Source organism: Chelonia mydas, chromosome 6, assembly GCF_015237465.2.
Source record: "Chelonia mydas isolate rCheMyd1 chromosome 6, rCheMyd1.pri.v2, whole genome shotgun sequence".
In the NCBI taxonomy this organism is placed as follows: Eukaryota; Metazoa; Chordata; order Testudines; family Cheloniidae; genus Chelonia; species Chelonia mydas.
Window position 1 is genome coordinate 98,104,832 of NC_051246.2, and position 144,179 is coordinate 98,249,010.

The window sequence follows — 144,179 nt, forward strand, 5'->3', positions numbered from 1 at the left end:
CTCATGGAAGTGGATTAACTACGTCAATGGGAGAAGTTGTCCTGTCGTGTAGTAGCATCTTCACTGAAGTGTAGACGTACCCATAGTGTCCAGAAGACTTATGAGTTCCCAGACTTGTCTCTTGAAGTGGATCTGCAGGTTTCATTTGAGGACGAGGACTGAGGTGTCAGATATGGAGTCATCGCTTTGTGAAAAGTGTTCACCCAGAGGTGATAGGGTATTTTTTTTATCATTTTTCTATGTGAATTCATTTGAGATGATAGTGATAAACATTCAAAAGAAACCTGCACAACATCTTGGACTTAACAGAAACACGATTTTATGGCTCATTACAACAGCTTGTAACACACCCTACCACCTGCTAACCCTTAACCGTCCACTTCATTTTAAGTCCAGTATGTGTGAACCCCTTATGCTTAACAATCTGTCCCACCTTGTATTTAAGCTCAGGCACTTTGATTATCTTCTCCAGAGCTGAGGAAGAGCTCTGTGAAGTTTGAAAGCTTGTCCTTCCACCAACAGATGTTGGTCCACTAAAAGATATTATCTCACCCACCTTGTCTCTCTCATATCCTGGGACCAAAACAACTACAACACTAAAAATTGTCAGAAGAGACAGTTAGGGATCCAACTGCCACTGAATTTTGCTGGAATTAATTCCCTTAAAGTCAAATCCCCAGCATTATTTTTTACATTGAAAAGATTAGCAGTATGCAAAACACGTGTTTGAAACAACATAGGATTGCTCAGAGTAGTTCTTCACTTCCATTTAAACATTAATGGAAAATTGGCTATTTCAGTAAGAACATTATCATGAAGTCTTTCTTTCTTTCTTTCTTTCTTTCTTTCTTTCTTTCTTTCTTTTACAATATGTGACAGTTTTCTCAGTAATTTATAGTTAATATAAATTCAGTCTTTTTAAATTTCCCCAGAAACAAGTGTGTAGTGTTGTGTGTTTGCATTGGCCTTGTAGTTCCAATTAGATATGATACAAATCCATGTGTCACAGAATGGCTTGAACAAATACAGCCAGAAAGTCCTTGAGGAAATGTCAAAGAGGCTACATAACATGGTAAATGGGGCACCATGTCGTCCCTTGTGTGATCATGGTTCAAGTTTCAGTAAACTTTATATGCTTGTTAATGAAATAGTTTTTGGTTTCTGAGCTCAGACCACATGTGATTTCCAACATTTGGCACAACTTTTATTCTGCTCTGGAAATACCTAACAAATGAGCTAGGGTCTCATGAGTGAGTTGCCTCTCCCCAAGAAGGAAAGCAAGAAAACCTTGGGTCTAATTCTTCTCTCATTTATGCTAATATGAATTAGGAGTAATTCCATTTAAATCAATGGAGCCAGACTCTCAGCTGATGTAAATTGACACAGACCCCTTTGAGTCAGTATCAATCCCATTTCCCAACATGGTTTGAGGTAACTCTATATTGCTGGAGGTACTTCCATTTTGGATGAGACATAAAACTGATTTCTTGATCACTTCTGGTCATGAAAGATCACATAGAACTTTGCAGAAGACCAGGGGTGTTAAACATAGTTTTCCTGGCCAAATTCCAGAATATGTCATTACAGTCTGTCCATCTAACCTTTCTTCTGAAAGTCTAAATAGATCTGGTTTCCCTGTTCACTTCCTATCCTAAAGTGCTGTGGAGTGTTTCTGTACACTCATAAAAAGTGGTGGGACATCAGTGTTGGGTGAAATGATGTTGCTCTATGTGTATTTTCTAAAGTGCTTTTGGATTCCTTGGGATTACTGATGCTGCATAAATATGTAATAAAGATTTTTCACTACTCTTGAAAAAGTCATTGGCACTGTAAGTCAATTTCTGTCTATATTATGGTCTCCCAGGACCCTAAAACAAGTAGAATGAGGAGTTAGAACAACACATGGCCACTTATCCAACTCTTGTGCACGCCAATCTGCTAATTAACAAAGGGAAAGACAAGCAAGTTTGAAAATGTTCAGAGATGCATAATTCTGCTCCATGAGTAGAGACGTCTGCAATTCTGTATTAATTGCTGACTCAATGCTTGCAGCCAACAGTATGTGCATTGCAGATAACCAGGCACCTTTGCAATCACCCCTGAAACATTTAACTTAATAGACATTAACCACTGTGTGCAACAAAGTGCTCACGCTTCCTTTTGAATAATAGGACTTTTTCTCTGCATCACCAGTGTTCTTCAAAGGGTAAAAATTATCAGTTTCTCTGTTACCCTGCTACCAATTATACAAAATACTTGCATTAAGTGAAATGTAAATAATACAGTGTTTAAACACAGACCTTTAGAGCCTTTGTTTGTTTCATCAGAAAAAGACCAAGAACAATCCTCTTTCTAACAATCAGCAATCGCTGGTTTCAAAAGGAAACCACCACAACAATATAAGATTCCTCCACATGCCTAAGCTGACACTAAAAGGTACATTACAAGTGAAATATTGCTGTGCTATTTTAAACATCCATTTTGCAGATTTTAAGGAAGCCATTTAATTCCCTGATCATTCAAAGAACTGAGGCACTTCTGATATTGAATAGAAACATCTGCTGAACTAAAACATTCTAAAACAGTGTCTCCAGACTCAGCTTTGTATTTGAAGAATGTGCTTATTATAACAGAGCTCTTGTTAACACCAACACTGGCTACTATACTTCATGCTGAAGGTGAAGTCTGTGACTCTGACTTGCTGATTCTCTCTACAGGGACATTATAGATACTGGAGCAGCCTGTCAGCGGCATAATGTGCAAACCATATCCCCATTACTAAGCAACAGAATGGGGTCCCATTTTTGAAAACAAAACAAAACCAAACCATCAGATGAGTTTAGGGAAAACATTTTTGCTCTGAAAAACAAACAAACAAAAACTGTTTTTTCCTCTTCAGTAGATTTGGAAAAAAATCATCAAGAGAATGAAACGAAAGTTGACTTTGATAAGAACTACCATTAGGCAGTTAGCTTGCAATGGATAGTTTATCAGAGTTGAGCCCCTTTTCCTGTTTTGTTGATTATTTTCAAAGAGTTTAGAATTAGAAAACTCCGGTCTACACGTAAAAGTTAGGTTGCAATAGCAACGTTGTTCAGGAGTTTGAAAAATCCACACACCCGTCCAGCATAGCTATGTTGATCTAACCCCGAGTGTAGACACAGTTATGACAATGGAAGAATGCTTCCATCAATGTTGTTATCATCATTCAGGGAAGTGGTGCTCCTACACTGACAGAAAAACCCCTTCCATCAGTGTAGGCTGTGTCTATGCTATGAGGTTATGCCAGTGTAGCCACGCTAACAAAGCTATGCTAGTATGCGAGTTACAGTGCAGTAAAGGAGCCCTGGGTGCCCTAGCTCACTCCCCGTCCACACTGGCAAGGCACGTAGAGCGCTCCGTCTCCGTGGCGACAGGGCTGCTGGTACTCCACCTCATCAAGTGGAATAATGTTTGCTGTGCCACCGCTGGAGCGCTGCGGCACCTCAGTGTGGACGTCTTGGTCTGTTATTGCGCTGTTATCGGCCTCCAGAAGTATCCCACAATGCCTGTGCTAGCCACTCTAGTCATCACTTTGAACTCTACTGCCCTGCCCTCAGGTGACCAACCATCAGACCCACCCTTTAAATTCTCTGGGAATTTTGAAAACCCCCTTCCTGTTTGCTCAGCCAGGCATGGAGTGCTCTCAGCGAATCTTTCCAGGTGACCATGCCTCCACGTGCCTGGCGATCCCCAGTATGGAGCAACGGCAAGGTGCTGGACCTCATCAGTGTTTAGGGGGAGGAAGCTGTCCAGTCCCAGCTGAGCTCCAGCCACAGGAATTATGATACCTTCAGGCAGATATCAAGGGCCATGCTGGAAAGGAGACATGACCGGGACGCAGAACAGCGCAGGGTTAAAGTGAAGGAGCTGCGGAATGCCTACCGCAAAGCTCCAGTGCTGCCCCCACGACCTGCCATTTCTACAAAGAGCTGGATGCGATACTTGGGGGCGACCCCATCTCCATGTCGAGTACCACCATGGACACCTCAGAGGCCAGTGCAACAAGACAGGAATAGGAGGAGGAGGCGGAGGAGGAGGAGCAGCAAAGCAGGAGTGAGGGTGCTCCGGTGGAGGAAGACACCCTGGAATCCCTAGATGCATGCAGCCAGGAGCTGTTCTCAAGGTAGGAGGAAGGTAGCCAATTGCGGCAGCCGGTGATTGGGGAAGGACAAACACCAGAGGAGGTCCCCGGTAAGCAGCTTTTATTTTGGGAAGGAAGTTATTCGGTGCGGGCTCTTGGGGTGAGGAGGGTTAGGGATGCATGCATGCCTAGATACGGAATAGGGTGTTGACGTGCTCTCTCACATCACAGTAATCGGCCTCGGTGATCTCTTCAAAGGTCTGAGCCAGAATTTGGGCAATGCGCTTGCGCAGGTTTTTTGGGAGAGCCACTGTTGTCCTTGTCTCAGTCAGGCTAACTTGTCTGTACCACTGTGCCATGAGGGGCAGGGGGACCATTGCTGCACACAGGCAAGCTGCATATGGGCCAGGGCGGAAGCTGCATTGCAGTAGAAGACCCTCCCTTGCTTCCCTGGTCACCCTCAGCAGCGAGATATCTTCCAGGACAACTCCTGTGGAAAATGTGGGGACAGTGTTCAGTATAGGGGCCCCCTGCCACTGTTGGCTCTCCCCAAGGCATAGAAACCCAGAGGACAGTACAGCCGTCAAACAATCAGTCACACTTGACCCTGTGCTTACTCATCATTTTGGGGCTCCAATGGGTTTTGTGGGCTCGCTTTGGGACAGGCAAATTATGCTATTGGGTAGACTGTGCTTGCCCTTGAGTATGGGGAAATCATTGGTCTGTCTGGTGTGAATAATGCTGCCTCTGTTAGGTGTTGCATTTTGCCTTTTCAGATGCAACCTTGAGATCTCAGCCGTCCGTGTTATCAATGACCAAGAGGTTGCAAAGAATCAGGAAGAGGCCACGTAGAAGCAAAGAGGACATGCTGCATGAAGTCATGCAGCATTCAACTAATGAAAATAAAAAGTGCAGGAGTGGCGGGAGAGTGAAAGGAGGGCCCGCCAGCAGAATGCGGATCGCCGGCATCAAAGCACACAGCGGCTGATAAGCATCATGGAGCGCCAAGCGGACTTGATCCAGGCGCTTGCAGACATGCGGAGCACTACCATACCCCTCCTCCCCTAGCAGCCCTTGTCCCAAAACTCTTTCCCTTGTGCCACCATGTCACCTCCAAACTACTTTCCCCAACTTCCGGGTTCTTACTGCCACCCGCTGCCTCCAACACCTGTAGCTTCACCACCCAGCCCTGAAAATGACGACCCTTACCCTCTGCACTCAGCCCCCGTCACCATGCAGTATAGTCATCCTGAAGTGCAGCACGCATTGCACAGCACTCCAGACAGGACATATGCAAATCTGTGATTCCTAAACCTTCACAGTGCATCGTCCGCACCCCTCACAATCACCTCCTAGCATTACAAGCACTGCACTCCCAAGCATAGCAACAAATATTAGTGGCTTTCAGCCTCAAATTGCTCCCTCAAGGCATCCCTAATCCTTGCAGCCCCGCGCTGGGCCCCTCTAATAGCCCTGCTCTCTGGCTGTTCAAATTCAGCCTCCAGGTGTTGAACCTCCGAGTTCCATGCCTGAGTGAATCGTTCACCGTTCCCTTCACAAATGTTATGGAGGGTACAGCATGCGGCTATAACGGCGGGGATGCTGTTATCGGCCAGGTCCAGTTTCCCATACAGAGAGAGCCAGCGACCCTTTAAATGGCCAAAAACACACTCCACAGTCATTTTGCACTGGCTCAGCCTGTTGTTGAAGCACTCCTTGCTGCTGTCAAGGCTCCCTGTGTAGGGTTTCATGAGCCATGGCATTAAAGGGTAGGCAGGGTCTCCAAGGATCACAATGGCCTTTCGACTTCCCCTACGGTAATCTTCTGGTCTGGCAAAAAAGTCCTGGCTTGCAACTTCCTGAACAGGCCAGTGTTACAAAAGATGTGTGTGTCATTCACCTTTCCGGGCCAGCATGCGTTAATGTCAATGAAACACCCACTGTGATCCACAAGCTCCTGGAAAACCATAGAGAAATAGCCCTTCCGATTAATGTACTCGGAGGCTCGGTGGGCTGGTGCCAGAATTGGAATATGTGTCCCATCTATCGCCCCTCCGCAGTTAGGGAAACCCATTTGTGCAAAGCCAGCCACAATGTCATGCATGTTACCCAGAGTCACGGTTCTTCTGAGCAGGATGCGATTAATGGCCCTGCAAACTTGCATCAACACGATTCCAACAGTCGACTTCCCCACTCCAAACTGGTTAGCGACCGATCGGTGGCTGTCTGGAGTTGCCAGCTTCCAGATTGCAATAGCCACCCGCTTCTCCACGATCAGGGCAGCTCTCAATCTTGTGTCCTTGCGCGGCAAGGTGGGGGCGAGCTCCTCACACAGTCCCATGAAAGTGGCTTTTCTCATCCGAAAGTTCTGCAGCCACTGCTCGTCATCCCAGACTTGCATGACGATGTGATCCCACCACTCAGTGCTTGTTTCCCGAGCCAAAAAGCTGTTTTTCACGGTGGTGAGCATGTCTGTGAATGCCACAAGCAAACTCATGTTGTTTGCGTTACTCAAGTCAGTATCATCGTTGGAGTCCTCACTGTCACTTTGGATCTTAAGGACTAACTCGACAGCCAAATGTGACACGCTGCCGAGACTCGTCAACATACTTCAAAGCAGTTCGGGCTGCATTCCCGCAGACCGAAAGGGAAGACAGAGTGCTCAGTAGAAAAACCATTGAAAGATGGTGCCAGATGTGGACAGAAGCAAAGGGAATGCTGGGATGCGAATCTGGAACAGGACCCTGCGCTCTACAACTGCAAGTGTAGCCATGCCCTTAGTCTCTGTAGTGTAGACATAGCCTAAGGGCTTGTCTTCACTGCAGCAGTAAGCTCCCATTAGTACACTCCAGTTACTCCACTCTGTTAGCCTGACTAGCTCAGCTCAAGTGAGAGAAGGGTGAGAGTGACCCTACTTCAGAACAACATAGGAGCTATACAGGGTGATTGGATTAGCAGAATGTTTGAATGAGAAGTTGATGATTTGCTGTAAATCCAGCTACTGCATCCCCACTTCATTACTATTTCCAGAGTCAGGAACACTCCAGATTCCAGACATATACTCTGTGACAGGGCAGCCAGCTCAAGTTTAAAGCACCACTTAACCAAAGCTAGAGATTTTTTTTGTGTCGGTTGGAGTCAGGTTAGTGGCAAAACTTGAGTTATAGGGTGAGCTAACAGTGAAATTGGACAAATTGGAGAGAGTCCAGTGGAGGGCAACGAAAATGATTAGGGGGTTGGGGCACATGACTTATAAGGAGAGGCTGAGGGAACTCAGCTTATTTAGTCAGCAGAAGAGAAGAGTGAGGGGGGATTTGATAGCAACCTTCAACTATCTGAAAGGGGGTTTCCAAAGAGGATGGAGCTCGGCTGTTCTCAGTGGTGGCAGACGACAGAAAAAGAAGCAATGGTCTCAAGTTGCAGTGGGGGAGATCTAGGTTGAATATTAGGAAAAACTGGAATCTCCATCCTTAGAGGTTTTTATGGCCCAGTTTGAAAAAGCCCTGGCTGGGATGATTTAGTTGGGGTTAATCCTGCTTTGAGCAGGGAGTTGGACTAGATGACCTCCAGACCTTCCAACTCTAATCTTCTATGATTCTATGAAGACAACTAGACAAATAGTTAATTATTTTAATATTGATCTCAGGTTGTAAATTTGAACACAGTATAAATCCCTAGACTAAAACAGAAATAATCCCAGACCAACATCTCCTTTTAAAAAAAAAAAAAAAGCTAAATAATATCTACCAGAGCTGTATGAATCAACAAACAGGGATAAACCCAGGAGATTAGAAATAAGTGTTAACAAGAACACTGGAGCTCAACTTACTCGAATATTGATGAATTTCAGATCCAGTGGTGAACTTCTTTGCCTGGACCAAACTCCAGTACAGGTAATGAAAAAGTCTGGGGCTGACACTGGTGACATACCAATTGAAATAATGGTCTCATCTTATTTCTGACCCCACTAGAAGTAGGAAGGAGCAGAACTCTCCCAAGGGACCTTGTTCTTACAAAAAGAAAAGGAGTACTTGTGGCACCTTAGAGACTAACCAATTTATTTGAGCATAAGCTTTCATGAGCTACAGCTCACTTCATCGGATGCATCGGAGGCATCCGATGAAGTGAGCTGTAGCTCACAAAAGCTTATGCTCAAATAAATTGGTTAGTCTCTATGGTGCCACAAGTACTCCTTTTCTTTTTGCGAACACAGACTAACACGGCTGTTACTCTGAAACCTGTTCTTACAAAAAAATTGTTACAAGAGGTATGGATAGTCCAGATACACTTCAGATCAGGTCAGAACTGGTCCTAGGGATGTGAGAACAGGGCATGTGTAACCTCACTACTTGTGGTGTTGCCTTGGTGGGCAATGCTCTGACTAAGAGCAGCAGTAGTCAAGCATGTTTTCCCTTTTTGATTAAGAACTGGAAGAAGTGAGTAGTGAGGGCCAACTGCGGACAGAGAAGGAAGGTTTTTGAAAAACTGACCCCTCCAAAGTAATTCTTTTACTTCTGTAAGAACATGTAAGACTGGCACTGGATCAAGCTACTACATTTTGAATGCTTATCCACACTAAACTAAAGAAAAATGAAAATTGTGGGGTTCAACCATCAGTAATATCTACTGTGTGTAACAGAAGTCAGGCTCAAACAGCTTCTGTGAATATCTATAATAAAGCCTCTTAGAAGCAGCCGTAGGTCAGGATGCTTTCTATCAGCTAAAAGAAGCTTTACCAAAAAAATCCCTCTATTTTTTTCCTAAAACTGCCCATAGTTGATCTGAATTTCTCAATCCTGGCGCCTAAGCCTTTATCATTTTATCATTCTTTCAGACCAGAAACTTTCATTTTCTCTGCACGACTTTCTCCCTCTGTTTCCAGTCTATTGCAGAAGTAAACTTAGTATGAAACCAATGCATTTTATTTCTCTTAGGGTGATTGGGGTTGGTTTAATTTGTTTTCTTATTTATAGGATGTGTTTATCATCGTATCAGAGCAAAAATCATTGTCTTTTTCTTGCAGCAATACACTGTACAGTGGTGGCCTTTTCTTTATTAAGGAAAGGAAAAGCCTTTAGTTTTTCAATAACAGCACATTCACTTCACTGTTGAACATTTCACATTGCTGTAGATTTCAGAAACTCCTTCAATACTATCCACACACATATTATATATATAGAAAGTTAGACAGTCACGAGTGAATTTCAAACAGAGGTGATTTTCAAAAGCACATAATTTTAACAATAGTCAGCATATTTAGGCCCTGATCCTGTAAACACCTAAGGAAATACATAACTTTACATTCTTGAGTGGTTCCTTTTAAAACCAATGAAACTACTGAGGTTCCTAAACTTAATTATGCATGTGAGTGTTTGCAGGATTGGAGCTTTACATAATAAGGTTCAGAAAACGGAAGCTTTTCCCTTATCCTGATTTTTGTTTTTCGTTTGCCATCAAAGGATTTTAGTTTCTGCTTCAAGTACAACTGTAAAAGCAACCTTACTTATGGAGCCAATAAAATGATGGCTTCATGGATATACGTACATTCACAGAGCTAAGATGGACTTTGGAAAACACTGAGATATGGGTACAATTTAAGATCTGGATGAGCATTCATGAATCCAAACGCACTCACACAAAAAAATGCTCCTAAGACAAAATCAGATGAAATTGATAAGTTTTAACATTTTGCATTCTCAAAGTTCTGCTGCTTTTCTCATGTAGATGTGATTTATATTGTGTCAGTTCAATATGTCACAAAATGCCCGTCTAGAACACCTTCCATGCATACATCTCAAAGCACCTGAGCAAGCTTTAGTACATTAAGCCTCATAACACATCTATAAAGTAGGTATGTATAAGTATATCCATTTTACAATGGTTAAGTGAATTATCTATGGTAGCGTCACAAGGTATGTTATTCGCAGCGCTGAGAATGGAACCCTAGTGTTGCTTAAATGATATGTCTTGTTATATCTTGCAGTTGAATTCCTTTCAAAAGAATATTAAATGTATTTGTTGCATGACTGGTAGAAAAACAGACGGTTAAGTGACAAAGAAGAAGAGCCTTTCTGTTCAGTTACCCTCGCCATGTCAAGAAGAAAAAATATATTTCTTTGCACCAGTGAACTGTTCAATATGGTTAACAACATCAGCGAATCCATTTCCTCCAAACCCTGGAAGCTATTCTAAAGGAAGATTGTTAAGAGTGTCACATTTCCTTGCTTTATGCTTAAAAAGAAGATGCACTATATTCAATACCATCACCAGAATGTTTAGAAAATGGAAAGAGACTATAGAGCTCCCAACCGCCCAAAGCCTCACTACAAGTTTTCTCAGGGGTTAGAATGAATATAGGGAAATAGACAGGGTTGGGTTTCATAGATTTGAACCAGTTCATCCCTAAGTGGGAAAGGGGCAAATTTTCACTATTAGCTGCATATATGTGATGAATACCTGAAAATGTGTGCAGAGAAATATTAGACTATAACTGATCATGTGGACAAGTTGATATGTGTTTTGCACATGCAATTGGGTAGTTGAGATGTGTGCAAATATGCACGAGAGCACAACTGTGAACATCTAACTAAGGGTTGGTAACAAATCAGTTTTACAAGCTAATGGCAAAGATATTCACCAATCACACAGTTACTCTCATCACAGTATAATGGAATTCAGGTTTAATGTGGGTTACATCATTCATATAATTAAAATTACACATTCACACTAGATTGCTGAAGTGGTACATATAGTCAGCCCTCCTGTATGAATGTGAGAGCTGAACACTTTAAAAGGACACTGAGAGATGACTCAGCATTTGAGTTTTGGTGTTGTGGAAGAATGTTAAAAATTAGCTGGATAACCAAAACTATGAATGACAAGGTGATGATGAATTTTATAAGAGTACAATACTTGTGACCATAGGTAAGAGAATAATATCTTTCTGTGACACATTGCTCACCAATCGCAGAATGACACCAGCACGCATACTATGAGGCAAGATCACAGACAAACCAGGAAAAGGAAGAAAGAGAGCCCGCTATGTTGGAAACATTGCCAGAGGGGCTGGTAACCAAAGGAAAGTGGAAGTTTTACAGCCCTTTCGCAACTGAGAAAGATTCCTTCATAATTATGTTGATGGTGGATGCATCTGATAAACTGAAATAAAGAAATAATAATAATACCTGGCATATAGATAGCTATTTTCATCATAGGATCTTAAAGAATACTACAAAGCTGAGTGAGTATTATTGTCTCCATTTTACAGTTGGGGAAACCGAGTTACAGAAAATGTCATGGGTTTATCAAAAAGCATGTCTGCCAGATTCAGAATTAGGACCCAAGTCTCTTGACTCACAGACCATAGGCAGGACAACACTGTTGTAAAGTCAGTAACAATGAGAGAGAGATGAGCTAAAAGGCACAGTCAAGAGAGAAAAGAGATATTTTCAGATTGGATTGTACAAGGGGTTGTGAGTAAATGATGCAAAGAGTTACAGGAAGGTTGTTCCAAATCAAAGAGTAGGAGTAGGAAACTCTTGCCCTATGAGGGCAAGACCATGTCGAGGGACAGAAAAAGGCAGTGAATGGAGGGATCAGGCAGGTGAGCAGAGAAAAATAAGGTCATATTTCTCTCATCCATTAAGGATTAATTAGGACAGCCTATATTGTGTGTTGTTAAATTTTCTGGTTGATTAGGTTTGCCTTCAGAGCAGCTTGTTCCTTTCTGGACTCTCAGAGACAGTAAGCTATTGGCACACACTCCTTTTACTCTTGTTGTACAAGATACCTCATGGAATGTTTTATTTAAGTGAAATACATTAAAATGTAATAGAGTTACTCAGTTCAAATGGTAATGCTTTAGACTCCCTGTTGAGAACTGTGATGACTGGAAAGCAATGAGATCAGTGCAAACATGAGTGAGAGTTTACATTTTCTGCTTGTTGGTTCTTTTTTTTTTTAACCTGTATTTACTGTTGGTTTTAAATTTTGAGTCAATTGCATGCTCATGAAGTTAAAGACTAATAGGACCATATTTAGTGTAGATAGGTGCCATAGAAAATTCCTCCATATGTATCTGCAAACCCATCTCAATCCTCACCTGCTGTGGTCCCCTGCAGGTTTACTGATACAGTTTTATCCTAACCTGTGGCATCCCCTGCTATCGTAGTCCTATGCATCCACACACAGTTCCAGTAATTCTTTTTGATCCTGATTCTGAAACACCCTCCTGCTACTCCAGTTCTCATCCATATGGCTCTGCTACTACATCTCAGCTGCTATTTCAGTTCTGGGTCCTACAAAAGAGAGCCGCCTACTCAGATCATTGCTTTACCTGAAACCCTCTGCCTTCCTGGTGAGTGAGTTCAATCCTGGTTCAATACAAAATCTGCCCTTTGTGCTCCTGTGACAGGTTCCCTCCCGGGTGCCACCTGGAACTGGGTTACCTCTGAGCCCTCTGACTCACCAGCCTGGGGTCCCTCTCAGCATTGTACTGCTGTGACAGGCTATAGACCGCTCCCGGTGCTTCACTCCCACCATCATTCACACAGGCAGGGACACACCCAGCTGCAGTTACATACAGGCTTAGATCAGCCACTGCATGAACAAACAATAGAGAGGCTGCAGCCAAAAGAACCCCCAGCCCAGGATCCCAGAGCTATACCATCCTTCCCTGATTGAAACCCTGACCAGTATGAATTTATTACCCAGTTCTCCCCTGCATCAATGTGCAGAGTAATATGCAACAAGCCTGTGTTAAACCAAGCTGAATTTTTTCCCCAGAGTCTTCACTTAAAGGCACAGTGGTTGAGATTAAAACATAAAACAAGTTTATTAACTACAAAAGACAGATTTTAAGTGATTATAAGTTATAACAAACAGATCAAAGCAGATAACCTAGTAAATAAACAAAGCCACAACGTAAGCCTAAAATACTAGATAGACTGGATATGAATTAGCAGATTCTCACCCTGGTTGATGATACTAGAAATCCACCAGGTTTCCATGCACAGGCTAGAAATCCTTTTAGTTAGCCTGGGACCAACACTCCCCACAGTTCAGTCTTTGTTCCTTAGGAGTGTCATTGTGTGGGGAGTGAGGCCCCTCGATGATGTCACACCCTGCCTTCTCTAGCTTTAACACATGGCAGGAACCCTTTATTCCAAAATCGGTTCCCATCCCATTTTTGAAAAAATACGGGTACCCAAAATGGAGACGAGTGTCATGTGGTCTGGTCACATGCCCTAGCATGCCCTGTTGAGTCATAGCATCCATTACTCAGTCTGTCTGAAGCATTTTCAGGAAGGCTCATCAGGTGTGGGATAACCTTCTCCTAAGGCTTATTGTTTTTCCTAATGACCCACTACTCTGAGCAGGCCTTTCATAACCAGCTGTGTAGGCTGGAAGCATTTTGCCCAGTGGGTGTCACCCATGTATAACCACATCTGAAATGTGGATACATAGTCAATATTTATAACTTCAGATACAAAAATGATACATGCTTATGAATAGGATAATCATATTCAGTAAATCACTCAGGTTTGGCTCTGCCACCATTTGGTGTGATGGAGGCGTGGCTAGGACAAACCTAAGTGGTTTTGGGACCCCATGTGGCAGCTTCAAGTTCTTGGACAGGGAGCCAGGTCCAGCTCCACAGGACAGGAGTTACCACTGTGTGGTTAGTGCTGGGGGAGCCCACTCTCCAACACACATGCGCACAAACACACAGCCTCCTCCAGTGGTAATTTTTTGGAAAGGTCTCAGTTTCAGATTTTGCAGCCCTGCTCCCCAGAGATGAGAAGCTGGTGCACTAATCCACTGCACCCCTTAAGCCTTCATTTTAAGGAAAATCCTCTCCCAGTGTTAGGACACATTAACCCTCCTTCCCTAGTGTTTCTCTGTGGGAAGTGAACATCTTTCTGAAATGGTTGCTGGCCGTGCTCTGAGAACTCAAAAGACCATTCTACATTTGGGCATGCAACTTTGAAGGGTTGAAAATCCAGCTTCGCTATAAAGGAAAAAAGTTGTCAGGAATCCAAAACTACCAAATGCTGGACTCAATTCAGACATTATACCAGTTCCAGATGTGGAAGTGTGCTGTGCACTCATTAAGAGGTGGTTTGGTATAAAGGTGTTTCCCCATTGATACTGTTAAGGTTATGATTGTGTAACAATCCTTTAAAATTCCACCACCTACACACCTATATCCACATATATTATGCATTTATATATTCTGATTTAATAAATATTTAAACACAGACAAATAAATAGATATTTTATACAATTTTTTTTTTAAAAAAGTCCAATCTCGTCAAACTGCTCCAGTTTTTATAGGGTCTGCTTTAACTATCTGGACTTATACATGCAAATTACAGTTTTCATTTTATTATCTATGTCTGTGACTTGTTAAAGTTAATCATGTGTTCATTTTATGCTGACCATTCATAGCATCAGAAGCAGTGGTGCGAATACCTAACCCACCGTCATAAAATCTAGTGAAGTCCTATGCAGCAGAAGTTACAATATTACTTGTAAGTTATCATGCACCTGAGGTTTAGAATAAAAAAACAGAACAATGTTTAGGACAATTGCCAAATGAAAACTTGTGAACACTGGGTCAGAAACAATAAGAGAAATAGCATTGTACAGTATTAATGAAAAAACTGTGTGTAGGCAATTCCCTTTCGTTTGAAATCTTTGTGACTTACAAGGGTAAGGGTTTTGTTGTAAAAAGCTGCCAGTTCCTTGTTTAATATATCTGTTTAGTTCTGTATACAACATCTACATCCTGTTTGATCAAAATACTGTGGGTGTTCTAAGGGCTATTCTTAGGTCTGCCTTCTTTACATAAAGTTTAGAACAATGTTATATCAAATAATGAAATATATACATGATATAATATAATCAGATGTAGGATGAACAATTTCTGTCATATGCAGACACCCTGGCACTACTATAAACTGTCTGGTAAAATATTCTTCAACCACATTATTTAAAGATGTATCATTGGGATGAGACATCCAGATGTTGACCACAGGTGGTTATTAAAAATCCCATGTGCTTTTTTGTAAGAGTAGGAGTATTGGATCTAGTGCATGGGTCATTTTCCTCTCTGGATAATTACTGTGATGGGTTGGGCCACAGAAACCCACTTGGGACTGCCACCTGATCTGCTGAGACTACCTCTAAGTCCGTTTTCTCTGGCAGCTTGGGACTTCAGTACCTTGCCTGGTTGTGCCAGACACGCTAGCCTGCTACAAACACGGACCCAGGTCTGAACCACATCCCCCCAAAACTGCAGGCTTAACTGAAAAGTGCTCCTGTCTCCAACAACCAGATACCCAGTTCCCAATGGGATCCAAACCCCAAATAAATCTGTTTTACTCTCTATAAAGCTTTTACAGGGTAAACTCATAAATTGTTTACCTCTATAACATTGACAGAGAGATAGGCACAGCTGTTTGCTCCCCCAGGAATTAATTACTTGCTCTGGGTTAATTAATAATTAAAAAGTGATTTTATTAAATATAAAAAGTAGGATTTAAGTGGTTGCAAGTAAAAACAGACAGAACAAAGTAAATTAACAAGCAAAATAAAAAAAAAAACACGCAAGTCTAAGCCTAATACAGTAGGAAACTAAATGCAGGTAAATCTCAGCCTCAGAGATGTTCCAATAAGCTTCTTTGACAAACTAGACTCCTTCCTTGTCTGGATCCAGCAATCACTCACACATCTGTAGTTACTGTCCTTTGTTCCAGTTTCTTTCAGGCATCTCTTTGGGGTGGAGAGGCTATCGCTTGAGCCAGCTGAAGACCAAATGGAGGGGATTCCCAGAATCACAGCTACAGGAGGGAGTTTTGAAGTCACATGGGCAAGTCACATGTCCATGCATGATTTAGTCCTTTTCAGGCCGACACCACTGTTACAAGTTAGTTTGAACATTCCCAGGAAAACTTAGATGTGGGTTGGCATCTCCCAAGGTACAGTGTTAGCTGAGTACTCCCAATCACTTGAATAACCCCTTCACACTATGTTGACCAAATTTGCCTTGTGTGCTTCCTACAGCAAAACTTTAAATACAAAAGTATAGAGTCAACACTCATAGCTTTAGATATAAAAATGATACATCCATACACATAGGATGAATACATTCAATAGAACATAACCTTTGCAAGGATGTGTTACATGGCATATCTAGCATAAAACATATTCCAGTTATGTCATATTTACACTCATAAGCATATTTCTATAAAGCATAATGGGGTGTAACATCACAATTACATTCTGGATAAGACTTAACTTTATATTTAACTGGATATGGTGTATTCAAAACTGTTATGTAATGATGATGTGTGTTGTGTAATAACTGCCATGTTCCATTCTAGCAGTGGTTGCATTTAAATGATAGGTTGATAGGTTGCATTTCAAACCCTATATATACAGTTTGGGAACTTCTGGACGAAAGGCATTGTACAAACACAAATTCATGCTTATCTAGAAATTTTGTGATATATAAACACAGTAATCACTGCCATTGTATTGGCACCTAAACAATTAGGAAAGGGTGGCTACATCTTGCTTTATAATATGAATTTTACTTGACATAAGCAAATAATGGGGAAAGATATCAAAAACAATATTTCCTCCCAGTGAAAAGCAAATTTCAGTTTGACAATGTGCATAATCAATTGGCCTTCATTTTCCGTGAATTTTCAAATGATTCAGATTTACTAGCTCAGATACTGAAAAAAAGTATATTTTACTCTCAAATATTCAATCAAAATGAAGGTTCCTTTGTTTATTAGACTGTTTATTAGTGCTGGCTAGTTACACAAGACAGACAAGCAGGGAATAGAAATAATAGAGTTGAATCCTCTGCTTTGGCACCACAAGTGAAAGCAAAACAATTTCAACACTGAAATCTGCATTGTGCTGTGGGTGAACGCATACAGAACTGAAGTAAAAGATACTGGACCCAATCCTTCCTCTTTATGGGAATTTTGCCGGTGCCTAAGCAAGATCAGACCCTAACAGTTGGGTTAGGGATAAATTTGCTGTCCGCTTCTAAGGATAGGAAAGAATTTCCACTTAGTGGTATAGTTTGGCCTTACCCAGGTACAGGGTTGGAACCCTAATATTTCATTTGTTGTGCAGGAAGGAAGTGTCATTTCCTAGGAATTCAGTGTTATTCAACGGAATTCAACCTGCTGGCCAGGAAACACCTTGCGGGACAAGTTGAATTTTTCAGCCTGGGGGAGCCGAAAAGCAGCTCTCTAGTGTGAAAACTGTCAGTTGTCTGTTCAACAGTTTAGAACAAGAAGCAAAGGAGAAATGCCTGTCCAGATTAAACTGTAGGATATTGTTTTCTGCCTGGGCTACTGCTGAATGGTAAATCAAAGTAGCCAGAATGATTTCCCAAACTGTTAATCATGCTCAGACCCTAAAAGAGAAACAATACTACACCAAAAATGATGAAATACAGAGAAGGAATTACCCATAACAGAAATATATACAAGCAATGCATTCAAACAAAACAATAGACACAATGTTGGACAGTGTGTAGTCTATTTTGAATGTACTTAACAAGATACTGAAAAAGTCCCAACATGTCTGGACATTGTTAGATATGGGACTTTCAAACTAGGCTAGGTTCCACTTTCTGTAGTCCAGTTGTTTCCTGTTTCTTCTCTGAGGACCAAATCCTCAAAGAACCTGAGTACCTCCAACTCTCATGGAAGCCAATGAGTTAACCAAATGGGAACTGCCTTCAATAAGGCAGACCCTGCAATGTTTGGAGCACATCCTGAGCAGTGCTGAGAACTCAAACTCCCTTTGGCCTCAATGATAATTCAGGGCAATCATCTCCTCACAGGGGTCAGATCGTGAATAAGGTCTGGATATAAACTGAACAAGGACCTCAGGACTTGACCCAATGGGAGGTGAAAGTGCTCAGAATGTTTGGCTCTCTATATATCCTCTTTGTGTTATAGATCTGTCTTCTGGTTCCTTATTGTAATCTCCAGGCACGGCCCATTTCTCATTTTAGGGATAGGAGTGTGATGATGCCTACTTCCCTTTTTTGTTTGGGATGTTAAGAACCAGCTTCCTTTGTTTCCTTAATCAACATCTCCAGGAGATATCAAAACATAACCTCTTCACCTTTTCTAATAGGTAGCACAACAGCAGTAGAGGAAAAGCATTTGCACACACGATGTAAACAGCCTTCCATTCAAAGAATGAGGACTGAATGGCTTGATGGATGCTCTCTTTTCCCTAACTACACTGAACTTGCGAGTTACCACTGTATGATGTTATAGATTCCATCTGTTAGCAAGATGCCATCAAATCACTTAGATGCCTCACTGCCTGTTCTTTATAATTTGTCTGTTTCCACTTCAAGGCTGCTAGACACATTTTCTTGTGCAACAGATTTCAGTGTCAGAAGGATAACTTGAGAGGTGAATAATTTGTGCTGTGAGACAGAATTGAAGTTACACTCACCTTGAATGGAAAACTGCATTGTTATGGATTGCAACCTAATGTCTTGTTATACCCATCAGAAGAAGAGAGACAAGGAAACGGCTATGGGACGAATATGCTACTTTCCCCTTCCTTTATGCTTTTTTTTTTAATTTTATTTTTCTGATACTGATGATTTTCTTTAAAAACAGAAAACTTATTCAATGCTTTTTAAAACTATGAAGCTTGATCCCGCAATACCTTTACTATGTGATTAATGTCACTCATGTGAGTAGTCTCACTGGCTTCCATGTTCCTTGGGAGTTGAGACTTAATACTCAAAGGCTCAATATTAAAGTCAGCAAATGCATCAGCATTATTGAGCATGTACACTCACACTGTATATCTGCACTGAAGTAAACACTCCCAAGTTGCCCCATTGGAAGGCTTCATTCGAAACCTGAAATGGAATAGTCGGAGGCTTGTCTCATTTTCAGTTAATCCAAACCGTTGGGCAAGAACATGGATTTTTTTTTTTTAGTCTTGAACCTTGCGGTGATATAGTACAACTACTCCAGGTCCAGTCAACCCACTCCGTAGAAGTAGCTTTGTGGGAATGGGGAAAACCATGAGGAATTCGTTTTGAACGGATCATAGAAACGAACACAATTATCACTCTATGAGCCTGAGCTGCTAAGTGTGGCTCTGTATTCTGATCATCCCAAAGTTCAGAGGTTCAAATCCAGGTTTTGATTGAGCCCATTGATGAGATACTAGCTAGCTGTGAAATCCAGACTGAGAGCCAGTTTTGAATTCTTAGACAATTTAGGGATGTTTTAAATTAGGGGTTTTGTCAGGCCTATCTCTAATTAATAAAATCATGTGGTATAGCTGAAGAACTAAAGTACATTTTAGAGCCTATAGTTGAGACACAAATCTGGATCATGTTGACTTATGCAGGGTAATTCAGGGCACAGACCCCCTGGCATCAGAAATTTCATGAAGAGGAAGATTGTGACGGTGGAAGGAGCAGTATGTGCAATTCTCTACATAAATCAATATCTTACTGAAAATATGGTCTCATTCTTCTCAGGTTTATGCAGCAAAGTGTCATTTTGCCTTCCACCTCCATGCCCTCCCAAACATATGTATTTTCATTGAAAAATAATCCCTTTTGAACAGCAAATTTCTGGTGGGAGAAAATATACAATTTAGCCAAAGAGAGTATAATTTTCACCACTTTCACTGTGGACACCAATTGTTCACACTAGTCAGTTGTTGGAAATGGTAGATATATATTCAAACTTGGTTTAATTCATCTAAAATGTGACCATTTCATACAATCTTTGGTAGAATTATACCTCCGAGACTATAACTGCATTTGTTGATGCACATGTTACTTATTATTCTTAATTACTACTATTCCATAATTATCAGTTGCATGGGCTTTGGAAAGATATGTTGCTCTTAATTCTCTGCATCACTCTTTATCAATGAGAAACAGAGAGACTTTCAGAAGGCTAAAATGAACATTCTGTCAAAGTCAGGGTAACTTGAAAAGGGACTAATTGTCCAAAGACATCTGCTAACCAAAATCTGAATTGGACTAAAGTGGATTCCTTCTGCAGTGACCTGTGATACAGAAGAATTTCTGTGAGCCATTTTGTTGTCTAATGTGGTGAGAAACCCACCTGTGCTTATTTTTAGGAGCCTTATTAATAGTCCTCAGGGGTCCAATTGCTGACACTTGCCTTGATTCCCTGGAAAATCTGAACAGTTAAAAGGCTATTTAAAATACAAGGGGTGTGGTGGGGCATCCTTGAGCATTCTGGGGTTCTGAAGAACTGTGTCAATGAACAGAAGGAAATCAGAAGACATTATCTTCCCTGGGTCTAAACCAGGGCCCAAAATGGGTTCTGTTTTTAAGTCCTAATTACTTTTTTGTTTGTTTGGTTTAGTTTTACATCTGTTACATTTTTCAGTACTGAAATTTTAAACATTTTAATTGAAAAACAGTTTTTTTTTTTCCATTTCTTCCCTCAAATGTGAAAATCAAGCCCACAGGGAATCCGGGCAGCAGTAATTGAAGCCCGAGGCAGGAATTACTTTTGAGTGGCCCATTTCCAAAGTGTGGAATCACCTTTTAGATCTGTTTCTGTGGGGCGGCAGCAAGAAAAGTAAACCCAAGCCATGCACCTCCTTTGGAATCCTTGGCAACTCTAGCAGGTGGGTCAGGCCTCCCCAGAGCTGGTGCAAAGAGCCACAAGACATATTTTCCAGACAGTCCCATCCTTTTCCAGTTCCCCTGAGATCTATGGGACCTGACAGCAGAACTACCAGTGAATTCCACAGACGCATCCCTACGAAATGACGGAGGGAAAACACCATGAAAAGAATCTCACAGGCTTTTCCTCCCTCTCTTTTTCCCATGGGTTCTCTCCCAGGAAAGCATGATCTGTGTATTTCACACACCAATCACGGAGTGTCAGCTTCCCAGGTGAGGGTATCACTATGGGAGGCAGAAAAGAGAAATAGCAGAATAAAGTATTTTAAAAATAATTCAATGACTTTTTAATTGAAGTAAAAGAAAACCAAACATTTAGAACATTGTTTTCTTCTCCTAAACTCTTTTGCTTTCAGTTAGCACTGGCCACTGGCATCCTGTTTCTTAACCAGAAGTGTAGTCAGGCTTTTAGCAAATACCATTCCAGAAAGCTGCATGGTACAAAGTCCTCACAGAAATGTATCAAAAAACATATGCGCCACTCTCTGATTTTTTGATGCACTGTGGTTACAATATCTTCACATGTCTCTTTTCCGACTGGGTTTCTTTTCAGCTCCATGACAGCAGTCCAGCTCTGCCCATGAATACCATGCTCTGTATTACCCCTTCCCCCCAGCCACACCCACCATTCCAATAGCAACACACAGATCCTTTGTGGATAAACTTAATTTTACACTAGTTTTCTACTGACTCTTCTGGATTTACATGCACTTCACGGAATGTGAACTTTGATCATAATGACACATATGTGGCCTTTTTTTATCCTTTTCAATTTGTACTAGCACTGAGGGATCCAAATAGCACACATTTAAAACCACTCATAGCTAGCAAATCACTTCTCTGCTGAAGAACTGGATGTGTTTGAGCTATGTTCTCTCACTCCAGTCCCTGATCACTCTCTGAAGTGGTGGTGGTGGCATTATTAATACAACAGCCCAATCTGATCTCTCTATGATGGGGAAGAGAAGAAGTCTCTGGCCTCTGTGAGAAGGAGAGGAAAAAAGACTTCTGAACCCTTGTTTGGGGAGGTGAAAGAAGAACTGCTAGCTCCATTGCTTCTCTGTAGGACAAGAAGAGAAGAACGTGTCACCAACCACAAACCAGGTTCCCTGCCCCCTCCACTGTGAAGAGGGAGGAAGAAAGAATTACTCCATATCACTTCCACCCCCACTAAAGAGGGGGAGCTAAAAGAAACCAACCAGGTGATGAGAGAAGGGATCTGCAGCTGCAGAGCAATGCTAGACTACAGGATTCCCATATATGAATAGACTCCAAATATCAGAGCCGTTCCGAACATATTTTCTGTGTGTGTGTTTATTATGCATTACAAAAAAAATATAGAGAACTAGACCAGAGCACAGCAGAATGAGGACATATAAATTGTTAAGAATTATCACTTATCTCTTTATTACTTGTTTTTAGTAATGAAAACAGGTTTTCATCTTCTATTGAGTGTCATATAAGTGCTGTTTACATAACAAATACAGAATTGTTGCACGCTAAAATTACTATTTTACCTGCTGTATGATTATTTTCAATAGGGATTTAAATTGGTGTCAGTGTCAGGTTTTATATTTACAACACACATGGATAATTTTCATAGATATCTTGTCACATGTATAAACATCATTAAAATGAATGGGGTTTGTTCTGTTTAGTTACACTGTGATATAACAACCTTTCCATCCTAGTAAAGCTCTGCTTTTCATTTCTCAGAGCAATATGAGTTCACTTTAAAACTTGGGCTACAAAATGCCCCTTTGAAAATAAAATGATTGATTTTCCACAGAATTTTAAACTAATCTATAGAATCCTATAGAGTTTGGATATAAATCTCAATTAAATTCCATACTATGATTTTAGACACACACACAAGCACACACAGAGAACACTTTGCAGAACAACACTGATGCCAGTGAATGAAAACCTGGAAGTGAAACTAACTATAAATAGAAAGTGAAACTGAGAAATCTAGCTGAATCCAAGATGAGTGAAGTGTAAAGATTAAACAAAAACTTAAATTGCATGAGGCGTGTGATATTTGGTGTGTTGTGGAATGCCAAGCTTCTGGAGTCATGTTATTAAGGTGACAACCTCAGTTTTCACTTAAAATACCCCCAATATGTTTCTAGCCTTTATGGTTTTGGCAACATGACCCAGTTTAAAGGCTCAGAACCCAGAAGGCAAATAAAAAGAAATCCCCACATTTTTATTATTATCTAAACCAGGGATTGGCAACCTTTGGCACGCGGCCCACCAGGGGGCTTACCCTGGTGGGCCTGGCCAGTTTGTTTACCTGCCGCGTCAGCAAGTTCGGCCGATCACGGCTCCCACTGGCCACGATTCGCCACTCCAGGCCAATGGGGGCTGCGGGAAGAGGTGGCCAGCACATCCCTCGGCCCTCGCAGCTTCCCGCAGGCCCCGTGGCCTGGAGCGGCGACCCGCAGCCAGTGGGAGCTGCAATCAGCCAAACCTGCAGACGCGGCAGGTAAACAAACCAGCCCGGCCTGCCAGGGGGCTTACCCTGGTGGGTCGCGTGCCAAAGGTTGCCGATCCCTGATCTAAACATTGTGATTTGAAAGCCAATCCCACTATTTTTGTGGGCCAAACTCAAGATTTTTAAAGCTTGGAGTTGGCAATACTGAAATTGAGAAAAATAAATTGTATTTTTTTAAAGGTTCAGCTATCATAACCAAGGTGTTATTAATAACAGTTAAGGATTTGATCTTTTAAAATATATAACCACTAATGCTCTATAACCTTGAACTGTGTGCAGTCACTAACATTGATGACAAGTGGATGTAAATTGTTCTTTCAATATAGCTAGTCCTCATTACACTATTTTAAATGAAAGCAGAATCAAACTATCTCTCTCCTTTTTTTGTCTTGATAGCGTCCCACTATTTTATTGGTCAACCTGCAGGTAGCATGATTGCTTTTTAAAAGTATAATCAGCTTAGTTAAATAATGTTAATGGAGCTTGATAATTTTTTTCTCCTCCATTTTTAGTAACACTGTATGGTCAATATTACATGAGAATGTATTATATACAAGCATAAGCCAATTAGCATGTTAAAGCAATGAAAACGGGGGAAATGCTTCAGTGTTGCCTTCAGTTATACAGATGTCACTCAGTGAAACAAATCTGTGTAAATCAGATTTCAGTGGAGTTAACCCAGAGATGTACTGGTGCAGCTAACAGCAGAATTGGGCCTATATGCTGCAAATTAAATCATGAAGGATGGAGGGGGAATGGATTAAAGATATTTTAAAAGGTTAGGAAAGACAAGGAGACATAGGCATAGCCCCTCAGCTAAAGCGAGGGATCCTAAAACACAGCAAAGGGCAGTGGATACAAAGGTGGTCTTTTCATCCCGCAATCCTGGGCCATCTGTGTGCTGGTTCAGTGCCTCAGTGTAATTTAGAGAACTCAGCATTCAGAGAGCTCATCGAGTTCCAATACAATATGAAACACCTGCAACTGCCCCCCCCCCCCACACACACCAACTCTGCGCCTCAAATTCAAAACTGAACCTGCGTCAAAACTTTTCTGAGATCCAAAAAAGATTGGTAAAGATTTCACATTCACTCCCCATCGCAGCCAGCCAGCTGTAAGTCTAATATGATGCTGTACCATGCACTATGCAGTGGCATTTCCATTTGCATGACTATGCTGGAGCATCAAGCCTGACCACGGAAAAGAATCAAGAATGTTATAATAGACTGGATCTGTTGATAAACAGGAATAATAATAAATAATTAAAGTACAATGCAATTTTTTTGTTTATGTAGACAATAGAGATGGATCCAACCTGTGAATTTCAACTCTGGATCTGGAACCAAACTCTAAGTGTCTGGGGTTTGAGCTCTGCAAAGATTTATGCCTGTGCTTAACTTTAAGCCTGAAAGTAGTTAAGCACAGGCATAACAGTTTGCAGGGTCAGGGCCTTGGTGTTCTACTTTGGCCTATCACAGAAGCTTCAGTTGGGATGCTTGGATCTTGATTCAAACCTCCCCAAAGTTCAGATGGGAGCTGGGGTTCAAAGCAAGTATTCTCCTGGGATACATCTCTGGTTACTTTTCATTTACAGCACCTCTCCTTGGAAGATCTCAAAGTACTTTGGAAATATTAAGCCTCATGTGGAGCTCCCCGCCCTCATCTCTCTGTGAGGTAGGTATAGCTATTACTGTCCCCATTTACAGAAGTCAGAAACTGAAGCACAGGGGAGCTAAGGGACTGACTTTCAGAGGCATTTGGCACTCTGTTGCGCCTATTGACTTTAACTGGAATTGTGGATGTTCAGGACTGTTGGAACCAGGGCCTTTAAATCAAATTGTCTGGAAACAGAACCCAAAAGTCCTGTTGTTTTAACTACTAGACTAAACTCCCTTATTTTATATACCCTTTGGTGAAGTTCAGGCTCAAGTTACTAGAATTATCAGTCTTTGCCTCTATAGGTCACCTTTAAAATATAAATAAATGACAAAGAACATACAACATTATTTCTCATTGTCCCTTATCATCATCGGTCTTATCGGAAAACATATTTACCTCACAGTTCCCTCAGCCTGGATGCTGCTACCACCCTCCTGCAATGTGATGCTTTATGAAATTATTACTCCCATTAAAAACAGTTGATTGGTTGCCATACCCTTTTAGTATCTTTAATCAGAAAGTTGATTTCATGAGCATCAGGGTACATATAGTAATGTATTCCTGTGCCAAAAGTTGTCATAACACCAGCTTATAAATGATTTTATGCTGTTGGTTGTTACAGCCCCAGTGCTTGGGCTCTGGAAGATGAGGGAATGAAGCACCGGGAGATAAAATTGATTTTTTATCCTTTCTGCTAGATAATAATACCTAACATCCATCTTAACTTTTAAGATCAAGGCTAGAAGCTAAAATATAGACTGGGAAAAAACCCAAGATCAATATTATGCATTATATTCCAACTGCATATGATCTGAATTGAAGCTGATACTATGTATACAGTATGAAGCTGGTAACATCAATTTAGCATTTTTTCTCTGAGAGTTTAACATAAGAACATCACACAGTACCAAGCCAAGCTACTGCCTTACTATGGATGTGGCATTTCACTAACATAGCACTATTCAGTGAACCAAGCACTGAAATGTGGGTTCAAAGCTCATATTTGGCCAGCATGATTGGTCTTATCTATCTTAATTTCCATTTGCCCACATCACAAAACCCCTCCAGTGTATCTAGGTTCCCATATCAAACACATCACCACTATCAGAGCTCCTATATTCTCACAGTTAGCAGCCTCTACTTGCAGGAAACCCAGGATTCAAATATCAGTGTATGCCACAGAGCTTTGAAAATATTGGCAATATACACAGTCCTGGATGCTGAAAATTCCACCTGTGCTTTAAATAATTTCCAGCCCTACAGGGTGAATTCCTTTCAATAATGCTGAGTTTCAGTAAGAACAAAATCACTCCTTTCATCCACAACAGGTGGACATTTAAAGCTGAATATTGCACTCCTTATTCTATATGTATGATGTTCTTTCGACTCCTTCCCAGACCTGGGAGGGGAATACCTTTAGGATGATACAAGAGCTTCACTTCATGAAGATACTGAGTTGCAGCAATTTGACATAGTGCCACAATAAGTTGATAATGTACTATCAAGATGCAAAGTTTCCTTCGCAAAAGTTCTAGAATCTGAATCCTCACATTGCCTTCAATTTGACAGTCCTGGTATGCTGTATAGAGAGCGAGGTGTCTCCTTTTACCACTAGATCCATGCACCGTGTTAGACTGCATGCCCTGCTAAAAATGTGTCTCCATTAGAGCTGATAACTACAGATGGTAGTGTCTAAGGAACTGAGCTTATTTTGTTTAATAAAAATATCTCTCTCCCATTACAATGATTAAATTTTGAAGAGAAACTTGTTTATATAAAGCAGGATGACAGAATTGTTTACAGCGATACAAGTTGTAGCTCAGTCAAACCGGAGATATCCCCAAAGATCCTTGATCTATGCTTAGAGAACTTGTTTGCTATTCACCATCAGTCACAAATCATTTCAGGGCCAAATTCTGGATTCAGATGCACATGTCAGGCTCCTAGTGACTCAAATGGGAGCCACACACATGAACCCAGTAGTAAATCTGAGCCCTTAACTTTGCTGAAAAACAACATAATTTTTCTCCTTTTAAAGCCATTCAATGAGTTTAACAACATAAAATGAATTGTTTTCCCTTCATAAGGGGAAAGCTATGTATTTGTTTTTTCCCCTACTTAATTAAGGAAACTTTATTTGTAAATCAGGGATGGGTTCTAACAGGAGTATTCAAAGCCAGTTGCTTTGTTTGTTTGCTTAGCCTTTGACATCAGCTGAATTGCCTGCTGTGCATTGCAATGATAGGAGTTGCAACATGAAGAAGCAAAAATAAACCTGGTGATCATATGGGCCGGGTAGGAAGAGAGATTACAATAGTGTCAGGGATCAGGGTCTGCAGTAGAGTTATTCTCTTGGCAACCCCATAGGAACAACTGGCCTGCACCAGGCTTCTTGACTGACTGCACCACCTGACTAGTCAGGAAAGGTAGCTGTCTGGCTTTCAAGTGCAACAGCAGCAATTCCCTGGCCGCTCAGTGTGATCACGCCTGCATAGCTGTGAACCTCCCTGTTTTTGCTTCTCCTTGCCTCGCTTCTGGGTTGCTCCAGCCTGCTTCTAGTCCCACTCCTAGTCCCATTCCCCCACCTTGCTCCTGCTCAGTCGGGCTACCTCACCTTGCTCCTGGTTCCAGCTTTCTCACCCGGACCCTGGTTCCTGATTCCATCTCTAACCCTTGGCATAGCTACTGGTTCCTGATTTTGGCTCTGAGCTGTGGTTTGGATCTGCCCACTAGGCCCGGCTCCTGCTCCACACATTAAGCATGAGTGCTCACAGCCCAATTTCTAACAAATAACCCAGAATTACATGTTTTTCAATCCCCTATCCAACTGTAAAATAATGAAGAGTAAATTTTGGAGTTTGTCACCTAACTAATAGATACCACATAGCTGGAAATACAGCAGGTTGAAAAATAACATATATATCACTTATATGCTTCAGGGGATTTAAAAAAAAACACAGTGTCTTATTCTTTCCTGGCAATATGCTAACTAATCAGGTCATTTTATCTCAGGCTATGTTCTTGTCAGGGTTCAAGATCTAAGGCCTTCTGTACACCCAGGTTCCAGAATAACTCCATATGTGGTTGTTCTTTTTCTGGAATAAAAGTACCTTTTCCCAAATTATTTAATCCACTTTGGAAGTTAGTACATCTGTGGACTGGGAGAACCTAATTGTGAATTGCCTGCTAGGTGCAAAGGTTGTGGACTTCTCAGGACATCTAGAGAGACTTCTGTGCAGTGCTGGGGAAAAGCTGATGGTCTTGGTACATGTAGATACCAGTGACATAGGCGAAAGTAGGAGAGAATCATAGAATCATAGAATCATAGAATATCAGGGTTGGAAGGGACCCCAGAAGGTCATCTAGTCCAACCCCCTGCTCGAAGCAGGACCAATTCCAAGTTAAATCATCCCAGCCAGGGCTTTGTCAAGCCTGACCTTAAAAACCTCTAAGGAAGGAGATTCTACCACCTCCCTAGGTAACGCATTCCAGTGTTTCACCACCCTCTTAGTGAAAAAGTTTTTCCTAATATCCAATCTAAACCTCCCCCATTGCAACTTGAGACCATTACTCCTTGTTCTGTCATCTGCTACCATTGAGAACAGTCTAGAGCCATCCTCTTTGGAACCCCCTTTCAGGTAGTTGAAAGCAGCTATCAAATCCCCCCTCATTCTTCTCTTCTGCAGACTAAACAATCCCAGCTCCCTCAGCCTCTCCTCATAAGTCATGTGCTCTAGACCCCTAATCATTTTTGTTGGCCTTCGCTGGACCCTCTCCAATTTATCCACATCCTTCTTGTAGTGTGGGGCCCAAAACTAGACACAGTACTCCAGATGAGGCCTCACCAGTGTCAAATAGAGGGGAACGATCACGTCCCTCGATCTGCTCGCTATGCCCCTACTTATACATCCCAAAATGCCATTGGCCTTCTTGGCAACAAGGGCACACTGCTGACTCATATCCAGCTTCTCGTCCACTGTCACCCCTAGGTCCTTTTCCGCAGAACTGCTGCTAGCCATTCGGTCCCTAGTCTGTAGCGGTGCATTGGATTCTTCCGTCCTAAGTGCAGGACCCTGCACTTGTCCTTATTGAACCTCATCAGATTTCTTTTGGCCCAATCCTCCAATTTGTCTAGGTCCTTCTGTATCCTATCCCTCCCCTCCAGCGTATCTACCACTCCTCCCAGTTTAGTATCATCCGCAAATTTGCTGAGAGTGCAATCCACACCATCCTCCAGATCATTTATGAAGATATTGAACAAAACCGGCCCCAGGACCGACCCCTGGGGCACTCCACTTGATACCGGCTGCCAACTAGACATGGAGCCATTGATCACTACCCGTTGAGCCCGACAATCTAGCCAGCTTTCTACCCACCTTATAGTGCATTCATCCAGCCCATACTTCCTTAACTTGCTGACAAGAATACTGTGGGAGACCGTGTCAAAAGCTTTGCTAAAGTCAAGAAACAATACATCCACTGCTTTCCCTTCATCCACAGAACCAGTAATCTCATCATACAAGGCGATTAGATTAGTCAGGCATGACCTTCCCTTGGTGAATCCATGCTGACTGTTCCTGATCACTTTCCTCTCATGTAAGTGCTTCAGGTTTGATTCTTTGAGGACCTGCTCCATGATTTTTCCAGGGACTGAGGTGAGGCTGACTGGCCTGTAGTTCCCAGGATCCTCCTTCTTCCCTTTTTTAAAGATTGGCACTACATTAGCCTTTTTCCAGTCATCCGGGACTTCCCCCGTTCGCCACGAGTTTTCAAAGATAATGGCCAAGGGCTCTGCAATCACAGCCGCCAATTCCTTCAGCACTCTCGGATGCAATTCGTCCGGCCCCATGGACTTGTGCACGTCCAGCTTTTCTAAATAGTCCCTAACCACCTCTATCTCCACAGAGGGCTGGCCATCTCTTCCCCATTCTGTGATGCCCAGCGCAGCAGTCTGGGAGCTGACCTTGTTAGTGAAAACAGAGGCAAAAAAAGCATTGAGTACATTAGCTTTTTCCACATCCTCTGTCACTAGGTTGCCTCCCTCATTCAGTAAGGGGCCCACACTTTCCTTGGCTTTCTTCTTGTTGCCAACATACCTGAAGAAACCCTTCTTGTTACTCTTGACATCTCTTGCTAGCTGCAGCTCCAGGTGCGATTTGGCCCTCCTGATATCTTTCCTACATGCCCGAGCAATATTTTTATACTCTTCCCTGGTCATATGTCCAACCTTCCACTTCTTGTAAGCTTCTTTTTTATGTTTAAGATCCGCTAGGATTTCACCATTAAGCCAAGCTGGTCGCCTGCCATATTTACTATTCTTTCGACTCATCGGGATGGTTTGTCCCTGTAACCTCAACAGGGATTCCTTGAAATACAGCCGGATGTCCTGGAGGCTAAATTTCAGCTGCTAGGTAAGAAATTTAAATCCAGGACTGACATGGTAGCATTCTCTGAAATGCTTCCAGTTCCATGTGCAGGAGCAGTTTGACAGGCAGAATTACAGGATCTCATTGTGTGGATGAAACAATGGTGTAGGGAGGAGGGATTTAGTTTTATTAGGAATCTGGGGAACCTTTGGGTAAATGAGGAGCCTATACAGGAAGGATAGGCTCCACCTAAATTAAAATGGAGTCAGATTGCTGGCATATAAAATAAAAAAAGTTCAGGAATTTTTAAACTAAGGGCCGGGAGAAAGCTGACAGGTGCAAAGGAGCACATGATTCAGGCAGACATATCCATTCAGGGAGGAATTATTAAAGGGGATACTCTATATTCTAGTAAAGAGGAGAGGATAAAAATTGATAAAGTACAGGTAGGAGCTGAAGAGACACGGTCAAATGAAAAAAGATTCCCATTCAATTACATCACATCATGAAGGCAGACAACTAAGTATTGACAATTTTTATAAGTGCTTGTATACAAATGCTAGACATCTAAATGCTAAGATGGGTGAACTTGAGTGCCTGTTATTAAAGGAAAATATTGATTTAATAGGCATCACAGAAAATTGGTGGAACAATGATAATTAATGGGACATGGTAAGACCAGCGTACAAAATATATATAAATGACAGAGTACGTCATGCTGGTGGGGGAATGGCATTGTATATGAAAAAGCACAGAATCAAATATAATAAAAATCTTAAATGAATCTAACAGTATCATAGAATCTCTATGGATAGAAATTCCAAGCTTGAATAATAAGAGTATAGAAGTAGGAATATACTACTGACGACCTCACCAGGATGGTGACAGTGAAAAACTCAGGGACATTAAAGAGACTACAAAACCAGAAAAACCTGTAATAATGGGGAATTTCAACTATCCCCACACTGATTGGGTGCATGTCACCTCAGGGCAGGATACAGAAAAAAAAATTCTGGACACCATTATTGACTGCTTCTTGGAGCAGCAAGTCCTAGAATCCACTAGGGGAGTGACCATTCTTGATTTAGTCCTAAATTGTGCGTAGCATGTGGTCCGAGAGGCGAGTATAGCTGAACCACCCAGGAATAATAATCACAGTGTAATTAAACTTGTTGGGCATGAAATACAAAGAAATCGACCACAGTAGCATTTAACTTCAAGAAGGGGAACTATACAAAAATGAGAAAGCTAGTGAAATGGAAATTAAAAGGACCAGACACAAGAATGAAATGCCTGCAAGCTGCATGTAAGCTGTTCAAAGACATCATAACAGAGGCTCAAACTAAATGTATACCAAAATAAAAACAAAACAGTAAGAGAACCAAAAAAATGCCACCACAGCTAAAGAACAGAGTAAGCAAAGTGGTTAGAGGCAAAAAGGCATCCTTTAAAAATTAGAAGTCAAATCCTACCTAGGAAAATAGAAAGGGAGCATAAACTCTGGTAAGTCAAGTGTTAAAGTACAATTGGGGGGCAAAAAATAATTTGAAGAACAATGAGCAAAACCCACAAAAACTGACAGCATTTTTTTAAGTACATCAGAAACAGGAATCCTGCCAAGCCATGAGAAGGGCCACTGGATGACTGAGGTACTAAAGGAGCACTCAGGGAAGACAAGGCCATTGCGGAGAAGCTAAGTGAATTATTTGCATTGTTCTTCACTGTAGAGGATGTGAGGGAGATTCCCATACCTGAGACATTCTTTTTAGGGGACATATCTGAGGAACTGTCCCAGGTTGAGGCATCAGAAGAGGAGGATTTGGAATTCACCCAAGAATTCTGAATAAACTCAGGTATGAAATTGCAGAACTACTAACTGTGGTATCTAACCTATCACTTAAATCAGCCTCTGTACCAGATGACTGGAAGCTAGCTAATACAATGCAGATTTCTTTTTTTTTTAAAAAAAGGATCCAGAGGTGATCCTGGCAGTTACAGGCTGGTAAGCTTAACTGCAGTGCCAGGCATACTGATTGAAACTATAGTAAAGAACAAATTATCAGACACATAGATGAACACAATTTTGGGGGGAAGAGTCAACATGGCTTTTGTAAAAGGAAGTCATGCTTTACCTATCTGTAGACCCCTTTAAAGAATTCTAATATACACATGGACAAGGACAATCCAGTGGATATAATGTACTAGGACTTTCAGAAACCCTTTGACAAAGTCCCACACCAAAAGCTCTTAAACAAAGGAAACAGTCATGGGATAAAACGGAAGGTCCTCTTCTCATGGATCAGTAAAGGGTTAAAAGATAGGAAACAAAGTGTCGGAATAACTGGTCAGTTTTCACAGTGGAAAGTGGTAAATCACGGGGTCCCCCAAGGATCTGTACTGGGACCAGTGCTGTTTAATATATTCATAAATTATCTGAAAAAAGAGGTAAACAATGAGGTGGCAAAGTTTGCAGACAATACAAAATTACTCAAGATAGTTAAGGCCAAAGCACACTGGAAGAAGTTACAAAGGGATCTCACTGCTCCAGGCCAATGGGGGCTGCGGGAAGCGGCGCGGGCTGAGGGATGTGCTGGCTGCCACTTCCCGCAACCCCCATTGGCCTGGAGCAGTTAACCGCTGCTAGTGGGAGCTGCAATTGGCCAAACCCGCGGACGCGGCAGGTAAACAAATCAGCCTGGCGGGCCACTTGCCAAACGTTACCGATCCCTGATATATATATATATTTGTAAATTGGGAATCAGTTGCTCAGTTGCACTGGTGGAAGGGATATACCCAGGGGAGATCACAATACCAATTCTACAGATGATTTGAGAGAATTAAAAGGAATGAAAATGAAGAGCAACATAAACAAAAGAATAATTTCACAGCTATTCTACAACCTGATGTGCTGTCACATGGATACATTCCCATAAGTCCTGGTAACTTCCTGGAATTTTTGAAGCTGCTAAACAGTGAATAGTGAATTTTAATAGTGAATTTTTAGTGCTGGTGACATATGCCAGATTAGCATCAATGGAAACAAACTATATATGATGCTGTTAATCTGATATATTTCACAAGCATTAAATTCCCTAAAACTGCCTACAAGCATAACAACTGGCACTGCCTAGTATGGCTGGGTTTTTGTGTTATATGGACATTTGTCAACTGTGAACTCACCAACTAATTTCACACAGGTCACCATTGGACAGCAGTAACGTGGGTCACTATCCACTGGAACTAGAATCATGCCTGCAATCAATAGGTGAATAGATCTGTATTCCATTCTAATCAGATGAATGCCCATATTACTGCAGAGATGTTCTCTGCAATGAAAGGGTTAACACACTTTACTGGTGGGAGTGTCACACCCACATGGGAATTGAATGGACTCTCTTAGTGTGAGCTTGGTATTTTTTTCATTCATTTCTTGAAGCGGTTTCCCTTTTGAGATATTAACATCCGCATTTCTTCAGTTTCCTGATCTTTTAAACACAATTTAGCAAGCGGGGCGGCGGGGGGAAGGAGGCGGGAATGAAAAGAATTTCCCAACTTTTAAGTGGAGGGGGGGTAGGGGTCACATCAAAGCAAGTATCTTTGAGACTGTGCTCTTCCCTTTCTCAGCTTTGCTGTTCCCTGCAGTGCCCACAGTGACCCGCACCACACTGCACAGGCATCAGAAAGATTAGACTCATAAGGAAACAATTACCCGCTCCTACAACAGTGCAGAAAACATTTTCGTATTAAAGATTAGAGGCATTAACAACAGCATGGAAAAAAAACACATTGAGAACGGAAGTTCATTAATCTTTGAACATTGTGTAATTCTCATGCAAGATCCTTGCAGCCTGTTACAAGTGGCTTAAGTACAGTATGATAATTGGTTTCAATTACTCCATTATTATTTCCACCAGAGCAACTACAAATCCTCTCTTCTGTAGTGGGATCTAATGTGGTTGAGGGGATGTTTGAGTCAATATGTGCTCTCACAAATGATATCCTATAGAAAAAAAAAGACAGGGCCGACAACTGAGAAGGGACAAATTTTCATGACAAGGTAACACAACAGAGAACAGATTTCTGTGGCAAGATCACACACAGGGCCCATATTCCTGTGACCACTTTGGTCTGTTAAGTCAGTTGCAATACATTTTCTGCTAATTGGAAACAAATTAGGGCTGTCTGGAGAGAACAATAAGAACATTGAACTCTAATCTCCTACTAGAACATGTCATGCCTATTATCTGAGAAGTTTTTAACATTTCCTTGCATAACAATTATTTTTTTAGCCTCTTATTATTTCATTTTGCCTCTGGGGTTCCATTGTAAGAAAGATATTAGTCCTACCTGCAAATCTCAAAGTGTATTGAACAAATTAAGTACACTAATTACTGTACAGGTAATGCCACTTTTGATAACACCTGCACTGTATTTAGGAGCTTTATTAGAATCTTCTTTTTCACCTGGTGATGTCTTTGTTGAAGGGTTAGTTTATGGGACATTTCTGTTATGTGTATTTCTCATTAACCCAATAATTTGGAAATAGACTCACTAATGATTTTAGCTCAATTTTTTGTGCATATCTGGGTGGTTGGATAAAACTATTGCTTTCCACTCTGTGCTCTTCCATTTCATATGATATTGAGAAATTTAAAAAAAAAAATTGTCATCTGTAAGCAATGTGGCATGATGGGTGTGGTTGTGTGTGTCATAGCATAGTCATTTCCGTGGAGGCCGTTGAGGCATGAAGCAAGTCAAGTGCTTACGATCCCCAGGATTGTAGTCAGTCAACTCTTAACAACCTTAGAGTGCTATTTTAAAGTGGATTTAGTGCTGATAAAATAAGCTAGATGGAAAATATTGGCAACTAATGTCTTCTGTTTACCCATAGAGTAAGTATAGCAATGGCAATGTAAGCACCCTTAAGATGGTCTTGTATTCACTTGGGCCACAGCAGCATTAGGAGCACTTTATCAGCTTTATTACTGGTTCTAGCAAAGGCTCCTAGGGTGGATGTAGCTGTATAGGTAATGCTGTGCTTACACCAGTATAGTGAAACCACCCCCCATGCGTGAAATGCATCCTTGGCAATATAGCCATGTCTCCACTAGGGACTTCTGCCAGCACAGCTATACCTATCAGAGATCACACCTCTTCACACTTCTGACACACTTGTATGGACAAAAACCTGTAGTGTAGACCTGGCACTGAAAGGGTTTGCTGGTATGGTTATAATAATACTGGCAAACTCTTCTTGTGGAAAGGCAGCTTATACCCACAAAACAGTTTTTTTTTTGCTGGTGTAGGTTATATCAGTTCCCAAAACTAAATAAGCTCTACTGGCAGAAGGAATTTTTGCTGGCATAACTGCATATATGCTAAAGTTTTTGCTGATACAGCATTGTCATTTAGGGGAGTGATTTTGTTAACAGCCCTAATCTTTATTAGGGATGAGAGCATAGTTTATTCTCCATGGGCAATCCTCCATGATGTCAGCTGAGGTTGCGAGCAAAGATGCAACTAGTGGTAATGGTCATTATGGTTTTTATACTGGGGGCAATTGCCCTTTAGGAACTGGGCTAAGTCCACTAACTCATTGATCTGAGGGTCTATGCTGTGGGAGAGATGTTTCTTTAAGACGCAGGGAGACTGTGAATTAAAAAAAAATTATGAATTTTAGCTGAATTTATGTCTCACTTTGACTAACCAATTTTCTTAACTTCCGTACGTTCATCTGCCAGGCAGTTTGTTAAATTAATGAGAACTGTTTTTAAAATGACCATTGATTTTGGCTCAATATTGGGGTTCTCAACCTGAGATAACTTGGGTTGTCTTTACACTAAACTCCCCAAAATAAAATTTTTGAAAGTGGTCTTAATGTGTGTTAGATTTTAATTAACATTATTTCTGTGGTGGACATCTATATGTAAAAAACCCAAAAATACAAAACAGCAACAACAAAAACCCAGCCCCCCCTCTCCCCCAAAAAACCCTGGAGCAGAGCAGATGAGTATGTACATAACCACAAATGCAATAAGATACATAAATGTGCATACAGTCATATCTGCAGATAAGATGCATGGCTAATGAAGTTGAACAATGTAATGAAAAAGTATCTGACATTTACCATGCAACACAGTGAAAGTTGTAAAGTTAAACAGCAGTGAGGGATATGGTTCCTGTCTTCCCAGTGCAGACAGACAGACACATGCTAGCTCTGCTCAAGCTAGCATGCTAAAAATAGCAGTGGAGCCAGGAAGTCTGGGTGGGTTTGTACTCAGGTGGCCAGCCTGTGCTGTCCCCAGCTACTGCTACACTGCTATTTTTAGCATGCTGGCTCAAGCAACAGATAGCACCTCTGTTTACCTACACAGGGAAGTATTCTCCCAGCTGCAGTTTATATATGTCCCATGAATGTATCTTACTAGTTTACTATAGGAAGAGCTCACTCTACTGATTCATAGCAATGCAGGGCTGGAAGGGACCTCAAGAGGTCATCTAGTCCAGCCCACCATGCTGAAGCAGGATCAAGCATACCTAGACCATCGCTGGCAGGTGTTTGTCTAACCTGTTCATAAAACCTCCGGTGATAGGGATTCAAAAACCTCCCTTGGAAGCCTGTTAGTTCTTAATTATCTTTACAGTTAGGAAGATTTTTCCTAAGATCTAACCTAAATCTTCCTTGCTGCAGATTCAGATAATTATTTTTTGTCCTATCTTCAGTGGACATGGAGAGCAATTGAACTGTCCTCTTTACCACAGCCCTTAACATATTAGGAACCCTTAACATGTTATCAGGGCCCAACAGAATCTTCTTTTCTCAAGACTACATATATCCAACTTTTTTTAAGCTCTGTTCATCAGTCAGGATTTCTAAACATTTTTATCATTTTTGTTGCTCTCCTCTGGACTCTCCAAGTTGTCCATATCTTTCTTAAAATGTGGCACCCAAAACTGGACACAATACCTCAGCTGAGAACTCACTTGTGTCAAGTAGAGTGGGAAAATTACCTGTCATATTTTACATATGACAGTCCTGTTAATGCACCCTAGAGTGATATTAACCATTTTTTGATATTGCATCACATTGCTGGCTCATATTCAATTTGTGATTCACTATAACCCCAGATCCTTTTCAGCAGTACTATTGTCTAGTCAGTTATTCCACATTTTATTAGTGCATTTGATTTTTCCTTCCCAAATGTACTTCTTTGCATTTGTCTTTATTGAATTTCATTTTGCTGATTTTAGACCAATTTGTCAAGTTCATTAGTCACTGAAATAGATATCATTGTCTTAATTTGGCATCTGGGGTCAAATTCAGAGCAACAGTAAGGTGGATACAATTCCTTTGAAGTCAGTAAGAGTTTTGTTTAGTTAAGAGAGAGTAAAGGGTAATTACTAACTTCAGGACTTTGGCCATATTGGTTGAAATTCTGGAGCCATTGAACCTAATGGGAGTTTAGCGATTGACTTTAATGGGGCCAGGATTTCACCCATTAAGTACAAGTATTTGCCATAAATTTTACCTTTCCAACAGTCGATTTAATCCTTATTCTCCTGAGGAAATTAATGGAATCATATATGTAAACCTCTTCAGAAGGCCACTGTTTTTTCTAGTAAATTTCTAAATCTTTCTGCAGTAGGAAACTACCAGGCCTGATCCTGCCTGAGTGTTTTATGTGAGTAAGGACAGCAAGATTTGGCACAAAGTATAGCACATTGGAAATGTTGGTATATGTTGTTTCTTAGCTTGCTTATATATGAAATTATACCAAGCAGCTCAGTCTTGTTTTGGAAAGCAAAACATTCTCCACTTTGGTTTTCTAGGAAATCTGTAGTAAAATATTGTCAGTATTGAAACCAGAGTATTAAATGATTACATTAATCCTGAGTGCCAGAGAAGTGGCTTCTTTTAGGTGGGAGATTATGATGCCCTAATAAAAACACCTTCCAAAATAATTATATAAAACCTTTTTTTAAGGTCTGGAGTTACAGTACAATTATGCAGTTGGCCCAAGACCTTTCCATTTCATGCCAAGTTTTCTATGGGTGAAAGACTTTCTGGTACACACACACAGACACAGACACAAATGACGACAACTCAGGAAGTGAAGAGCCTAAATGACTACTTTGAATTTATTTGTCTTTTTCCTCAAGTCATGATCTCTCTTTACATGTGGGGGGCTCAGAACTCCCCATTTCCCGACCCCTGTGTCCTGAACCTCCGGTAGTGAGGATGGATCTCACACTGCCAAGTGCCAGGTTTTCAAACATTTTGTGTTTTCTTTCCCACGAATTGTGTGACCGCTGTCTTGTTTACTCATATGCCCTCCAGACAGCAAGGAAGCTCTTTTGACAAAGCACCCACCTCTCCCTTGAGAGTGAGGGGGTAGGATACATTCTCCCCTCCCCCGCAACTGCCCCCCCCCACCTTTCCCTGAGTTAATCAGGTCTGTCACTGAAAGGAAGCTGTTAGAAGTTCACATGGGCTCCAATCACACATATTGGATGGAAAAAAGGTTTGCTTCTTTTTTCTCTCTCTTTTTCTTTTCATAACTTTCAGTTTATTATTGCTGTCAAACTGTGATAAACATATATTTGCTACAATCACTTACGGGGAAAGAACCCATTTTAAACTCATTAAATGGATCAAAACTGTTTACTTTTAAAATTAGAAGTGATTTTTTTGTCTCCACCCAAAACAGATTGAATTTTTTCCTCTACAGTAGTGTTATTATTCAAACTCTATTGGTCAAGGTTACACATTGTAGAAGATTAGACACTACGGTATTCATTTCATGTGGTATAATCCTGCTTCTATATACTGCTTATAATTCACAAAGAGGGTAGGATTGCTGCTGTGGAAAAAAGTCCACATTTCATATGACAAATGATTCTGGAAAGATTTAAAATGTAATTAAAAACTCAGAAGATTGAGTTTCCTCGGGAAGGGGAATAAACTATGCTGGTATAAGGTAGAAGGTATAAAGCATAACTGTGTCCACATTAGGAGGCTATATTGGTAAAAAAAAAATAAACAAATAACTCTAACTGAAATAGTTAAACTGGGACAACTTTGTGAAGATACTAGCCCTGAGTCTTAAGTTATGGCTGTTTAGTGGCCTACATTATGTGAAGGGAGTCTGTGATCTCAGTCTATTTTCTGCTTAGGGGTATCCACACCCTCATAACTTAATCAATCTGGTGATAGTATTCATATTATCACATAAACCATATTCATGGTGGAGAGGGTTTATTAAAAAACAAACAAACACCAAACAAAAAAAAAAGCAGGCTGCAATATTGGTCCTATTTGGATTAATGGGAGTTTTGCCATTGACGTCAGTGGGGCCAGGATTTCACCCACAGAACCTTTGCCAGACTGGTTTCTCTCAGTTAGGGTGATAGGGCCAGATACTAAGCGCAACAGTGGGGAGCCCAAAAGAGCTTGTTGGTTCTATACTGGCCCTGTGGCCTTGAGGCTTCTTAAAGTATGCCAGCTGGCGTGACCTCCCAGGCGCTGTCAAGCAGCCAGAGGGCCACTTTCCCATTCCTGACATGCCACCCATGCCAAGGATTAAATAAGAGAGCTGTGTAGAATCTGGCTATGACAGCTCTGTACTAGTTTGGGGATATTCTTTTGCTGGAGACATTCCCACTGGGGAGATCTGGTGGCTTTACCTCCCCTTTGCATTACCAGAGCATTGAACAGGGGCTGGAATGGGGGAGAGAATTCTAGTCCATAGTTTTAGCATTGGGGGACGGAGGCAGTGTAACAAGCACTGCAATATAGTGGTTGGATTTTTGTTGTCTTTTTGTGGGTGGGGGAAAGATTCATAGATTTATAAATTCCCAGGACAGAAGGGACCATTGCGATCATCTAGTCTGACCTCATGCGTAACACAGGCAGAAGAACTTCCCCAAAATAATTCCTAGAGCAGATCTTTTAGAAACAAAACTTCCAATCTTGATTTAAAAATTACCAGGGATGAAGAATCCACCACTACACTTAGTCAATGTTTACGAATGATTAATGATGCCTTATTTTCTGTCTGAAGTTGTCTAGCTTCAACTTTCAGCTATTGGATCATGTTAGACCTTTCTCTACGAGATTGATGAGCCCCTTATCAAACGTTTGTTCCCCGTGTAGGCACTTATAGACTGTAATTAAGTCAGGGGGTTGTATTTTTGAGGACACTTGATTCACAAAGAAAGCCCTGGTTAGGGTTGTTTATGAAGGGTAGATTTTAGTCTAGAAATTTTCGTCAAAAACCTTTTTTTCAAGAAACATGTTTTGACAGATGGAAAAATTGTCATGTCAAAAAATAACAGAAAGAAGTTGGGGGTGGAGGGAGGAAGAAAACAAACAAAAGAAGCCCCTAAAATTAAAAACTAAAACTTTGAGCAGCAGTATGGGTAGCCAGTGCAAGGTAGTAAGGAAGTGTCTTCCGCCATTTTGCTACCTTGAATGATCATAAAAACTTAGCCAAAATCTGGGCCATTGATTTTTAAAGGCATTTTGATTTATCTCAAATGGCAACAACCTGTGCTTTTGGATCTGAAAGATGAAGGTTGAAGTTCCCAGTTCTTGAAGGGTGTGTGTATGTGTGATTTATTTATCTAGATTATAGTAACATAATAACTGTATCGGTTGTCTGTAGTACCTGGATTCATCTGGTCATCATTAACACTCTAAAGCATTTTCACTCCGACTTTTAACTCATTAGCCTGGCCTGGCTTTTACCTTACTTTAACCAGGGAGTTTTCGTCTTTCTTCCTTTCTAACTAGACAACAAATGCAGCATTATTTAAAGATTTAAAATGTCAGAAGTCTCTGAGAGTGAAAAATGTTACTTATTATATATTATAGGCAGAGCTGATAGCGCTGCTTATTATTAAGATGGCCTGACACTTCCTATTACACCAACCTGTTTTCAGTTGCTTATAATTTCTTCAAACTTCAACAGCTTGGGCTGAAATTTTCCATGTCAGATGCCTGCCTCAGGCTGAATATGAAACAGGGGCCCTGTGCCCAAGTTCACATTGGTTAACTTGGGCCCGGAGAATCCTCTGCCATAGAATTCCTATATGATGCTGGGCAAGCCACTTACATGAAACTTTCCACAGGTGGTCCCTAATTGTGTGTTCTTCACTTTCTGGGTGTCTGATTTACAGAAGGAGTGAGCACTGACACCTGCCACTGAAGTCAATGGGAGCAGTGGCTTGGACATAAAAAGTGCTGTATAATGCTAAGTACTCTGAAATATCAGGTCCTAGGTGTCTTAAATGTGGTACTCAAAATTAGTGGACACTTTTGACCCTAATCTCTCTGTACTTCAGTTTCCCATACGTAAAACTTGGACAATGATAACCCCTCATCTCACACAGCTGTTGTTAAAATAAATTCATAAATATTTGTGAAGCACTCAAATCCTATAATGATGAACACCATGGAAGAACCCATGAGGAAATTAATAAATCTGTCTTCAGAGCAAGCTTTGAATAGCTTGCCATAAATAGGAATAGGGCCTACGGCCACACACTGAACAATGAAGAGAAAACAAAATAATGAACTCCTTAAGTGAGTTCCATCCATTCTGTGCTCTGAATGAGGAAGAGGTCCTGAAGAAAAAATAATATGTAATGATTGTGACATTCTATACCTTGGGGGAGCATCCTGTAACCCCCATATTCCTCATTTTTATATAATCGTTATCTTACATATAGAGCATGCCTTTTAAGGTGTCATGGGAAAGATTATGATCGTTTTAAATTCATTTCTCTATCCATATATGTATATCATTAATGCATATGAAGTTATGAGAATTGTGTTGTATGGTTATCACTAAAATATGCTGTAAGTTGGGGAATCAGACAGACATTAGCACCCCAGAGGCAACAGCAAAGAAAGTAACCAGCGCCCGGGCGGGGTGTCAAACAATCCCATCAACAGCTATTGTCCAACGTGGGAACTACAATTCAGTGACCCATCTGCATGAGGCCACACCAGGCCTCATGCAAGGGGAATTGAGGGGAATTGCTCAACCTTGCCTGGAGAATGAAGGTATGTCTACACTGGCAGAGTTACAGCACCAGCAGGTACAGTGCCGCTCAGAGAGCGCTGAAGGGAAACCGCTGTTGTGTGTTCACACTGTCAGCTGCCTGCACAATAGTGTGTTCACACTTGGGGCACTAGCAGCAGTATTCGGAGCTCTGAGCAGCTATCCCACAGAGCATCTCTTCCTCTTATGCCGCTAAGAGTTGTGGGAAGGCGGAGGGGATTGCTGGACATCCTGGTTCCTTTTCCAGTGTCCCGTGATGCATTGCTTCGCATCCCAGCAATCCCTGTGCTTCCGTCTACATTTGGCACCATCTTTCAACGGTTTGTGTACTGGGCGCTTTGCCTCTTCGGTCTGCAGGAATGGATCCTGCACTGTTGACCAGTATGCGGCTTGCTCTCACTAACACATCATGAGTGGCCATGGAGTTATTCCTGAAACTACAAAGGCAGAAGGAGTTTGACATTGATCTCACCATGTGTAGTAGCTACAACATGAGATTGCTTGTGGCATTCACGGAGGTGCTGACCACAGTGGAACGCTGATTTTGAGCTCGGGAAACAAGCACTAAGTGGTGGGATCACATCGTGACGCATGTCTGGGATGACGAGCAGTGGCTGCAGAACTTTCGGATGAGGAAAGCCACATTCATGGGACTGTGTGATGAGTCTGTGTGATGGGACTGTGTGATGCGGTGCAAGGACACAAGAATGAGAGCTACCTTGTCACTGGAGAAGCGCTTGGCGATTGCATTATGGAAGCTGGCTATTCCAGACTGCAACCTTTCGGTCACTAACCAGTTCAGAGTGGGAAAGTTGACTGTTGGACTCGTGTTGACGGAAGTGTGCAGGGCCATTAATCACATCCTGGTCCAGAAGACCATGACATTGTGGATGGCTTTGCACAAATGGGCTTCCTTAACTGCAGAGGGGCGATAGATGGCATGCATATTCCAATCCTGGCACCAGACCACCTAGCCACCGAGTACATTAATAGCAAGGGTTATTTCTCTATGGCTCTCCAGACACTTGTGGATCACCGTGGGTGCTTCACAGACATTAACACAGGATGGTCTGGAAAGGTGCACGCATCTTTTGGAACACTGGCCTGTTCAAGAAGCTGCAAGCAGGGACTTTCTTCATGGACCAGAAGATCACCGTAGGGGAAGTCAAAATGCCCATTGTGATCCTGGGAGTCCCTGCCTACCCCTTAATGAAGTGGTTTATGAAGCCATACACTGGGCATCTTGACAGCAGCAAGGAGCGGTTCACCAACAGTCTGAGCAAGTGCAAAATGACTGTGGAGTGTACTTTTGGCCATTTAAAGACTTACTGGCACTGCCTCTATGGGAAGCTGGACCTGGCTCATTACAATATTCCTATGCTTATAGCCATGTGCTGTACGCGCCATAATATTTGTGAAGGGAAGGGTGAAAGCTTCACTCAGAGCTGGACCGCTGAGGCTCAGCACCTGGAGGCTGAATTTGAACAGCCAGAGACCAGGCTATTAGGGGGCACAGCATGGGGCTATAAGGATCAGGGATGCCTTGAGGCAGCAATTTGAAGCTGAAAGCCACTAATATTTGTTGCTATGCTTGGGAGTGCAGTGCTTGTCATGCTAGGAGGTGATTGTGATTGGTGCAGACGATGCACTGTGAAGGTTTAGGAAAATTGCCTGTTGCTTTGCAGGGCTCTGTTTGCTTTCAATTAATGGAATAAAAATTGATTTCAAACCAACCCCTCCCACCTCCCTGTGATGGCAGAGTGGTGCGGGAAAGTTACCCTTAATGGGGCAAGAAACAAAGGAGCTCTGCCAAAGAAGAGAGGGAGTCAATCAACACCCTATTCCGCCACTCAGACTAGGCATGTGGTAGTACGCCCATCAGACAGACACAAGCCTGGTTTCTGAAACCCTTCTGCCCCCAACAACTCGCTTCAGCAATTCCCAAAATCAAAGCCACTTACCAGGGGCCTCCTCTACTGTTTGCGCTTCGCCAAGCTCTAACAGCTGTGACTGGCTAGCCGCCTTCAGGGTAGAGAAGAGCTCCTAGCTGCATGCATCTCTGACCTCCAAATAATCCTCTGCCTCTGGGTCCCCCTCCCACTCCACATCCTCGTCCAAGATTTCCTCTTCCTGGCTTAGTCCACTCTCACCTGGCAGGCAAGCCACCAAAGTATCCACAGTGGCCTTCCAAATATCCACAGTGGAGGTGGGGTCATCACCGAGTATCACGTCCAGGTCTTTGTAGAACGGCAGCTCGTGGGCACGGCACCTGAGCGGCGGTTTGCCTCCCGTGCCTTGTGGTATGTTAACATAGCTTTTTATGTGTGATATTATGTGTGTGTGTGCATGTATACACGTATACATTATGAACTATGCAATGCTTCTGTCAGTTTTAGTAATGTAACCTGTTAATGACTGTGTTCGAATTTCATTATTGAGAAGAGTCTATTGAAGTAAGGAATTAGATGCAAGTTCCATTAAGGAATATGCCCAGCAAGATGCATTTGTTTTGTTAAGAGCAAGAATATGAAAAGCACTTTAACTTCTCTAAACGTTGTAAGACGTTTCTTTTAATGCATTGCAAGAAAGCACAGCCCAATGTCACATACAATCGAATCGCAGTTCACAAATATATATAGGGGATCATAAGTCTACACAGCTCATGGCAGCAAGCAGCCCAGCCTGGATTGGCAAACTCGGGCTAGTGGGGTTCACACCAGCACTCTGTGTAGAAAGCACTCCGAAGTTGTGGCTCAGCCTCTGAAGCCCATCCCACCCCCTGAGCTTCAGAGCCTGAGCTCCAGCCCAAGGCGCGACTTCAAAGCACTGTCTGCACAATTATTTTTAGAGCGCTCGCATAAGCCCTGCTAGCCTGAGTCTATCCACTCGGGCTGGGAACCTTATTGCCAGGGGCTGTGTAGACATGCCTTTAATTACATTATCATTATGCAAGTGTCATTTGTCTGTACACCCTTATCTTTGTTGCCTTTTATAAACAAGAAAATGCACAGCTTGACTTGCTCTGAGTTTTAAAAGCACTATCCTTGTACTGGGCAATAGATCTCAGCCCACTCAGGCTTCCAGTTTTTAAGATTAGGGATCTTAGCCCTGCAAGAGGGGGAAAAAAATGGTTTTGTTGGTTTAATTCCATGCGTGGAGAAGGCTGAGATGAAAATCTCTGACACCTAAGTGATATACATAGTGTACATTTGTAGAATTGATTGATACCTGAATGTTATGATGAAAAATGAGGCCTCTAGCATGATGAGGCTTTAAAATGTCTTCAGTGAGCCTTGGAAGCAAAAGTTGCCCTAGTTTGTTATTACTATTATACCTTAAATACAAATACAGATGTTCGAAATGGGAGGAGGCAACATTCCAGAGCAGATTAGCACATTTGGTCTGCAAAGCTTCATGATCTTGATTTATCACAAAGTTGGTGAACTCAAACTCTGTTAACGCTGTTATAAAACCAATGTTAAGAGAATCAGGACCATTGAATATAAGTTTATAGTAAGAAATCCACTGCAGAGGCTATGGTCTTATTAATGTTCATTTTAAAGAGAGATTCAACAAAAACGGATTCTAGTCTACGTTATTCATGCTAAACCAAATGATTTGGTAAGGCTGCCACTGTTGTTATGTGCTAAGGAATTCATTTATTTATTTTAAAGACTGTTTAGATTTGTGTATGGAGGTGGTAGGAAGCGTGATCCATGAGTCTAGGTATATGGAGAGACAACAATGTGGTAGGCAAAACTGACATATTTTAAAGTAATTTTTTTTCTAATCTTGGAGTTTTAATAAACTGTGGAGACAAAAAAGTAGTGCTCAAACAAACTAAGAAAAAACACAGCTACATAAACTATTATTAGCTATTAAATAGCGCAAGGTCCTCAGGGCACGGTCTTACCTTCTTTTGAATTTTCACAGTGCCTTAGCACACTGTGTGCACCCCCAGAAACAAATTGTGTAACAATAATATTTAAATGATGCATCAGTAGCATGATTCCTAGATCCTCATTATACTAGCTGAAGACTAAATATATCACAGAGCGGGAAATAGCGGTCGCAGATGAAGCCCACTGGCAGGTTATGGAAGGGAAGCCTATTTACGCAGTTTGTTCTGAGCCTTTTTTGTGGATATAAAGAAAAACAAACATATGCTTTCAATCTGAATTATTTATTTTAGATTAAGGGAAGCAACAGAAGAAATAGCAATTGTAAAGACTCCATTAGAGAGTATAATGTGTGCTTCTCTGTAACATGCTGCATCAACTCTGACTCACATAATGTGAGCTAGCTACTCCAGCAGACAATAACATAAATGTCCAGTACAGAGAAAAGGGAAATGTAACCATTGTTACCTCATCCAATATTTTGTAGTTATATATACTCCCAGTAAAGGTCATGGTGAAATCCTGGCTCTTTTGAAGTCATTGGGAGTTTTGACATTGACTTCAACGGAGCCACTGTTTTCAATAGTCTTCATCCTGTTATCAATAGTCTTCATCATGATATTTTGATACTTATGGTTCTGGTTCTGGGTAGGAAAAAGAGATACCTTTCTTTCTTTCTTTCTTTCTTTCTTTCTTTCTTTAAATAATGCCATCTTCCCAAGAATTTTTGGCCAAGGTTTGGGTCCTTTGTTATTTTATCCTCACTTGGTCACCTGCCTCACTAGTGCCATAATGAATGCCTTGTGAAAGCCTGATAAACTAAAAGATAATGGCATAATTACTACAAGTGACAGTCATCTAAATAGCAGACATGTTGTTGTTTATACTGAAAATGAGAGATGAAAATAAAATGTCAAGTGTTAAGAACTTTTAAAATTGGCCTACATTCGTGAAAGAAATACCACTGCATGCTAAGCTGTAGCAAAAGGTCCTTGGGGAAAACAAAACAAACAAACAAACAAACAAAAACATTTCAGACAAGATACCAAAAGAAACATAATGGTTTTCATTTAAAAGACATTCTGAATTAACAAGACACTCCAAAGGCCAAATCACATGAAACATCTAACACAATGCCGACGCTATATAAATAATAATGAGCCAAATCCTGAGGTCTTTAATAACACTAGTCAAATTATTTGCTGCAAACATTTTTCCCCTTTAAATTAGTGAACAGATTTCAATTTTGACTAATGTGATCCTAATTCAAAATTAATTAACAAGAGCTTGATCCAAAGCCTAAATACTCCTATGTACTTCAGTGGGATTCAGATGAGCCTCAACTGTATTAGGTAAATCTATTTCAGCCTAATCTATGAATTGATTATGTACTACTCATCATGGATATTGTTGAGTGTGCTCGCTTATTGATATTTTGCTATTCTTGTTGCATGGTTGGTCACTTAAGTTGTTTTTTTCCTGCTTCCTAATTGGATGACACACAAACCTGAAAAGAGGTTTTAAGGTGGCCACACAAAGGTTTCCAGCTCAGACGTTTGTGTGAAGACATATTTGCAATGCTTTCGCTTTCTTTACAAATGTTTTCTGAAAACAAAAATCTACCTGCACAACTGTCGGTGGAAAGTGAAAGAAATGGTTTTCAAATAACATCAGAGTAAATACACAGGATTTATCTAGCTCTAGTCCTTACTCAATTTTAATTTATCTCTTACTCAGGCAAATTTCTATTTTCCACGGGAGTTTTGTTTGAATAAAGACTAAGTAAAAAATGGAATAGTAATATCTAACTCATATATCGCACTTTTTAGTCAGTATATCTCACAGTGTTTTATAATCTTTAATATACATATCCTTACCACTCCCTGATGGGGTAAGGAAGTGATATTATCCCCATTTTACAGATGGGGAACTGAGACACAGTGAACTAAGTGACTTGCCCAGCATCACACAGGAAGTCAATGTTAGAGCAGGTAATTGAGTCTGAGGCTCCCAAATGTTAGCCTATTTCCTCAGCTATTGGAAAATACTTCTGATCTTAGTAGGGTCCTCCAGAACGATGATATCAATACTGGATATACACCAGGGAAGAGATATTTCTCAATTAATTTATCATAACAAAAATATAATGAATGTAAAGTGAATAATTCATGAGACCATTATTCAATTAGCGGGCCAACTCCTGAAGTCTTTATTCAGTTTTTACTCAGTCCTCACAAATTTCCACATATGTCAACTAGACTTAGGACACAGTAAGTAAAGTAAGTGAGAACCTCAGACTTTATCACAGGGTAAAGTGCCTCATAACATTTTTAGCTGCTGGAGTTTCTTGGGGTATGTCTACATTGCAATTAGACACTCACGGCTGGCCCGTGCCAGCCAACTCAGGCTCATGTGGGATGGGCTAATGGCCTGTTTAACTGAGGTATAGTTGTTTGGCCCCAGGTTCCAGGACTCTGTGAGGTGGGAGGATACCAGAGCTTGGGCTGCAGCCCAAGCCTGAATGTCTACACACACTTAAACATCTGTACAACCCAAGCCCCATGAGCACGTCAATTGGCACAGGCCAGCTGCAGACAACTAAGTGAAATGTAGACATACCCTTGGTGGATTAAGCATTCGGTTTAAATCTGCAGTCCCTAGAACCCTCTGTTCAAATCCCAGGCTTGCTGAGGCATATGAATTGAGCACCATGCACTTTCCTGATGAGACTTTAAGACACAGAGAAGGTCCATTCTGTTCTTCCTGAACATTAAAGATCCTTTGGCACAATTACACTTTTTGTAAATGTAGGATATTTGTCCTAGTGTCTTTGAATAAAATATCCACCTTCCCCACTGGTGTTCAAGGTACTGGGTTTCAGTTAATTGCCAACCACCGCCCCCCTCCGTGAGGTCTCTGTATTTCAGTGATACCGCATGTATACACGACACTTTGGGTTTTCAGAGGAAAGACAGTAGAGAAATGTAAAATGTTACTCAGTTCCAAAACATTTTAATATAGTGGGTGTGGGACTGTGTCTCTGTGCTTGTGCATATATATACATGCAACTGCCTGCCTCTCCCTAATGTGAATAATTGTCTGGAAAAGCTATCCATTCTGAAGATTTTTTTCTCCACTCCTTTTTCTGACTATGTTTAATAGAATGAAAATAAGTGTCTGAAGATGCGGTGTGGCGTAGCACAGTAGGATCCGAGAACTGTTTTATAATCCTAACTTTGCTATTGAGTCACTGTGTGGTTTTGGATAAATCACTTAATCTCCCAGAGTCTTGGGTTGCCCATCTACAATGGGGATCCGTCTCACAGTGGCGGAGTGAAGATTAGCTCATGTCTTTAGAGTGCTTTGAAAACAAAGTATTCCATAAGTATGGAAAAGCTTGCCAACTTTATCTGAGTGCCTCTTCCACTTTTGTGCCCCATGCAGCCTCTTGATTCAAGTGCCACTAATGCTAGTCTTCCTGATTCAAAACCATATCTCTGAGCCACTTTCTAAGCTGTTTTTTTTCCCAACCTCTGCAGACCCCTCTGTTCAGAGCTCTGTCAGCATCAGAGCTTTCCATTTATATAGCATTTAAAAGGGGAAGTTAGTTTGCAAATACAAAGACCTAAGCATAAGCGTGGGAGTGTATGATTTGGCAATTCTCCACAGTGCTAACATGTCAGCGAGCAGCAGAAATGTTTGCTGCAGATGCCTCAGCAAGTAAGGCCTGGGATCAAATCCAACTGAAAACCTATAGTATAATCACAGTAGGCTCAGTAAAAAAGGGAGTTTCCCTTTGAAAGCATATTTGATTTTGGACTAATGTGGGATGTCTCAGCTGAAGCCCACCCATCTGCCTCTGTGTGAACTTGTAAGAAGGGCTGTTGTTTTTTTCTCTTTTTCATAAATGTCACGGAGGGCCATTGTAGAAAGCCACCTAACAGATTACTTAACAAGAAGACAATTATATTTATGGGTGGATTTGATGGTAGTGGTTTTCTCAGAGTAGGGGAACTCTTCCCATATTCTTCCTAATTACCTGAGCATCTGAATAAATACTATTATTTTCAGTGGGCCTTCCCATATGCATGCACAAAATGTGCAGGTGCAGCTGTTTGTGTTTGATGACTCCCTATACTCACCCCAGTTCAGGCATGCACATTGGGGAGGTAGGTGTGTGATTCACCAATTTGACCATGGAAATGGTCTGCACCCACACACCTGGATTCACCCACTAGTTCTGTGGAAGAGTCAATGGAGTCTTGTTGAAAATGTGGACCACAGTGCATGTGTGTGTGTGTAATCTCTGTAAACTGGTAATATTGGAGATGGAAATCTGATCGAGAATTGCCATTGGGATAGAATGTCTCACCTCTGGATGACTGATTCAAAACTGACTCGGATCCAATAGTAATGAAATTTGTTACTATATCTGATGACTCTGCAGTGGTCTTTTTGTGAAACGATGTGGTAGTGTCTGTCTGGTTTGCAGCAGACATCACCAAGTCACCCCCACAACGGGTGGTCTCAGAGCAATACTATGTCTCAGTCTCAGCTATGAAGCACTAATCTCTTATCCCTATCCCTTTCAGCTAATGGTTGAGGCAACGTTCATGAGGCAGTTTGGGGAAACTTAGATTGTTGGCTGCCGCTGCTGTACTTCTCTTTTGGATAAACAAAGGACTTCAGCCTGCCAACCCAGCATCTTTCACCAGCACTCAGTTCAGTTAAAAAACAATAATAATAATGAGGTGCGGGTAAATGTTTGTAATGAAAATAACTTACAAGTCAGTCTGTCTACATTGTAATGACCGTAAGAGATCAATACAGCTTTAATTGTGTTGCTGAACTCCTGCATTGCCACAGGACACTAGCGTGTATTTCATAAATGGAATACTGAGCTTGTTATATCTGGCCCTTCTTAAATCTTTCACCTAACTTCTTTGAAAATATTACATCGAATTTGAAAGCATAAAGAACATGGACAGAAACCTATTATGTATTTTACAATATAGTAGTGAAAAAATAATAAAGTTTTCTAGGCCCCAATTCACAAGGGCTCATTGCATGAGCTAGTCACACTAGTAAAATAATAGGTGGGAAGGACTTATTTATGGAACAACTATAAGAACTCATTCACAAGCATTGGGGGAGGATAGACAGATTTTAAAACAAAAATGTGGTTCTGACGCACATCAAACACACACACAACAATGGAAGTTTTAAGTCATTGTAGTTTTCACATTAGATATATTACCTCATGACCTTTTAGGTGTAAAAGCTTTGAGAGGCAGCATGGTCCATTGGTTAAGGCAGTAGACAGTAATTCAGGCGAGCTGGGATTTAGTGCCATTTCTGCTATTGACCCATTGTATCACCAGGGATAAGTCACTTCACTTAGCCCCTTTTCCTCCTCCTGCTCTTTGTCAGTTAAGGCTATGCCTACAACACTACCAATTATGTCAGTATAACTTATGTCACTCAGGCATGTGAATAAAACACACACACACCCTTTTTTCTTTGTGATACTAATTATATTTTATTAGAGATAAACAGAATAGTAAATGGCAAGAAAGAGGCTGTCCAATATATGGAAATTCAACAGAGTCGAAACACTGTGTGTTACAATAAACACACATATCCAGGTTGATGATTTATTTCTGTCGACAGAAGCTGGGGTGTGAGCCCTTGGGGCATAGGAGTGCAAACCTCCTGAAACTCCCATTCCATCAAGGAATCTAGGACTAGCCTTAGCAGTTAAGAAAGTGGGTAGGGTGGGGCCACAGAATCCAGGAGAGGCACAGATTGTGTGAAAGGAGACATTCATGTGGCAAAAAACACCACACAGAGGGCAAAAGTAGGACTTTAAGGGGCAGATTTTCATCTGGGCCTTAACTCTGCCTCATTTTGGTACACACAATGTTGCAGGAGAAATATATGTGGGCATAATTGGGATCATTCAAATATTGTGCACGTAAATCAGGTACAAAGGTGCCCAAATGACACAAATTTTGCCATCACATTTCAGGTAGAAATAAGGAGGCCAGTCTTTAATTTAATCTAGGTAAAACAATAATTTGGGAAATTTGCTGTTTTGGCTAAAAAAACAATTCCCCATTCCAGAAAGGAAAACATACTCTCTGTCTTCTGAAATAAATAACATTTTTCTTAGTGTATTCTATTGCTCACAACAGTTACTAAGCCTGTTCAACAAAGCTGTCAGGCTAAATGAATTGTTCTCTCCTGATGTTTGTTATTAACAGATTGTATGCTGATAGGATAATAACCTCTTTTTTCATACATGAAAGGCATTCCTGTGAGCTGGATTACAACTCCAGATATAAAAGACGTGCTCTGCGGAAAACTCCCAGGCTACTTTGCACCACATTGCTCTCCATAATTTTGTGTTTGTTATCTTGAACGAATGACAGTAACCACAGATCAGCAACTGAAATATACGTGAAATGAGTACCACATGTATGGTGTTTACTGCAGCATTTGCAATGTGGTGGGAGAACATTGCAGCCCACAGAGCTATGTGTTTAAAACTGTGTGCAATTTAATATCAAGCTCTGTAACTGGAATATACAATAGTAAGAAGAGAGAGGTATGAAAAATAAACCACTCGTAATCTCAGACACCAGATTCCAGCAAGATCTGGGGGGTTTATGTCACGCAAGTACTTACTTGTTTATTTTATACACTGTAGTAATCATTTTTTATTATATGGTAGATAACTGTACACATTTTTAATGTATGTAAGTCATTGCTACTTGTTTAAAGATTTGAAGCTGAATGGCAACAATTAATAATAATAATAATAATAATAAAGTGATATAAGATCATCAGAGGGTACAAGTGAAGATATGAGTGACACATAACTTTAGCTTATAGCAAAATAATTCAAAATAAAAAGGTCTTTCATACATTCCTGAAAAGAGCTGATTCTATGATTCTATGAGTTCAGGGTTGTGTGTAGTGCTATGATCAGACCACTAACTTGGAAAGCAGAGTAAGGCATTCATCCTTGCTATTGTAATAAACTAGTTACCTAGGACTTCATAGTTGTCACACTTTGCTGCTCACAAAGGCCACTCAGAACTTCACAGCAAGAGCTGGGATAGAATAGGACTGGTTGAAAAATTTCTGTCAAAATTGTTTTTCAATAGAAAACTGAGTTTTCCCAAATGATTTTTCCCTTAAAAAATGTCAATTTTCTGTGAAAAATTTTGACTTTTCATTGAAGAACCAAGCATCCCAAACTAGAAATACTTCAGCTAAAAACAAAATACTTCCATTTGGATAGGTTGCTGCGGTGCTTCTTGGGACTTTTAGGTGGTTTCCTTGTGTTCCAATTCTCCTCTATGGAGTGGGATCCCCAAATGTACAACACGTATCCCATGATACACAATGATCAGGGACTCTCATGATATACAACCTCCCCTCACCAAGAGGCAAGACTGGGGTGAATCATGGGAGAGGTAGTCTGAAAAATCATAATTTTCCATGAGAAAAGTTTGGCACCATGGTGCAGGGTGCTGTATAAAGATGCTAATAAATAATAGAATTGATTACTGTTCTAAAGCCACATTTCCATACTATTCCATTTAAAGGACACTCTCCATTAGCTGTTATCAGTATAGGTCCTGATTGTGCAGAGAACTCCACCTGGACAGCCCCAGCTCCTTGGACTTCAACAGGGCTCCTTGGGGAGTCCAACCCATGAGAAGCCCCATTGAACAACTCCTTGTAGATCCATATATAGATCCATAATGATTATTTCCTGTACAAGGCAGTGGTTTTCCATAGAACATTAGTCAATTATTTACTTTAATTTAGCTGTCTATGCTTTCCTCAACTTTTGCTGTGAAAATGCATAATCACAAATTTAGCACTTTCGGGGCTATAATAATTAACAGTTTAACTTGTTACCTTTGTTCCTATTTTGTTTAAAAAATATAATATATTACAACTGCCAAGACTGCACCGATGTTCTGATAGGCCCCAATTCAGCAAGTCCTTATGTGTTATTGACTTCACTGTGAACTGAATATGTGCGTAAGTGCTTTCCTGAATAGGAATGCTTTCGTGAATGGTTTCCTTACTGATCTGAGATCTTAAAAAGTTCCAGATCTTCAGCCTGTGTAAAATGACATAGCTCTATTACTATCAATGACTGTTTATGCCAGTTGAAGATCATGTCTTTAAAAAAAAAAGAAAAAAAAAAGAGGCACAGCAGTCTGTTCTCTGATATATGGCAAAATAAAGCTGTATTTTTAGATGTTTCCATATAGTTTAGCTCTCAATGTGTGAGACGATTTCATATGTGCCACAAACTGAGAAATCATTGTCTATTTATTTTGACCAGCGTAGTAACAAAGTTTAATCTACTTGCTTGTATGCTTTTTTCTATTTCTATTCTTAAAATATTTCTATGACTATGAAAGAGCCTCAATAAAAAAAATCATTCTACTCTAATGAAATAAATCCTTAACATATGCTTTTTCCCTATATATATTCTCAGCACCAGCCACCCAAGAACATATCCTCAGCAAAAGCTTTGAACTTCCCAACTAATTTCTTGCAAATTTGTGTCCAGAAGGCCAGAGGCTAATACACAAATTATTCTGCTTTTGTCTGTAGTATCAAGAATTAGGGCCAAATACTGCCTCGAAGAATATGTGCGCACAGTCCCTTACTACCTTAAAAGGAAAAATCACATATCTCTCGGTTTGTGGCTACTACAGTTTAAATGAACAGCTAAGATTCCCATAACTATTTTTTCCATTTTTTTTGTACAATTGGCAACAGCGTGTGTGTATTCTGTTTCATTCTCTCCCCTGTATATCCAGTTCCTTCCTTGCTGAAAAGATCCTTGTAAACATCATATAAACAGAAATATATTTATATATATATATATATATATAAATCAGAATAAACAAAATAAAGTTGATAATGTCCCCCAGATGAATGGGTGTAGCTAATGGGAGAATGTGGGCCTTTTTAGACATCATGTGAGCTTCCCATCCCTTTTATCCCCCAGGCAACATATTACAATTTACAGCTCAGGGATGCAGAGACATGTTAGGGAAAGAAGGAGAAAGATCCAGGGAATAGTTAGTGCATGTACATTGAACATTCCCCTGAGTTACTTGTAGATTTCCTAGTGTAAATTTACAAGTAGTTTGTGCTAGTTGGACAAGTGTTAACTCTCTTGTGCTGGGGAGGTAAAGTGGTGAAAAGCGGGACAGCCAATGACAGTATGGCTCTTTGCCAGGAGGAGGTCAGTAGTTAGCCTGGAACAACCAGACCTCCTAGTCATCTGTCCAAGGAGCTGTGAAGAGTCTGGTTTCTGCACTGAACTTAAGGGTCTGGAGGGTTTCCAAGCCTTACTCCCTATCTGAATCCCTGGTAGATCTGGAGGGGAGCATGGAGCACATGCCGGTGGGACCATGAGAGAAGCCCTGCAGAGTTTCTTTAGTATTCATCTTTTCTCCTCATCCCGCCTCTAAGAAGGGAACATGTAAAAATATGAAACACCTACTTCATTATAGGAAAATTAAGTATAAACCCTCAAACACAAAACATGAAACACGCATGATGCACTTGACATTTACACAGTGCCAGTGGTGTAGCTAGGTGGAGCGAACGGGGCAGCGGACATAAAAAAAGGTGCCACTCGCTTGTACTCACTGGGCAGCTCTCTGGGTCCTTGGCGGCACTGAAGGCCCCTGCCACTGAAATGCCGCCGAGGACCCGGAGCGAGTGAAGGCCCCTGCTGAGCTGGAGTGCATGAAGGTCCCCACCGCCGAGGAGCCGGAGCGCATGATGGCCCCTGCCGCTGGAGACCCGGGGTGCCGCCGGGTTAGCAAAAATTTTAAAAGGCTCCTATAAATTAAAAAGGCGACACTTGTGTTCAGAGGGGGAGCGGCTGCTACCCAGGGGAGGAAAACTACCCAGGATCCAAAGACAGAACCAGCTGAATCCCTGTCCCCCACAATTGTAGGAAGAGAAGAGTCAACATTAAGTATCCTCACACCTTCTTGTCAACTGTCTAAATGGGCCATCTTGATTATCACTACAAAAGTTTTTTTTTTCTCCTGCTGATAATAGCTCATCTTAAATAATTAGCCTCCTTTTCATATTCTTTGTGTGTGTGTGTGTGTATATATATATATATATATATATATATATATATATATCTTCTCACTCTATGTTCCATTCTATGCATCCAATGAAGTGAGCTGTAGCCCACGAAAGCTTATGCTCAAATAAATTTGTTAGTCTCTAAGGTGCCACAAGTACTCCTGTTCTCTTTTCATGATGCTAAAGTCAATATCCACTGGCTCAGTTTGTTTGGTTTCAACTTTAATATTTCACTGATTCAAATAAAGTGGTCCAGAACTTGGAAATTTAACTCAAATTTCTGGAAAGTGTTCTTGCTAAAACAGTAAACAAAACCCCATATGGCTAGGCAGAGTGCCACAATTTGCTAAGGTATCTAATATATCTAAAACAGGTCTAAACCCATCAGATATGGATTCAAAAATGATTAATACAATAAAAAATGCTGTTTCTAGAGAATATCTAGTTATGTTATTTGAATTGACACTAATTAATATGTCATTATACATAACTAGATAAATTATGGTTCGACGTTTCACAAGTTGATAAAATAGGTCTCCTGTTACATGTATTCCAGATCTCCAGAATCCTGCTCTGTTTCCCTAAGTAATAACCACTATTGCCAGAATGAAAAAAAATCATTCTCAGAGGAGGAATGGTTGCAAGTCAAGCTGACAATGGACAAAACAGACAATTCAGACGGCACTGTCAGTGTGGGTTGTACGCAGGGGCTGGAATGTTGTGTTGTTGGGTTGTTGTGTTGTTGGGCTGTTTTTTTAAAATATATCTTCCATACATATGTAAAACATGAAACACACATGATGCACATGACATTCACAAAGTGTTGCCCAGGGGTGGAAAACTGTCCAGGACCAAAAGACAGAACCAGCTGAATCCCTGTGCTCTACAATTGCAGGAACAGAAGAGACAACATGTTGTTTGTCCATAAGGTCCCAGTAATGCTTGGAGTAACTTGTAAAAAAATTATGATGTTTAAATCATGCACATGAGTTCTTATTCATGAAGGTTAAGATATAAAATATGCATATGGTAACCAAATAGTTGGAGTCACACCCTGATTTCCTACCCTCAGTGCTCTCACTGGTAGAGATGATGCATCATCTGCTAGATCAGTGTTGGCTGTTCCAAATGTACATTTTTTTCCACAGTTACATCAACTCTCACAAGCATCATTCCTGTTCATCTTTAGCTGGGGGGACAATTTGCATATGAAGTTTCCCAGATCATGTCCTCAGTGGTGATAACTGCACCTGCACATCATTTGTACAGCTATGTCCACTTAATTATAAAAATTAAGCTCATTCTGATGGAACTTGTGATAGTGAATACAGTAACTCCTCACTTAAGGTTGTAGCTATATTCCTGAAAATTGCGACTTTAAGTGAAACGATGTTAAGCGAGTCCAGTTTCCCCATAAGAATGAATGTAAATGGGGGAGTTAGGTTCCAGGGAATTTTTTTTTTTGCCACACAGTACAGTACTATAGTTGGGAGGCGCCCCCGCCTTACCCCACACTGGCACAGCCCACTGGCACTGGAGACAACGAGGCAGGCAAGGAGGCTGAAGGTGTTGTAGGCTAGGAGAAGCACGTTGCGCAGCAGCAGCGGCAGCTTCCCCTACTCTTCAGGCACCAGGGGCAGGGGGCTCAACCCTTGGCCCGCCCACTCCACCCCTTCCCCCAAGCCCCCACCCTTAACCTACCTCTTCTTCCCCCTCCTCCTCCTTTACTCTGCACACCTCATCCTCGCTCCTCCCCCGTCCCTCTCCTGCCTCCGGCCCTCAGCAATCAGCTGGTTTGCGTGTCCAGGAGGCAGGAGGGAGGAGCGAGGACATGGTGCGCAGGCTCCCCCTCCCTCTCCTGCCTCCTGAACACCGCTGATTGCTGCGGGCAGGAGGCAGGGGAGGGATGGGGGAGGCTGTGTGCCACCCCTTCGCTTTTCCCCCTCCCTCTTGAACGCTGCAAGCCAGCTGATTGCCACGGGCAGGAGGCACAGGAAAGTGGGGGAAGGCGCTGATCCGCAGGGTCCGGCGGCAGGTGGGGTCTGTGGGGGAGTCGTAGGGGAGCTGATAGGGGGCTGCCAGCTGTGAACAAAGCAGGCAGCCAAACGACATTATAGTAAAGAATTGCACAACTTTAAATGGAGCATGTTCTCTAACTGACCAGGGACGTAACATCGAAACAATGTTAAGCGAGAGGACATTAAGTGGGAAGTTACTGCACATTCAGTACATCTCAAGGTTCATAGATTTTAAAGTGAGAAGGGAGCACTGCATCATCTATTCTGTCTTCTTGTAAAACAGAGGCCATACAATGTCACCCAGTTACCCCTCTATTAAGTCCATTTTTTTTCTCCTTAGTTATGATGCACATACTTCTTTTTTAACTTGACTGGAGGTAGGAGATAAAGGCAGTCTGATGAGTAAGCTTGCTTTGTGCAAGAGTCCCAAGTTCCCACAAGGTTTGGATAGTTCAGAAAAAGTTAAGATCAGTATGGAAATTTTGATTGCTCCTCTGAACTATAGACCCCTGGTACACTGTGAGAGTAATCCACTTTGTGGTACATCTTTAAATAAATCAGGAGAACATTGTACTGTAAACGATTAATATCTGATTTTCAAATGGGCACACATCCATTATTTCTTCAGACAAGGCAAAGCACTCTTCTCATTATGGACAAAGACCTTATTTAAATCAAAGCTGTTTTTGAGTTATCTAAGCACACTATGCTGTGAAAATGTTTTCAGAGCATAAAACATAATTTCTCCTCTCCGTGACAGCTCAAAAGCAGATGAATGGATTATCTTTAAACTTTACAAAAAACTCACCTCCATCATGACATGACAAAGTTAATGAGATATGGCATCCTAAATGGTAAATTGTTTTCCCTCTTGGAAGTTTGAAAAAGAAAGACAATATTATACCGGGCTCAGATCTCTCTTATTGGGGTATTCCAGATTTACACTGGTGTAAATCAATTGAGTCACTTTGGATTTGCAGCAGCAGTGTAAATGAGATAAGAGTTTGGCCTAAATAGACCACAGTGACCATCTCCACCTAATCAATAACATGGATATGTGTGGAATTACTCAGAAAAAAGTGCCCCCAAATCTTCTCATTTCTAGCACCAGCCACAACTAAGCTTCATTGAAGATTTTGTACTTATGGGTTCCTGTAACCCTTGGCCACAGCTTGCTGACTCCTCCTCTAGCCTAGCCACTCTTCCCTTTGACCCAACCAACCTCCTCACACTTCTCCTCAAGTATGGATCCCAGATTCATGGAGATGCTCTGCCAAATACAGGTTGAAAGGGCAGGCAGATCCTGTTTCCATATCAAAGGTAGGGACATCCATGCAGTAAGAGTCTTCTCTACTCAGAGGTAAAGAGGAGTGCAGATGAGTGATCCAACCTAGTGATAATAATAATAATAATAGATCTTCAAGTCTGACCCATGGAAGTTCAGGTTTTCCAGACTGAATTCCTAAACTCAAATACATCCCAAAAGGTTCCGATTTCAGGGCAGATATAAAACAAATACAGCTCTACTTCAGTGGTGGCTGTGCCCCAGAATAGCAGAAATCTTAGAGGAATGCTGAGCTCACAAAAAAGTTCATGGTTTAGGGACACAATGGCCTGAGAACGTCTTTTTAATTTTATAGCCATTGAATCTAAACCCAAATCCTTGCCTTCTGCCTTGAACCCTAACATAAAACTAATCCAGATCTGAAAGCAGTCTCTTTAGCCTATCTTTGGTTCACACAAGCATTTCTGCACCAGCTGTACTTCGACTTTGTGTGCAGTAGCAATATTAAGTACAGCACATTTACGTCACTCAAACCATCTTTTCCCGTGTTTCTTTGTGATGCTTAGATCCTCTTGCTCAAACAAATGCTAAAGTATTCTGACATGGCACAATGAAATTTTATAGAGAAGAGCATTTCTATTATTTAGCTGGAAACATTCTTCCCTCATCCCTTAACAAAAGCCAATTAATCACAAACACTGCAAAGCAACAATCTCTTTTTTTTATGTTCTTGTCAATACTGAGAGCTAGTTGCTGATGGTACAGGCAGTACTAAAAACTGTAGTGCCTTGTCTTAATCTGCCATTCCCTAAAATATCCACTGTGGAGAAGCTAAAGATAGACTCTAGCATATAAGTGAACTGTGATATGTTCAAGCAGGTGGAAGCCAGGATTAGAAGGCTTTCAACAGCCCCGAGGAAGGGCCAACTTTGAGGCGTGTCCAGGCTGCAGCCTCAAAACAAGACTTCATTTCTCCTCCCTCAGCAGAACTCACAGCAAATCCCTGCGGCTGCAGATTGATTTACCAGAGTCACTACGGATTTTTTTTAAAGTGTGAATCAGCATGGCGTGGCGCCTGCTTGTTCGGTTCTCTCTGCCTGGTTTTACATATTCTCCTATTGGCATTCTGCATATTGATTATAATAGGGGGAAACAAACCTCTTCCGAGGCATGTTCACTCCACAGCAGATATCTGGTGTCAGTACATCCAGAGAGGCCACTTATCCTCCCCATTTGTTCATACTCCTCCCCTGCCCCCAAATTCCACCTTCCTGATTCCCCCCATCCTTTCCAGCTGGGCTGTGAGAACCTTTGCTGTGTACAGTTTGGAATATGTATGTCCTTTTTGCCTTGCAAACTGAGATTCTGCAGGATGAAACTAGATACATTTTAGAGAGGGTGTGTAGGGGGGTAGTCTGTCTGGCCCATTAGGGGTATTAGGACTGAACAGACTTCTTGCTCTACCCAATTAACTGTTGTTCAAACTGTTAGAGCAAAATGATCTCAAAGAGCGTTTGATATTGAGTAATCTGCCCTCCACCCTGACATACTGACGCTGTTGAAAAAAAAAGGTGGCTGCATGATGCATCTGTTTATTTGGGCTTCTTCACTGTGTTACCTTATTTGGTAACATTACAAGAAGCTGCTGTTTTGATTGGATTCAAGATCACAGAGGGAGGGCTGACACACCTAGTGTTTCTGAATTAATAGATATCTGTCTGCATCTGTCTAAAGAGACTTGTGAAAAGTCTCTCTTTATGTCATTTCCCTATTGAGTCATTTCCCCATTGCTGAGAGAGTTTTTGGCATGCCCTTTGAGCTGTTTAGGTCTTGTTTCTTCTTGATATTGCCATTCTGTGGTGTGCACTGTGTCAGAGGGCAGGGAAAGTAGCATCCAGGCAGTGCAATGACTCAGAAGCACATGAGGGATGAGGGTGCAGGCTGATCAGCACACCCTACACCAGCTGCAGACAATTAGTGTGCACTAACCTACCCCTTCAAACTCCCAATACAGCCTGCTTCTGTGTGTGCTAGCAAGGAAGTGGAGAGGAGTTGGCCTGGCTCACTTGAGCATTAGGAACACTTTAGTCATGAGCATGTTAGCTGGTCCAATGGTCTAGCCATTAAGAGAGCACTGAGTCTATATTCTGCCTTCCTCCTGCACAGGTGAGCTAGAATAGGACTGGGAGTTCCCTGCATCTTCACCCCATCTTCACTGTACCTACCACACAGGCAGCTCAAATTTCTAGTCTGTTACGTTAGGCTTAAAACACCTTCTGACTGGGACTGTGTCTTCATGACTGAAGCAGTGGATCTTGAGATATTTAGTTGTTGAAACATTCAGAAAGACAGAGAAAGACAGAGCACCTTTTATGTACCCCACCAAAATATAGAATACTGCTCCATATGCGAATGCTGGGATGGCCACTCCCAAGCATGACTACCACCCTCAGATCCCAGGAGGCTGCTTATTTCTTGTGCCCCAAAGGCAAATCTGCATGGAGTCATTTTATATATATATAAAATAATTGCATTGAGAGCATGCCTCAAAGTTCATGATAGTCTGGGAAAATTCTATTCAGCTGGCCCTCCCCCCTTTTCTTTGATCAGCTTTCAACATATCTTCTCCCTTTGCCTCCTCCCTCTTTCACTTTTCCTGTTCTTTGTTAACAGAGATGGGCCCAGACTCGAATACCATTTAATTTTGGGAGGGTTCAAAAATCCAGATCCTCATCAGAAGTTCCAAAGGGACTTGTCTTGGCATTTGGTCTAACCCATGACAGAAACAGGTCACTCCTACACTCTATGAGATTTGAAATGCAGACATGTTTAGGTCAGACTGTCATAAAATTTCCAAGCCGGCAACCTCATTCTTCCTTTAGTGAATACCATGTATATGTTAGCTACTTACTAGGGGATGAACATGACATTTTGCAGGCAGTGATCCACCTAACACCAGTGTGCTAACTTGTGGTTTTCAGTGCCCTTCTTCTACTCATATGAGGCTTGCTGTAACCACTCGACTTGCTCAAATGTAGGCTTAGACATTTAACAAGTTCCAAAATGACCCACAAGCCTTTGGCTGAAACTTGGCATTTACACTAGCTAGCATCCATTAGAGATGACCCAGGGTTGTCAGGAAGGGGTGGTGTGAAATAGGGGCAACAGGCAGGAGCACTGGACTGAGAGCAGGAACGCCTGAGTTATAACTTGTCTATAACATTTGTCTCGTGTAAAATGGGGCTAATAATTAATTACCTAACAATGGGGTTGTGAGGATTAATGGCTTTAAGTTTGTTAAGCATGTTGAAGATGAAAGATTCTGTATAGGTGCTAAATATTATTATTTGTGCCAGGGTCACTATACTTTTATTTCCAATGCATATTATTTTAAATATCCATTAGCACCATCTTGTAATGTTTTCATTAGTCTTTTTGGCTTCAACTGCACTTTTTTCACTTTAAACAACAGAGTTACTGGCCTAATGGATGGGGATGGGGAAGTAGTAGACATGATATATCTTGATTTCTTGTAAGATTTTTGACACAGTCCCATATAACATTCTCATTAGCAAACTAGGGAAATGTGGTCTAGATGAAATAAGTATAAGGTGGTGCAAAACTTGCTGAAAGACCATACTCAAAGAGCAGGCTTCAATTGCTTGCTGCCAAACTGGGAGGAAGTTTCTAGTGCAGTCCCACAGGGGTCTGTCCTGGCTCTGATACTATTCAACATTCTTATTAATGACTTGGATAATTGAGTGGAGAGTATGCTTAAATTTTTTTTGATGACTCCAAGCTGGGAGGGGTTGCTAACACTGAAGGACAGGTTTAGAGTGGTAATCAACCTTGACAAATTGGAGAATTGGTCTGAAATCAACATGGCGAAATTCAGTAAAGACAAGTGGAAAGTACTACACTTAGGAACAAAAACAAAAACAAATGCAAAACTACAAAATGGAGACTAACTGGCTAGGCAGTAGTACTGCTGAAAAGGGGATTATAGTGGATCACAAATTGAATATGTTGCAAAAAAAGGCTAATATTCTGGAGTGTATTAACAGGAGGATTATATGTAAGACATGTGATGTAATTGTCCCACTCTTCTCAGCACTGGTGAGGCCTCAGCTGAAGTAATGTCCAAATCTGGGTGCCACGTTTCAGGAAAGATTGGACAATTTCGAAAGAGTCCAGAGGAGCGCAACAAAAATGTTAAAAAGTTCAGAAATCCTGATTTCTGAGGAAAGATAGAAAGAACTGGGCATGTTTAGTCTTGAGAAAAGAAGACTGAGGGGGGACCTAATAACAGTCTTCAAATATGTTAAGGGTTGTTATAAAGAGGACAGTGATCAGTTATTCTCCATGTCCACTGAAGGTAGGACAAGTAATCAGTTTCATCTTCAGCAAGGGAGATTTAGGTTAGATATCAGAAAAAAACTGTTTAACTATAAAGATAGTTAAGCACTGGAATCCCCCTCATTTGAGGTTTTTAAGGACAAAATAGACAAACAGCTCTCAACATGTGGTGTACCTCATCCAGTGCACTAAATTCCCCAACAACAACTATGAGGGTGACACCAGACAATCACTACACTCTCAAATGAACTCACACAAGGAAAATGATAAACGACAAAAACACTGTATCACCTGTGGGTGAATACTTTTTACAAAGTGGTCACTCTCTATCTGACCTATCAGTCTTCATTCTCAAAGGAAACTTGCACAACGCTTTCAAAAGATGGGTCCAGGAGCTTAAATTCATGACTTTGCTAAACATTAAAAATCATGGACTGAACAGAAACACTGGATCTATGGCTTGTTACAACAATCTATAACTCACTAGCAATCCCACCGCCCCAACTTCCTTTTTCCCTCCCATGGAGGGCTGTTACTGCGCCACTTCACCTGGGATGGTCACTTGAAATATGTTGTAATTACTTAAGCTAAACAATCTGTTCTACCTCGTATTTAGCTGTGACATGCTGAATATGTTTCTCACACCTGTAGAAGAGCTTTTTGTAGCTTGAAAGTTTGTCTCTCTCACCAACAGAAGTTGGTCCAATAAAAGATATCACCTCACCCACCTTATCTCTCTAATATCCTGGGAGTGATATGTCTACAACAAACTGCATGTAATGACGGTCTAGATATACTCGATCCTGCTTCAGTGCAGGGAGCTAGACTTGATGACCTCTCGAGGTCCCTTCCAGCCCTACATTTCTATGATTATACAGCATTGGGTGGTACTTAACTCCATAATTGCAGCAAAGAGACTACCCTTTCTGTGTACGCTTGGGGCATAAGATAACCGAAAGGGGCAGGGAAAGACCTTCATACACTGGCCAAGGGCACAGTGTATAGTGTGCTGGCCATGTTGAAATGGTGTAGCACAGTCAGACTCCACACCAGTTCCAGTGTGTCTTAAAGTACAACCACGCCTTCAGTGAGGTAGCTTAATATTATTTCCATTTTACAGATAGGGAAACAGATACAGAGAGGTAGGTGACTTGCCCAAAGACAAAGAAAGTGTCAGTAATATAGCCAGGAATTGAATCCCAAAATTCTGATTTTCAGTTCTGTGTTCTCAGCACTAGGTAATAATTCCTATCAGCTTCTTGCTTGATCTGTGTCCTTTTCCAAAGGCATAACAGAGGAAGATTGTTCAATGGGCAGAGAGTTGCTGAGGGGATACAGAAGAACAAAATAAAACGAACAGAGCAGATGTCTGGTGTGTGGTTACATTTTTGGCATGGTTAATTCTCATTAGGAAAGAATGTACAGCATGTAACTGTACTGGTGGGGGCATAGGCTCTTTTGCAGAGGGATTCTCCCAGGCAGACAAGAGAAAAGGAAGAGCTGCTGCAAAGTTTACACTACAAACACATTAAAACTTTCATGATAATCAACGAGGCAAATGTTAGTATTAACATCTGAGCTTTATTACTGGTGCCTGTTTATCATCCTAATCAGCATCCAATCCAGATGAAAATGATTATAGTAGAGATATCCTTTTGTTTCCTATTTAATGAATTTGCACCTTTAAATTTTGAAAATGAATTCCTGTAATTCTATTTCAGCCTCTGTGTTATGGACAATTTGTAATCAATTGTGAAAGATTAGACCCCAGGCACACTTAATGGAGATGCTTTAATAGTGCAGATGGCAAAACAGCCTCTAGAAGCAGGTCTGGTGGGTATTTTGTAAAAGCAAATTCAGTCAAAATGCATCCAAGATGACATACTGTACAATTGCTGCACTGGGAACCTCTATTAAAATTTCACACATGTAACTCTCCCCCGCACCCTTTTTAATTACAATTTTGCGAGATAAAGTAGAAGACATGTGTACCTTCCTGAACGCAACAGGAAAGGTCAACGCTAATCAGCATTCAGAATGAAGTTTCATTGTGGCTCAATATGTTTGGGTTAGGAGGAATGTTCTAAATTACTAAGTGTGAAAGAACATGTATAGGGAGGAATTTTTATCACCATCCAAAGGTGATGGTAGGACGCTATGGCTACATGTGCACACCCAATCTTGCCTCCTGTTCCATTATTCAGGGTGCAAACAACTTTCCACATGCATTGCATGTGGAAAGTGGATTCTTGTAATTCTTGGAACTAGGCTCCTGATTTTCAAAGGAACCACAGAGTCCTTTTGCAGATGAATTGTATATTACTTTAGCATCTAAGCAGCTGACTACCCAATAAGACTGTTCCTGGTGTGTAAAGCTAAATATATACATATGTTTTTTGCAAGATCGTAGTCACAGCCTACAAGATCTTTGGAATAAGGTTCTTCTCTGCAAGGCTTGTCTGTAAAGAACCCAGTAGATTTTGGGTGCTATGTAAACAAGCTGTCATCAATATAATAATAAAATAATAATTAATAACCACTCCCAATGGCAGTCAGATGTGAAAGAAATTGTCAGGGTGATTGTGAGTTCCTCAGTCACAGTAAGGGACTATGCCTTTTTATTGTGTTTGGAAGGCACCTAGCACATTGTGGTCACTATCAAAAACAATAAATAATCATATATATATATATGACACATCCAGCATCACTTCCTGTCAGGATGCCAATTTAATGATTTCTGAGTAGGTCAAGTAATAATCCAAAGGACTAAGTAGTTCAAGTAATTTACCAAGGTCTCACTTCCCCCTGGATATTTTGTGTTGAGTTCAGCATGCTAATGGATTAAGCCCCACAGGCGAGATAAGCAGCGTAAAGCTTGTCTTCACCTGGTTTGAGGATCCTGCTGTGGCTTCAGCAAGAGATAGGCACCTAGACACCTACACTCAGGCATTGTCCACATACTCAGTGGCAGAAATATATGCACCTAGGGGACTTGTACAGTGGAAATTTAGGTGCCAAAGGATTTTAGACCTCAGGAGGTCATCTAGTCCAACCCCCTGCTCAAAGCAGGACCAACCCTAACTAAATCATCCCAGCCAGGGCTCTGTCAAGCCGGGCCTTAAAAACCTCTAAGGATGAAGATTCCACCACCTTCCTCGGTAACTCCTTCCAGTGCTTCACCACCCTCCTAGTGAAATAGTGTTTCCTAATATCCAAACTAGACCTCCCCCACTGCAACTTGAGACCATTGCCTCTTGTTCTGTTATCTGCCACCACTGAGAGCAGGCTAGCTCTATCCTCTTTGGAACCCCCCTTCAGGCAGTTGAAGGCTGCTATCAAATCCCCCCTCACTCTTCTCTTCTCTTCTGCAGACTAAATAAGCCCAGTTCCCTCAGCCTCTCCTCATAAGTCATGTGCCCCTAATAATTTCTGTTGCCCTCCTCTGGACTCTCTGTAAATTGTCCACATCCCTTCTGTACTGGGGGGCCCAAAATTGGACACAATACTCCAGATGTGGCCTCACCAGTGCTGAACAGAGGGGAATAACCACTTCCCTCAATCTGATGGCAATGCTCCTACTAATGCAATCCAATATGCCATTAGGCTTCTTAGCGACAAGGGCTCACTGTTGACTCATATCCAGCTTCTTGTCCATTGTAATCCCCGGGCCCTCTTCTGCAGAACTGCCACTTAGCCAGTCGGTCCCCAGCCTGTAGTGGTGCATGGTATTTTTCCTTCCTAAATTCAAGACTCTGCACTTGTCCTTGTTGAACCTCATCAGATTTCTTTTGGCCCAATCCTCCAATTTGTCTAGGTCACTCTGGACCCTATCCCTACCCTCCAACTTAGTGCCATCCGCGAACTTGCTGAGGGTGCAATCTATCCCATCATCCAGATCGTCAATGAAGATGCTGAACAAAACTGGCCCTAAGACCAACCCCTGGGGCACTCTGCTTGATACCGGCTGCCAGCTAGACATTGAGCCGGTGATCATTACCAGTTGAGCCCAACAATCTAGCCAGCTTTCTATCCACCTCATAGTCCATTCATCCAATCCATATGTCTTTAACTTGCTGGCAAGAATACTGTGGGAGACCGTATCAAAAGCTTTGCTAAAGTCAAGATATATCACATCCACCACTTTCCCCATGTCCACAGAGCCAGTAATCTTGTCCTACAAGGCAATCAGGTTGGTCAGGCATGACTTGGCCTTGGTGAATCCATGTTGACTGTACCTAATCACCTTCCTCTCCTCCAAGTGCTTCAAAATGGATTTCTTTAGGATCTGCTCCATGATTTTTATGGGGACTGAGGTGAGGCTGACCGGTCTGTAGTTCCCTGGATTCTCCTTCTTCCCTTTTTAAAAGATGGGCACTACATTTGCCTTTTTCCAATTAGCCGGGACCTCCCCCGATTGCCATGATATTTGAAAGATAATGGCCAATGGCTCTGCAATCACATCAGCCAGCACACTCGGATGCATTACATCCAGCCCCATGGACTTGTGCTTGTCCAGCTTTTCTAAATAGTCCTAAACCTGTTCTTTCACCACTGAGGGTTGCTCACCTCCTCCCCATACTGTGCTGACCAGTGCAGCAGTCTGGGAGTTGACCTTGTCTGTGAAGACTGAGGCAAAAAAAGCATTGAGTAGTTCACATTTTTCCACATCATCTGTCACTAGGCTGCCTCCTCCATTCAATAAGGATCCCACACTTTTCCTGACTATGGAGTATCTGTGCCTAGAGGGCTTCCTAAGTCATCCATCGTATCAGTAGTAGTTCATATGACTTACCTGACCCATCATAACCAACATCTCACATAGCAAATATCACATAGGGAAGAGTTTTCCACCATCACTCACAACTGAATAGTATCATACTCCATGAGTAGTCCAGTTGGCTTCAATGGGATCTCACAGTGCAAGCTACTACACTATAAATGAGTGTATCAGTCTGGATCACACTGCATACATGTGGCGCACTCTTCATTCTCAATCTAACCAGTAAAAAAATTGTAATTGAAAATTTTCAAGAACACATACATTTAAAGAAATATCAGTCTGATTAGAGATGTTTCATGAGCAGGAAAAGAGGGAAAGATCAGTAGAAAATTATTCATTGTGAATTATTCACTCACTTGTAGGAATGATACAGACCAGTGGTCCTCAACCTATTTATCATTGTGGGCGGCATCCAATACTATGTGTATGGCCCTGAGGAAGTCACATGGGCCACAGAGCTGTGCTGATTGGGCTGCAGGTTGAGAACCACTGATACAGACTGATACAGGACAGTTCAACAGACCCTTCCTTCATAAAAATAGGAAATTCTGCACTATGGTGACCTTTGTAAGTAACCTGTTTTGCAGCTTTGGTTGTAAACTTACTAATATAAAAAGCAAAGGGCCAAATGCTGCTAGTCATAGCTGTGTGTGATTTCCCTGCATGAATCTACAGGAAGAATATGACCCAAAAGGAGGAGTGTCCTTTGGAAAGAAATAGAAAGAGCATGCACAGTTTTCTGGGGAGCATTCAACTAAACTTCATATTATGGATAGTTTGGGTTCAGTTTGGTTTGAGATCTGGATGAAAGTTTGGGGTCAGTTCACGTTTTATCTGAACCAGAACCAGTTCACCCTTCTAATAACATAATACAAAATAAAATACAGTCCAGAACAAGTTACTGTACTTTAAATCAGCATGGGATTCAATCTTTGCATCCAACTTTTGTGCCTGAAGTACAATCTTTCTGTAGTACAAGCTTTCTGTGCATTTTTCATGCATTAGGTAAACTCTTGAGATGTTTGAGATCACATTTTTCTGTTAGGTTTACATTAATATTGATCATAATCAAGGCTAGACTGAATCCATGAATAGAACCCTTCACTTTCAGCACAGAACTCTCCTTTACAATGTAGCATCTCTATTAGCAGTTTCACTGGCTCTTGTTGTAAATGTTAATAAATGGAGCATATTCTTTAAAAGGATGGAAAATAACCCATCCTTACTTGAATGTGTGACCACTCTTTTTAAAGTACCCCACCTGGTTAGCCCTGGGGTAAGCATTGTCTATCAAGTAGATTATAGTAAATAGAAATTGTATAATCTTCTTATTTGGATAGGAGCATTTGAATTTATAAGTGCTCTGTGTTTCAGTTGCATTTCTCACGGTGGGGTTTGTAATAGCTTGTCTGAAGCAGCACCCTCTAATAGATTTACCACATGTCCCAACACACCCACACATCCCCCTGGGGTGAAGAAATCTCTGCTTCGTGTGTGTGCTGAGGTGCGCTCCAGCCCACCAGCTAATTGTCCATTTAGTCCTATCTCCATCAGGGGGTGGGAAGGGGTTGGAGGAACCTAGCCCCAAAATGTTCTAAACATAAAGCAAACAGTTCAATACTTGGCTGCCCACCAGTCTTCCCATGAGGCACCCCTGGCCTTTCCTTCGGGCTCAGTTGCAAACAGTCTCTTACTCGTATGTCACCTGCTCCTGGGGGTCTAACTTCTCCTCCCCAGTGGCTGCTCTGGCTAGCAGCCCCTCTCTCCACAATGCTACGAACAGAGCTCTCTCTGCACAGAAAGGCTGAGGGAACTGGGCTTGTTTAGTCTGCAGAAGAGAAGAGTGAAGGGGGATTTGATTCAACTACCTGAAGGGGGGTTCCAAAGACAATGGAGCTAGGCTGTTCTCAGTGGTGGCAGATAACAGAACAAGAAGCAATGGTGGTCTCAAGTTGCAGTGGGGGAGGTCTAGGTTGGATATTAGGAAACACTATTTCACTAGGAGGGTGGTGAAGCACTGGAATGGGTTACCTAGGGAGGTGGTGGAATCTCCATTCTTAGAGGTTTTTAAGGCCCAGCTTGACAAAGCCCTGGCTGGGATGATTTAGTGGGTATTGGTCCTGCTTTGAGCAGGGGGTCGGACTAGATGACCTCCTGAGGTCTCTTTCATCCCTAATCTTCTATGATTCTATGTGTAAATGTGAAATTTTGTTTCTGCAATCATTCAAGCCAGCAAAACCCATTCGTAAAAATTGGTGTGGGGAATGAAAACAAATGGGGCACGTGCAAGGCCAATTTTTTAAACAAGTGAAAGAATATTTATAGAAGTATTCATACACCTCTAATTCTTACTGTAAAATCACTGCAGTTATAATACTTTACATGTATTGTATAAAACACTTTCCTTCCAAGGAATTCAAAGCTCATGATGATCCTTCATGAATTACAATTCAGAACACCGTAGGGAAGTACAGTAGGGAATATTTATTATTCCCATCGTACATATGAGGAAACTGAGGTAAAGCAGCTAATGGGGAAAAGAGCCCAGGCTCCATCCAGAGACCAGATGTCTATGCTGCAATTACCCCTCCGTCCCCTCCCTCCCCCCCAAAAAAAGCTGGCATGGGCCAACTGACTTGGGCTCCTGGGACTTGGGCTAATGGTCTGTTTAACTGCAGTGTAGATATTTGGTCTCTGGATGGAGCCTGGGCTCTATGACCCTGGGAGGTTGGAAGGTCCCAGAGGTCAGGCTGCAGCCAGAGCTTGAATCCGAACGTCTGCACCACAATTAAACGGCCTTTTAGCCCAAGTCCTGCAAGACTGAATCAGTTGGCACAGGCCAGCCATGGGTGTCTAATTGCAGTGTAGACATACCCTAACTAACTTGCCCAAAGTCCACAGTGAGTCACTGAAGCAAGGAAAAGAACACTGGGGTAGAGCTGTGTGTGTGACAAACTTCCCCTACAAAACTAAATGTTGGCCCTAGTTTTTCAATATGCTCCACAAGTTTCTAAAACCTGGGCCAAGTTTCACGTGCCAAAGAAGGATTCGTGATTTGGGTAGTTCATATACTTTTGACCCAAATCCAGAAAAAAAATGACTGTTTCAACTCCATTTTGCTTTGCATTTTTCAAGTTCATTTGAGCCTGAAGTTCAAAACAAATCTGAGGTAGGGAGAACTCTTATAATTATTACTACAACAACAAAAGGGTTTTAAAAAAAAATCCGGAACAACTTTGAACTTAAATCACTGAGTTTTATGACTCTAGGTCCTCTTGTAACCATGAGACATTATCACTACGTACCACTATCTCCCCACTAGTTATGGGAGCTCAGGACTTTAATGATTTAGGAACTTATAGCAACAGTGTTAGAGAAAACAAGTGTTCTGTACACGGATCATGTCTTTCTCAAACAACTAAAAACTTTCCCAAAACAAAGAGAAAAATAACACCTTCTTCCCCAAATATAAACTCACCTTGGTTTGGCCACATTTTACCTTCCTGTACAATGAGCCTGCAGAATCAGATTTGGGTGTAACTTACAAAACAATGTATTTGAACAAATGGTATGAGTACATTCTTATTCATGGAAATTTTCCACTATCAGACTGTTGCCTTTTTAATAAAATCCCTACATGTTCCCCTGGTTGCCAGAAAGGACTTGTTACGAGAAGATGTGCCTTAACCAAAATCTCAAATCCAGCCATCCTTAAACCATGGCGATATCTGCAATTTCAAACCCAGATCCTATTCTGAATTTCACAATCAGCCCATATCGTTATAATGAGCCAAACCAACCCCCCAAATCCACAGACCTGAAATGTTTGAAATCTACATCCGGACTGGAAGTCTATGGCATGAAAGCATTTCTCCTTACTATAGCGTGCCTGAGTTAACTGAAACCACTTATGAAGTGGCTTTCATTTGAACATCAGATTATTCCAAACTCTGCATTGCACCAAGCAGAAGGGAGGAAAGTGGATGACCAGTCGGTGATTGTGCATATCTGGTTTCTTCTAAATTAAGAGTGCTTTAGTTAATAACATTTATTTTGATAATTCAACCTTTTGCTTTTGATGCAGTGTCCAGCTATGCTCACATAAGACATAAAATATGGCCCTCTTGTCAGAGTCTGCATGTTGTTCATTTTTTATAAACGTTCCTATCATGACAACATGATCTGTAGTTATAAATGATTGGCACATTGAGGTCGGGTAAGGACAAGGGGACAGAAAGGTGACTGAATGACATAAAGGGCACCTGGAACATATCCATGCACTTACTGCTCTGCAATAACAGATTATTACAAAAGCACCATTTGTGCATCAGTTGTGACACAGGGCTGAGGTCCTGAAAGGAGCTGAAGGAGTTAGAATTTTAATGGTTGCACCTCAGAGGAGCACCTCACAGGATCAGGTCTTACTGATTAGCCTAAATTAAAAGTGTATTTGGCAAAGAACAAAGGGTCCAATCTTCTAAATGTATTACATGTGCAGAACTCCAGTTGAAGTCAATGGGTGTTTTGTGTAGAGGAAGGCAACAAGATGGGCCCATAGAAATTGTAATTATCAGAAAAGACTGGTGGTCCTTCTATTTCAGTATTATGCTCCAATAACTAGGAAGTTGGCTGCATCAGAGAAAGATGAAACAGCTGCACAATGCACCTACTTGGGCATTATGACAGCACTGGTGGATTTTTTTCCCCCACACTCACTCCAGCTGGTGTTTGGTTTATGCCCAGAATAATTAGGACTGAAATAGCCTTTGTAGTTTTTTATCCCAGCTATAGTAAATCCAGATGTCACTGTTATTCAAATAAAAGTCTAATCCTTATCTGAATCTTACTGAAACATTTCCCTCAATATTTTCCCATGGCAGAGAAATCCACAGGTGGATTATTCTTTGTATAAATTTCCTTTTAAAAATAATATTCCTATAAATGTATTCAAGTGTTTCTTTTCTTGAATTATGAAAAAGGGTAAATGGGAGAGCTCAAATGGTCTTCCCTGTACTATTAACTAAGCATCTCACACACTATACATTTTTACCCTTAACTTTTCCAAACTAAATAGCCCTAATCTGCATCACTTTGTGAAATACCTTTTCCTTCCTTTCCCATCCCAAATGCATCTAATCATTTTATAAAAAGAAAAGGAGTATTTGTGGCACCTTAGTTACAGTGTGTATGGTAACACCCATTGTTTCATTTTCTCTGTGTATATAAAATCTCCCCACTATATTTTCCACTGAATGCATCTGATGAAGTGAGCTGTAGCTCATGAAAACTTACACTCTAATAAATTTGTTAGTCTCTAAGGTGCCACAAGTACTCCTTTTCTTTTTACAGATACAGACTCACACGGCTGCTACTCTGAAACTAATTATTTTATGTTGCCCTTTTCCTGGACCTTTCCTCTTTCTCTTATCATACATTAACACAGTTATTGACTATATAGCAACTTAATTTAAACCGATTAACCATATTGCAGAAGATTAACAGTAAAAGAGTTATGAGTACTCAATGATAATGAAATGAAAATGTCTTTAATAATCAATTGATATTTAAAGTAATGTTGAGTGGCTATCCTAACAAATCTACCATTTATATTTAGTAGCATAAAATTGCGTGTGAAATCAATGCCATTTGTTATTAAAACCAAAAAGATCAACCATATTCTATAGCTCAGAGGAATGAGAACAGCTATGCTTTTGAACCAGTATGTTCATCAGAGAGCAGAACACCATAGTTAACAAGGAGAAATCCATGACTCCATTGAAGTCATCACTTCAGTGATTTCACCCAAGATATGTAAAAACTCCTTCTGTTCCTTTCTCACCTGACCCTCTTTCTTTTCTCCCTTTTTGTTGCTGTTGTTTTGGGTTCAAAATAAGAAAGCAGACTCTGCAGAACCCCAGGGTCAAGGAAAGAATCCAGAAGTTACGGTGGTTTTCCAGAACTCCTTTGTAATGGATCTAGAAGTCTAATAAGAAAAAGATTTGTGAAAATATTCGAAGATCAGTCCCTCAAAGTATTTCTGCAATTCTTCAACAAGTTCTTTCCAGAACCAGCACTTGTGAAGATTCATGAATATGAACAAAGAAAATTTAACTAAATTATTCAGATTCTCAACAAATATGTTTCTAATGAAGTTGAAGTCATCTTTTACTGTACCTTGTGGGTGCTTGACAATGCAACTATTAATGTCCTGACTAGCTTCCATGAGGCCCCAAAATTAAGGAACCCTTATTTAGTAGCTATTTTTGAAAAGTTTGGCCTTAACTTTTCTGTGCCTCAACTTCCAGATCTCTAAAAATATGATACTATCATGTGTTGTGAAGTTGATTCATAAGCAGCTGTAAAGTGATTTGCTATCCTTGGATGGGAGGATCTATAGAAGTGTTAAGTATTATTATTTGATCACAAAGTGTCAAACACCTTGTTACTGTTATTAAATAACAATAATAATGGAAACAAATTTAATTCTTCCTTCTACATTCCATGATTCTGCCCATGCTTAGAAACAATAGTGCAGCAAAGCAATCACAAAGTCTATTTTAATGAGATTTTCCCACCAGTTTTACAGATTAAATGAATTTGGATTCAGAGTCCAATCCTGTGTGATGCTGAGCTCTTTCTGTAAAGTCATGAGTACCATCAATGCAAAGCTCAACCTTGCAGAAATTAGGGCCAACATTTCAAAAGTGGCCAGTGATGTTGGGTCTCTCACTGTTTTGGGTGCCCAACATGAAACACTTTAACTCTGATTTGTAAAGGAGGGTAATACAATTAATGCCAATCAGCATGGGTTTATGGAAGATAGATCCTGTCAAACTAACTTGATATTTCTGATATAATATACTTAGGCTTCTGTAAGGCATTTGACTTGGTACCACTTGGTATTTTGATTAAAAACTAAGTAAGATATAAAGTTAACATGGTACACATTAAATGGATTAAAAGCTGGCTGACTGATAGATCTCAAAATGTAATTGTACAACAAATTGAATCATCAAAATGTGGGTGTTTCTCTAGTGGGGTCCCACAGGGATTGCTTCTTGACCATGCACTATTTAATCTTTTGTAAATAATGACCTGGAAGAAAACACAAAATTACCACTGATAAAGTTTGCAGTTGACACACACAAAAAAGGGTGGGGGAGTGTGATAAATAATGAAGCAGGCAGATCACTGATTCAGAGTTATCTGGATTGCTTGAAAAACTGGGTGCAAACAAACAAAATGTGCTTTAATATGGCTAAATGTAAATGTATACATCTAGGAACAAAAAATATAGGTCATACTTACATAATGGAGGACACTATCCTGAGAAGTAGTGACTGAAAAAAGATGTGTGGGTCATGATGGATAATAAGTTGAACAGGAGCTCCAGTGTGACACTGGCCAAAATGACTAATGTGATCCTTGAATACATAAAAGGGAGAATCTTAAATAGGAGTTGAGAGGTTATTTTATATCTGTATTTGGCACTGGTGTGACAACTGCTGGAATTCTGTGTCTAGTTCTGGTGTCCACAATTTAAGAAGGATGTTGATAAATTGTAGAAGGTCTAGCGAAGAGCCACGAGAATGAGTAAAGAATTAGTGATAGACTCAAGGAGCTCAATCTATTTATCTTAACAAAGATGGTTAAGGGATGATTTGATCACACTCTATAAATATGTACCTGGGGAACAGATATCTAATAATGGACTCTTCAATCTGGCAGAGAAAAGGATCCAATGGCTGGAAGTTGAGGCTAGGCACCTTCCGAGTGGAAATAAGGGCTTCTCCCTGCCCTCAGTCAGAGTAATTAACCATTGGAACAATTTAGCAATGATTTTTGTGGATTTTCCATCACTGACAATTTTTAAATCAAGATTGGATATTCTTCTAAAACAGGGATCGGCAACGTTTGGCACGCAGCCCGCCAGGGTAAGCACCCTGGTGGGCCGGGCTGGTTTGTTTACCTGCTGCATCTGCAGATTCAGCCGATCACAGCTCCCACTGGCCACGGTTCGCTGCTCTCGGCCAATGGGGGCTGCGGGAAGCAGCGCGGGCTGAGGGACGTACTGGCCACCGCTTTCTGCAGCCCCCATTGGCCTGGAGCAGCAAGCCGTGGCCAGTGGGAGCTGCAATTGGCCGAACCTGTGGATGCAGCAGGTAAACAAACTGGCTTGGCCCGCCAGGGGGCTTACCCTGGTGGGCCGTGGGCCAAACTTTGCCGATCCCTGTTCTAAAAGATCTGCGCTAGGAATTGTTTTGGAGAAGTCTGTGGCCTGTGTTATATAGGATACCAGACCAGATGATCACCATGGTCCCTTCTGGCCTTTGACTATATGAATCTATCAGTATTCATAGATTCTATTAATTTCACTTGGAGTTATGGATGCTCAACACCTCTGAATGTCAGGTTCAAGGATCTTAAGTCCACCCCCCACACACACAAATCTATTTTTCCCTTTTGCCTCTTTACAGACAGAGAGATTTTAAAAAATCCTCATAATCCTGCACTTCTAGCTCTTTTTCAGGTTACAGAGTATTTACAGAGTAAATAAATGTGTTAGTCTCTAAGGTGCCACAAGTCCTCCTTTTCTTTTTGCAGATACAGACTAACATGGCTGCTACTCTGAAACAGAGTATTGATTGGATACCAGTGAAAAGTTAGTCAGTTTGTTTTATTTTATTGGGTAACAACACCAAGATACGACCATTTTATAGGCACAGTCAAGCAAAAATACAATCTTTACTTCATGTCTGGACAAATAAAATAAACTTCCAATCAAGCAATATAAACGTCACTGTCCTGATAGAGTAGTTAGCAGGAAGGATGTGAATCAAGTTTATAAAGTTAGGCATTCCTTCCTGACACCCTCACTAATTCAAACAGATTCACTTAGGCATGTGAAACTGAGCTTCGGTTGCACACATTTTGTTGCCTACTATCTTAAGTAACCCTAATTACTTGTCCTGATTGTGAATCTTATATGTGAACTCCATGTTATTATTCAGTAATGTTTTTGGTAGTTTGTTGCATCAAAGGTATATGCACCTCAAACATAAAATCATTTGTGTAATGTAACAACACAAGATTGATATGGCCCCTAAGCATAGTTCAGAAATTAAAGTGAGCTATGTTATTGCTGAATATCTATTCCCTTTCTGTATTAATTTAAAGGGAGATTTTCAAAGACACAAATGACAGTTAAGTGGCTAACTCTCACTGAGTGTAAATGGGAGTTCGGTGCCTAACACCAATTTGTTCCTTGGAAAATCTCACGCTTAAAGTATACTTTTCAATGTCTGTATATTCTTGGCTTTGTAGACAGTGGCACAATTCATTTTTTACACTTCAGTTCTGTCTATGTGAATCTATCTAAGCAGTGTTGTTTTATGTATTGCACTCCTCAAAAATGTATCAGTACATTTTTTATTTTATTTTTTACAATTCTGCCTAGAGGTGTCAAACAAGATCAGGGCCCCATCACGTAAGATGTTATATAAGTACTCAACAAAATATATTCCCTGCACCAAAAAATATTTACATAGATAAGTCAGATAAAGTGTGGGAGAAAGGTGTGATTGTTATCTCTATTTCATGGATGGAAAACCAAGGCACAGAGACTATATGACTTGACCAAAGTCACATATAAGTCTCTGGCAGAGCTTGGCATTAAACCTAGATCTTCTAATTCCCTAACCAGTGCCAACCTTCCTCTGATCACCATATTCAAATATTTCAGTACCTTGCACATTTTATCCTAAACACACAAGATCCTATTTTGTCCCCATCACTAGTCTCAGGGAGGGAAATCTTTTGTGTATTTGTTTAATTGTGTGATTACTGAGGGAAAGTCAGATTGAGCAAATGTAATCTTTGCTTCTGTAGCTGTTCCACAGGCATGATTTGCATTCTGTTTTGAAGGCACTGAGGTCCATCCACGCTCGTTCTGATGGGATCCAGGACACAGCTCCATAGTCATGAGTCAAGGGCCAAGACAGCTCTGCCTCAGAACTCACTGGTCTCACTCTAGTGGGTGATAGTTGTTCCACAGTTCCAGTGGAACACAGCTGTCAAGAGTGGTCATGGAGCTAGAGTTAGGAGCAGGGCACTTGAATCAAATGCTGTCCGCAGCTTATGCTGCTAAGTAGCAGTTTAATCGGTATGGACCCAATCCTGGACTCCTTAATCTAGCTTTACTGAGGCATAACTCTTGTTGAAGTCAAAAGTCACTAACTGATATGAATCTAGGACTGTAAGTGCAGCACTTGCAGTGCTATACATGCCTATGTGCACTGAAATCACTGATCTCAAAAGTCTAGTGAAGACCTGCTGAATCAATGGCAAAGCACTCTCTGGTCGACCCCGGCACTCCAGTTCTCTGAGATGAGTAAGGGAAGTCGACCAGAGAGCATCTCCCATCGATGCAGCACAGTGAAAAAACGGGGGTATGTCGACCTAAGATACGTCAACTCCTGCTACATTATTCACATAGCTGGAGTAGCGTAACTTAAGTCGACTTACCCTGGTAGAGAAGACAAGCCTTATATTGCTTATATTGACTGTAGCTGGCTTTCAGAAGTCATCCCACAGTGCCCCACACTAACAGTTCAATGGGTGCAAGCGCTCCTGGTGAGGATGTGCACTGCTGATGTAATTACTGTGGCAGCTGTATATCGACGTAACTTAAGTCTACAATTTTATAGTGTACACATGGCCTCACAATCCTTCCCCGGTTCCTTATCCTTGCTGTATAGAAGAGAGTTCCTTCACATATTTTCATGAAGGCCCTTCCACCTTCCTATGCACCCAACCAGCTACTCTGGCCAGTGAGGTGGGGTGAGGGGAGCCAGAGCTCCCCACCCGCTTATACAATTAGCTCATCCCTTTCTCCCACAGCTGAGGCAAGAGGGGGGTTATTCCCACTTACAGTCCTTACTGGGCGGTGCAGCAGAGTAACAATATGGCCATTAGCCACTCTGCACCTAAGTTTACCCATCAGAATAAGGAAACACTGCCCCATAGGGGTGTGTGGGACTTGATTAATTTTTTTGCAAAACAATAGTTGAGCCTCAGAAGAAAGGTGCTGCTTTTAATCTTTTTGCTTCCTCGCCCAAAAAACATGTTGTTGACAGGCGTACATATTTGGAGGTGCACTGGTTTCCCTGCCCTTTCCTTCCTCTTCCCTGCCCCCTTGACGATGCAGTTAGTGTTTCATTTTGTTATTTCTGACAGAAATGCCCAGACAGTGTGCAGTACTTGACTGTATAGATGTTCACTGGCAGATAAGAAAACCCAGTTTGCTATTTTGGTGATTCTACCACTCACTTTATAGCCTTTTCTTTTGAACTGATGTTATTGAGATGTTTTTATTTTTTACTTTTTTAATCTGCCGGGTTTTAGTGCAAAGTAAATATTCATGTTTTTAGAGGAGGGGGGGAGATCACTTGCATTTAATCACACTAAACAAGGGTTTTAGACAATTTGTTCTGAAATTCCTCTAATTAAATCTTGCCCTCCAGGTAATGCTCTGATCTGATTTACCAGTGGGTATAAATTAAGGACATCATGTAATTAATCCTAAAACCACAAATGGAAGGAACAGCTGGGTGGCTCGGGGAGGGAAGGGGGGTAAGCAAATAAACAGCTCCCGTGTGGCATCTTAATATATATAAAGGGCCTCTTTTTCTAGGTGCACTGTGCAGAGACTGATGCTGTAGTTAATGTATAAAGGGATCTTATGTTTGAAATTGTCTTGAAGGATGGCACTTGGTATTTTGTTAAGACTCATCCTAGCACCTCTCTAGAAACTGACTCTGTTCAGGCTTGTTTTTGATTCACATCCATCTTATTTTTTGAGATATCAAAGTTTCAAACCATTGGCAAAAAATCAGCCTTCACTTATTAGCAATGACACCTCCATCAGCTCCCTGTGATCTACAGAGGCATCTCCAGTTCCTCCAGAGCATTAAAGATTCCCCCCGCATTCTGGCCCCCTTGTTTTCCTCTTATATGATGGTGCCTTTCCAGGCCTGGGGCTTTAGGAAACAGACTATCTAGTTTTATAGTCCATATTATGATAGAATGGAGCTGGTTGGAAAAACTGGTAAAAAATAACTTTTTTCATTTTTTTTTCCTTTTTCAAAAATTAATAAATAAAAATCCCAACCAGCCCTCTGGTTGGACGAATAGCTCCCCAGAATATTAGCTGATTACCCCCACCCTCATTGAAAGTCAAAATTTCAGCTAAAATCGGTCAAAAACCTAATTTCAGAAAATTTTGGCCAGTTGTAAAATAGATCATTTAAATAACTGCTCCTTCCTCTCTCAACTGCTTTCTCTCACACATACTCCAGCCATCATGCAGGGTTCCTCAGACCCTCTGCAGCTCATCAGATCGTAAAGGTATGACAATCACTCATCTAGTTTTGGATCTTTCAACCTTTCTCTAACCCTCCACTTCTAAGTGTAACACCATGTTTCCTATGTATTCTTATTGTCTTCTTTTCACATACCCTAACCACCTAATCATGAATTTCCTCAGCTTTTCTGCAATTAGGACCACCTTCATACTTCCCCTAATTCGTTTGTTCTGAACATGGTATATCCTTCTAACTCCAATCATCCATCTTAACTGGTGCCGTATAAGTGATTTAAAATAATAATTTAATATCGTATAATTATGTAGCTGTGGTGTCCAATCTATGGCTTTTAAGGGGGACTGTGTTACGAAAAAAATGTATGTAAAGGTCTTCTGTTACTTGGCCTAACTGACCACAGGCCAGCGGGGAATTGCCAGAGCACAGCACATTCCAGCCACTCTGTGATTTTGGTAGACTAGGTGCCAGCTCTTGGGTGCCTACCTAATGCTGTAGGTGTCAGCTAAGCACCTACAAATTCATAGCTGGAAACCAGACTAGCTCATCTAGTATGATGGTATTGCTCAAGATAGGTGTTAGACTTGTAAGGATATGTTTAGTGTTTATACTCTATAAAATGCTGGTAAGTTGCTACATGCATTCATCTGACTTGTCACGTCCGTACCCATGCTATGAGGTAATATGTAAATTTTGCTTAACTGTAAAAATCCCTGCTTTGAACTTGTGAACTCAGGCAGGAGTGGCTCACCCCGCCCGTCAAGGAGGACTATCAAAACTAAATAGGCTATTGTGAAACACCATGATAAAAACAGTTTGCTATCTGCCCTTACACATATTACGTGCAGAAGGGCTCATCCTATCAGTATGTATTCTGAAAAAGGGAAATAAAGATAGCTGACATGAACTTTTTTTTTCTCTCTTTGTTGTTTGGACTCTCACAGAGCTGGAGACAGGAAACAAAAGCAGAGATCCCCAGAGTCAACCTGGGTTAGCCCTAAAAGACATTAAATTTTGACAGATCAGTACATCTGTCACCTTTTGGAACCACGAACCATAACTAATTTATATATATTTATATATATTGTAACTCATTATATATAATGAGTTACAATCTGTGGTTCCAAAAAGTGACAGAGATGTAGCCTGCTTTAACCTGTACATAACGTCTTATTTCTTTTTCCTAGTTAATTAATTCTTAACTTAGTTGACTATAGCATTGGCTACAAATGTTGTCTTTGGTGTGAGATCTAAAGTACAAATTGACCTGGGATAAGTGACTGGTCTCTTGCCACTAGGAGCAATCTCAATATTTTTTGATCTTTGGTGTAAGTGACCATTTATCACTAAGTCCAATTTGCCTGAGTGGCAAGATAGACTGGAGTGCCTCAGGGGACTGTCTGTGACTCTATGGTAAGATTGTTGTAGTACTTCAGGAGTTCACATTGGTTACTGGGTTGGTCAAATGTAATTATGGAACATACCACCGCTTTGGGGTGTTGGACCTGAGGTTGGCACTCATGGTAATCAGCCATTCCAGACGGTGTGACACACTTAACTACAGCAGGGACTTCAGGAAAGAAAATGTAGGAGTTGGTTACATTGGATCTTCAGCGAATCATAAGGCCTCCAAAATCCCAAATAAGGGACTTGTGGGTTGTTTCTACTCCATTTGTGCTGCCTGATTGTACTGATTGTGACCTCTTGATCTTTCTAAAAATATGTTCAGCTCTCAGGCTAAAATAATTGGACACCACTGCTGTATGTGGTGATATAATAGTGAAAGGCAGCAAGGCCAAGGCCATAGTTAAGAGTCCATCACATTTTTCAGTTAAATGGGTGTATTATAATATATGTGTTTACATATTTGAGAGGCAAAAAATGTGATTTATGATTCTACCAGCATCACATTCAAGATCCTCATCCTCACCTATAACAGTCTGTATAATATTACCCATCTCCACTGGGACAGTGTAGTAGGGAGTAAATATTGTATCTGTATCCATTTGGGATGGACGAATTACTCACCAGTGGCAAGGCCCTAATTAAGTGATTCAATATACCCTTTATACTATAATACACCATCCTATAGCCCATACAAGACCATATTTTAGCCCAAAAAAATGTATTTTAGAAAAGCTTTGGAGAGTTCTAACAAAAAATGTTATTGGTGCTATTTTTCCTATTCCGTCCGCTATAAATCTAGACTCTCATAGTACCCAAAGCGAACAGTAGAGTCCACAGAGAAAGAGGAAAAAAATAGTATTACATTTTGGAAATCTCTAAAACTGACCTGAAATAAATTTTCTATAAACCGTGATGTTTCACTTGTAAGGCCCTTCCTGTGCTGAGATGCGAGTGCACAGATCCAAATAAAAATACCATACCTCAACCCCAGTGGAGTGTTTGGGTTGATAGTCTATTTTAGAGCCAGTTGGGAAATATTTTGCTCCCCCATTAAATAAATAAGTAAATAAACATATTAAATAAGCATTTGTTGAAAAACCAAAAATAAAATAAATAAATAAATAAAAATTCAGCCGGCTGGGCAAAAATAAATAAATAAAATAAAATGTTATATTGAGACATTTTAGCCACCTAAGCTTTTTTTTTTTTTTTTTTTTGGTTGCTGTAACCAATAAAATAAAACAAATAAAATGGAAAAAAAATCAGTTTTCATGATTTTGAGTTTTTTTGACAGAAAACACAGAACTCTTAATTGAAAATGGATTTTCCAAAAAATTTCCAGTTTGACACCAAAAAATTAATTTTTCATTTAAATAAATGGTTTGAATGTAAAACGCTGACCAGCTCTAATCCTGTTTTAGATACTGATCTGAATTTTATTTTAAAGGGCTCTTACTCCAAATCTGCATCAGAACAACTCCTTGACTTTTTCAGTAGTCTCTAGTTATACCCAAATTTCACAGCTCAACCTTAAATCTAATTTTATGTATCCCAAAAGAAATGGAAATTGAATAACTACATCCTGTTTAACTGATGTCTCTGAACTCATCGGACTGCCTTTAGCTAAACATGCTCACCATTCCCTTAGGGTGTACAGGGTGATAACTAGACAGAACTATTAATTATTGTGACTGTACAGCAGCTCCATCTCCACAGAGAGATGGTATTGGATGTTGAATAGTAAAATTGATAGGTGTATTGTAAACTAATTTTTTTTAGCCGACTGCTCCTTCAGTGTAGGATCTTGAATTCATAGGACAGCAAAAGAAGGCCCATTTCCCCTTTAAGGGGTAGGCTTCACTGATTATAAGCAGTGCCTCTCTTTAAAAACAAAAAAAATCAGTCTATACATATGCTGAGGAACACGTTAGTAAATCTTAGTGTCCACATAGACAGTACCAAAGATGCAGTTATACTGCTGAAGGTTTCAACAACATAGTCAAGGACTTAATCATAGTAACCTTCTTGCTATTTGAAACTCATTATTTCTGGTGTTACTTTTACTTTCCACATACCCACGTGTATCGTGATCATTTGACTACTGAACATGGACCAAATCCAAATGCTAGCTCCCATGGCTCTGGATATGTCTGCATCTACTTATACTGACCAAAGGGCTATTGCTTTTAAGGGTGAGGCTGGAAGTGTTTTCTTTGATGTTTTAAAGGCAGGAAAGAATTTAAAACCTTTTGTTGTGCCACTAATCTGCAGGCAAAAATATTACAGTTTTTGGAATGTTAGCTGAAGCCAATTATAATGTGACTGACCAATGTGACTGATTTGCCTTGATACTCAGACAACTATTACAGTGATAGATGGCCCAAAGTGTGGGGTTCAGAACCGAATCTTTGTTCAAATTCCCCAAATTTCTATCTTAGTTTCTTATTTGGACTTCATTATTGTAGTATTTGAGCACAGCATAATCTTTAAGATAATTAACCTCAAAATACCTTGTGTTGTACGGAAGTACTATGATACCCATTTTACAGACGGGAAACAGGCACAGATGAGCTAAGTGACTTGCCTTTTGTCACACAGGAAGTCTGTGGCAGAGCAAGGAATTTCAATTCCGTGTCTCCCAAGCCCTAGGCCAGCCTTCCTGTATTTTAGGGATTTGGGTTTAAGTGTTCTAATTGGGTCCATTGTAAGTATTGAGGCCAGTTGTGTTGCTTGGTTTCAGATCTGGACCTAGACCCAGACTTTCTCAAAGTCTGTGGAAGTCTGAATCTGGTGCTTTCATCCAGCCTCATATCTAATGATGCATTGGACATTTTACATGTCCAACTTTGGGAATGGCACTCTTTCCATGGATCTACCTATAAGGATCTTTATACAGCAACCAAAAAGGGCTCCAAATAGATCATTAGACCTGGATTCCAACCATAGGCGCTGGAACTAGGGGTGCTGGGGGTGCTGCTGCACCCCCTGGCTGGAAGTGATTTCCATCATATACAGGGTTTACAGTTTGGTTCAATGGTTCTCAGCACCCCCACTATACAAATTGTTCCAGTAATGTAATATATATAATATATATTATAGTAATGTATAATTAAATTTAGTCTCATTTTGTTCCCTGTTGTGTCAAGAACATAAAAAGGATTTTAAAAAACAGATTAGAGATCACCAAATTTACAATTAGAACTGTGGGTGATTTATGTAAATTTCTCTACAAAATCCACCACAAACAACTTTGCCATTTAATTTAGGAGAAATTTGCCCTTCTTTAATTTTACTTTTGCATGAAATTTAAGAAATTACTATTTTTGCATTAAGAAAAGGAGTACTTGTGGCACCTTAGAGACTAACCAATTTATTTGAGCATGAGCTTTCGTGAGCTACAGCTCACTTCATCGGATGCATCATAGCTCACGAAAGCTCATGCTCAAATAAATTGGTTAGTCTCTAAGGTGCCACAAGTACTCCTTTTCTTTTTGCGAATACAGACTAACACGGCTGTTACTCTGAAACCTATTTTTGCACTGAGACTGAAGATCACAGCTCAAGTGTTAGATTAGGCGCATGGTGTTTTTCTGTTTCCTGACAGGATAAATTAATTCTTAGATTCAGATTATTGGTCCAATTTTTTTCAATTATGAATTAACAATGTACTTACTGCAATATTCACTTAAAGTGTGTTGTTTTCATGAACATTCTTGCCAGTAAACTTGTTCAATAAAATATTCACTAAAAGCAAACATCAAACTGGTGTTAAAATAGTTGAAGCAATAAAAACAAAATGGACTGAACCTTATTTGAATATTTTTTGCAATGTTTGCCTGCAAAAGACCATGCAAATATCCATCCTCTCAACTGTATTAAATGGTTATTATCTTAAATTTGACCCTTTATCACTTTGAAACTTTTCATAAACAGTCCAGACACTAAACATGCTCTGCTGACTGGAAGATTTATTCTGGAGGATTTCTTTTTTTTTCCTATTGAATGGCCAGGGCTTTTCTATCCTCTTCTCCTCTCAGGCACCAAAGATGGTGTTTGAGAAGAAAAAGACTAAGAAGAAACAGAAGGTCAGCAGTTTTGTAAAGTAAATATTAAAATATTAACAGAAGGAAATCTCCATTCATAAATGAATAACACAAGTGTTCAGCTGAATACCGGAGAAAGCTTTTAGAGGCACAAACAAATAAGGGAAAACACTCTAGGGATCAAACAGAATATCCTTATTAGGAAGGATTTTAAAGTAGCATATAGTCCCTTCTTTCAAGATGGGATTTAATGAAAAAACTCAGAGATGAGCAAATATAACATAGCAATAATAAAAAAAGAAAGTAAATAATAACGACAAATCTCTTTATCACTTAGACTCTGCAATGGGACTGTAGAGGGGGCACTACTGGACTGCTTGCATAGTGGGGCCTCTACTACTGGTCTCTGCACGAGTCCTGAATAATAGAGAGAGGGGACAGAGCAACGGGACTTACAGGTACATAGTAACATCCTGTGCTAGTGGTATAGGTGGGCTGGGACTATTTATCCACTACATAATCCCTTCCCAGGCTTTAAACAAGGGTCTATCAGCATCTAGCAGCTTGAATAAACATTTCTTCTTTGTATTTAGTCTAACCACATCTTTCCTTCTTTATTATGAAGCACACTACACCCACATTCTGGCCAGGCCTTTTCCCTCACACTTCACCTGTGAAATACTGGGGCTTTACATGGGTGGAGAGAAATTTGCCCTCAAATGCTAGAAAGGGTAAAACTGGAAAAAAAATGTCTATAGACTAGACTTTCAGCCCATGTAAGCTAGCTTTACTCCTTTGACTTCAATGGATCTAAGATGATTTACACTGGCTAAGGATCTGGTCCTACATCTGCCTAGCAGAAGGTGAGTCTTGCTCCATTCCAAGTGAATGGCAAGATTTCTGTTCATACTTTTTCCTTTAATGGACAAATATCTTGCCATATTGTAAAGAAATGGGACAGTTTAGGCTAAAACCTGCCAGGAGGGCAGAATAGCTGATTATTATGGTCCCTTTTGGCCTCAAAATTTATGATTTTATGAATGATGACAATGATGACAACTTCATGTTTTACCAGAAGAGCAAATATATATATATATATATATATATATATATATATATATATATATAAATCAGAACTGATGGGTGTAAAAAATACATTAGTGATGAATGAACCACAAATGTTTCAAAGGTTCAATGTGGAGCAAATAAGTAAGCCATAGTTTGGCTGTTTATCTAAACTTTAGGTGAACTAGTCACAACTCTTGACCCTATAAAATCAGGCTAAATGCACAGGGAACAATCTCCTTTGTGAGATCTCAGTACTTACTGGTCATGTATAAAGTACCAAAAGAACAGACTTTCTCTGGGTGTTCTTCTGTCTATTCTGGTCCCAGCTGGAACTGGGAACCACAGAGACATGTATAATGTTTTTGTTTAGAAGCTTTATTGGCTTGTGAAATATGTGTATACAAATACAAAATAAAATAGATACATGGGGGGGGGGGGGAAGAGATGCCCAGGTATGAGATGATCCATAACATGTGCCCAGACATCGTGATGATAGGCAGTTTAGACTCCTATAGATAGAAATAATCTAGTGACACTGAACAAGAATAAAAAAGAATCGCTATAAAACAGTGAGATACATGACACTTTTCTTTGGTGCTATAGCTTAATATCAGTCTACCTATCAATTCAGAAGAAGGTAAGTCCCAACACCAGCCAGTTCTGTGTTGGGGGAAATCTCTTCTCTATCCCTGCTACACTGCTGACAAGCTCATGCCCTGTAGCATCAGAACCAATTATCCTTAAAGCCTCGCTAAAGCAGGACACACACACACAAACAATCCTGTAGTTCTGCCTGAGAAGTTAAGGTGACACACTAGGTATCCATTTGGGTTACTATGTGCAGGTCTGAATCCCACAGGCTACATATTGCCTCTCTTCTTCAGTTATATTTTAAATGGCTATGAACTTCCCCCTGCTGATGCCACAATATGGTCTCTGACAACAGATATTCTGATAGTGTCTCATATGATGTTGCTTTCTCAGCAAGATGGAAGCTGTCCAGCAGCTTGTTACAAAATGCTGATTTCTATTACAAACACTTTATTTACAAATGCCATTTAAAAGCCTTTGTCTAGCCAAGAAATCCTTTTCTATCGGTGCAGGAATGCCACTGTGCACAAAATGGGGGAAAGCTTTCACTTCAAGCTTATTGATTTTTTTTTAAAGCTTGTATAAACTTGTACCTTATAGAGGTGTGAAAAGTCAGTAACATGATGTAATGGTAATGGTTTGACATTTTCCTCAGATTTTTCCTTGTAAAATGGAGCAGTGCTGACTAAAGGAATGTTCTGAACAGATGTTGAAGTCAAGCAACATTGTATTACTAGATTTTAAAGTACAGTAAGTCTTTGAACCTTTTTAAGAGCGTGTGTTTTTCAGAGCCCAGTGCTTATATACAATATTTATTTCATGTTACAATGAGCGCATTTATAGCGCTGTATGTGTGCCTACAGCTCAGTGACTTCAGAATTCAGTAAGGCATGGATAAAGCTGCCTCACTGAGCTGTAGGGATGCTGTTTGCCTTTCAATAATTTCTTCTTCGTTAAATAAGCAGAACAAACTATGCAAGTAAACAAGAAAGACGATAACGTTTCATTATTTGAAAGGTAGACTCACCTTGCACCGAATCAAAGACAATTCCCAGAAGTAAACATTTTATTTCCAACATCCAAACAGGGTCTTTAAAGGATTTCCTTAGGTTTTTAAAGGCACATGAAGAGTATATTTATGGGTGGATTGTTGTTGGCCTTTTCGCCCCCATTGTGCTAGCCACAAATGCAGTGCAAATACTTCTCCAAGCACAGGAAGTGCCCCCTGAAAATATCTTCTGGGATGCCAGAGAAGAAGGATGGTCCAGTGTTTAGTGCCCTAGCGTAGAATGTGGGAGGGCTGGGTACAATTCCCTTCTGTGCTATAAGCTTCCTGTGTGACCTTGAGGAAGTCACTTAGCTTCTCTGTGCACCTTAGTTCCTCATCTGTAACATGGGAATAATGGCACTTCCCAGTCTCACCAAGTGCTTGAGGATAAATATATAAAAGATTGTGAGGCACTCAGATATAATGGTAATGGGGGCCATGTAAGTACCTGTGATTGATAGATAGGCCATTCATCACGGGCCAAGGAAGTAATGGGGCCATGCGGACACACAGACTGCAGAGCTGACAAATTGTAGAGGCAAATGTATCTGCTCCCCACCGCCAAGGAATGATGCAAATGTCAGAGCTCTCTATGTAGCACAAACTTCCTAACACAGGACAGTAATTAACTGATCCATAAAATCAAGGTGATGTTTAAATATTAAACATTATTAAATATCAACTTTCCTAAAATGAAAAGGGCATTTGTCTGCATGAAGTTCCGCATGACAGAGCTGATGGAAGAGAAGATCCGAGGATTGGAGATGCAGGTGGAGACTCTGGTTGAGTTTAGAAGGGGGTTTGAGTGGATGATGAAGCAAAGACATGAGGAGGATTAAGGGAAAAGCTCAGACTTGCAGATGGAGGCAGGACCAAAGAACTCTGAGGGGATACTGCTGCGTGAGGAAAGTGGACAATGGAAGCATGTGACTAAGAGAACCAGGCAGAGGAAAAGACGGGCTAGTGAAAGAGAAATAGAGCTCAGGAACAGGTTTGCGGAGTTGGAAAATGAAGACGGGGCACAGCAGGTGGTCACTGAAGGTGAGAGGGCAAGGAAGAAGAGAAGAGCAGATAGTCTATAGGAAGAGGGCAAAAGTCAATGGAGATAACACCAAATATGAGCCCCAGAAGGATACGGGATAGAGGATTGCAAGGGACAATAGGAATAGAGAGGACTTGCAGCCAGATGGAACAGGGGATAGACTGGAGAATCGCACCATCGCCAGGAAAAGGCAGGTCTACGTGATTGGGGACTCATTACTGAGAAGAATAGAGAGGCCTGTAACAAGAGCTGATCCAGAGAACAGAAGGATGTGCTGGTCTGTCAGGTCCTAAGATATGGGATGTGGACTTGAGGCTGAAGAGGATCCTAACAGGAGCAGGAAAGAATCCATTGATTATCCTTCATGTGGGAACAAATGGTATGGCCAGATTCTCACTGGAACATATCAAGGGAGACTATGCCGGGCTGGGGAAGACGCTTAAGGAAATCGAGGCTCAGGTGATCTTCAGTGGGATTCTGCCTGTTCCTAGAGAAGGGCAACAAAGGTGTGACAAGATTATGATGCTCAACAGATGGCTCAGGCAATGGTGCTATAAGGAGGGCTTTGGGATGTATGGCCACTGGGAAGCATTCATGGACAGAGGACTGTTCTCTCGGGATGGACTTCACCTGAGTAAGGAGGGAAATAGACTTCTAGGATGGAGGATGGCACAACTGATCAAGAGAGCTTTAAACTAGGAATTCGGCGGAGATGTTTGGGAGATGTCCAAGTAATCTCCACACCAGATTTTCTCTTTGAGAGGGAAGAAAATGAAGTAAGAAAGGATACAGCTGTGGGTAGGAGAATGGACATAAAGGGGAAGGGCGGTGTACATACCAATCTAATAGGTAATATTGGCAGTAGAATGTCTGTGCCCAATCGGGTAAAGAATGTGAGCGAAGCCAAACAGCAAAAATTAAGATGTTTGTACACCAGTGATTCCCAAACTTGTTCCGCCGCTTGTGCAGGGAAAGCCCCTGGTGGGCCAGGCCGGTTTGTTTACCTACCGCGTCCTCAGGTTTGGCCGATCGCGGCTCCCAGTGGCCACGGTTTGCGGCTCCAGGCCAATGGGAGCTGCTGGAAGCGGCGCGGGCTGAGGGACGTATTGGCCGCCGCTTCTAACAGCTCCCATTGGCCTGGAGCAGCTGACCGCGGCCACTGGGAGCCGCGATCGGCCAAACCTGAGGACGCGGTAGGTAAACAAACTGGCCTGGCCCGCCAGGGGCTTTCCCTGCCCAAGCGGCAGAACAAGTTTGGGAACCACTGTTGAACACTAATGCAAGGAGTCTAGGTAACAAAATGGAGGAACTGGAGCTACTGGTGCAGGAAGTGAAACCAGATATTATAGGGATAACAGAAACATGGTGGAATAATAGTCATGACTGGAGTATGGGAATTGAAGGGTATGTGCTGTTTTGGAAAGACAGAAATAAAGGCAAAGGTGGTGGAGTAGCATTGTATATCAATGATGAGGTAGACTGTAAAGAAATAAGAAGTGATGGAATGGATGAGACAGAGTCTGTCTGGGCAAAAATCACATTGGGGAAGAAAGCTACTAGAGCCTTCCCTGAGATAGTGCTTAGGGTGTGCTATAGACTGCCGGGATCCGATTTGGATATGGATAGAGACCTTTTTAATGTTTGTAAAGAAGTAAATAATAATGGGAATTGTGTGATCATGGGAGACTTTAACTTCCCAGATATAGACTGGAGGACAAGTGCTAGTAATAATAATAGGACTCAGATTTTCCTGGACACGATAGCTGATGGATTCCTTTACCAAGTAGTTGCTGAACCGACAAGAGGGGATGCATTTTAGATTTGGTTTTGGTGAGCAGTGAGGACCTCATAGAAGAAATGGTTGTAGGGGAGAACCTTGGTTCGAGTGATCATGAGCTAATTCAGTTCAAACTAAATGGAAGGATAAACAAAAATAGATCTGTGACTAGGGTTTTTGATTTCAAAAAGGCTAACTTTAAAAAATTAAGAAAATTAGTTCAGGAAGTGGATTGGACTGAAAAACTTGTGGATCTAAAGGCGGAGGAGGCCTGGAATTACTTCAAGTCAAAGTTGCAGAAACTATCAGAAGCCTGCATCCCAAGAAAGGGGGCGGAAAATCATAGTCAGGAGTTGTAGACCAAGCTGGATGAGCAAGCATCTCGGAGAGGTGATTAAGAAAAAGCAGAAAGCCTACAAGGAGTGGAAGATGGGAGGGATTAGCAAGGAAAGCTACCTTACTGAGGTCAAAACATGTAGGGATAAAGTGAGAAAGGCCAAAAGCCATGTAGAGTTGGACCTTGCAAAGGGAATTAAAAGCAATAGTAAAAAGTTCTACAGCCATATAAATAAGAAGAAAACAAAGAAAGAAGAAATGGGACCGCTTAACACTGAGGATGGAGTGGAGGTTAAGGATAATCCAGGCATGGCCCAATATCTAAACAAATACTTTGCCTCAGTCTTTAACGAGGCTAATGAGGATCTTAGGGCTAATGGTAGCATGACAAATGGGAATGAGAATATGGAGGTAGATATTACCACATCCGAGGTAGAAGCCAAACTAGAAAAGCTTAATAGGACTAAATTGGGGGGCCCGGATAATCTTCATCCAAGAATATTAAAGGAACTGGCAAATGAAATTGCAAGCCCATTAGCAAGAATTTTTAATGAATCTGTAAACTCAGGGACTGTACTGTATGACTGGAAAATTGCGAACATAGTTCCTATTTTTAAGAAAGGTAAAAAAAAGTGATCCGGGTAACTACAGGCCTGTTAGTTTGACATCTGTAGTATGCAAGGTCTTGGGAAAAATTTTGAAGGAGAAAGTAGTTAAGGACATTGAGGTCAATGGTAACTGGGACAAAATACAGCATGGCTTTAGAAAAGGTAGATCATGTCAAACCAATCTGATCTCCTTCTTTGAGAAGGTAACAGATTTTTTAGACAAAGGGAGTGCAGTGGATCTAATTTACCTCGATTTCAGTAAGGCGTTTGATACAGTTCCACATGGAGAATTATTAGCTGAATTGGAAAAGATGGGGATCAACATGAAAATTGAAAGGTGGATAAGGAACTGGTTAAAAGGGAGACTACAGTAGGTCACACTGAAAAGTGAACTGTCAGGCTGGAAGGAGGTTACTAATGGAGTTCCTCGGGGATCGGTTTTGGGACCAGTCTTATTTAATCTTTTTATTACTGACCTTGGCATAAAAAGTGGGAATGTGCTAATAAAGTTTGTGGATGACACAAAGCTGGGAGGTATTGCCAATACAGAGAAGGACTGGGATATCATACAGGAAGATCTGGATGACCTTGTAAACTGGAGTAATAGTAATAGGATGAAATTTAATAGTGAAAAGTGCAAGGTCATGCATTTAGGGGTTAATAACAAGAATTTCTGTTATAAACTGGGGACCCATCGCTTGGAAGTAACAGAGGAGGAGAAGGACTTCGGAGTATTCGTTGATCACAAGATGACTATGAGCCACCAATGTGATATGGCCATGAAAAAAGCTAATGCAGTCTTGGGATGCATCAGGCTAGGTATTTCCAGTAGAGATAAGGAGGTGTTAGTACCGTTATACAAGGCACTGGTGAGACCTCATTTGGAATATTGTGTGCAGTTCTGGTCTCCCATGTTTAAGAAGGATGAATTCAAACTGGAACAGGTACAGAGAAGGGCTACTAGGATGATCTGAGGAATGGAAAACCTGTCTTATGAAAGGAGACTCAAGGAGCTTGGCTTGTTTAGCCTAACCAAAAGAAGGCTGAGAGGAGATATGACTGCTATCTATAAATATATTAGAGGGATAAATACCACAGAGAGAGAAGAATTATTTAAGCTCAGTACCAATGTGAACACAAGAACAAATGGATATAAACTGGCCATCAGGAAGTTTAGACTTGAAATTAGACAAAGATTTCTAACCATCAGAGGAGTGAAGTTCTGGAACAGCGTTCCAAGGGAAGCAGCAGGGGCAAAAGACATATCTGGCTTCAAAACTAAGCTTGATAAGTTTATGGAAGAAATGATATGATGGGATAGCCTAATTTTGGCAATTAATAGATCTTTGACTATTAGTGCTAGATATGCCCAATGGCCTTTGAAGAGATGTTAGATGGGGTGGGATCTGAGTTACTACAGAGAATTAATTCCTGGGTGTCTGGCTGATGAGTCTTGCCCACATGCTCAGGCTTTAGCTGATCGCCATATTTGGGGTCGGGAATGAATTTTCCTCCAGGGCAGATTGGCAGAGGCCATGGGGGTTTTTCGCCTTCCTCTGCAGCGTTGGGCACGGGTCACTTGCTGGAGGATTCTGTGCACCTTGAAGGCTTTAAACCACGATTTGAGGACTTCAATAGCTTAGACATAAGTTAGGGGTTTGTTACAGGAGTGGGTGCGTGAGATTCTGTGGCCTGCGTTTTGCAGGAGGTCAGACTAGACGATCATAATGGTCCCTTCTGACCTTAAAATCTATGATTCCTTGATTCTATGGGTGATGTAGCCATGTGCTGCATCCAGGATAAGGGGCTCAATGGGAATTTTGAAGAAGATGTCAGGGGGAGTAGGATCTGAATGTGTTTGAAGTCTGCAAATTGAGTTCTTTCATTCAGACCTAACTTCCATTCAGACCTACAGTTATAGTGAACATTTTTCTCCATTTAATTCTGAAGGCATGAGTAAAGGGTTTGCGTGACTGGACCTTATTCTCCAGTCTCCCACTGATGGGCACACAAAGACCTATTCATATTTCCTAGGAGAGTTATTTATCCCCAAGGATAGAAATAAAAGATATTAGAAAAGGAAGGGATCTCTTTGTCCATCCTCATGACTACTCTACTCCATTCAGTCATAGAATCCTAGAATATTAGGGTTGGAAGAGACCTCAGGAGGTCATCAAGTCCAATCCCCTGCTCAAAGCAGGACCAACCCCAACTAAATCATCCCAGCCAGGGCTTTGTCAGGCTGGGCCTTAAAAACCTTTAAGGATGGAAATTCCACCACCTCCCTAGGTAACCCATTCCAGTGCTTCATCACCCTCCTAGTGAAATAGTTTTTCCTAATATCCAACCTGGACCTTCCCCACTGAAACTTGAGACCACCATTGCTTCTTGTTCTGTCATCTGCCACCACTGAGAACAGTCGAGCTCAATCTGAGATGGCTCTAGCCTTGGCTGGGATGGTTTAGTTGCTGTTGGTCCTGCTTTGAGCAGGGGATAGGACTAGCGGACCTCCTGAGGTTTCTTCCAACCCTAATATTCTAGGATTCTATGATTCTTGGAATCCCCCTTCAGGTAGCTGAAGACTATCAAATCCCCCCCTCACTCTTCTCTTCTGAAGACTAAATAAGCCCAGTTCCCTCAGCTTATCCTAGTAAGTCATGTTCCCCAGCCCCCTAATCATTTTTGTTTCCCTCTGCTGGACTGTCTCCAATATGTCCACATCCTTTCTGTAGTGGGGGGACCATAACTGGTTGCAATACTCCAGATGTGGCCTCACCGGTGCCTAACAGAGGGTAATAATCACTTCCCTCAATCTGATGGCAATGCTCTTACTAATGCAGACCAATATGCCATTAGCCTTCTTGGCAACAAGGGCACACTGTTGACTCATATCCAGCTTCTTGTCCACTGTAATCCCCAGGTCCTTTTCTGCAGAACTGCCCCTTAGCCAGTCAGTCCCCACCCTGTAGCAGTGCATGGGATTCTTCCGTTCTAAGTTCAGGACTCTGCACTGGTCCTTGTTGAACCTCATCAGATTTCTTTTGGCCCAATCCTCCAATTTGTCTAGGTCATTCTGGACCCTGTCCCTACCCTCCAGAGTATCTACCTCTCCACCCAGCTTAGTGTCATCTGCGAAGTTGCTGAGGTACAATCCATCTCATCATCCAGATCATTAATGAAGATATTAAACAAAACCAGCCCTAGGACCGACCCCTGGGACACTCCGCTTGATACAAGCTGCCAACTAGAAATTTAGCCATTGATTACTACCCATTGAGTTTGACGATCTAGCCAGCTCTCTATCCATCATATAGTCCATTCATGCAATCAATACATTTTTAACTTGAATACTGTGGGAGACCATATCAAAAGCTTTGCTAAAGTCAAGATATATCACATCCACCGCTTTCCCCATATCCACAGAGCCAGTTATCTCATCATAGAAGGCAATCAGGTTGGCCAAGCATGACTTGCCCTTGGTGAATCCATGTTAACTGTTCCTGATCACCTTCCTCTCCTCCAAGTCAATATTATTCTCTCCAACACAAACAAATGCTTTGTCTAATCTTGTTGAAAATATCCCAAACAGTGGGACTTGCATCACTTTGTCCAGCCCACTGCCCCCACTCAGGGATTTCTTTCTTGCTATTCAGCTTACACTTTCTCTTTCTTAATTCAACTCATTATTTCTAGTTCAAACCTCTTGTGAACAGAATTTCAGGGAGAAAAAAAGGCAAAAAATTCTGCCAATTTCCCCCGCTATCTTTTTCAACTGGCTCTACTTACAAAAGATTATTTATATCCATATGGATAGATTGTTACTACCTCAGTCTGGCTGAGTAGTTACTCAGTCCATGAGCAGTCCTATTGATTTCAGCGGTGTCACTCATTGAGAAAGGTATTATTTAATTGGAGTAAGGGTATCAGGGCATTTTCTGATCTGGTAACTTTTTGGAACTGAAGCTTTCTAGGGAAGCAGAGCAAAATACCCCCAACCAATTTGTCACTCTTGCCTCTGCTGTTACAGAATCATAGTTAATTCTCAGCTGACAGTGGCACGTGCTCTCATCAATTTTTAGCAACACACACACAGAAACAGAGGGAAAAGAACAGGAAAGAACTAGACATAAAAATGAATTGGAGGAGAAATGTTTCTCACCATGAGATCTGGTTAAAAGCCAAGGAGTATATTTTCCATTGGCATTTCATGAGCGCATAAATCCCATTATACATTAACCTAAATAGTCATTTTACTTGTTGTGTGACATTTTGAAAAGGTACTTTATTTATTTCATCTGTTTATCAGACATCTAGAGAGAGATTCTCCTATGGAATAAAATAATGGTGCTGTTTCCTTATGGCTATTAGGGGCTTCCTGGGCCAACATCTCTGATCTGTATAGCAATTAGAGCTGGTTGAGAATTTTCATTTAGCATTTTTTTCATTTAGCATTAAATTTCATTTAGCATTTTTTTCCATAAAGCCAATTTGTCAAAACAAAAACCTTCTATGGAAACATATCAGGTTTGATAAAATTTTCATCAAAAAGGTGTTGCAGGTCCAAGATGGAATTTCTGATCAAAACAAGAGACCTTCTCCCACTCAGAAGCCAGTGGCATAGCTTCCATTGATTTAAATGGGGACAGGACTTCATCCCTGATGTTACACTAATCGTTTGAATTAATCCTAAGGAGTGCTGACCATCCACAACTCCTACTAGTGTCAGTGTGGGAATTTTGGTTTTCAGCAGCTCTCAGGATTGGGCTTGATGTCTGAGACACAGAGGAAATGCAAGTGAGAGAGAGAGACCCAGTCTATATCCAGGTCTGTATCCTCCAGCCCAAACTCTTAACTAGTCAGAATAAGTAATGAACTGCATATCAGCTGAATGGACCTGATTCTCTTCTCACCTACCCCAGTTTTACACTCATGTAACTCCATCAGCACCCATTATGCTAGTCCTACTTTACAGCAATTTAGTGAAAGGAAAATCAGGTCTAATGTTTCTTTATTACACTTACCCAGGTATTGTAAGAAAGAGGAAAGGGATTTATCTTTTGGTCTTCACTTCCTGGGTTTGCAGCACAGCAATTCCTGTGCATAATTAGTTCACTTCTATCTTTACTTCATTCCCAGGGCTCACAATATTGTGGAACAGCTTAGTCTAACAGAATATTTATAGGACTCCATGTTAAGCTAATGGTTACTCTTTTGCCTACAGATCCCAGGAGCTCTATTGCTTCTGTCTGTTCTGCTTCTGTCAAAGACACAATCAAAAAAGAGGAAGTGGGAGGAGTCTCATGGAGGTGGAGGAGATATGTCAATTATCTTCTCCCTCATTGTTTCAAAGGGACAAACTCACTTTACATGTTCTTCCATAACATCTTTTCCATCCACCTGCAATACAGTTAATTGGCTATTGAATACATTGGAAATGTCTATTTAAAAAAATCAAATACCTTTTTTAAAAAAATAAAAATAAGGGGTTTTTAATATGAAAACATCAAAAAATGTATAAGTGAATATATATATATATATATATATATATATATATATATATATATATATATATATATATATACACACACACACCAATAGGGCCAAATCTTGGAGTTGATGAAGGGACTAGAATTTGAACTGTAACATGTGTCTATTTCTAATTTTATCATTAAATCAAAGAACTTTCAGTTCAAGGTGTTTTTAGTTAATATACACTGTACATGGAGAATAGGTCCATCAATGGCTATTAGCCAAGATAAACAGAGATTCAACCCAGGCTCTGGCTGTCCCTATCCTTTGATTACCAGAAGCTAGGAGTGGACAGCTCGGGGTGGATCACTTGATGATTGCCTGTTCTGTTGGGCTAGGATACTGGGCTTGATGGACCATTGTTCTGACCCAGTATGGCTGTTCTTATGTTCATCTAGACATTAGTGTAATTCCACTTATATGCAGGTTTTACTGGAAATAAGTTCTGTAAATAGACTTATAATTGGTTTATTTGTTATTTTTAAGCTAAATTGGTAGAAACTTGCAAATAAATGAGGCCACTTAGTTCCTTTGAGACGGCAGAACCATTTGTTTTAGATATTTCCATAACCACATCTTTGTAAAGAAGGCTGCGCATCTGTGAGTGAGCTGTCACACTTCTCTAGTTAACTACCTTAACCCATTTTTCCGGTGGACAGTAGTCTCCACCACAATAACTGGCTTCACAATAATTATTAATTGGGCCCCATCTTGACAGTCCCAGCAGAGACTAAAAACAGAATAAGCACTGAAAGTATCTGCCGCTGCTTCTTTTTCTTCCCCTCCCCCTATCTCCTGAACTGGTTCACTCATCCATAAAACTTCAGAAAACACACTACAGGAAATTGCTTGCTGTGATAAATATTTCCTTCAAACCTTCATTAGAAATGGATAATGATGGAATCAGCATATCTAAAATGAAGCCAAAACCAAATCCAAGGCAGGGAAACATTTCTGTTCAGCTCGAGTATAGGTAAGGTGGTTAAAAAAATCTTTTCCGAAACAGACCTGTTATCACAGATGTGTTTTCAGACTTATAAAGATAACATGTATACCACTATATGAGCCTTCCCTGTGATCAGTTGACTACTGAGAAAAGAAGGGCTAGACATTCACACATGTGGAAAGAATAATGCTTCCTTCTTCATTTTAAACCACACTGTATATAGCGGCAGTTAAATTGACATCTAGCCACGTCCTATTTGCTTTATTGCCACATCATTTATAACCGTTAGTGTGCATAATTTTGGAGTTATTGGGATGTCCTATACTTTATGACATTTGCTACTTCTGCCTGAATTTGTTCTTTTGAGGCATTCAATACAGCATGTAAACCAGGCTTCTACTTGCTATTTCCAATACGTGTCACTAAGTTCTTTCCTTTGTCCCGTATGATTATCTCACGTTAAGCATTATACAGTATCATCTTCCAAAGTGGCTTAACAGAAGGGAACAAATGTGTGTATAACATAATAATCCACAGAGCTTCTAAAAGAAAACATATGATAACACTTGTGGGGGTAGCCCACCTATGTTGTGACAATAGATTTTATCTGATAAATTAGACCCTGGTTCAAATTCAGAGCTGATGGGAAAATAAGTGTATTGGAGTCTAAGTTGGTGTAATCTACACCTTCTTCCATTCCCTCAGTTTGTAAGTGTCACTGGTTTAAACTCATTTAGTCCCAATTGGCCGGTGTGTTAAAAAGAAAGTGCATGTACTGGTTTAAGGGGTGCTGAGGAAATACGTATAACTATTATCCCACCCCCCCTCCTTTCTGCACCTCAGCGTAACTCTCTGATGAAGCACCAGCCAGAGCTCTGACTTTTCAGGACTTTTCAGAAGGCATTACATAGAGGTAAACCTCAGGATTATTGTAAGGAAATATGGGAAATAGGTGTTAATAGTTCCTGCACCCCTTATAGGCTTGATCTTTTAGACTTAGGCTAGTAACAGTAAAAAATATATATATTTGGAGGCACCCACTGTTCAGTATGATTTACACATTTCCCCTCTATAAGACTCACAGAAGGTGTGATAACTCCTAGTCAGGATACTTAGTTCTTTAGTTCAAACTGTAGTGGTGATGCTATGACTGATACCAGGGAACTGTTTAAGAACATTTAATTAGTTGTTCAAAAAGCAGTAATCTCAAAGCTGCAAAAGAAGGCTATGCTGGTTAAAAAACAAAAAAAAACAAAAAAACAGGCTGTCATAAAGAGAAAATGAAATCAGCTATTAAAAAAATAGAAAAAAGGAAAGTTGACAACCACAAATGTAAATTATAAGGTAGAAAATACAGAAAATTGATAAGGGAACCAAAAGTACACAAGGAGACATTTTTGGCCAGCAGAGTTAAAGACAATATCGAGTTATGGTGTTCAAACTACAAGAAGGATGTTGAGAGTGTTCAGAGAACAGCCATGAGAATGATTAAATGATTGGAAAACATGCTTTATATTGAAAGTCTCAAGGAACTCCACTTTTAGCTTATCAAAGAGAAATTTAAGGAATGACTTGGTAACAATGTATAAGTACATTTATGGGTAACAGAAATTTGATAATAGTGGATTCTCTAAGCTACCAGACAAAACTATAACAAGAACCAATTGCTGGAAATCAAGACAAGACTAGAAATGAGGTACAAATTATCAGTGAGTGTAATCATTGGAACAATTTACCAAGGGCAGTGCTGAATTCTATATGATTGTAGAGTTTTAAATCAAGATTGAATATTTTTTTTCTAAAAGATATGTTCTAGTTCAAGCACAGCTGTTGGACTTGAATTAGGAATTAATAGAGGGAAGTCCTGTGCCCTATTTCACGCAAGAGGTCAGACTAGATGATCACAATGGTCCCTTTTGGCTTCAAAATATAGGGATGTTTTAGATCTGTAGGCAATATGTTCAGTTCCCAAACATGACCAATGTGATGGTCGTTATGCAATGTCTCTTAGTTCTTTGAAGTCTCCCCTAACTTTGTTGTGATTTCTGTCCTTGCATGCATCCTAAATAAAGGGACACTGTCAACCTGACATTTTAAATTGACAAAATTGGGGGTGGGGGAAATGTTTTTTGGATAGAGAACCCTTTAATTAATAAGTCCTGTTTAAAAAAACAAATAAATCCCTTAAAAATTATAACTTTTTTTCTGCTTCCTTTTTAAGGGTATTTTTTTCAGAGGACTTAAAGTTCTCATGCAGTGTAGTTGTAGGTGTGTTGGTCCTAGGATATTAGAGAGACAATATGGGTGAGGTAATATCTTTTACTGGACCAACTTCTAGAATATGTGCTAACTACTTATGCTAAACAATCTGTTCCACCTTTCATTTATCTGTGACACTAGAAATAACTTTCCCAGACCTGAAGAAGCTGCGTGTGGCTCAAACGCTTGTCTCTCTCACCAACAGAAGTTGGTCCAATAAAAGATATTACCTCACCCATCTTGTGTCTTTAAAGTTCTCACTCAGTGGAAACTGATGAGATTGAGGATGAACAGCAGCTATCAAAATTAGACTTTTTTTAAATCAGCAGGTCCAGATAACTTGCACCCAAGAGTTTTAAAAGAGCTGGCCAAAGAGGTTACTGGAACATTCATACTGATTTACAATAACTGACTTTTGCCTGAGTAAGGACTGTGTAAGGGCTTCAGGATTTGGGCCACTGTGAGCAGGACAACAAAGAACACAGAAAATAGGATTTGCCACACTGAATCAGATCACTGGCCTTTCTAGTCCATTACTTATGCCAGTAGTTTTCAACCACTGGTCCATGGACCCCAGGGGTCTGCAGACTATGTCTAAGATTTCCAAAGCAGTCTGTACCTCCATTTGAAACTTTTTAGGGGTCTGCAAAAGAACAAAGGTTGAAAACCACTGATCTAGGCCATAACCTCCAGAAGTGGGCAGTAACTGATTCTTTAGAGGAAGTCAGTTATACAACACTATACATGAATGAAAACTACAAGTACTTCCTTTCTCCTGAAGGCAATCTTTTTAGATCCTGAAACGTGGAATTATTAGCTTTCTTACCAACCCTTTTTGATAAAGATCCAAAATAAAAACAAAGTTATTCACTCAGTCCAAAATTATTACACAGTCCAAAAGAGGGGAAGGAAAGGAGGGTGAGAGGTAGTTTTGATTATATATGGGGTATTAGATGGGGTGGGATCTGAGTTACCCAGGAAAGAATTTTCTGTAGTATCTGGCTGATGAATCTTGCCCATATGCTCAGGGTTTAGCTGATCGCCATATTTGGGGTCGGGAAGGAATTTTCCTCCAGGGCAGATTGGAAGAGGCCCTGGAGGTTTTTCGCCTTCCTCTGTAGCATGGGGCACGGGTCACTTGCTGGAGGATTCTCTGCTCCTTGAAGTCTTTAAACCACGATTTGAGGACTTCAATAGCACAGACATAGGTGAGAGGTTTTTTGCAGGAGTGATGGGTGAAATTCTGTGGCCTGCGTTGTGCAGGAGGTCAGACTAGATGATCATAATGGTCCCTTCTGACCTAAATCTATATTGATTTAATTTATTTTACAGACTTTTTACAGAGAGATGAGAAAATGATTCTGCTTGGTTACCCATGTCTAAAATAGCTTAGTTTTCTGTGTGTGTAGAAGCATTGGAGGATTAAAATTTGGATTAGCATATGATTGTTCAAAGAGCATGAAATCTTTTCCATTACTAAGGTTTGGACAAGCCTGTATGACCCCTCCCCCACCCCGCCTCCTCCCATTTGCCATGGTGTACAGTGCATTTTCTTAAAATGGAACATGACTTTAGAGAGTGGTAGCATTAACAAAACTACTTTTTGCATTGCATTTTATCAAATAGGACATAATTTGGGGTGATGAACAACAAATACTTCATAAAGAGGAAAGAAATGAGCACACTGACAGACTTCAGGAAGAAGCAGCTCCTGGTAATAGAGGAGACAGAGAAAAATGTTTGCTCTTTTAGAAATCACCACCGTTAACTATCTGTGACTTAAGCATTATTCTCAGAATTTGGGGGAAATAGCAGGATTTGGTGAAAGAAAGAAAGAAAGAAAGAAAGAAAGAAAGAAAGAAAGAAAGAAAGAAAGAAAGAAAGAAGTCAATCAATCTACAGTGTTAGAGAAGTTTTGGGCATCCTGGTTTTCCATCCTGGCCATGGGCTTGCCATTCCTGTGGCACACCCCCCCCCCCCTTTCCCTGGTATGTCTCCTACACCATTGTCTACAGGAAGGAGCCTGAGCAAGCCAGCTTGCACCCTCTGGGGACTCCCTTATACAGAGTTTATCTCCATGAGAGGAAATCTCCTCTCCTTTTATGCCACTTGAGCAGAGAGAAATGAGCAGACATGTCCAGGACATCTGGGCCACCCTCCTGCAATGCACTTAGATGTCTTTAAATCAGAAATGTAGAATAGCTTACATATAGAAAACTGAGAGGACTCTAAAAAACAGGGTTTACTTGGGAATTCTCGTAACACACATGGAGGAAGGCTGCTACATTCACTACCTTCATCAAAGAAAACCACTACATTATTTGTCCTATTAGCACCTGCCCCTATCTAGACTGAAAATGTTTGTTTTTAAATTAGGGCACCCCTAATCATCACTGAAGGAATTAAGGGATGTTTGGCACCTTTTCCCAAATGTGATGGGATTATCCTAAAACTCAAGAACCCTGGATCAGTATTCTCTCTCTAATTTAGAAAATCACAGGATTTAAATTGCCTCCTTATCCTTTGTTGATTTTATTGGGATTCTCATTCAAAATTATGTATCCATTAAAAAACTCTAATTTACAAACATGTTCTGGTGGTAACCAAACATACATTCACTGACAGGGCGGGGGTGGTGGGGGTGGTTTGTTTTTATGTTGTTGTTTTTGGAGGGTAGAGATGAAGGAAGAAATATTAGACTATACCAGATACCTCAGAATAAATGTAATGGGACATACTTTCAATAGAAAAACTGACAGATGTCTTGGGAGAGGGAGTCAATATATTTTATCACGTGTGACTCCTTTTGCTAGAACTGGAGGAACTTCAACCACCAGATTAAAAAAAAAAAGTCCTTTTCTTCATTAAAGACAATTACTGTTATGATCATTCATATGATCCATACATATCTTAACGTAAATAAATGCTAGAGGCATAATAGGCTCCTGTTTGCTAGTGCTGTTTGCAAAAGAAGCTTAGTTGAATGCTATACCCCTCATGGTGAACAATGGTTAACTTTATAAGCACTCTAGCCACACTGGACCTTTTAATTAATAAGTGACTTAGGTGGGAAGGATTCCGCCAATAACATATGTTGGGCCCAATTCACATCACTCCAGTTAAGACTATGGAGTTAACACCAGTGGAAAACTGTTGTCAGTGTCAGAGGATAATCAGGCCTGTAATGCTTAAAAAAATATTTACTATTATTGGTTAAACACCCAAAGAGGTTGAGATTGGTTTGGCTCAGCTTGACCTATCCATAAAGACACTGAAATCCAGGTCCCCACTATGACTGATTAAATGAGTTGCTGTGCTGTAGTGGAGGAGTGAAATCTGCATTGCAGTGGTTTGCATCACTTGTCCACTTTATAGCATGAAGAAAAGGAGGACTTGTGGCACTTTAGAGACTAACCAGTTTATCTGAGCATAAGCTTCCATGAGCTACAGCTCACTTCATCGGATACATTCCGATGAAGTGAGCTGTAGCTCATGAAAGCTTATGATCTAATAAATTTGTTAGTCTCTAAGGTGCCACAAGTCCTCCTTTTCTTTTTGCGGACAAAGACTAATACGGCTGCTAATCTGAAACCTGTCTTTATAGCATGAGCAACTCATCTAGGGCACTATCCAACACCCACAGATTGGGCTTTTTAGCCATCTTAGACGTACTGTATGTCTGACCATTCTCACTGTAATACAAATGGTTGTCAGCTAAACTACAGCTTCAGAATGTAATCAAGTAAATAATTTCCTGTTAGCAGGTGTATTAATTGCCTATAGAACAAAGAACAGGAGAACAATTAATTTTCTTTCTTTAGTGCTTCCTATAAGAGACATAGTAGATCACAGTCTTATTATTATTGACCTGCTTTTGCTCTTTTTGGGTGATGCAGGGGGCATTTTCCCCCCTTCAGCTGGTAAATGGAGTCTCAATATGAACTACAGCTATCCATTATCAGCAAACCATTATCTGCAGGTGTCAAGTGAGAGTGTGCGTGCCATGAAAGCATCAGTTTTAACCTAATTAATAATTAAAGTGTCCTTAACATTTCTTGATTTCTTTTTCACTTTATTGTCATTCCCAAAGATATCATCCTACTTTGCATAATTAAGTGAGTGGGATTTTAAAAGTGCCTGCAATTCAGAGGCTGTAGTTGAGGGTCAGTCATTGCATCCAGTAGTAGAAACCCTCTTTTCTGATTATAACCAGGCCATTTTAATTAATTTCCTGTGGAAAGTTGGAAGGTGATGTTTTCAGGATTGGCTTTTAGTTACTATAGGCTGGGCAATTGTTTTAGGCTTAGAAGTTACTAAATTGTTTACTTGAGCTGTTCATCTGTGGTCTCTTTTCTTTCTTATATTAGGTTTTTAACTCTTTTTGTTGTGTGTTTCTATATTGCTTAGCACAATAGGGTCCTGGTCCATGACTAGGGTTCCTAGACTCTACCACAATACAATTAAATAAGAAAATCTTTGTTAATGGTATTATAATTTCACGGAGGAACCTCTCCCACCACCACACACTGACTCATCTGTTCTAGCTAAAAATGAACATCACATAAAAATATATTTCAGCTTTCTTCCTCTCGTAGCAATGTAGCTGGATGTTTGATTATGTTCAGCCTCCTTTAGTTGGAATGCTATATGTACCAAACATTCCGAATCTCAATTCTGTTTTGTCTGCTGAAGATTTCCCATTATTGACTGAAAACTATGTGGCTACTATATTTAAGCTATCAATGTGCTGATCAGTTCTTTCTGCACCAGCTTAACAGGTCTACTGGATGAGAACGAATTTGTGCATAGCACGGTGCACTAAGGGATATGACAGGAATTAGATTTTGTTGGGAGAGTCTTCCTGAGTAGTACCATTCAAAAACCCAAGAATGTGATGATGGGCAATTGTTCAGTTACCGCAAGTCACCTCTCTTGTGGGATTCTACAAGGTTCCATTTTGTTCCTGTTCCTAGCTACCCCCATGTTGCCATGACAGCTAAGATCAATGGAGACACTCTAACAGTCTCCAGACCTGAATTTGTATTCTGTAACTGAGCCTTCTTAGTGAAGGGTCCTCAGCTGTGGAATTTACTTCTCCCCCAGGTCTGAAATAGTCCAAGTCTGTTGATTGTGCAAGACCTATCCATTCTCTCAGACCCTATCTGGATGGCATGGAAATATTGACAGTGTGTGTAATTAGCTTTCAGTGTTGGAGGAGGGAGTCATTTAGGTTGCCGTAGTCAATGTGTTTATATTTTTACAAATTATATATACACACAATATATACACATACATCACTTCTATTGGTGTTTGCAGTGTTGCTGTAGCCATGTTAGTCCCAGAATATCAGAGAAACAAGGTGGGGGAGATAATATCATTTATTGGACCAACTTCTGTTGGTGACAGAGACAAGCTTTTGAGCTATGCAGAGCCCAGACCTGAAGAAGAGCTCGGTGAAGCTCAAACGCTTGTCTCTTTCACCAACAGAAGTTGATCCAATAAAATATATCACTTCACCCATTTTGTCCCTCTCTCTTTATACACATAGAGATATTATTGAATATAAAAAATTAAATACAGAAATTTACTAAATTAATTCAAGGAATGAGCATGAAAGGATCAGATTTAGATTTAGAATATATTTGAAATTGCATTGTGATACTGGAACAGTTTATAATGTTGACATTAAAACACATGCACACACATCCACACACACAGAGACCATATCACAATAGCTGAAAATGTACCTGGCACATGTCTGTTATTATGTCCAACAACACTGATGTGAATATATGAGTAGTAAAATAGCTTGGAAAGATTTTAGTATTAATTTTGCTACAGGAAATTTAGGGCACACAGAAAGCAAGAAGAAAAATGGAGACACCTTTCTTCTAAGAATTTCTGTCCTATTCTATAGAGTTTCTTATAGTGTACTCATCACGGTGGTACCTGAGAGCATTCCAGTACTGAATTAAGCAACATGACTGTCATGTGTATTTCGTTTTTTGGAAGTTTAGGTTCAGTTTGAATGTCAGATCAGGAGTTTAGATTTAAGATCAATTTTGTAGAACATTATAGTTAATTAAATACCCCACTTTTCCCCACTTTGGAAAAGTCAGACAACTCTTACCAAATTAAGAAGTTCTCAGGCAGGAGTTCTCTCTATGAATGCCTTTGATTCCTCACATGAGGCTATTAGATAGCAAATCCAGAGTTTTCCCCACACTGAGATCTCCAGAGGCCACTTTCCTGTGGTACTAATGATTTCCTACAAGTGATGATAATAATATGAGAAATAGGTATACTAAATGGAAATTTTTGTGACATTTCCAAATCTCAGTCTAACAAATGGAGACAGTGAGCATAGAATATGCTGACTTATCTCATTTCTTAAATGCCATCAGTGCATCTTTAAAGAGAAGATATAATCCAGAGGATATTGATCTCTGTGTGACTATGAATGCCTCTTATCTGCTCTGCACAATCTCAGGGAGTGAAGCACAAAAAGGTGTGTGCATTTGTGGTTGGAAGCTATTCTTTTCATTTGAACTACATCTGGTGTTTTCTTTTATGGAAACTAACATTTAACCCCACTTTGTCCCTTCAATTAATCATGATCCAGAGAATCACACGCATTCTCTGCCCCTTCTCTCCATATCAAAAGCAGATGTAGAACAAAGCAACCTCCTTGAAGAGATTCTGTGAAGACATTTCTGAGGTGAACACAATCCAGAATTACCCAGAAATGGAGATTAATGACTCACTGTGTTGCCATCATTTTGCATTCATGATTTAGAGAAAACAAAATTCCAATGTGAAGCTATAACATGCAGCAATGGCATCACAGATCTTATTTTCATTCCTGCATCACTAACACACTCCAAACTTCCATTGCCTTCAGGGAGATTAACCTTGCTGGTAGTTTTAGAAGTGCAAGCATATGCAGAATCTGGACCATAAACCTTAGTGACTGACAGGAGCTGAAGTAGAGATGAAAACAGCTAGAGCTATTTACATGCTGATCAGCTAAAACACTTGAAGGGCTTTTGCGTAGAGCGCTGCCTTACTCATGAAGGATGCTGTGTTACTGCTAGTTAACGGTTTGTACAGGGTCTGAAGATGTAAATGCTATGCAAGTGCTAAGGCTTATTATACTTTAAATATTAAGCAATAATGAGTTTGACTGTCATGTCTTTAGTGGGGATTTTGGCTGAGTAAGGACTGCAAGATTGGACCAGAGAAATATCAGGGATATTAGTTACTAACCTCACTCTTTTTGGCATAGAGTTGCACTCACCATCCCATTCCCCAGCCACTAACTGTAAGAGCTGCAGGTCCGATGTCAGCCTCAAGCTGAGATGGCACTATTCAGGGTCCTCTGAAGATTTGACAAAGTCCTGCCTAAAGAGAGAGATATCAGATCCTGATGTCCTTAGAGTCTTATCCTCTAAGGCAAAACTCCTGCTGGAGTCAACAGAATTTTGCCTGAGTTAGGACTGGGTAGCACATTTTAAAAATAAAATCAGAAGAGGAGAGGTGAATGGCATATAGATGACACACTAACTTTTTTAACGCTTTACAATTTAAAATAAAGGATTAAAGGTTTCTTAATGGTGGACTAACTAGGTGCCTTTTTATCTTTTGGGGGGCTGCAACATCAACACTTTGTTTTCCAAGGGGTCAGTTTATGCTTTAGTCACTTTAACTCACTAGTTTCAGCAAAGGTCATATTTGCACACTTCATTGAGAGGTGGGGAGCATCCCACAATCACCATCCTCACAATAAGACCCGAGATGATAATCTGCCCAAAAGTGTTTGTTGATATTTTGGGGCTTATGTCCTTTGCTCTTCATTATTCATTTAAGCAGTGAGCAAGTTTTGAACATTTTGGCAAACAGCAATGAGGGTCAAAAATAAAAACAACAAAGAAAACAGCTTCTTTCTAACTTGCATTTGCCTGAAGCAACATCAACATGGCTGATGTTTCATCCCACTAGTAGGGAAAGATTCAGATGGACTGCACCTGGAGTAAAATCAATCACTATCTAAATGAGAGTCAGCTTCCATTTGCAACTGGCAGGCTTTTTTCCTCCAAAAGAGAGAGCGAGTGTGTTTTGAAGAACTTTTCAAAGAAGCCAATAGATAGGGAAATTGTATTTATTTCTGTAAATGGACATTAAACTTTGGAGCTTGGGAGGAATGAGAGAGGGGGAAAGTATTTCTTAAGGAGATAAAGAAGTCACACCTGCATAGCTAATATTAAATGGGCCATTTCATGAAAAGTGTGTCACTGCCACAAATTAGAGGAGGCTAAGTTTCAAACAGGCTATCTGCTTCATAAAAAAAGTCAAAGTGGCAAGTCAAATTTAGCTTTGCAAAACAGGTAGTGAGGCCTTTACAAACCAGAATCATTTCACTGGCTGTGGAAAAGAAAAAAATAAATAAACAGAAGAGGAGCCTTGTGAATATATTTCACCAGTGCCTACATAGCACTGACAGCCACCTATTGTGCTAACTGTATCATTCCACAAATGTAGTAAATTTAAGGATTTTTTAAAGGATCTATAGCTGCATAATCAGAAGCCAAATAATATTTTGATTAATATTTATTAAACTTGAATGTCTGCCTAATAGTTCTACGCAAACTGTTTTGTTGCCTCTGGGCAAAGGATCTGTCTAAATGAAGACGTGTTAGTGATGCTTTCACATGACAGCAGGGTAAGAGCTTCCTGTCTGCTAATTTGTTTGTTGTTTTCATATGGAGTGTAAATTAGGTCTGAGAATTTTGACTGCTGTAAATATTCCTCAGCATATGTGTGCGTATGTCCAGGTGTGCGTGAGATTGCTTTCCAAAGATATTAACTTTCAAATCTCTCACTCACTCTTTGTGTGTGTGTGTGTGTGCATATGTATATAAACACATACATTATAGATAGATAACACTGTATATATTGCATTGTAAATGATGCCCTTTGACTCTGAAGGATCTCAAAGCATTTTACAAATAAATAAATACCACCTAGCTCTTATATCACACTTTTATCATTAGATTTCAAAGTGCTTTACAAAGGAGATCAGTATCATTATCCTAATTTGACAGTTGGGGAAACTGAGGCAGAGAGCAGGGAAGTGACTTGGCCAAGGTCATCTAGCAGGCTTGCAGCACAACTGGGAATAGAATCCATATCTCCTGAGTCCCGGTCCAGTGCTCTATCTACTGAGCTACACTGCCTCCATGATTCACGTTACCCACAAGTGGTAATGTAGCCAACTCTGGGATGTAATGTGGCAGTTCTTTACTAGTACACAGTAACGTTATACAAAAGTTTAGGCAAAGAGGTACAGAAACTAATAATAATACTTAGCACCTCTATAGCACTTTATATATTAATCATCATTATTATAGTGGCAGTGTCCAGGAGTCCCATCATGTGCCCAATTGTGCTTGACGCTGCACAAACACAGAACAAAAAGACGATCCCTGCCACTAAGCTTATTGTCCCTGTGTACACCTTGGCTAAGCAATGACTAAGCGGAACTTTAGGAGCAGTGACCTAAAGAGGAGCTCTATGGAACTCAAAAGCTTGTCTCTCTCACCAACAGAAGTAGGTCCAATAAAAGAAGCTTGCCTCTCTCATAGAGACTATCCACAGCTACGTGGAAGTTGTAAACAAAGAAGCAAAATAACTCAATCCAACAAAGGAACAACTCAGGTGTATGAAGTTAAGCCTGTGTGCAAGTATTTGCAGGATCTAGGTCCTAGTGTAGTAGATAGGGTATAATTAAGAGTAAGAGGATGTGATGAAGGGAGACAAAAAGAATACCAGCAAAAAACTTCCTCGTAGTCAACTGTATTAGGCTATGGAATAGTTTATGAAAAGAAGTGGTAGAAGTCCATCCACTGGGAGTTTTTTAAACAAGGCTGAACAAAATATTAGAATGTAGAGTAGAGGAAAATCTCACTCTGACAGGGAGCTGGACTAGAACTCCTGCTATGAAAGCTCAATGAATAAGGGAAAAGAAACCCCATTGAATAGTTGTATGAATGTTGTGATGTTTTTCAAACAAATTATTTATTATTCTTCATCACAGCCCCAATTAAGGAAAGCATCCTTTTTCAGGAAAGCATTTAAAACACATGTTTAAAAGTTAAATAGATGCTTAAGTTTCACTGAAGTCCAGATGCTTAAGCAGTCCTCTGAATCAGGAACTATTCCTATTGTTGTAGTGCCTAAAGGTCCAATGTTCTGAGCATTGTACAAGGTACAGGCCAGATTCTATTACTCTTGCTTATGCTGAACACCTTTCACCACAGTAAATCCCAGTGAAGCTAATGGATTAAGGTGCTGTTCAGTGGACAAAACTCACCCTTGGACAAGGGGCCAGAACAATAATCCATCATAGTGCTTAATTTTTAGTAAAAGAGGTGTCGTGGCTGAAGCAATTAGGTGCCAGGACTAAAGGAATGTTTCTGCATTCATAATTGATGCAGCAAGCCCAGGGCTATGAACTGCTAAGCCTAGAGGTGCTAGGGCTCAGCCATGGCACAAATTAAGCACCAAGTCCATGTCATAGAAACGACTGTCAGAATTGCCCAAAGGGAAGGGCTGAATGGTAACAGCAGTGGAATTACCCTGCCACCCCTAGCAGTTGTCGTTCAGGTCAGGGTTATTCCCCATGTGTTATCTATTCTGTGAATAAAGAGAACAATTAGGTCATCAGAGCTGTCATCAGTGCTGAATCTTTCACTAAGATTAAATTGTCTTTATGAGATTTAAAATTTTCAAACCTGATTTTGCTTCTTCAAATCCTACAAACATCAGTCCCCACAAGACCCAAGCATCAGCATGTAGAGGTAACCTGATTCAACAGCAAATTATTTTCCAAAACCTAGTAATGAAAAGAATCCATATTCACACTGATCTGCATGGTATAATATACTTGGAGGTGCTTGGCACCTCTAAGGCAATAGTTAAAATTAATCCAAATTCATAGCTTCAATTCAGAATGAAACCATCAAGGAAATAAAAGCAGATCTTCAATGGTTGTAAATGAGAATATGAGAGCGAGATTCACACCAAACAACTATTTTCTCTCATTCTTTCCATCTCTCTTTCTGCCAGCTGAACTGTCAACCTGTCTCTTTTGAGTTTCATACCTTTCCCTGAATGCATTTTTTCCTCTCCACCTATATCTGTTCAAAGCCATCAGTCACACTGCAGCTTTGTAATGAACTCTCTCCCTGCCAAGGCAAGAAAATGACATCATTTTCAAAGGGGGATCAGCACTTTAATCTTGAGGAGATAGGGAACAGAACAAAAGAATCATCTGGCAGAAAAGAAGGGGGGAATGAGGTGGGTAGGGATTGCGGGAGGTAGGAAGGATCCTTGTACCCTTTTGATGTTCCATATAGCAAGCTTTAGAAATTTGGAACATATTTGTTCTTTTAAATTGTACAGATCTGGCCTTTGGGGTCTTGTCTGCAGGTAATTTCTAAGGGAGCAGTACACATTGCCTCAAACTGCGAAAAGGGAGAGAGCAATGTTTGAAAGACTGCTGCCAGTTTCTGACGCATGTTCGGTATTAATGATTTGGAAGATAGAGCAGACTAATGCAGTTGTGCAGGTATCATCTCAGCCACACTGAAATGCCAAAGAACTCCTCCATTTCAGGGACTATGTGGAAACTGAGTTAAGGAAAGTGAATGACAAATTCCCTTCAGCCGTGCTAGGACTGAACAGACTTTCGACCTGATTTAATGCCCTTATAAGTTAATGAAAATATCCCCTTTGCCTTCAGAGGGCATTGGATCAGGCCCTTCACACAAGTGGAAGAAGCATGAAAATAGCCAAGTGTTGTGGAGACACATAACGTGATACTCATTTATGCTAAGGTCCTTTTACACTGTCAGAGAAGCGCAAACCTCATTCTTATTTTCACTAAGGCCCTTTTCATCTCTGTGGCAGTATAAAGGGGCCTTACTAGGGTCACCAGATAGCAAATGTGAAAAATTGGGATGGGGGTGGGAGGTAATAGGAGCCTATATAAGAAAAAGACTCCAAAATCAGGACAGTCCCTATAAAATCGGGACATCTGGTCACCCTAGGCCTTACCGTAAATGAGAATCAAGTACACATTTGTTAAAGCAACTGATTCCAACGAGTTGTGACATATAATGTGTGAAGCGTGTGCCTCAGAAAGTTCAGAGGTTTGATCTGGATAGACACCCAAAACATTGGATTCTTTTCTGACACAATCAAAAAAACTTGGATTTGAAAAAAAAAAAGACAAAAACAAAACCAAACCAGAAAACACCACTAAGCCGGAAATCTCACAAGAACAGGCTTTCTCTCAAGATGTCTGGTAATGCCTGATTCCAATCAGGCCAGATTTGCCATTTTTACCATAACTAGGCACTGCTGCTTCTCTGGCTACCATAAGGGAAAGCACAGGTAGGTGCAAATGAAAAGTAATATTTTACAAATAAAGTTATACTAACTTTTGCAATCATCAGTAAAAGTTTGGTGTGTGGTTTTGGGTTAAGGTTTGGTAACTTCATTATTTTATCGGAGCTGGTTTAGCCATCCCAACATATAGTTCTTTAATTTTTTTAGAGTCAGGTATTACAGCCACAGATCACACTTTAAAAATGGGGTCCAAAGAAATGACCTCATTTATAGAGCTTGTTGGGAAAATTCAATTAACCTTTTTTTGCAAACAGGGTCAGTTTTGATGAATCTCCTGATTCAAAAACAAAACAAAACAAAAACAACAAGAAAAGAAACCCACCATCAGTGGAAAAAAGTTTCAAAATTGTTGAAATATTCCATTTTAACATTTTTGAAAGAAAAGAAGTTTTAGACAAAACTACTTTTTGTTTTGAAATTTTCATAAGTTTGGACTGTCTGGAAATGGGACGATGGACTGGTTGGGCTGGTATTCTAATGTCTTACCAAGAATTTTCTTTCTCAGGTGCTTGACTGGTGGGTCTTGCTCACATGCTCAAGGTTAAACTGATTGCCATGTTAGAGTCAGGAAGGAATTTTCACCAGTTCAGACTGACAGGCACTTTGAGGGTGGTTCAGTTTCCTCTGCAGCAGTGGGTGCAGACCACTTGCTCATCTGGCCTATCTCACTAAATTAATTCCCTGCCATTGAAGGGGCCTCTGATATTGGTGCCCCTCCTGTTCTCTGCCTGTGGCACACAATAGTTGAGTTTCCTGAGAGCTGTAATACTCTAGTCTGAGTGTTGGGTTTGATTGGGTGGTGGCTAGGTGATGTTTAGTGTCTTGTGCTATACAATCTGTTGGTCCCTTCCAGCCTTACTCTATAACTGTGATAAAAAGATTTTAAAAGATCAAAATCAAAATGAATAATTTAAAATTATAAAAAACAAAAAGATTTCAAATTACTCAAATAACTTCCTCCCGGATTTTTGGTTTATAAACATTTTGAGATTTCAACTTTTTGTCCCAATTTGAGATGACTTTTTTTTTGCAGGACAGGAAAGCTATTTCTTGCCCAAACCTACTCAATTACCTTTCAGAGTTGGTTACTCTTCTTAGCAAGCTGTTGTTCTTTTCCTATGTTAGAGTATCAGCATACTCACAGAACCTGTGCCTCATGGAATTCATATAATAACTATATCAGTAATCTATTTCTATCACAAAGTGATAGTAATATATGACCAATTATTTTGAGAAGCCACAACAGAAATTGATAAAAATTAATAGCAATTCAGTCATTCAGTGAATGTTACTTTTTGTGTGTGAGAGATTTCTCCATGAGCAGCTTCCAACATTCTCACATTGAGATGTTATTCCAAATTATTTACCAGATAATTTCCATGAATAATTTTTCATCGGTAGCTTGTTTGTGAGAAGATTAATGAAAGTATTCAGTTTTTACAAAAATCAAATGTTCAACATATTATATTGTCTTCTTTGATTGGAGGAGGTAACCCTTAGAATAATATTTTTGTACAATATTCTCTTTAGTGATTTTTTTAACTTTCATTCCTTTAAGATTTTCCAATATGAATTTAAAATTAATTATTTCTTGCCAATAAACTTGTTTTCTAGAAGATTTGCAACAAGTAAACACAAAGCTAAATGTACTTTGAACAGCAGGAGCAAAGAGAGAAAATAAGTGGCAAAATAAAGTAATACACCAAAGAACTTCCTGAGTTCAGTGGAAATCCGACAATCTTCCAACAGCTTCTTGTTCAGTAAACTCTCACCAAGAGCATCAGATTGATCCAAACCTTTACTGTTGAATGTAGCATAGTAATGTACATTAGCAGAGCCAGAAATCAAATGCTAGAATAGAATACATGATTTTGAATTCTTGTTTACCTTTATTTCTACAATGTTTGAACAATATCGAGTTCACATCCATCATCATGTAAAGTATAGGAATGATTGCAAGCACACGTCCCTTGGTACTTTTAGCAGTGTTGGGATTTGTACATACAGTCTTTAACTTGTATTGGTTTAAATCTTAATTACTTTGGGGCCAGATCCAACTCTCACTGAATTCAGTGGAAAGTTTCCGTTTGACTTGCACGCGAATTGAAAGGGATGATTAGTACCAAAAATAAGAGGTGCCTGACTCCTATATTTCTAGTGGAGAGGTTAAACAAGCACAGCTAAAAGGCAAGCTTAATTGCGGTGCTAGTTTCATTGCTCATTCTGTTTAACCTCATTTGATGATTGTATGTAAGTACCTTCATGGGCAGAAAATACCAGGTAGTAAAGGGCCCTTTAATGTAGTAGAGAAAGCATAACAAAAAAACAATGGCTGTAGGTTAAGGACAAAGAAATTCAAATTAGAAGAAAGACTCAAATTTTTAACAGTGAGGTTCATTAACCATTGGAAGAAACTATCAAGGGAAGTGGTAGATTCTCCACCCCTTGATGTCTTCAAATCAAGATTGGATTCTTTTCTAGAACACAGGCTTTTGTTAAACTCAAGTTATTGGACACAGTGTAAGGTACTTGGGTGAAATTCTATAGCCTGTGTTATACTGCAAATCAGATTAGATAATCTAATGGTCTCTTTTGGCGTCAAAATCTACGTGTGTTCTTCATACTACTCTTCAAATCTGTCTCAGAACTGCTGTGAAAGGAATCACCTCAAGGGCTGAGAGAGTAATTTCACTGTCAATCCCCATTTAGGCTATGGCTACACTAGGGAGCTTACAGCAGCAGAATTGCACTGATGCAACTGCACTTCTGTAGCAGACATTCTAAGCCTAATTACTCCAGCCCCCGTGAACGTTAGCTCTCCCGCTGATATAACTTTGGCTACACCGGCACTTAGGTCAGTGTAACTTACGTCACTTGGGGGGTGGCTTATTCACACCCCTGAGCAACATAAGTTATATCGACATAAGTGTAGACATAGCCTTAGTGTTTGGTTTCTCTGCTGCGATCATCAACCACCATGCCAATTAGTGCCAGTGCCGGGGTGATTTTAGATAACCTGTTCAATAGGATTGAATTCAGACCACCAGCTAATGTCACATAGCCCACATAGGAGTCATTGGCTAGTGATAGCTTGCACTGACAAAATATGATACACAAATCAGTGACCTAGAAATGAAAAGCTCTGCAAGTCATTGCTATTTCTCTAAGACACCTAGTCAAGCCTCCACTAAGTCTTGTATAACATCTTGCAGATTGCTCAGAACTGCTAGCAAAGTTATATCAACTTCTCACCTAACAATTACTCATTCCTGTTCTGTGCTGGATGCAAAATCAATGTGTGACATTCTTCGGTAGTTTCTGCCCCCACTCAGCCTACAGAACTTCTGTTTGAAGTGCAGAGGCTTAAGGAACTACAGAAATATCCAACACGTTCTCGGCAAAGAAACTTCATTATATGAGCAGGACCTAAACAGGTATGTGTCAAACTCTCCCCTGCACTGGACTGTATACTTGTACACTTATACCTGTACAGGCTGGGTGTAAAATGCAAACAGAAAAGAATGGTGATATTTCACACTGGATTTGCACAGGTGTAAGTGGCTATATGAGATGCAAAGCAGTGATGAATCAGGTCCATGCAGAGCAGGCTTTCAATACATATAAGGGCCAAGATTTTTCCAAAAGTAGGAGTACCAATGTAGGCTTCTAACTTCATATTTAAGGCTCTGGCCTCATTTTCAAAAATGCTGAGCACCTAGTTGGCCAAGGAGAGGTAATTTATGGGATCTAAACTTAGACTCTTGTTTTGGAAAATCTTGGGCATATAGTTCAAAGAAGGAAGTTGTCATAAATATAAAGAGAAGGGTAACAACCTTCCTGTATACAGTACTATAAAATCCCTCCTGGCCAGAGGCACAATATCCTTTTACCTGTAAAGGGTTAAGAAGCTCAGGTAACCTGGCTGGCACCTGACCAAAAGGACCAATAAGGGGACAAGTTACTTTCAAATCGGGGGTGGGAGGGTGGGGGAGGGGAGAGGCTTTTGTCTGTCTGTTCTGTGTGCTTGCTGGAGAGAGATCAAGCAAGAAAGCAATCCAACTCCATTAGAATTAGTAAGTACTAGCAAGGAAATGCGTTAGTTTACTTTTGTTTTGGCTTGTGATTTTCTCTGTGCTGAGAGGAAGGTGTATTCCTGGTTTTCTTTTTATAACTTTAAAGTTTTTGCCCAGAGGGAAATCCTCTGTGTTTTAAATCTGATTGCCCTATCAGATTAGCTTCCCTTCTAATTTTACAGAGGTGCTTCTTTTACTTTTTTTCTTTCTAATAAAGTTCTATTTCTTTTAAGAGCCTGACTGATTTCTCTATTGTCCTAAGACCCAGGGGTTTGGGTCTGTGATCACTTTGTAACCAATTGGTTAGGATATTATTCTCAAGCCTCCCCCGGAAAGGGGGTGTAAGGGCTTGGGGGGATATTTTGGGAGAATAGGAACTCCAAGTGGTCCTGTCCCTGATTCTTTGTTAAATCACTTGGTGGTGGCAGAGTACCCTCCAAGGGCAAAGAGTTTGTGCCTTGGGGAAGTTTTACCCTAAGCTGGTAGAAATAAGCTTAGGGGCTCTTTCATGCGGGTCCCCACATCTGTACCCTAGAGTTCAGAGTGGGGAGGGAATCCTGACAGAAGTAATGAGACCTTCCATCCCAGTCACTATGATAGGCCAACATACATTGAGCTGATAACATCAGTGCTACTCGTTTCTGAGGTTGAAGATGACTCCATTTACATTTTAAGAGTAATCTTGAAGAGGTAAAAATATCTCTAGTAAAGAGTTGGGGGTGGGGAAGAGATAGTACTTGCTTTATCATTCTAGGCAGACATGATGGAAGCTCTAAGCAATGGCAGTTCTGAAACACTGCTATCATCAACCAAGAAAGGTGCATTTGAAGCCTTAAGAATGAAAGTCACAATATACCTGCAAAGTATTACATTACTTCAAGACCATAATCTATAATCATAACATATAGGATAACAAAAGAAAGAGCTCGCAGTTGGAAATGTGTATAGTGAAAGATAGAGCCATATATACAAATATATGCCCCATTAAATAATCACTTCTGTTTTCATTCCAGGTGTACCACGTTGTTGGGATACTGCCATAGCTTTAAAAAGCAAAAGCATGGATCAGAATGTGAATGAAGTCCCCTTCCCAGTCAGACTACTTATATGAGTGAATGATCATCAAGGTGAGTAAGGAGTTCACAGTCTGATTTTCCCAGTCATCTGTGTTTTTCATTCAAGGAGGTTACCATCACAAATTTCAAAATCAGTCCACAATGACTTTTAAAAGCTTCTCTTTCTTTGTTTCACTCTTTTATCAATTTGAGTGACTAGAGCTCTAGAGGAAATCAGTGTTTGATATCCAATTGCTGTAGTTCTCTGTTTGCCCATGGCAGGGGTCTAGCAAGGGCTGGTTGGGAAAAAAATGGTTTTTGGGGGGAAATGTCATTTTCAACTCTATTTTTTACAAGAAATTTCAAAATAAAAAATGAATAGGAAAATATTTGATTTAAATTTTAATAAGAAATTGTCAGCTTGCTTAAATTCAGGGTTCTGAAAATGTAAATGAAATATTTTTATTCTAATTTCAACAAAACGAAAATGTCTGATTAAAAAAAAATTCCAAAAATCCCAGAAAAAACTAAACTAAAAAAAAGTTTTCCAACCAGCTCAGGCAGCAGCAAAATACACTTTTTTACTCCACTAGTTCCTATCAGTGTAGCTTTACCCTGCCTAAGGGCAAAAACACAATGCAGTCTCATGACCCACTCAGTTCCCGGCTTCAATCACAGGTTTGCCAAAAAAGGGTTCTAATTCATGCCAATTCTCCTGTAGGGGAGGAATATCTAACTAGGTACGACATGCACAGGTGTGGTCAGAACTAACATTGTTGTGATTAAATATATTGTATATCAGGGATCAAGAATCTTTGGCGCGCGGCATGCCAGGGCAAGCCCCCTGGTGGGCCAGGCTGGTTTGTTTACCTGCTGAGTCTGCGTGTTCAGCCGATCGCAGCTCCAACTGACCGCAGTTCACTGTTCCAGGCCAATGGGGGCTGCGGGAAGCGGGGGCCAGCACATCCCTCGGCCCGCGCCGCTCCCCGCAACCCCCATTGGCCTGGAGTGGCGAACCGTGGCCAGTGGGAGCCACGATCAGCCGAACCTGAAGACGCTGCAGGTAAACAAACCAACCCGGCCTGCCAGGGGGCAAAGGTTGCCTATCCCTGTTATATATGATCCAAGAGTAGAGAAAAAAGTTTCCAGCCTTCAGAAGTTTCTACGGACCAGTTGTGACATTGACACCTATCCATTCACTAGGTACTGAATCAAAAACCACAAATTAATTTTACACACATTGGGCCACCAAACAGCCACCAGATGGTAATGATGTTCCGTCACTACTGACATGGGCTGGATTTCATCTCACAATTTCTGGGGAAAGCATTTTACAGCCCATCACAAATCCTCAGAACTCTTTTGTAGCCCAGTATTAATTTCCTGTACCCTATGACCAACTCCTCAAGCCCTTCATAACTTAAGTGAAACGACTCACAACTTATCACTGCATTTTCTTGAATTAATTTTGTCTGTCTTTTTTTAAGCTATACCCACTTTTGACTTTAAATTTGTTAGAATTATTTGTAATATTGGATCAGTGGTTCACACTGGCTACATTTGCTGAAAAATTTCTGCCTATCCTTAATTCTATTGACCCATTGTATATATAAAAATGACTTCTGTTGCACAATCGGCTCAGCTATGGGATTTATCTGTGCTTTCTGACTTGCTCTTTACTCCAACCAGGCATGTGCTAAGTGGTCCTGTGATAATCTTAAACAACTCTAATGATATTAGATATTATTTGAATTTTACTGAGAACCCAAGCTCGTTTGATTGTGTTCAGGCCAGTCACATCATGTGGTCTGTAGATCTTTGTTGGATTGCCTTTTCTATTTAACATTATCAAAATTTTGTTTTTCTCCTTTTTTTATCTGCACCGTTTGATTCTTTGCTTTAGCTCACTCACCAAGTATGGTGTTAAATCTCTCATTTACACCAACAAAGTACCACATCATCCTTTGAATTCATGAAAATGAAATTCAGGAATGTACACCGGAGTGAAATGATGATCTTGTGGTTAAGGTACAAGATTACAAGTCTTAAAGTCTGTCCCTGGCTATCACACAGACTTTCTCCATGACCATAAACAATTTGTTTATGACACAATCCTGAAAAATGTCAAGTTCTTCTAATGAGATACCCACTACTCCTAACTCCCATTAAAGTTCACATGAGTTCAGTGTAGTTATGAAGTCAAAGTAGCAGACCAATAATTCCTTTTGTGCTTCAGTTTCCCTCATCTGCAAAATGGAGATGATAATTCCAGACGCACAAGGATAACATGAAACTGAACAGCAAGTTCATTAATGAGTATAAACCGCTTTGAGTTTGTTGGATGGAAGAGTCAATATAGATCAATATATCATTATTCTAACACTGTCAGAGTCCTCTAGTTATGGTTGGAATTAGGCCACTTCCTGTCCCACCACCACTTCCTGCCCCACCTTAGAATTTCGAATTCCATAGTGCTATATGGTACCTTCAATCCACCACAGAATATTGAGTGATCAGCCAACACTCCCATTTTGCAGGGGGAGGAACCCAGGTGGCGGTGGAAGAGGGTATCAATGGAAAGTGTGGGGGGAAGGCATCAAAGGAAAGTGTCTATGAGACTAGGGAGAGGGCATCTGGAAGGGCAGGTAGATGGCCTTTGAAGGTTATATTGGGAACAGCTGTATTCCTGTGGACTGAGTACCAGGCCAGGAAGTAGGAAAGGTATGTTCTATTCCTCATTCTCCCATTGGCTTTTTGGTTGACCTTAGACAATACTGAGCCTCAGTTATACTGTTTGTAAAATGGGGAGAATAATGGTTCCTCATCTTTATAAAATTACCTTTAGGTATGTCACAATTCCCTAGGGTGAACTATCCACCCTCATTTCTAGTACAGAACACCATGCTTGTGACAGACCCAGATCCAATATCAATGATCACCAAAGAGCACCATTCTTTCATCCCAGAATCTACAGATGAAATGCTCCATGAATGTAAAATATTTTTTTAATCAAAATATGCAGGGAAGACTTTGATCCAATTCCCACGAAACATGTACTACTTGAATCCAACCCCGCAGAGGAGTGCAGAGCCTAATGAAAATAGTCAGGGGAACAATAGTGTAAAACTATATTATTCCTATGTGTGGGATTTAGTGTGACTAAGCTCACCTACTGGTTAGTCAGCCTCTTTTCTTTTAATCTCTTTGAAGGATACAGACAGACATCTGAGTCACTAACACTTGTACATTGCTTAGGTGTCTGCTGAAATGCTTGGAAGCTCCAGGCAATTTTCTTAAATAGTTTGTGCTTATCAATCGTATAACAGTACAGAACAAAAGGCAATGCTTAAATTCCCCTCTTTTCTGTCAAAAATAATAAGAGAAAGATCTGAAGAAAACAGGTCATAACTTCAATACTTAATGTTAAATTGTGGTTGGGAACATAAAAGCAAAACGTTGACATTCATTGAAAGTCAAAGCTAGAGAAATTATGCTAACATGTGCTATAAAATTAATTCAAAGGGTTGGAGGAAGGCTTTCTAAATGGGAAGGTACCAAAGAAGGAATTTGATGTTGTTGTTGCAAAACTGAAGAAGACTGAGAATAATTTGAGCCCTAGTCAATATAATTTGTATTACAGTAGCAGCCAGCCAAATTTAGGACCCCATTGTGCTAAACACTGTTCAAATAAGAGGTAGGATACAGTCCCTGCACTGAAGGGGTTACATTTTAAGACAAGACAACTACAGAGTAGGTAGAAAAAATTGGCAATATTTAGAAATGGGGAAATAAGGGACAGAGATATTAAAACAACCCAACAGAGCTGAAAATTGAGTGAGAATTGGGAAGCAGTGATTCTGAAGAGGATTTAAGGATCATAGGGGACAAACAAGTCAACATGAACTCCTGGTGTGATACTGTGGCAAAGGGAGCTAATGCAATCTTTGGATGTATAAACAGGAAAGCAGGGAATAGAAGTACAGAGGTGATTTTGCCTCTGTGTACAGCTTTTGTTAGACAAATATTGGAATCCTGCGTCCAGTTTTATGTCCACATTTTATAAAGGATTTTGAAAAACTGAAGAGGATGCAGAAAAGAGCCTCAGAAAAACAGTTGAGGCCTGAAAAAATGCCTTAAAGTGAGAGACAGCAAAAGATTAATCTGTTTAGTTAATAATAATAATAATAAAAAAAGATTTAGAAGTGGCTTCATTATGGGGTATGCATATTTTCACAAGGAGAAAAGACCAGGTAGTAATGAGCTCTTTAGTCTAGGGGAGAAAGGCATAAAGAAACAATGGAAGTTAAAGAGATACATTCAAGTAAGGCACAAATTTTTAAAGTGAGTTTGAGTAACCACTGGAACAGATTACCGAAGGATGTTGTAGATTCTCCACCTCTCGTTATCTTCAGATCAAGACTGGATACCTTTCTGGAAGATATGCTTTAGTCGAGGGATCGGCAACCTTTGGCACGTGGCCCTCCAGGGTGAGCCCCCTGGCAGGCCGGGACAGTTTGTTTACCTGCCACCTCCGCAGGTTTGGCTGATCGCAGCTCCCACTGGCTGGGGTTCACTGCTCCAGGCCAGTGGGGGCTGTGGGAAGCGGCAGCCAGCACACCTCCCTCGACCTGTGCCATTTCCCGCAACCCCCATTGGCCTGGAGCGGTGAACCGCGGCCAGTGGGATCTGCAATCGGCTGAGCCTGTGGACGCAGCAAGTAAACAAACTAGCCCGGCCTGCCAGGGGGCTTACCCTGGCGGGCCACATGCCAAAGGCTGCTGGTCCCTGCTTTAGTCAAGCAAAAGTTATTGGGACCAATACGAGAGTAACAGGAAGAAATTGTGTGGCTTGTGTTGGGTCTGACAAGAAGATTTAATGGTCACTTCTGGCTTTAAAAATCATTTAATTCCCCACATACCAGTGCAAGGAATTAGCCACAAGACAAACCCTAGAAAACAATTACAGCTCGAAGATCCCAGTAAATGATGCATACCATTCAACCCTCACTCAACCATCTCACATAGACAGGTTTAGTCTCTCTCATCTTTGGCTTCCTTATAGCTTTCTTCTTATGCCTCCAGTTGTGCTAGGAGACCTTATTATGCTGGAGGATGTACAGGACCTAAAGGCATGGCTACACTTGCAGATGTAGAGCGCTGGGAGTTAAACCAGACTTCGGAGACCGTAGCAGGGAAAACGCTGCCGTGTGTTTACCCTGTCAGCTGCAAGCGCACTGGCGTGGCCACGTTAGCAGCTCTTGCAAAGCCACAAACAGCAGTGTATTGTGGTAGCTATCCCAGTGTGCAAGTGGCTGCAACGTGCTTTTCAAATGCGGGGGAGTGGAGTGTGGCAGGGAGTGTGTTTTGGGGGCTGAGAGTGTGTCCGCATGCTGTCTTGTAAGATCAGACAGCAGCAGACCTCCCTCCCCCCGCCCCACACACTCACAACAGCAGAATTCCACACTAATGGTTGCTTTGTCTGGGAGCAGATAAGCATGCCGGATGTCAGAAACGGAGCTTTGAAAGGGGATATCTGCATTTTTGTAGCCGATTACAAAACAATGAGAAGAGTGGCCACTTGACTTCAGGGGATTATGGGACATTTCTGGAGGCCAATCACAGTGCAGTAATGCAACACCTCATTCACACTGACGCCCGGGCATTTCAGCCAGGGTGCAGTAATCTCTATGCTTCTTGTGGAGATGGATTACCAGGAGCTCTCCAGCTGCGGAGTCCAGGTGCTCTTCATGCCCTGCCAGTGTGGACACATCGGGAGTTAGGGTGCCTGGGGCTGCTTTAAAGCGCTCTAACTTGCAAGGGTAGCCAAGCCCTAAGACTTTCTTCCTGTCACTGATATTCCCCTAAATATAACAGAACTCTGGAAAGAGAAAGGATCATGAGTGATCAAAGGCAACATATAATTAACACAATGTGTAATTTACCTGTGGAACTCATCGTCACACAATATTACCGAGGCACACTCTCTAGTCATCATTATCATCATGTTCCTATTACGCCTCTGGCGTTTAGGGCAGTGACAAAGCTCCTCCACGCCTGTCTGTTTCTGACAAGTCTTTCAATGGTTCCCCAGCTGTGCCCCAGGTTTTTCAGCTCGGCTTCCACAGCTCTTTGCCATGTTGTTTTCGGGTGGCCTTGTTTTTTCTTGCCTTCAGGTGTCCATCTTATTGCCACTCTGGTGATGGAATCAGTTTCCATCCGAAGCACATGACCGATCCATCTCCAACGCCTCCTGGCAATGATGGTGCTCAGACATCCTTGAAAAGGATTACATGTTTACAGGTATATAACAGCTCCCATGGCTACCCTGCTAGTATAAATTACAAGGCTTGTCAATAATTGGGCTTCAGAGCATGAACTGAGAGCAGGAAGAAATACCTTGCCATAATGAACTATTGCATAATTAGTTGCATTATGGAAACAGAAGTGGGAGGGTGTTACGCTTCCCCTAACATTTCCAGCACTGTCCATATTAGGAAATATGGTGCCGGGATTGACTCTTCCACTAAGGTAGTTCTTACACTACTAAAACTTTTATAGAGTTCATTCTGGCAAAGAGATGGGTCATGATCACTTGTAACGTGATCTGGATTAAAATCTGATGTGAAATGAATGGTTATAAGGTGTTAATAATAATTCAACATTATAGGGTCTTTCACACACTTTCTAGTTTAGTGCTAATTTTACACAAAGAGAATTTATTAATATTGCATGAAATATTAATTGACATCATAAACAAAGTAATTTTATAGTCATAATAAAAATGTTATGATTCTAAACATGTATATCACAGGAGCCCCTACTCATTGCCAGAGTACCTCTTTCAGGCTGTGCCTGGGGATTAGCTCTGCCAGCTGGAAACCCTCTTCTTGCTCCTCAGGAGCTGCAGCACCCTGCCTTTGTGGCTTACGGCTCTGGACAACTCACAATAGTCCTCCCCTTCCGGGGTAATAAAATCTCTCTGGACCAGCTGTCCATCTGGTGTCTCCAATGCTCCCGTTCCACTTCTTAGTTGATGGTAGGGGAACCCAGGCCAACCGTTGACACTGGGTTCTAGCTCACGGACCCTATAACAAATAGCCAAGGTCTGTGCAGTCCTACATCAGGCTGCTGTTTCCCTTGGCTTATTCCTACCTAGCCCTCTCAGGTTTCCTTTCCCCACAACTCTTCTGGGGTTGACTCTTCTTGTAGGGCTAGAATCCCAGGGCTTATTCTCCTGCTTGAGTTTTCATCTCCCTTCTCTCTGCTTCCAGAGAGTAACTGCAACCCCCTTTCTGCTACCAGCTCCCTGGTTTTATAGAAATCCCGCCTGTTCCTGCACAGATGAGTTTCCTTTATGTAGGGCTTTCCTTTCAGCCTAAATATCTTCCCCCAGTTTGCAGCATGATAGGTTAATTGCCCCATCTGGCCTACATTAACGCCTTTAGGGAGAGTGTGGGAAGCACACCCTATCACAATGTGCATCATGCTTTCATGACCAATGGAATATTCTGTAGAGTGTTGACTTGGCCAGTGCAATAATCTCACATGATTCCTCAGTTTATGTTCTGTAGGCCATCTTTCTGCCCTTAATTTAGAATTCTGAGTAGGAGTCACTTTGCTGCTAATGCAATAATTCCTAGAGGTTTTTTGACTGTTTTTTTAAGTTGCTTTTTACTTTGTGTGAATATGATGCCCATTAAAAGGAAGGACTATTAGCAATGGTTTGGACCAGGAATAAGATTATCCTCCACATCTTTAGTTCTGCCAATGCACCTTGGTCTCTCTGATCAACAGAACAGCCCTGCAACTTAGATATTGTGTCTCTTTCAAACAAAGATTGCCGGACACATGGGGTATGTTTATTTGTTCTTGGCTGTATGATAGGGTTTTCTGGAGAATACTCTACCTGACTCCATTGATAACCCAGCAAAGTACACAGGCATAGCTATTTGGGAACATAGGATTTCCCATTCCACTAATCTACTGAGTCCCTCAGTCTATCTCTGATAGTAATGCAATATTTTACGGGAAACCGGGACAAAAAAGATTCCATCCTGATATCTGAAATGATCAGCTGATGCTGTGAAGCAGCAAAATTGATTAGCTTTGTTTTAGACATATATAACTGCAAATGTCATTGATCACAGAATTATCCTGGTACAATATATCCAATTGCAATATTATTTATATAGTAAACGTAAAAAGAAATTATGGGATATGCAGCTTTGTTTAGCTAAAACATATCTGTTTCTCCCTCTTGCTTGAGACACTCCATCTTTTGTATAATTTCTGAAGTTGCCCAAAGTTCACCTGGGCTGTTATGCAGCCAGAAGACATTCAAATGAGAGAGGCAGGGCTGTCTAAGAGACTGCTCTAATCACAATTACATGAGCAGTTACATGTATTGATAATAATAATAATAATAATAATTAGCACACTTATAAAGACCAGACATTAATTAGAGCTTATCAAAAAATGGAAATCCCATTCTCTTCTGAAAAAAAGTAGAAATCTCAGAATTTTTTCTTGAAATGTTCCATAATATTTTAATTGTATAACTTCAATTATAATATATTAATAAAATATAAATGTCAACATATTTCAATTATTGTTATACTATAAGCCTAAATGAAACTTTTGACTTTATCAGAACAAAATGATTAGATAATTTCTTGTCAAAATATTGATGAAATCAATGCATTCCTGCAAAACTTTTTGTAGACTCAACATTTTCCAGCAAAGAAACTTTTCATCAGCAAAACTTTTCATCAGCAATCATCTCTATAATTAATCCTCACAACACTCCTCTGAGGTAGACCAATGAGAATTATTAACCTCATGTTTCAGACTGAGACAATGAAGACCAGGGCGGATGGACCTGATAACCGTCTTCAGATATGTTCAGGGCTGTTATAAAAGAGGATGGTGATCAATTCTTCTCCATGGCCACTGAAGGTAGGACAAACAGTAATGGGCTTAATCTGCAGCAAGAGAGATTTAGGTTAGATATCAGGAAAATCTTTCTGAGTATAAGTGTTGCTAAGGTCTGGAACCGGCTTCCAAGGTTGGTTGTGGAATCCCCATCATTGGAGGTTTTTACAAAAAGGTTGGACAAACACCAGGCATGTCTATGTTTACTATGTCCAGCCACAGTGCAAAGGGCTGAACTTGATGACTACTCAAGGTCCCTTCCAGCCTTACATGTCTCATTTCTATGACTAGAGTAATGAAGTAATTTTCCCAAAGAACCAGAACAAACTAAACTCAGGGTAGAGTTTTAGGTTACCAGTTGTGTCCTTAGAGGAGGAGCCAAATTCTAATCTTAATTACAGCCCTGTAAAATCCAGAGTTTCTTCCACTGATTTCAGTGAAGGAAAGAGATTTACACTAATGTAACAAACAATTTGGCTTGATGCCTTTTTAGTACTAATACCGCCTCTTGTCTTGCCAAATAAGGACTGTCTACACTGCAGCAGGGAGTGAACCTCCCAGCCTGGGAAGTCAGATTCACTCTAGCAGAGATCGAGCATTCTGCTAAAAATAAAAATTGCAGCTCAGGCTGTCACGACTTGCGGGAGGGAGGTGTCCTTGAGAGCCTGAGCTCCAGCCTGGGCCACAACATCCATATACTGATATTTTTATCTCAGCAGCTCAAGCCCCATTAGTGATTCATCAAGACCCGCTAGTGCAAGTCTCTCTACTCAGGCTGTGAGGCTTGATCCCATCCGCAGTGTAGAAATACCTATAAATGCGGGATCTTTAATAACCACAGTGGTCAGGATCCTGATTTTAGAACTCAGGCACCTCTATTAACACAGAACCTCTGAACACCCTGCTGAAGTATTGGTTCTGAGAGATTCTGAGCTATGTGCTGACTTATCAACAATATATTCTCTTGCACTGTCTTTTGTTTTGTGTCCTCTCTAAAATCAAGCACTGACCAGGCCTAGCTCTTCTTAGCTTGGGATTTGAAACCTGACACGATCACAGTTTAAGGGAGCAGACTTGGTTTTATCACACATATGTGGGGAGGAACACAGTACTCTTAATAACAGTTCAAAGTAACACAGTGCAGTTTGGGAAAGAAAATAAAGAAGAATATAACACTGAATTAAAGCAAGAGAAGGATTTTTAATAGGTAGAATGTAGCAGACTGTGGAAGACTCTCCTACTCCTAGGTCAAGTTCCATGGGTTCTTTAATTATCAGACAAAGCCGGGGGTTCAATTTTATGTCTCATTGGAAAGCCCATAGCTTTATAACAATATAGCTTTCCCTATCAACAGGCTGGGACACTGACTCACTTCTGACTCAGAAGGAAGAGCATTACCTGTTGAATCACACACGCCACTTCCTGTAGTACCTTATTTTCCCCTGGAGATCTCCCACTCAGTTACTAACCAAGCCCAACCCAGCTTAGCTGATTCTATAGAATAAGATCACAGCCTGCAAGGGTACAGAATAGATAGGGATGTCCTGGGATGTGGTAGGTGATTTCCAAACACAGAGGCTCACGCAATCCCTGCCCCACAACGTGCTTACCGTCTAAAAAGATAGGGTAGTGCAAACACACACACGCACAGAGTGATCACAGTGATGATAGACATCTATTTTAGTTGCCAAGTTGACTGTTGCTATCATGGGATTATAATTTTTATGGTAACATATACAGGGACAGATTTATGAGCTGAGTTATGGTCCCTTTGTACCATTCAGGTAACACAAAGGAGGCATAACCCACTTGTAAATGGCCAGCAGAGAATTCTCCTGTCAGATCCTTGGTGGCCCACCTGTGGTGCAGCTGGAACTTGCATCTCCATCCGCCTCTTCTCCTTATCTTATAGGGCATGTCAGGATGAGGAAGGAGCTCCACCCTAGCAATCCTTAAGGACAATAAAGCAATGGCAGAATTTAAAGCTGCCTTGTAGCTGCTTTACATTGAGTTGGGATTGGGAATGGCCCATGGAATCAGGGAGTCAGATTTGGCACTGGGATGATCTCCCACCTGCCCATCCTAAGCAAAATTCAGATCTGGAGAAAATCTAGCTGATTAAACTCCCCTCCTTCTATTTTCCCATCACTATTCATTCTGCTCAAACAATCGCCAGCATCAATTCTGAGATATGTCCATCCCTCTCAACATTTGATACCTTCACTTCAGGTTAAATTAGTTTTCTTTTAACATAAAGACAAACTAAATGAGAAGATGATGTAATTCCTCTTATGTTGTCCTTGAAGGATGACTGAACCTTCATGAGAGCATTTGAAACTGTGTGAAATAAAACAAAGCTTGTAAGTTGAGAGATAAGTATAAAGAACTGTACATTAAAACAAAACCTCTAAAACAAAACCTCCAATAGAGGACTTCAGAATAGCCTGACTGGCTGAGGAGAGAATACAATTTGAATTATGTAGGCTGGAAATCACAAACTAAATATTAAAACATCCCTAAGTGTTGCTTCCATCTATGAGTCAGTCTGATATTTTTAATGAATAAGCAACTATTGAAAAATGTTTCAAACAATAGACAGAAAACAAAGAAGCTCCTTTTAGAAAAGCAAGATTAAATCCTGCCAACAGCTTCCCAGTGCCATCAAACTGTCCCTCCAGTTTTGTTTAATAATCAATAACATGGTGAATAATTTACATCATTGCAACCAGACGCTGCCATAACTTTATCTGTAGTCCTTAGCGAGCAGAGTATGATACATGGTCTTTTTTTACTGTTTGCCCTAACTGATTGCCTTTAATTCACATTGATCTGACTGAATACACTGTGTAAATCTGCCCCTCGCAAGCAGAGAGAAAATGAAACAGCTATTAAAGATGACCAGAGAGAAATTTGATCAGTTTAGCCTAATCTATCTAATGCAATGCCACTCACACTCTTTCAGTCAAATTGCTTCAGCCCCAGCTGCATTAAATACATAAAGCCTGGTGACATCACCCAAACCACTCTGTAAGAGTTAGCCATGACCCAAGACTTTGAACAACCCCTCTCAAGGTATGGAAATTAAGACCCTATCACTGCAATAAGCCAAAAGAATGCCAAAATCTGGCTAATTAATTAAACATCACACCGTCCCAATGAGGCAGGTAAGCATTATTAAACACATTTTAGAGACAGATAAACTATGTCACAAAGAGGTTAAAAGACTGATTGCAGCTGCCACTGGCCACGGTTCACCGTTCCCAGGCCTATAGGGACCGAGGGAAGTGGCGCAGGCCGAGAGATGTGCTAGTCGCCACTTCCCGCAGCCCCCATTAGCCTGGAACAGCGAACCGCGGCCAGTGGCAGCTGCGATCTGTCAAACCTGTGGATGTTGCAGGTAAACAAACCATCCCAGCCCGCCAGCAGATTTCCCTGATGAGCCGCATGCCAAAGGTTGCCGATCCCTGTTCTAGTTCAAAGCAGCAAGTAACCCGTGCCCCATGCTGCAGATGAAGGTGAACCCCCACACACACCCTTCACAGGGTCTCTGCCACCCTGATCTGGGGGGGAAATCCTTCCCCACCCCAAATATGGCAATCAGTTAGATCCTGAGCATGTTGGCAAGAACCACCAGCCAGACACTTGGGAAAGAATTCTCTGTAGTAACTCAGAGCTCTCCCTACCTAGTGTCCCGTCTCCAGCCATTGGAGATATTTGTTATTAGTAGCCATGCACGGGTCACATGCCATTATAGGCAATCTCACTATACCTCTATAAATTTATCAGGATCAATCTTGAGTCCAGTTAGGCTTTGTGCCCCTACTGCTCCCCTTGGAAGGCTGTTCCAGAACCACATTATACCATAGAGGAGATTCAGTACCAGGACATCTTATTAGAAGCTCTGGACTTCCACGCTAATCTTTCTGACAGCTTGCATGAAGTTATGTGCATAATATTAACTCTTGAAAACATGGAATTGCCTGATTAATTAAATGTGTGCCTTTAATAATGCAGGGAGAAAAGTTTAATCTGAGTTCAACTCAAGGAGCATACTGCTTCAGCACAAAGGCCAAGATAAACTAATACTTTGGATATAAAAATCTACCATCTGTAACACAGATAAGATGAAGACTGCCATGGACTGATTAGCATAAGTAAAACAGACATTTAATACAGTAGCACTATGTATATATGGCTGAGATTAAGCTCTTTATACAGTTTTATGGTTAACAGCATATAAATGCTCTATCCACAACTGTAAGACTAAACCACCTATTCATTTTCCCTGAAACTAGTAGTGTGGCATAGAAGTTCACACTGCAATCTGTGGAATGTAGTGTAATTGCACACCCTTGGGAAAAGAGATATGGCTGTTGTACATGTGTTCTGTGTCTGATCTAATGTACTACACATATTAAAATAGAACAGAGTATTAAAATATATTAAAACATATTCAATTACTAAAAAAAAAACCTAATTTTCATGCTAGATAAATCTTGGCAGAGAGGAAGGCTGGATGGTTCAGGGGACTGATAATGGGATACGATGCCTTTCTCCTCTAGATCTCTGACCCAATTTCATAGTGACTGAAAATCATTACCACAGGATGGATGGTTGGTGTTACTCAGAAACTTTTTGATGCCAGTTGGCAGAGGGCACAGGGGGTGCAAAGAGTTTTATAGGGATCCCCTTTCTTCAGATGTATGCATATTAAGTTTGCAAAGGGTGTGTATGTGAGGTCTATGCCAAGAGTCCTCTGGTCATCATAATCATTGCAAATGTATGCACAGATCATGTTTAAGGAATTATATGTTGATACTGAAAATTATGTTGTTACGGTATGTGAGTTCAGGCAGGTCACTAGAAGGTAGTAAACATACTCCTGTCAAGTCAGAGGGAAGAGACATTTAGCTCTCTCTGGCTGGTCATGTGTTTACTGTGTATTGTGCGCCTCACAAAGGAGGCCTGCCTACAGTCTAAACTGAATGTTAATCAAGAGACTGTGAAGTTGACAAGAAAGAGACACACAGGAAAAAAAACAACCAGCAGGTGGCATCGTTTATGAGTAAGAATGTTTGGGGTGGGGGGAAGGAAGCAGGTAAACTGGGGGAACAGGGAGATCTCTGTGGAAAAGATCCAGGTTGAGGCAAGCTGACAGCGTGGCTTGTCTCCTGATGGAAGATCATAGCCAAGTCTGGCTATAATACCCTGAAATATAATATGTCTTGCCCTATAAGACATAACAATAACTCATTAAGTAAGTCTAGGTTCTGGAATGTGTATTAGGTTTTTATTGTATATGTAACCATTTGTTTCCACTATTCCTACTTTCTATCACTTGATTCTCTAGACTTTATTAAATAAACTTTTACCTGTTTTGTAACTTATGTAAGTGTTGAGTGTTCAGTGAAGCAGTGATCTGAGGTATAACTGGTAAGCTGCGGTGTACTGATCTTTTGGGAACAGTGACTCTGAATTCTGTGAGTGTCCAGTGGAACAGGGGCTGGACACTCCCGGGAGACACTCGGGGTTGCAGTGTGCCTATAGCTTGTGGGCTGAGATGGGAGTGCTTGTGTTGCTCATGGCTGGTGGAGTCGGGGAGCTGACCCTTGGCAGGCACAGACAAGGCTCCCTCATGTTACGGGCAGGTGGTAGCGAGGTGCCTCACAACTCTGGGTACACCTCAGAAGCATCACAGTTGGCAACCTAAAGGAAATGAGTCCCTGGATGTCAATTCAGTCCCTAAAGGAGATGGGTGAAATCCTGAATGCAATGGGAGTTTTGTCATTGATTTCAGTAGAGCCAGGATTTCACTCCGGGTGTCCAGATCACAGAAACCACTGTCCTTGTTGGCTGTCTCAGCAGAGTAAGCAAGGGATGAATGGGCAGGGAGAAGGAATTATACTTTTACCCCTAGAGCAGCTCCTTTCGCACAGGCAGCTGGATGGATGTGTCTGGGTTGCTGCCTATGCTGCACTGTGTTTGACCTATATATCAGTAAAGGTCTCTGGTATCAGTCTGATTATTTTCACCTGCACTTAGAGGAACCCTTTTTAAAGGATACTAAGCATGAGGTATGGTATTTTCCCCTCACAATCCATATCTCTACTAGAGCTGGCCACATTCTATTCAAAGAGTTTGTTTCAACTATCACATTCATTATTTACAAATCGTTTTTGATATTATTCAACTGGCCCTGAGTCTCTGCCATCCGAACCAATGACAGAGATGGGAACAGCCCTGATTTTTAGATTGTCATCATGCTCCACTACTACCACACGCATTGCCTGGACACGCTCAAGAATATGAATGTGTTTTCTCCTGCTTCTGTGCCATTGCATGTTTCATGGAATTTATGATTATTGGTTAACAAAGCCAAGAATAACATTGCAGGGCTCTTCTCACTCAGGGAAATAGCTTGAAAACATAATCAGGACTAATGATATCTTTTGTTTGTTCCAGACAATTCATGTAAATGGGGTAGGAAAATCAACTGACTAATTGAAAGTTAAAACAAAAAAAACTTGAGGCACAATTTTATTTAAATTTCCCCTTCTCTATGTATACTGAAAGTCAGCACTTTCAGTATACAAACTAGGCCAGTTATGGGGACTGAAACTTCTTCCGGCTACCTAATGACTAAAACTCATTACATGCAAGGTAACTCCCATGCAAAGCTCTCATTTCTCTGATGGATATCATTCACATGACTTATCTTCTCTTCCTAATTTCATTCCCAGCAATTTGTAGCCTTCTTAATCTTCTGGTCTTTACATGCATATGTCCCTAAAAGTCAACTCTCTGCTGCTCTCTGAATCTGGTACAAGAAACTGTCAGACACATTTATCTTCATTGTTCTGATTGTCCCACTATTTACCCTACTCATAAAGAAAAGTCAGCAAAGCTTTGTAATACTAGCAGTACTAAGTTCTATCTACTCCCATGTAACATTACTGAATTCAATGACTTTTTAAAGCCATGCTCTTCTTTATAAAGATTAGGTCATCCAATGAAGGAACCACAACACATGACCCAATTCTGAGTTCAAATTTGCACAGCTGTCACTAAGGCAGCTTTAGGGCCCTTGCTCCCACTTATAGGGATAAACATCTAGAGAGATTGTGACCAAATGGTTCCTACAAATTCTAGAACAAAACTAACAAACAAAAATTAACATTTAGCTCTTTTTCTGTCCTGCCCTGAATTTGAGCAAACTGGTTTCTCATCCCTGCTGTGTACACAAGCTTTGTACTAATGTTACCAGATCTTTAAGGAAAGCTTGGAGTAGAAGCTTCCTCAAGCTTCTGAGCTCATCTGGTGTCTGCACACACAAAGACCCCCATGATCTGAGACAAATTAGCCTCTGGAATGTTTTTGTTTTCAGAGATGTGCTCTGAAATGACAATGTTTACCACACATCTGGAAAAAGTGTGTGTAGGTTAGGGACAGGGGGTGGGAAAGCCTTGGAAAAATAAAACATGAAAAGGAGCAGATTGGGTGGGAAAAGTAATTTAAAATAGTGTGAGGTGAAAAGGGGACTACAACAAAGATAAAAGCTGCAAAAATACTTCCAAGAGTAGCATTTTCTTCTGGGGTTTGCAAATTCTTGGCTTGACACAATATCACACTCCAAGATAGTGGATCAAAAGCCAGACTGGTTTGGAGTGTCATAAGAAACTGAAACTAAAGGAAGGCTAGGGGTTGGGGGAGAACAGGTTCCTAGAAATTCTACCAAATATTTTTTTTAAAGAAGCATATTTTGCTTTCAGAGGAATCACTTGTAAAATTAAGACACACAGGGTGAGATTCTTTGCTGTGCCTAAACGATATATAACAGAATTCACAGCCCAGGGGGAGTAGGGCTCTACGATATTTTAAAGCCCTCCCCTCTTGTGCTACTATGAGGGCTGGAATGATCACCAGTGTAACTTAAACAGCCCTGGTGGCCTAGCTATGGCAACCTCCTCAGCCTGCTCTATGGGTTTCTGCACTGCCCAGAACCCCCACAGCATTGCTTTCTATAGCCCTGTCTCTCCCATGACCTTCCTAGCTCTATCACCACACTGGACACACTTCCTTGGCTAGAGTCTGTCTCTACAGTGCTTATGATGGGGGTAATCCTTCCTCAGCTGGACCTGGTTTTCTGAGAAGCCCTTTACTTTTCTCCAGAGCCTTTACTCAGTGTAAAGAAGCCAGATTGGCATCAGGATCTTATCTGCTTCTCTCACTAAGGCCCTGATCCTGCAACTGGTTCTACATGGTCCAGCATCTATGCCCACATGGAACTGGTTGCAGGATTGGGACTGTACGAATTCAACTATAACTAGCAATGGCCAAAAGTTTTCAGACAAATAGTTTATTCAGAAAAAAAATGCAGTTTCAGGGAAACCCAAACAATTTGCCAGTTTGACCTGATTAGTTTGGTTTTGGAAAAAGTTTTAGAGGCTAGTTTCAGAAAACTGTGTGTGTTCCTGATAACCTTTAGATCAGTGGTTTGGGCTCTTACCTAGGATGTAGGAGATACACTTTTGAACCCCTACTCTGGAATAGGGACTTGAATTCAGATTCCCACTCTCTTTGGTAAGCAGGCAGACCACAAGGCTATAGAATATTCTTATCTCAGTCTTTCCTGTTGCTGTTCCACTTTGTATACATACTTAAAAATTCATTGGGCCAAAGAAAGAGCGAGTGAGACTAACTCTATTGTCTCCTAAGATGTAGGAGATATGGATTCAAATGTTATTTCTGCCTGATTCAGAGGAGGGATTGGAATCCATATCGCCAACCTGCCAGGTGCCTGAATCATAGGACTATAGAGTGCCTCTTACTCTTGCTTTTCCAATGAATATTTATGTATTTGTACACAGTGGAACTGTTTTCAACAGGAGAGATTACAAGCAGAATAACCTGGTGGGTATGAAGCTCCATTGGTAGGGGGAGGCTCTGAGTTTGAGTCCCTACTCTAATGAACATTGAAATATTTCTACAACAACTTCAACAGGAACATTTGAGAGCAACCCTCCCCAGAATACCCTAGTGTCAGGATGCATACCAGGGACAAGGAAGGTCTTAAGTCCCTGGTCCAGACTGGGGATTCAGACATGGGCCTCTCTGGGAAAATGTCTTAATCAGTGAACTAAAGATTATAAGGGAAACCGACCCCTGTAGTTTTCTGATGATGACCAGCCTTTGCTGACAAATTGAGAACTCAATGTTTTGTTTTCAGTTTGCTGGCTGACCTGAAAAGTAAATGATTTCCTTAGCTCTAACTATATCTTCTATGTATTTAAAGACCAGTGAGATAAAGAGAGGGTGAGCAGCAGGGTAAGCTTCCCCTACACCGCAGTGGGAAGGAAAAAGTATGCTAATAACATATAAATACCACAAGACAACAAAAATCTGGTAGGTCAGATTATTAAGAGTCATAAAGCTCAGGGAATTACCCCACTATTTACTAATTTATAGATTTTATTCTACTTTAAATAAACAGATGAATAAAAAAGCATTGAAAGTAAGGCAAAGTTTGAAAAAACAGATTTATTTTCTAATAATTATGTCAGACATGCTATCAATACATGAAAATAATCTGAACCTGACACTAAGTCTTTGGTATATTCTCAAAAATAGTTCCATCAGTTGTGGAATAATCAAATCCACGATTAAGAGAACAATTAGATGCAGGTTAGGTAACACAATGTGCCTTTTCTTTGCTCTCAATGAGGAGATTTAAGATGGATCAAAATAAAAAGGGCAAAATTCTGTCCCCATTTAAATCAATGGCAAAACTCCCATTGATTTCAAGCAGAATTTTACCTGCAATTCATAGATTCATAAACTCATAGATATTAAGGCTAGAATGGATGAGATCATCCAGTCTGACCCACTGTATAACAAAGGCCACAGACTTTCACCTAGTGACCCCCTGTATTGTCTCCAATAGCTTGTGTTTGACAAAAGCAGATCTTCCAGAAAGGCATCCAGCCATGATTTGAAAACATCAAGAGATGGATAATCCACCACTTCCCTTAGTAGTTTGTTCCAATGGTTTATCACCCTCACTGTTAAAAAATGTGCCTTACTTCACTATGAAATTGTATGTCTTTAAAATCCAGCCTATAGTTCTTATTATGCCTTTCTGTGTGCTAGACTGAAAAGCCCTTTAGTATCCCATATTTTCTCCCCACAACGATATTTAGTCATTTGGGCAGAACACAAGGAAGACACTGATACTATACCCCAGTAATTAGGGCATTTATCTGCAGTGTAGGAGACCTAGGTTCAAATCCCTACTACAGTGCGTGTTTACATATATAGATGGATAGATATAGATAAAGTGGAACAACTCCAACAGGAAAGACTCACCCCAGAATACTGGTTAGGGCACTCAATAGGTTGTGGGTTCAAGTTGCTGCTCAGACTCAGGCAGAGCTGGGTTTTGAATCTGCAGCTCTTATATCCCACCTTAGTGGTCTAACTACCAGCTTCTTTGAAGGTGAGGATTTCAGTTGCTAGGATACAGGTTACCTATGCAGCTGTCCTGGCTTGGGTGCTTAACTCCAGGACGCAGTTCATGGCTGAAGATCCTGAGCAGAGAGAGGTGCTGTCATAAATATAAAGGGAAGGGTAAACCCCTTTAAAATCCCTCCTGGCCAGAGGAAAAATCCTCTCACCTGTAAAGGGTTAAGAAGCTAGGATAACCTCGCTGGCACCTGACGAAAATGACCAATGAGGAGACAAAATACTTTCAAAAGCTAGGGGGAGGGAAAAACAAAGGGTCTGTCTGTGTGATGCTTTGCTGGGGACAGAACAGGAATGGAGTCTTAGAATTTAGTAAGTAATCTAGCTAGATATGTGTTAGATTATGATTTCTTTAAATGGCTGAGAAATTAAGATGTGCTGAATAGAATGGATATTCCTGTCTGTGTGTCTTTTTGTAACTTAAGGTTTTGCCTAGAAGGATTCTCTATGTTTTGAATCTAATTAGCCTGTAAGGTATTTACCATCCTGATTTTACAGAGGTGATTCTTTTTATTGTTACTCCTTTTTTACTGTTTCTTCTATTAAAATTCTTCTTGTAAGACCTGAATGCTTTTTTCATTGTTCTTAAGATCCAAGGGTTTGGGTCTGTGGTAACCTATGCAAATTGGTGAGGATTTTTACCAAACCTTCCCCAGGAAGTGGGGTGCAAGGGTTGGGAGGATTTTTTGGGGAAAGACGTTTCCAAACAATGCTTTCCTAATCAAATAAACCCAGATAAACGTTTGGTGATGGCAGTGGAAGTCCAAGGGTAAAATAGTTTGTACCTTGGGGAAGTTTTAACCTAAGCTGGTAAAAGTAAGCTTAGGAGGTTTTCATGCAGGTCCCCACATCTGTACCCTAGAGTTCAGAGTGGGGAAGGAACCTTGACAGGTGCCCACCACTTTGTCTGTTAGGAACCCAGAGGTCCGGATCAATGGGAGTGAAGGGCCTAAATACTCAGGCCCCCAACCCTACTTCTACATTTCACTCCTGGGTGGCCTGGGCAGCTCCCTGCTCATCTGAGGATCCCTTCCTTGGACATAGAACTCTCCCCATGCATTGTATGGGGAGCCTGGGTGCCTAAATCAGGGCAGCAGGGCACCTAGGGGCTAGGTATTGCAGCAGTAAGTGGAGGAATACCTAATTACCTATGTGGATCTGGGCATCTCTTTTTAACTAGACCATGGTGGGTTGGTCCTGGTTTGAGCAGGGGGTTGGACTAGATGACCTCCTGAGGTCTCTTCCAACTCTAATCTTCTATGATTCTATGTGGCTTCCTTTAGAAGTTCTTTGCTATAATAGCTAATTGTAATGTTCTTGGATAAGCATGACTTTTTTCTCTGGAATATCTTGTACCTCTTTCTAACTTTTCCTCTTACCGTGCTTACCATTGTCATGCTGTCTGCCGTGGCTCTCTACTGTGCATGAGTACCTACCTCCGGGCACACTGTCAGAAAACAGGGCAGACACCCAAAGCTAGTGGTGTTCTATAATTAGATTTCACCAAGCCAGTGACAAATGTGAACTCCTGGATCTCTATAACAATCTCACCATGGAGGCACAGTCAGTCGCCTTAGACTATCTTGCCACCCAGACAAACTGGACTTTGTGATAAAAGGTCACTTAAACCAAAAATCACACCATACCAGGTTGCTCTTCAGTCCCAAGATACCAGTCACTTACACCAGATCGATTGGTATTACAGATCTCACACCAAATACAATGCTGGCAGCCAATTCTATAGTAAACTAAATAAAGGTTTGTTAGCTAAGAAAAGGAAATTGAAGTTACTGAGAGGTTAAAGCTGGTAAAATATATTAACAAGTGAGTCATAGTTTGTAATTCCAAATGGTGGCTGTGATGTAATGAACTGCCAATTTCCCAAAAGTCTTTTCTGGGTACCCAGATTGTCTCTTGGGATCTCTGCTTTGCATCTGGTACACTTGCCTGTAGGAGTCCAAAATCTTCAGAAATGAAGGATCTTTCCTTGAGTCCATATTTATATCTTCTTCTGACAGAAAACAAGCTGACAGTGTCTCTTCTCACGTAGGCTTTTCCTTTGATGATGGTGAGTAAGGAATACACTTAGAATCTTTGACCTCTTGTCATCACACATGATGGCCACTTGCTTTGAAATTAGCACTTTTCTGTTAAAGTCCTTCATTGGCATTCCACAAAACTTCTTTGATGGGTTATTTAATTACAGGGTATACACAATGTAAATGTGTGCTACTGCATTATAACAGGATACAGATAAGTGAAAACAATACAAGAAATATCCCTTTAGTTTTATGAAATCTAAACAACAAAGATACCTTTCTACATGCAACAATCACTTTGATCTATACTAATACACAAGTGAATTGGCCCAAATATCCTCTGGCATGACCTGATCTACCAGCATCAAAACCATAACTTAGCTTTGGTTGTAATAAGCATTCTTATTAAAATATCCAGACTACACAATTCAAAATCCTTAGAATAACTTCCCTGGATTCTTGATCTGGGATAAGTAATTCATAATGAACAACATATAATTTCACACTTTATTATGATAAATTAACAGAAATATGAGGTATAGATTTCAGATATAATTTCATACTGATTATGATGCAAAAGACAGGAAAGCCTCCAAGCTTGTAGCTTTCAAAATTAATTTTAGTTTAGAGACTTGTGTTGCTGTGGCGGTGTTTGTCATTAAGGAGGTGTAATGGCTGATGGCCCATTTAGTTCTGTCATTAATCAATACACTCAAGTATTTGAAAAGTCTCTTTTAAGGAACATGACTACAAGTAACTACAGTATGTGACAGATACTTCCAGACAGTTGCTTTGTATGCACCTTGTTAACTCATCAAATCACACCATTATTTGCATAAACATTTCCTGAAGCTCAGAGAAGAACATACCAGAACTGCAGAATTTCTAGAGATTGCTTAACTCTTAGATTTGCTTCTTACTTTTATATTCAAACCATCATTTCCTTCTAATTATATATCTATACAGGAAGGCTTCAGGTGAAATCTAAGTTCATTACCATCCTTCATCTACTAAGTAACCCTTTTGTATTACAAAAGCAAACATGGGCTTAATTAATATTATTTTCTGAGATGAGTCCTTTTGCTTTCACTTGAACAATTAAGCATGGTTCAGTTAGCTAGTCAGAGTGATTGTCTCAGAGCAGTGCACAATGTAACTCCAGGGGGAAGGGTGGGGAGCCAAGAAGGAAAAGGGGCTTAAAGCTGCTTTTGACTTATCCAATCCTGGGCCATCCAGGCGCCAGATGTGTTCCATAGAGTAAGTTAGAACAACCTGAAAGCTGCTGTAGTTTGTACCATATGTTAAAAGCCGGTATGGGCCAAGGTGGCAGCTAGCAATCATCAGGGAATAGGGATGCTCAGTGACACTGCTCTTTCTCCTGGCCACAACCCTTACTCCAGCCACAGGCAGAAATGATGTCATGTAGGATACTCTGTTCAGACTCAGTGCATCACAGTGTCGACCTACGCTATGGTATCCTCCTCTGGTAGCGACTCCATTCATGTGGCATAAACTTGCCACAGTGTAGCCCAGGTTTTAAGCCAACATATTTACAGGTGTATGGTACAAAAGAAAAGGCAAATTTAGCAATAAGATACTTCTTTATTGTTTATGGATTAATAATACAAGTTTACTATATAATATAATATCATGGTTGCATATCTTTATTAAAGTTTGTTGTCCACATTACCCGTTGATGATATGTTTCTACCCTGACCTAGAGTGTCCATCATTATGGGTGAGGAAATAGTTCATGTAAGCCTTGGCCTTTTTGTTGGAACTACCAAAAAAAGTCCCCACTTGTGCCAAATGGATATTTGATTTTGTGTGGAGACAATTTGTGTAGGATCTGGACCGAGGACTCTAACTCATTACGCATAGATTGCTATGCAGGCATCCGATAAAGACTGTTAGGCATTTCTAACGTAGGCTGAATTTGAGCTGGCAGCCTAGAATTGAAAGCTCCTGTATCCTCTTAATCATAGAAGTGCTTCCCACAATCCCATTCCAACCAGAAGGAAATTTTCAATCCATTTTATCAGAAAACATGCCATATTTTTTGCTTCCAAATTATAGTAATCTTTGTAAAACAATAAAAAAAAAAAACATGGAAATGTCAGTGTTTAAAAAAAATATATTGCATCATATAGAGATCTCATATCCTACATTCTTCATTTCTATGAGGTGATTAGTAAGAACATCTGCCTATGATCTTTCAGTTTGGGCCTAAAGGCTTATCATTAACTGCTTGTCTCAGAAGCCTACATTGTCCTTTTATAAACTGTTTTACTTCAAACAAGAGTAACAAGTAAATATTTCTGGTTAATCTCCTTTCTGTTTTGTCTTCCCATTCATTCTACTACAGACAAGCACAAAGGATGATTCATTCCATTCTCTAGCTGAACAAGCACTAGCATGGTATATGCCTGTAGCTGATTTCAATTTTCTTTTAACTTTGGTATTAGTTACAGGCACAGCAGTTTTTGGAATGAAGTTGTTAATTTATTCTGTATGCCACCTCTATGCCATTTGTTGCTTGACCCTAGTATACTAGGAATCCTTAGAGCCAGGCCAGACTGTGTTGCTCTTCAGTAAGTCTGGACCAATGGCACAGTCCCTTGGGGACATTATTGAAGAGCAGCCGTGAGGCTGTTCTAACTTACTCCAGGAGCTGAATCAGCCCACAGCTACTCCCAAGTTTAGTGGGTAATGGTAATGAAAAGGCAATAAATGGCAATAAACCTTTTATTAAAGCTAGCTGGAGACCAAAAATTCCATTTTGCCAAGACTTGAAATTTCAAAAAATGATTTTGGTTCTGCTGCAGAATGAAACCAAACCTTTCACTAAATTGAATTGTATCAAAATTTCTGTTTTCAAATCAAAAAGGTCAGGATCTTCAATTTCTTTCGCTCTGACACACTCTTTCATATCAGAAGTGTCCTGGACCTCAGACAGCTCTGGATTGCAGGAACCTTCTCAGTGAAAACATTGTCAGAATTGATATATCTCTACAAAATATTTCGTCTTTGACAAAATAACTTATTTTGACAAAAATATATTTCATCAAAAATATTCCAGCTACTTCTCTCATGTATGTTCCCCATTCACAGATGTACCAAATGCAGC